Source organism: Haliotis rubra, unplaced genomic scaffold (assembly GCF_003918875.1).
Source record: "Haliotis rubra isolate DU_JTF1 unplaced genomic scaffold, ASM391887v1 Scf691, whole genome shotgun sequence".
In the NCBI taxonomy this organism is placed as follows: domain Eukaryota; kingdom Metazoa; phylum Mollusca; class Gastropoda; order Lepetellida; family Haliotidae; genus Haliotis; species Haliotis rubra.
In genome coordinates this window covers 23,095-167,273 of record NW_025767403.1, presented here as the reverse complement: position 1 = coordinate 167,273, position 144,179 = coordinate 23,095, and the positions used below count along the sequence as shown (strand labels likewise).

Genomic DNA, 144,179 nt, shown 5'->3' with positions numbered 1-144,179 from the left:
CTTTCGGTTCGGGTTCGAATCCCAACAAGGATACAAAGTGTGGGGACCATTTCTAGTATCTCTCTCCATAATGTTGCTACAAGGGGTAACATTCTATTCGCCCATTCACGATTTGCTTGCTCTAAGAGCCACTGCATGGACACCGCACCCGTTGTTTAACACCACAGTTTGACTCTGAACTGCTCTATTATCACAAAACACGAATAGGTGGACATTATGATGCACATAACACGAATAGGTGGACAAGTATGATGCACAAAACACGAATAGGTGGACAAGTATGATGCACAAAACACGAATAGGTGGACACATCTGATGTCACAAAACACGAAAAGGTGGACAAGTATGATGCACAAAACACGAATAGGTGGACACATCTGATGTCACAAAACACGAAAAGGTGGACAAGTATGATGCACAAAACACGAATAGGTGGACACAACTGATGTCACAAAACACGAATAGGCGGACACATCTGATGTCACAAAACACAAATAGGTTGACAAGTATGATGCACAAAACACGAATAGGTGGACACATCTGATGTCACAAAACACAAATAGGTGGACACATCTGATGTCACAAAACACAAATAGGTGGACAAGTATGATGCTCAAAACACGAATAGATGGACACATCTGGTCACAAAACACGAATAGGCAGACACATCTGATGTCAGAAAACACGAAGAGGTGGACACATCTGATGTCACAAAAGACAAATAGGTGGACAAGTATGATGCACAAAACACGAATAGGTGGACACATCTGATGTCACAGAACACGAATAGGTGGACACCTCTGATGTCACAAAACACAAATAGGTTGACAAGTATGATGCACAAAACACGGATAGGTGGACACATGTCATGTCACAAAACACGAATAGTTGGACACATCTGATGTCACAAAACACAAATAGGTGGACAAGTATGTTGCACAAAACACGAATAGGTGGACACATCTGGTCACAAAACACGAATAGGTGGACACATCTGATGTCACAAAACACGAATAGGTGGACACATCTGGTGTCACAAAACACGAATAGCTGTACACCACGCGCGCACACCCCAGTTAAAAACGAAAAATCAAAAGTAAAATATAATAACAGGAAACAGCAAAAACCCTTTAGACAATGTTTCAGTTCTTGAAAAGCGTTTAGAAGTTGGACGAACATGAATACAAGACACGTTTTTATGGATAACAACTTCTTTTTTTCCCCTAATAGGAAGATAGTTCTTGCTCCTTCCTCAGGAGCTTTATCCATAAAAATGTGTCATGTATACATTTTTCAGGTATCAAGGGCCGGGGGGTGGTGTCTAATATGGGTTCTGACACCAATTTGTCAAGATCATGTCCATCTCTGATCCCGTATGTGTCGCATCCCCAATGTGGACCCAGTTTAACAAAGTCCTTGATCCACCAGTGTAGACCTCGACCTGACGTCCATGGTCCCCACTTAAATCCTCCTGTTGTCTCGTCATGAACTCAAATCAAACACTGAGATCACATTAGCATTGAAATGGCCGTCTTATTCAACTAAAATATACATTAAACACAGCTTTTTGTCAACAGACCATGAATGGAGCGATTGGGGCACAAACACACTGTACAATTACTCCCGTAACATTACAGTTCAAATCTGGTCGTCCTCCTCTTTTTACAGAAATAAATTAAGGTTAATCTGGCAAAATCTGCCATTATAGATCGCTCGTAAAACTGCAATCAGTCACAAAGCCAGTTACGCTGTTCTGTCTCCAGACGTTTCTCTTTGTAATAGCCTGCCCCAAGCCTGTAACTTCTGCTCGTTTCTGTTGAACTTCACCAACAGGTAATTGAGACACTGTCGTCTGCTTATCTCGGGGGTCGTCTCAAATCCCTCCGTACATCACAAAATTTGAAAATCCTTATGTTTACCACGATGTTTGATAGGATATCGCCTTTACTCTTATCCCCCAAAATGTTAAACAGTTGATGGTAGAAGTTAAATCTCTCTCTCTCGACTGATCGTACCAAACGTCCACGGCCTGATGGCAAAATGTAATAATGTCAAATTGATGAAGCAAATGTCTCACAGTCCCTGTACCGCATTATTTTCCCTTTCCTCCAGCCATTTCTGCAATGAAAAAGCTCTAAATGAATGATTTCCTCAGGTTCTGAATATCTAATCTCAATCGGGATCCCTTTCAATTTGAAGCGAATTATTTGTTTCTATCAAAATTATATATATTCAGAGATATAAGGGTTAGTCTATAAACGCCGAAATGGAGTCGATTTGAGCATGGAAACAAAAAACGAAAAAGGGAAAAAAGAAATCTGACGATGTGTAGGATCGATCCATGATTAGCTTCAAGATTATGCAAAATGATGAACAGACGACTTCTTCAAAGAGATTCCTTACAATAAAAACATTTTAATATCATGATATGTCCCCTCCTCTACTTTTATCTATTGGGCAATCGGTGTTCAAATCAGCTCCAAGCTCATCGTCAGCTCTTATCTACACCCAGTTGTGCTATACTTTTGTGTCCGTCAGCAGATACTGCTCATCAAAGTCCGAGTGTTTACTCGATGGCGAATTAACGAGGATATATTGGGGAATAATGGTGCAAGGCGAGGTTTTGACACGGTCGTTAGCAAGACCTGGCACCTTTGGCAATCCCCAGACCCCTATACAACACTCCTGTGATCAGCTGGCACCCCCGGGGGTGAGGGGAGGGGTGGTGCTGGTGGACGGTGGTGGTTGTTAGAGTAGACGGATGGGTGATAGGGAGGAGCGAACGTTGACTGTCGTAATTGTGGATTCTCGTAAACTTTCGGGCTATGTCGTACGTAATCACGTCTGTCTGGTGGGTGTGCACCTGTGGGTGTTGGCGATGGGGCTTAGTAGGGGCCTGGAGGTTCATTTTGGGGAAATAGGAATAAAGGTATAAGTTTGGGATTTTAAATTAGCTTTGGAGGATCGAGGTGTGAGCGTGCGCGTGTATGTGTGTGTGTGCGTGCGTGCGTGTGTGTGTGTGCGTGCGCACAGGGGCAGTTACGCTAAAAACTGCCATCAAGTTATATTCTGTCACCGAGGGGGTCTTAGTACTAATCTATTTTAAGACCCCCACAGTGATAGTGCAATAGTGCATCTGAAGCCTTACTTGTTGTGAGGTATAATCCCCATCAAGTTACCTCCACACGTAAATGTACATAATAACTATGAATACATGACAACAGTTAAATCTTCTCCAATCTCAGACTCCACCTTAAGAATTAGCTGCCGGATTGGGAATATTGAATATTTCCTCTTACCCTTAGCTGTTTGGTAAAGCAGGTCATAGATTTTCGCACACTACAAAAGCAAAACAAAAAAATATTTATTTAAAACCCCATAGATTGTCACACACTACAAAATGTATAAAAAAGATAAAATGATAAAAACAGCAACTAAAAACAGGGCACACAATATAGGTTTGCAATTGAAACCTTTTTCCACAGAACTAAAATTGTTACCTCATGACTTTCAAAACAATAGCTGCAACGACATGAACGTCCATGACCACACCACACACCTGCATGTCAACACTCATTCTGTGATGGACACAGCTGAAGTGAAGTCAACAAGCTTTACATTGCGCCGAAATTAATAAACACCTTCTATGTCTGCGTAACTCTCCAACACATTACATGCTTGCTAAAACATGCGAGGTGGCACTCCTTGTTTGACATTTTTCACGCATGTCATATTTTCTCAAGAGAATAACTCTCTCAAATAACTCATTTAACACCCTATGATTGTAGTTAGGTTGTTTCTGGATGAAACACAAGTGATCTATGTATATTTTGAAAATGAACATTCCTGTGTAGAGATTCGTGAAGATCTGGGGTAGAATAGGTCTTCAGCAACCAATGCTTGCCACAAAAGGCGACTATGCTTGTCGTAAGAGGCGGTCGGGTGGTCAGGCTCGCTGGTTGACACATGTCATCGATTCTCAATTGCGCAGATCGATGGTCATGCTGTTGTTCACTGGATTGTCTGGTCCAGACTCGATTATTTACAGACCGCCGCCATATAGCTGGAATATTGCTGAGTGCTGCGTAAAACTCAACTCACTCACTCACTTCTGTGTGGAATAATTGTGTGGTGAAATGGGGTTTAACGTCGTACTTAAGAATGTTTCGCTCATGTGACGGCGTGCACACCGAGACCCCATTAATCCGGAGACTTGTAATTCGGACACCCCTTCTCCTGGACAGTTACGCTTATATAGCGAAGGGAACACTACCAATGGTGGTTAACCGGGATAATTTCCATGTTAGCTAAGGGAGATCACTTTAGTTTTATTGTATTTGAGGGACAAGGCATATAACAGGCTCAGCAGCCTTGGAATGAGTGAGTAAGTGAGTGAGGTTTTACGCCGCTTGTAGCAATATTCCAGCAATATCACGATGGGGGACACAAGAGATAGGCTTCACACATTGTACCCATGTGGGGAATCGAACCCGGGTCTTCGGCGTGACGAGCGAAAGCTTTAACCACTAGGCTACCCCGCCGTCCCATCTTGCAATGAAATTACGTCTGCCCAACGTCTACAAAACGTCTGACTGCTATCTGAAACGTTTTCCACACAAACACAAAATATGAATTGTATAAGTAACACAAATATTAACATTAAGTGTTAAACAACAAATGAACGTCATCCAAAGCACAAACGTATTTATTCAATATGCTGAAATATGTGACGTCACCTTCTGGTCATCTCAGCAAATACCCCAAACCGCTGATGTCATCAGTTACAGTCAGACTTAAAGTCACATACAGTCACAATAAAGTCCCTGTCAACTCGTCAGTTACATAAACTGTTCTAGTAAATCACTAGAAAAACTGAATAACCTGATGATATATCACACTCTTACATTCTCGATAAGGGTGTAAGTCAACACTCACTCAGCCCCAAACAGGCATACTACACACCGCAACACAAACATCTACCAATGAAGTATAACATTCCGAAAAGGGCTGCACATAAAGAAAGTCCAGCCCTGAACAGTGATTATTATCGGGGTAACCACATCAGTGCCAACTGAGGCGCTTGAAGAAGGCTTTGTTGCTCCCTGAACATCCTCGTCTTTTATCATGTCAACGTAATTAGTTTTTGACGTTGCCTCAGTGTCAAGGTCACAGCAGGGGTTACGTGCAGGCGTCCTCGGGGAGGGACCTCAAGCAGGATATGATTAAAGAGTTAAATCATTGATAATTAAAAGTTGGATAATGTTTCTAGATCAAAGGACGTTGTTTAATCTATTAAACGTATGCCACTGCGGGCTTGGTGAGTTTGTCTTATTAAACTGATACTACCGAGTTTCCTTTCTTTTGAGCTTGAGTATATTAAAAACTGTGACAGCTTAAAACAGCGGATATAAATCAGTGAAAGCAGGGGCTCAACTAACATTAAAACAAAATCCGTTTAATTCATGCTAGAACGGTGTGGTAGCCTATTGTCAAAGCGTCCGCTCGTCACGCTGAATACTCGGGTTTGATTCCCGACAAGGGGACAATATGTGACGTTTCTGGTGTGATTTTGCTGGGATATTGCTAAAAGCGTCGTAAAGCCATACTCATTCACTCACTCCAATCATGCAACCCCGATTTAGTAATTTCATGAGCATGCAACAAAGTAATCTGACATGTAGAGAATGAGGTAACTTCTAGCGTCTGTGTTGTGCTGAACACAGGATGCGACCACTGTAACCATTGTATCACATTTGGGAACAGCCTCCTAATTAAGAAAGTCTCCTGGCTCCCTTATTATATTTTATTTATTCTTTTTGATCTAATTTATTAAGTTAATTCAAGAACTGTTTTCCCGTAAAATGTGTTCATTTCAGAGACTAGACATTAGTTTTCTTGACTCTGTCAGATCTTCGAAAGGATGCATAGCGATTTTAGAAACGGTTGTTTAAAGTTTGACAATACACAGATGGACGTTCCCAACAAGAACACATTGTTCTTGAGTTAAGGACCTCACATCCCATTTGAAGTTGACAGGAAGAGGGAAATATCATCAACGACAAGAGCGAATGAGTTCAGTTTTACGCCGCTTTTGATAATATTCCAGCAATATTACCTGCGGGGGACACCAGGAAAATGGGCTTGACATATTGTATTCATGTGGGGAATCAACCCTGGTATTCGGTGTGACGAGCCAACGTTGTAACTACAACTCCACCGCCCCTATACCAAAAGAATGAGTGAGTGAGTATTGTTTTACACCGCTTTTAGCAATATTCCAGCAATATAATGACGGGAAACACCCGAAATAGGCTTCACACATTGTACCCATGTGGGGATTCGAGCCCGGGTCTTCGGTGTGACGAGGAAACGTTTTAACCACAACGTTACCCAACCGCTCCTTAAGCAAAAGAAAAAGTCACAGTGTGTGACCAGTTAATGAATTTTTGTTTTTTCTGTCCTTCGTTTGAAAAAGGAAAGACACTACTGATTCATAAATATTTCTCTATTGAACTTTAATATATTGAAATAAATTTGCTGTTTAATCAAGATTAGGTGTTGTGATTAATTATGTTGTGTAAATTAATCATCTGGATGGGTGACTGTGTGTGACAGCTTGACTCCTGAGAGTTTCTAGGACTTGAGTCCTGCCCCACAACGAAGCACATGTGACACATGTGGTCTCACCTTAGGCAAAATTGTCTCTGTTCACCCAGCAGGAAAATGGGTACCCGGTGGAAATTAGTCATATGACTATAACCTTCTAGCGCCTAACAGGCAGCTTGGGTTATCCGGGGTAATAATGGCCTTGCGCATACCTAATGTGGAGTTTTGCGCTATATAAATGGACACATTATTATTAATCAGGATCAAACAAAGATAAATCAGGAAAGAATATTAGAGGAACGAGTGTATAAGTCTGGAACTTGAGGGGCTAAGCACACACTAGCAGGGTGGACGCCAAGTGCACGTACCGCACGTGCAGGCTATCGCTGAACTTGAGTTAAACTATACTATTCACACTTTGCTAAGGATCAAACCATTGATTCAACAGAAAACTATGATGTGGGGTCTAAGCTTATTGTAAGCATGGATCCTAGGTTTCAGTATGTCACTGCATCTTGTGGATCCCATACCTGCTATTCACAGGTGTTGTGTACTTGTCAATGACTCGTTCCATGATTTGCAAAATGGTTGATTGGTGCCATAAAAAACATTTTTATGGCTACTCATGTATCAAGAGCACAGGTTAGATTAAAGTGGCTGTATGCCTAAAGAAGGGTTACCATATCATTATCTATCTAGTTTTAAATGGATACAATTTCAAATCATAAATCTATGTATAAGTAAAGTTGGAAATGTTTGTGATCCTTAGCAAAGTGTGAGTAGTATATCACATTAATACCTAAGTGAGTGCATAACTGAGTGTAGATCTCCGTTACGTTCACTTAAGTCAATCGTAATCGTGCTTTTCCATCAACTTACGATCACAAGGGTGATCTTTGTATAATGAGCCATGTAATAAACTTGAACTTGAACAAATCGATCTTAGCGCCAATACTAAACTTTAAAATCGGCTTACAAAATAAATGTAACATTCGCTTCTAAGAATGGACCCTAGTGGATTGCATAGAATAACCTCCAAGTTCTCCAATTACAAAATAGCTACGAAAATCCAAATGGATTCCCCAATTTCACTTAAGCAATCTAGACCTTAAAAATGATGCTATATTTGACCTGGATTCGTTTTTCAATTCATGGTCTTCTTTGGTTTTAATGTGAATCCTGCTTTCTAATTGTTGTAAAACATTATTCCTATCTTTAACTTAAACACAACAAAAGATCTATACTGCACAACCGCAGAATACAAGAGGAGTTAAAAATCCTGAGTATTGTATTTCTTAATGATTATTCTGTATAAAGCAATGTTAATGAGTTAAAGATGAGCGATGCACACCCTAAAGAGGATGACCATCAACTTCGCTTCATTACCGATGTTTGCTTCCGCTAGTCAAACACAGGAACGCATTAAGCTCGTTGTTTAAAAAAGGCGAAAAAATATTGCATAAGCCTGACTCATATAAAGGAACGTGTAACAAACTTTGCTACGGCCGAGTCGAAGCTCAGAGCGCGTGTCAGAGAATCTTTCACAAGGTTCAATGTGGATTTCACGCCTAGATGAGAAGGCGTCGCTATCTTTTAAATTTCGTTAACGACGAATTGAGTCGTATCTCCCCCGACAATGGAGTCACTGATGCAGCTGTAACCGTTTTGAAGTCGCCAACACCCGATTAAAATCTTTTTAACGATTTGGTGATGTACTATGCGGCAGATGGTAGGGCGGTTACGTTACCCATAATTCTTAGCGGATGTTACACTGAGGCCGCTTCTGTCGCCCCTCAATGGCGGTAGTGTACAGATTTCTCGATGTGACGTAATCTTACTGGTAGGGTGTATCTGAAGTCGGGATTGTAGACAGTGCAGGGACAGAGGGAGCGAAATGGTATCATCATTGTTCCTTATCTGATCCTGTGGCTGATCGAGCACGAAGGCTGATGAGATTCATCGCGGTGGTTAACGAGCAATTAAAGGAGAGTTATCCTTGTATTACACCTTTATTATGGCCTCCTTTGTTGTCCACGCGCTTCTAACTCTGGACGCGTAAAAGACTCGCGTGTAACGGGGACAGGAGTTGCAGGGGACAGATTGTAAGAGACATCGTTGGAGGATGGTTGTGTGAAGTTGGACAGGGATGATGGGTATTTAACGCCCAGTTAGCAATATTCCAGGTGTCTTTAAACACCTGAGTCTGGACCAGACAATCCAGTGACTGACATCATGGACATCGATCCACATAATCAGGATCAAACGATGATACGAAATCATCATCACTGCCCGGACCGCCATGTAACTACTGGAGAAATATGTGATTAGATCTTAAACACAAGCCTATAGTGTTCATGACCCATGAGAGGCGGTGGGGTAGCCTAGTGGTTAAAGCGTTTGCTCGTCATGCCGAAGACCTGGGTTCGATTCCCCACATGGGCACAATGTGTTAAGCCCATTTCTGGTGTCCCCCGCCGTGATATTGCTGGAATATTGCTAAAAGCGGCGTAAAACTAAACTCAGTCAGTCGTTTAGGTCTAAATACTGGTACGTTATGGATTGTATACCGCCGTTTTCCTGGCTATATTCGATAATTCTGTTGAATATTTCTACCATATCCAGAAAATAGAATAAGAAAACATGACATCATGAATTGTGTCCAGATTGTGTTTAGGGATTCTTCAACATTGTGTACAGAATGGCAAACTTGATAATCGAGGTTGTTCGTGGCGGGAGTCGCGACCACAACGAGCACGTTACATCGGATAATCTTTATTCAGTTAACTTTTAATACTAACTTTACTTGATCTGAACAATGTTGTCAGAGAAATCCAGTCAGTTTTAGGAACAGAACAGGGTATTCGACTACTAGTATTCTCTTGTTCACTTTCATTAATCACTGTTTTTTAAAAACAAAATACACTTCATTAAACAAATCAGCTCCCAATATGAGTGTTACCTGGCCGTGTTTAAGCGTAATAGATTGAATCTCAGGGATTCCCCATTCGTAAGAACGAGCGAGCGATCCTTTCCCCCCTTCATTTAAGCCGAAGAGTACATTCTAAATTATATGAAAACCAAATTAAATTATTTACAAAAGGATTTCAGCGGCAAGGTACAAGTAGGAAAGTTACTGAAGTGACTATTTTTTTAAAGAAAGTACTGATTGCAGCTGCAGGTTCCATGAACGTATGTTTTTGCCTACTATATACACCTTCTTCAGCAAGAGGGGCGGTGGGGTAGCCTAGTGGCTCGTTGGCTCGTCACGCCGAAGACCCGGGTTCGAATCCCCACATGGGTACAACGTGTGAAGCCCATTTCTGGTGTCCCCCGCCGTGATGTTGCTGGAATATTGCTAAAAGCGGCGTAAAGCCAAACTCAGACAGTCAGTCAAAGTCTGAAGAACGGGATCCACTTCATGAAATATAACGGGTTGTTCCTGTTAACTCTTCAAAAGGACACCGGGGCGGTGGGGTAGCCTAAAGGTTAAAGCGTTGGCTGGTCACGCCGAAGACCCGGGTTCGAATCCCCACATGGGTACAATGTGTGAAGCCCATTTCTGGTGTCCCCCGCCGTGATGTTGCTGGAATATTGCTAAAAGCGGCGTAAACCAAACTCAGTCAGTCAGGCATAAGGACACCAACGCAATGACACCAAGTCATTTGTTTATGATGGTTCCACGGGTGGGGCAGGATACGCTCACCTTTCCGCGTACCCCTGTCTGACATGGACCCGTGGAGATGCGAATTAGAATTAATCTTCAGTAACCCATGCTTGTCGTAAGAGGCGACTTACGGGGTCGGGTGGTCAGGTTCGCTGACTTGGTTGACAGTGAGTATGTTGTCGTAAGTACGTTGAGTACGTAAGTACGTTGACAAGCACATTTGGTGCGGTATGTGGTGTAGGGTGTGTATGTGTGTGTGTGTGTGGAGAGAGCTTTCTGAATGTGTGCAATATATATACACAAAGAACTTAGTTAAGCACACCCTGACATATCTCCTGATCAAATGAGCCCCGATCCTAACCCTTGGAGCATATCTGGGACAGACAAAAAATATTCTTCCATTGTGGTCACCACGAGAAATTTTATGAACGTGTTGAAAACCTTGAAAAAATACAGGGGGCGCTTAAATAGGGTCTTTGTGTAAAAGCCTTGGGGACTGAAAACCGAGCAGGGTTGAGTTGAGGTGCAGTGAGGATGGGGTGAATGGACGAAAGTGAGGATTGAAAAGGGGGGATAGAAAAGGGGGGATTATTTCACAGGGTTACTGGAACCGAGATGTGAAGATGACATAATTCATGAAGATCACGATTAATGTGGCGCTGAATACACGTTCATTTAGCAATTCGGTATTTGTGGTTTCACATGTGGAGTGTAAAGCCATGGATCACAGAAGTTTTTCCCAAAGTAGCACCTTTACGCTTCACTGTGGCAACTTCTAAACTTCGGATTAAGAATAACGACGTACATGCTCATTGGCTCGAGACAGCTTTTAATCTTTGGCACTGGTGCCGGGTTTAAAGTTCAAACCCTTTGAGATACCCAAGTCACCTACCCACAGTTTAACCTAAGACATAGTGAGACACAGTGAGATATATTATACTGTCTCCGAGGTGATCAGGCCCTGTTTTATCCCCTTAAACACATAGCGTCCAGCAGATACAAAGTGGATATACCGAACCACCGATCTTCAGCTCTTACGCTTTATCTACTGCACTACGGTCAAAGAATTATGAAAATATAATCTCAGATGGTAATATGGAACAAAGCGAGCACGTTTTTATTTCCATCTCCTGCGGGAATTCAAAGAGGTGTAAAATGAAGTCGAGTTAGCGTCACCCCCACACAGACAAACATCTACCCCCACTGCTCAAATCCGATACCCCAGCCTCATTCCACAGCCTAACCCAATAGATCAAACTCATGCAATACCGTAACCCTCTACACCGCGTTTGTCGCATCCATTCCATCACATCTACCCATCCCTATCCTCCTGTATTTACCCACCCCATCTCCCGGCCTCTACCCACCCGATATCACTTCCCCACCCAGTCTCCTTACCCCTACTCTAACAATGACCTGTTTACATGCATAATATCACAACCTTGTGACATCTGCGCCATACGACTGGGCTCCTGTCTATAGATCGGATCTTGTTCCAGCATTACTACCAGTTAATTGATACCACTACAAAGGGTCTGTTGTTCACCAACACCTATTAGCAAACCATTCATTCGCTTGTTAATCTGATATGCATTGTTGACTCCTATTCGCGCTCATATGTAACTATATCTCTCCTTTGAAAAGACCCAGTCTTGAATCTAGTATCAATGATTCTAAAGTTACTTCCGGGTTTTGTTTAACCAACTCCATTCGACTTGCTATTCATTGGCGTATTGTCACGTGACTGGAGTCATCTTGATATTGAATTTCAGTGAAGAGCTCTTTAATGCCACTCCAACATAATTGATATTTATTGGCGCATATTATTTTCATTGACCACAGGCATTTTATTTAACTGTATATTTACAGCATATATGATATGGTGTCGTAATGCCCCTTTAAGTATTCCTGGTCAGTTATTGAAGTTTTGAATTTTTTTTAATGAATAGTGACACTGAAAATTATTTTTTTAACTTTGGAAATGTTAAGACACTATATGTGATCAGATGTGACTTTTTGATGTGTTTGTTTTTAAACATTTGTGCGCGCTTTGAGAGTGGCCCTTTGTGGTATGAAGTATTGCGCAATATAAGTACCCTTATTATTATTATTATTATCAATAAATTTGGTCATGTAATTAACCAGGTCACAGCAAGCCTGACAATTAGTTAAATCAATAGCATCTTACAACCAGTCCAAGTTGCTGATTTTTATTATGCTTGAAATTTGTTGACAGTTCGAAAAAAAGAGAATGTTGTTAAAATTGATGTTTTAATGTTTACGACAGGTAATAACAACAGAAATATATGGCGTCACACGTATGTGGACAAAATTATGTAAAGATATTTTCAAAAGCTCTAAATTGAGGAGCAGTTAAAAAGCTATCAGAAACCGTCAACTTGTGAAGAAACGTAATGTTACGAGGTACACCAAGTGTACACCCAAATATATATTTCAGACGACAAATCTTTATGACAAATGTAAACTTAGACGTGCTCCTGATTGTTATGGTTTCGAACCCAGAAGATGACTGGAACCTCTCACGATTGTTAATGACTCAATTAAATAATTTCGTTCAGATCGGAAACCATAATAATCTTAAAACGAACCCAGAAGATGACTGGAACCTCTCTGACGATTGTATACGACTCAAACTAACTAATTTCGTTCAGATCGGAAACCATAATAATCTTAAAACGAACCCAGAAGATGACTGGAACCTCTCTGACGATTGTATACGACTCAAACTAACTAATTTCGTTCAGATCAGAAACCAGAATGATCTTAAAACGAACCCAGAAGATGACTGGAACCTCTCTGACGATTGTATATGACTCGAACTGACTAATTTCGTCCAGATCGGAAACCATAATAATCTTAAAACGAACCCAGAAGATGACTGGAACCTCTCTGACGATTGTATATGACTCGAACTGACTAATTTCGTCCAGATCGGAAACCATAATAATCTTAAAACGAACCCAGAAGATGACTGGAACCTCTCTTACGATTGTTTATGACTCAAACTAACTAATTTCGTTCAGATCGGAAACCATAATAAACAGTCACAATCATCTCAAAACATGGAATACGGACACTTGTATGCGAAGTGACATCGGACAGAATTGAATTCACACAACAAAAAAGTTTAATTTCAAATGTCACAGACTGTCAGAGGTATTACACGTAGCCACACACGAAACATACCGGTGGTCTGAGACGACACAATGTTTTCAAGACAGAGGCACAATTCAATCTGTCTGGGGTGCAATTTATTAGCCCCTGTCCCTCCCAAAAGCCACACTCGACCTATTTGCCGCAACCCTCGGAGTAAAAGAGCCAATTTTCAAAGCAGCATCCTCCCTCCTTGACACGTCATTGTATAAAGGCTCAAATCAAGTGGAAACCATTACAATGACGTATGGTCTCGTGCGCCGCACGCGTTACGCTAGAAACTCCCGCGTTATTTTACGTGATCATATATTACTCAAGACGGGCGCAGCCGACTAAGAGCTCTTTCAGCCAATCAGAGAAGGCGTTGCATTGTCCCTGTACGTCGTATACTCAAGGGCGAGCCTCCTTTTGACGACTTATCTGTCAAAATGGCGGGAGGTAAATGGAACGCTCGTGTTAGGTCTCGTCGACAGATGGCGCTTTGAAAACTTGCTGTCTCAGTGTTAACCGCACGCCCTCTAGCGTTATGCAAGAACAAAACAACAAGGTCCATCCCACCTTGATTTCTGACCTTTATCAGTGAATCAGATAACTCGCGCTTCATTAAAGCGACCAGCGAACTTGAGAGATGGTGTTCACTCTGTCTCCAAGACGCGTCGCCATAGAGGTATTACTATGGGCTTGCCCTTTGCACTGAAAGAATCACGGTATATGTGGAGCACAGTGGTGTAGTGGTTAGCATGCTGGTCTCTCACGCCAAAGGCCCGGGTTCGAATCCCGACGGAGACACAAAAATGTGTGACCTCGGTCTCATACTGTGTTGTGTCCCTGGGCAAGGCACTTCGTTCATTGCACTCAGTCCACCGAGCTGTTTAAAATGGGAACCTGAAAAGCGGATGTACGGACCTATACGGTCGCGCTTAGCGCTTAGTAGCAGCTTTGAAAGTACAATTCCGTCAGGGTAATAATGTAACGCCAGAGAACAGCATCGCGTTGGATTCTAGGCGCAAAAAATAGCATTATTATTATTATTATTATTATTATATTCCTGATAGTTCCTGAAATCCCCTAAACTGCTTCCGAACCAACCATATTTTAACCTGTGTGTATTGTTTTCTGTTTCGTTTGAAGTTTACCGCCGCACTTCAGCAATACTCCAGCTCTATGACGACAGTCTGGACCAGACAATCCAGTGATCAACAGTATGAGCATTGATCTACGCAATGGGGATACGATGACATGTGTCAACCAAGTGAGGTAGCCTGATCCTGTTAGTCATGGGTTCCTGAAAACCAATTCTAACCCGTATCCCAGCCGCTGATGTTCATATGACGCGACAGTGGATCGACCTACCATCCACTCCACCGCTGTGGAGGAGGTCTTTTGTTTCTTAAACAGCTGGGAAGGGTATGGTTCCAGCATTATTATTATCAGATTGAAAACACCCATCTTATTGTGTCACGTATCTGCATTGCAAATCTTTGTGCTATAACATGACAACACGATCGAATTTTCCATCCTTTCGAGGATTTTACGCCGCTTTTAGCAACTTTTCAGCATTATATACCAGAAATCATCCTCGATATCTCCTGGGTATACGTTACGATCACTCTGCACTATACCCTGGATGCATCAACGCCTTAGCCCGATAATTATATTACCTCCCTTTCCTGGCTCCTCATTCTCACAGTAGCCAATCAGCTAAGCCGCCGTTACATCCGAGCTTGCCAGTGTCAACAGCTTGACAGCGGTCGCAGTCGCAGTCGCGAAGGTTTGTTCGCAGTACCACTCAGATTTGAGAAATAATACAAACAAATTGACAGATCTGAAACTTTAAAAAACATGTAAAAGAACTCATTCCACATCTTCAGAGTACCCTCTGCATCTATTGTGTTGCCAAGTTTATACGGTTAGATAATTTAAGAAGTGAAAGTGAGTTGTGACTGGTTCGCTCAACTTCCCAGCGTAGACACCTGATTGGATAAAAAGCCAGCCAAGGGAGGTAATAAAATCAACATAAAAAGCCGTGGATGCATCCAGGGGATAGTGCAGAGTGATCGTAACGTATACCCTGGAGATATCGAGGATGACCAGAAATAGGCTCGGTTTTTCAGTATAACAAACGAACGCTCTAACTATTAGGCTATCTCACCCCCTAAACGATCGAATAAGGCTGAGTCAGCCTCCCAGACCAAACTATAAATCAAGATCACATCCAACTTATGACCAGAACGATTTGACAAGTGCAGACTGATTCAACTCTAGTAGTTTAGGATTGTTCTTAGCTTCCCATGGATTTTACTATTTTGCAGATATACGTTTTAGATATTTTTTTCTGGGAATATATGAAAGCTTTGAAATGTAACCGTGACGAGTCTGTAACAACATGGCTTATCACTGAACAGTATTCCAGCTATATGACGGCTGTCTGTAGTCGATTTTGGTCCCGACAATCCAGTGATTGAAATCATGCACATCGATCTACGCAATTGGGATACATTTACATGCATTAGCCAAGTCAGCGAGCCTGGCCACAAGACCACTTAAGTCGCATCTTACGACAAATATGGGTTGCTGAAGACCAATTCTAACCCGGATGTTCACGGGTTACTTACTGCAAGGATTACCAAGGGCATATGATGGATTTGCCCCGAACCTTGCATGTGACATGACCCGATCCCACTGGGTGGACAAAATGTATAACCTCGGTCCTGTTTCACAAAGCGGTCGTAACACTACGACTGTCCCAACGTTTAATACACCTACGACAGTCGCAGCGCTAGAATCGCTTTGTGAGACTGGGCCCTGGCTAATTCTGTTCTATGGTATCCCGACGGCTTGGCTCGTGGCTCATGTCACCTCAGTGGGATTGCCTGTACCAGATTCGACTGTCAGGAGTTATTATTGGCTAATAAATGACTGACTGACTGACTGAATTTAGTTTTACGCCGCTTTTAGCAATATTCCAGCAACATCACGGCAGGGGACACCAGCAATAGGCTTCACAAATTGTACCCATGTGCGGATTCGAACCGGGGTCTTCGGCGTGACGAGCCAACGCTTTAACCACTAGGCTACCCCACCGCCCCAATAAATGAATGGATGAATGAATGAACGAACGAACGAACGAACGAACGAACGAACGAACGAACGAACGAACGAACGAACGAATGAATGAATAATCCACAACTTGGTATCCGACAGCTACAGCAAACATATTTTGCCACGAAAAGAATAGTTTCTTTTCAAACACGCGAAATTAAACCATAAGAAATTGTTTAGGGACATTATTTTGAGATTCAAATTACAACGATCTATGAAGCCAAATTGCATTACCCGGAAGTTGCGTATAATCACTTACTCGTCCCGCCACTTATTCACTGTTTCAATTGCTAAGCGTCACCTCGTAGGTTTCTCATGTAGACGTCTGACACCTGCATTACTCCGGGTTTCCCTCCCACGCCGTGATGACTAAAACAGTGGTCAAAGTGGCGTCAACCCAAGTTCACTCACTAACTCACTCTGTCATATCTCAACCACCTTCGATGGTTATCACTTCTTCACGACATTTTCACAGCTCAGTGTGATTACCCAAAAATACCCAAACACTCTCGAATATGTGTAGTTTACGCTGACGACGTTGATGACGCTGATGACGCTGACGACAGTCAATTTCATTTAAAGATCCATCCGTTCCAATGGTTTCTTTATACCTGCAGTCAGCAGTCCAGCGTGTTATATCGGATCAGTGAGTGAGTGAGTGAGTATGGTTTAACGCCGTCTTTAACAATATTACAGCAATATTACGGCGGGGGACACCAGAAATGGGCTTCACACATTGTACCCATGTGGGGTATTCGAACCCGGGTCTTCGGTGTGACGAGCGAACGCTTTAACCACTAGGCTACCCCACCGCCCATCGTATCAGACAGTCGGATCTAAATAAAAAACTCGCACTGATAATTTTAAGACGAGAAGTTATCACGCTTGCCATCAGTTTGATAACTGGCCCCTTCACCCCCGAGCTATAACGTAACAGCAACACAGTCACGGTTGTGACGCAGTCATAAAATTGTCACCAGCACGTTTACGGCTGCTTTAAACAGTATCATGTCTTGAGGGGAGATGTATCCATATATGTATGTTGCTTATAGTGGACAAGTTGGTGATTTATTGAGTTTACGGCCGCTTTAAACAACATCATGTCTTGAGGGGAGATGTATCCATATCTGTATGGTGTTTATAGCACAGGCCATCGTGTCTTTGCGAGGATTAAAGATTTAATTTCCTTTTGAGAAGATCTCCGACTCGAAATGCTTTACAGCACAATACATTATGACGAGGCCGGACACTTCGGTATACTCTTGCGGGGGACCCACCCGCCTTCTTTGCCGATCGCTACGCTACCATCGCATGCAATCGATTAAAACTTAATGTGGACATAATCATGGATGATTGGCCTATCGAGCACCAATCATGAAACCTACAAATTCTTTATTGTTATTTCTGCAAGTCGATTGAAACCCGATTTTGACTCTCAACTAAACGATCTTGACACAAATGGATGACGATGTGTCCGCACAAAACAGGGGTGTGCTCAAAGCAAGCCCTATGTTTTATTTTTTAACATCTTTGATCCTCGCAAAGACATGAGGGCCTGTGGTTTATAATGGACAAGTTGGTGATTTATTGAGTTTACGGCCGCTTTAAACAGTATTCTTATCATGTCTTGAGGGGAGATGTATCCATATGTGTATGTTGTTTATAGTGGACAAGTTTGAGATTTATTGAGTTTACGGCCGCTTTAAACAATATTCTTATCGTGTCTTGAGGGGAGGTGTATCCATATGTGTATGTTGTTTATAGTGGACAAGTTGGTGATTTATTGAGTTTACGGTCGCTTTGAACAGTGTTCTTATCATGTCTTGAGGGGAGATGTATCCATATGTGTGTGTTGTTTATAGTGGACAAGTTGGTGATTTATTGAGTTTACGGTCGCTTTAAACAGTGTTCGTATCATGTCTTGAGGGGAGATGTATCCATATGTGTGTGTTGTTTATAGTGGACAAGTTGGTGATTTATTGAGTTTACGGTCGCTTTAAACAGTGTTCTTATCATGTCTTGAGGGGAGGTGTATCCATATGTGTATGTTGTTTATAGTGGACAAGTTGGCGGCTTATTGAGTTTACGGCCGCTTTAAACAGTGTTCTTATCATGTCTTGAGGGGAGATGTATCCATATGTGTGTGTTGTTTATAGTGGACAAGTTGGTGATTTATTGAGTTTACGGTCGCTTTAAACAGTGTTCTTATCATGTCTTGAGGGGAGGTGTATCCATATGTGTATGTTGTTTATAGTGGACAAGTTGGTGATTTATTGAGTTTACGGTCGCTTTAAACAGTGTTCTTATCATGTCTTGAGGGGAGATGTATCCATATGTGTGTGTTGTTTATAGTGGACAAGTTGGTGATTTATTGAGTTTACGGTCGCTTTAAACAGTGTTCTTATCATGTCTTGAGGGGAGGTGTATCCATATGTGTATGTTGTTTATAGTGGACAAGTTTGATATTTATTGAGTTTACGGCCGCTTTAAACAATATTCTTATCATGTCTTGAGGGGAGATGTATCCATATGTGTATGTTGTTTATAGTGGACAAGTTTGATATTTATTGAGTTTACGGCCGCTTTAAACAATATTCTTATCATGTCTTGAGGGGAGGTGTATCCATATGTGTATGTTGTTTATAGTGGACAAGTTTGATATTTATTGAGTTTACGGCCACTTTATAAAGTATTCTTACCATGTCATGAATACACAATGCCATTTAGAAATTGGTCAAATGTAACATATGTTATATTTGGGATTTCACTTTCTTAGCAAAGTACAGATTCTAATACTTTTGTTGGGCTAAGTCCCATCCGGGATTCAAACCCACACCCTCAGAGTTAGGCACCTAATCGCCAGCACACAAAGTCAGCCGTCTAACCCGGTCAGCCATCGCGGCTTCCACAAAATGGAAGTCGGACAACTGGTACTCCAGCACCTACCCAACAAAAGTTCTAGCAGTGGGGTAGTCTAGTGGTTAAAACGTCCGCTCAAAGACCTAGGTTCTAATTCTCACATAGGCACAACGTGTAAAGACCATTTGGGAATATTGTAACCTTGATGAAACAACCTTCGAACAAGGGTCGTATGGCGCTCTTTGAAATAGTGGTTAAAAGTCATACTCGATTGTACCTCAAAGGTTGTGTAAAGTTGATATCAAGGATGAACCTGCTGGGTTTTTGCTTAACATAAAGGAAAACGTTGACTATTGGAACTATTGTCACTAGTGGGAAGATGTCTGTTTCTTTAACGACGCACCACAACATTATTCCACTTACACGAAGGAGACGAGTTGTGATTTCAGTGAATCTCCACCAACTTCAACTGAACAGCCCCTTTAATGCTGACATGGTCCACCTCCGCTCCACCTCGTCTCTCGGGAAAGTTGAAGATGGTGATGTTAGTCACAACGAACTGGTCAAGGCAGGTGACGATATAAGTTAACATATAAAAAACTTGTTAAAATATAGTACTAGTTCAAGGTATCTTTGTATTTGAAATAAAATCTTCCAACATACACTTTCATGTATAGTACCATAACTGCAAAAGCTGCGCACTTTGGGTTTAAGGCCAGTTATATGGCGGCGGTATGTAAATAATCTGGACCAGACAATGCAGTGATCAACAGCATGAGCATCGATCTACACAACTGGGATATGATGCGTCAACCAAGTCAGCGAGCTTGACCACCTGATCCAGTTACTCGCCTCTTTCGACAAGCATGGGTTACTGAAGACCAATTCTAACCCGAATCTTCACGGGTAGTGAGAACGAGGAAACTAATGTTGTGGAGCAAAGTTTATTTGTACAAACGGTGCTTACATAGCGATGGTTACATGTTGAAGGTAAGATGCCAAAACTACAATCATGCAACATGATGCGAAACACAACATTTGAGTGCTGACTTTAGTTAAGTCCAAAGGTAAACATGCCTATACCATAAACAACAAATAGGACAACCTTAAAATACATGCACGGTTTACTTCTAAGCCACATCTCACTACATTAAGCCCACAGCACACTTCCCATTGTGCCACAAAAAGTTATTTGTTTGATGTCCATAAAATTTTAAACACTCTGTAATTGCTCCACTATGTACTGATTTACACACAACGCTGTTTGTTCCTGACACGTAACATAAATGTGTTTACAAATGCCCACAGACAATATTTTACAAACAAGTACTTTTCTCAATCGGTGAATTTGTAAACTGAATGGAGACATGGAGACAGGGAGTTTCGAATCACCGAATAAAGGTAAGAGGACCTTTGGGACTCTTAACAAGAGCTGGTTATGGAATGGAAGTGTTCTGGCTGGGATGAAACGCTTACGCAAGATTGTGTTGATATTTGCTTTCAGGGTAGAGGAGCCAATACGAGATGCAATAGGAGGCCAATATAGGGATTTGAAAATAGGAGTTGTGTGATCTGCCTCAGATTTTAATGAAACAATGCGAGCAGCTCTATTCCCGACTTTTTGCAGTTTGTAAAGCTGTGCCGTGTTGAGGCCTGGAAGCAGCGCAGAACAGTAATCTAATCGTGACGAGACAAGACACCTGACAATGATCTGATCACATTTTGTAGTGATGTATTTTCGGATGATTCCAATCATCGTGAGTGAGTGAATATGGTTTTACGCCACCTTTAGCAATATTCCAGCAATATCACGGCATGGGACCCAGGAAATGGACTTCACACATTGTACTCATGTGGGGAATTGAACCCGGACCGACGAGCGAACACTTTAACCACTAGGCTAGCGCACACGCGCGCACACACACACACACACACACCACACCACACACACACACACACACACACACACACACACACACACACACACACACACACACACACACACACACACACACACACACACACACACACACACACACACACACACACACACACACACACCACACACCCACACAACACACACAGTCTGTCTCCTTAAGCTTCCATGGGCAGATCTGAAGCAATCCAGACACATAACTTAAGAAGAGCCAATATCGGCCTTTCTGTCTACCATCCCTTTGACGTATTGATGTATCCCTACAGTATATGACTTCAGTTTTGTTATCATTCAGTTTCAAGTTGGGTTTTTAAATTTCACCAACTAGAGACTAGTTTAAATTCATCGTTGAAAAACTTACATTCGTTAGTTTAGCTTCCCCAAACATCATTTCGTGACAACATACATACGATTATCAAAACTATGTAAATGGATCGCATGATCTAGTTTGGATAAGTTTGACAGGTTGTCGTCATGGCTGGAATATTGCTGAATGCTAAATTGTTTAACAATATTCTCCAACTCATGTGTGAACCAAAAGAAAATTCTTTGCATTATAGGGCCACGGTACCCTCTTTATTAACTCAAATTGAAGGTTATAGACAAGGAAGGGCTTTGAATGCAGGACAATAGTGTCTTTTGCGTCTGATAATGGATAACATGGTATTTCTCGTAATATATTCAGGCGAGTAGAAGTCTTACTTTTGAAGTATTGATAAAATATCCGTTCCCCTTTGTGATAAGGCTTACATACACTAATCCACCCACGGTCAGGTAGTATTGATATAACTGACCCTTTCAAATTGACAAATGACATGAAAACTGATTTTAGCGGGTGAATCAAACATCCTACGTCATCTGGATTTCTGTAGCTGCATTCAAGAACAATATTTTCAAAAGGACAATAAACAAAGAAGGATTTTGTGTGAGTTGAAACAACCATGGTTGTTATAACATATTTCATCATTTTCATGGGTTTAGGAAGAGAACTTGGTTTCAAGTAGGTTACCTCACTGCAGCCATTGATGTAAAAGGTGACAAAGATAAAAATATAACTGTCTGAGTCTAGTGATAGGAACTTTATGTAAGTGCTGGGTGGAGTTTGATACAATACTACAATCTGATCTGAGTGAAGACAGTACTTGATTATCCTGGAATATGAACCAATGTAGAACAATTGGCATTTATTGCCATTAACACAAAATGCTTCAGCTGTTTTCTCATTTGTCTTCACTTGTGCTTGGCGACTGAATAGTTTACCCCGATCAAAACTGTAGATAGATATGTATTGATGTGCAAAGTCTATTCCCCAGGAGGAATGAGGATTATAGTTCTTGTAACATCGACATTCTGACGATACCTTTCTAAAGTGATACATAGACGATTGAGCCTTGTTACGGTTATAGTTGACCTTACCTACATGCGGATCGGTTTGTGCGAAGTTCAGAATATCCATAAGTTTCTTCATATGTATACGATAGGCTCTTTTTCCATATTGAGGACGACGGCATTTCTTTGCATTATTCTTGACGTGTGTAGTTTTCAACGTCTGGTGGTATTCTTTTCTCGTTGTCAAGATGCCATCTTCATGTGTTTCGGGTTTCTTGACATTCTGGGCATTGTGTAACACACTCGTTGAACTAGTTTCTGTGTTGTCAATGCTGTGGGGATAGCCGGTTGTAGTAGTTTCAATGACATTTGTTGACAGATTCTTCTCCCATAACTTCTCCACCCGATTATTGTAATCTTTGGTTGACATCGGAATGTTATTGAGAGCAAGTTTGTCCGTTTGTTGAGAATCGCTATTCCATGATGTTGATTCGTTTCGAATCAACCTGCTCACTATGAAAGAGCCATCGTTTTGTTCAACAACCAACATATAGGATGTATGACTCGAACGAGAAAATGTAGCCTCACGTTGAAACAAAACGGAACACTCATACTTGTTGTCGGTGATTTTCATCTTCAACAGTCCACGTCCATTCTGTAGAAGTGGTCCATTTGCAAAACATTTCAAGACACTTGAATCTCTTTTGATTTGCATGAAATGGCATTTCACTTCCGACTGCCAAAGGCTGTGAATGAAGATGAGCAGCAGGATCATAGCTGGAGAGAACCTCAATCTTCTGCGGTCGACAGACACAGGATGGCGCGAGATCACTTGCCGGGACAATAAGCTTGGAATATTTTTTAGGATGGCCTCTTTGCGAACACAGATCGTATCTCCCTTTAGCTGATGCTATTTTTGTGTGTTTTAATGCGAAAGAAAAATAGATACATTAACTGATTAGTATCACCACGATAAGCACTATAAGCATAAACTATGGGGGTTGTATTGTCAGGCTTGCAAACCAATCAATATACCTTTCAAGCATAAATCTGATGCGCAGATTGTGATTGGGCGATTTCAATGTCAAATTTCACCACATAACATGCAGTCCTTCTCGTGCTTGTAAGTTATTGGGTCAAGTCGTTGCACCTACCATTGATTGCAATAGATATACATGTATATCCCCGAGCGCGTCATACCAAAAGACGTTAAAATATGGTACTTGTTCGTCCCTGCCTGGCGCTCGGCATTAATGGTTACAACAAGGACTGGTCGGCTCGGAGTCAGTATAATGTGTCTGAGTGGGGTATTCATGCTTCACTGCGGCATGGTATCTCAGTGGGCTAGCACTATAAAACCAGCTACAGTCTGGGCTAGTACAAGCAGCCGCACATACACATACACACGCATGCACGTCGTCATATGAGCGAAATATTCTCAAGCACGACGTTAATCCCAATTTCACCTCACCTCACCCCAATAGATATATTTGTTGTTTACCTGCATATTGATTATGTTATAAAGGAAGAGTGGTGAAAAGAGGACAGAAGCAACTAAACCCTTTCCACATCCATGAGAAATCTCTGCTAAAAGCAGAGGACTTTGTACAATTGTGACTATATCATGAGCATATGTTTGTTTCAGCAGCATTACAGCTGTATGATGTTGTTTGTAAACAAATCGAGCCTGGGACCAGGCACTCCAGTCGCTGCCACCATGCGATACGATGACAGAGCATGTGTTTATGAATCACTATGAAAAGGTGAGCGTATCCTGTCCCACTGGTGGCACCCGTCATAAACATCGCTAATTCTAGTCAGTTGTTCATCATGAATGTATGTTTGTTTCAGCAGCATGTCAGCTGTATGATGTTTGTAAACAGACAATCCAGTCACTGCCACCATTAGTGGTGTTCCGATGATCGAAAAAAATCGAAAAATCGACCGAAAGAAGGATTAAACATGATTATCGATAGTAAAAATAATATTTTTGATTAATCGGAATTTTGTTTTTTGTATAACACCCTTGAATTAAGTATACTAACCATTTAATTTGATGAATATTCACGAGCAAACATGCCCTCAACAGCGTAAAGCTATGCGCATTGTAAAATTTTAACCACTTTTATTGTTTAATTACAATTCCAGTGTCTTTCTTACATGTGTGCATTTCATTGCATGACAGTATTAGTTATAAAAAAAACATTTATTAGGATAAACCTGGGGAAAAACCTGAAAATTGGTGATTACATTAAAAAAGTATGTATTTCGATTATAATCGACAATCGTTCAAAACAAGTGTTCCGATAATCGATAGCTGATTCCGATTCCCAGCACTAGCCACCATGCTATACGATGACAGAGCATGTGTTTATGAAACACTGTGAAATAGTGACAATAGCAGGTGTCCGCGTAAAGGTGAGCGTATCCTGCCCCACCGGTGGCACCCGTCATAAGCATATGCTAAGTCTAGTAAACTGTTCACCTGTAATACCCGACGACTGTAATCCAAACCATTTGATGCCAGCCAATATTTACAGGCCTCAATGGACGACAGTTGATCATTTATTAAAATATAAATGTGTGCAAACAAGCGGAACACTTTAAGGCTTTTAACGTATAAATATTGAAATACACCGAGAAAAAACCCTAAATATCTTCAGCTATCAGAAATAGCTTTCTGAGTATTCACTGGAACTACCTCGCAATGATAAGATCGTGGGAACATCACCTGTGTTTGCTAGCACCAAGAATTTCATGGTTTTGTGAGATAGACCGAATTTTGAAAAAGTTCAGTTGAAGTTTATGTTTTGAAAGCATCATATATTTTATTTGGACAGATCATACTGCAGTTATGGTCAAGGATAAGGACAAAACTAAGTCTGATACTCCACTTGACACTCAGATATGTGTTGCAGATTTACGCTCTTTCTTTCTAGTCACCGTTTTGTCTTTAGTTTTAGTTTTCCTTTAGTCTGATTCTCTTTAGAATTAAGGACCGCCTCCGTGGTGTAGTTGTTAGAGCGTCCGCCCGGAGAGCGGAAGGTCGCGGGTTCGATCCCCGACCTCGTCATACCAATAGACGTTAAAATATGGTACTTGTTGGTCCCTCCCTGGCGCTCGGCATTAATGGGTACAACAAGGACTGGTCGGCTCGGAGTCAGTATAATGTGTCTGAGTGGGGTATTCATGATTCACAGCGGCGTGGTATCTCAGTGGGCTAGCACTATAAAACCAGCTTCAGTTTGGGCTAGTACAAACAGCTGCACATACACATACACACGCATGCACGTCGTCATATGAGCGAAATATTCTCAAGCACGACGTAAAACCCAATTTCACCTCACCTTACCTGTTGATCACTGCATTGTCTGGTCCAGATTATTTACATACCGCCGCCATATAGCTGGCCTTAATCCCAAAGTGCGCTTCTTCTGCAGTTATAGTACTATACATGAAAGTGTATGTTGGAAGGTTTTATTTCAAATACAAAGATACCTTGAACTAGTACTATATTTTAACAAGTTTTTTTATATGTTACTGACGTTAAAACCCAATTTCACTTCACCTCACCTTTAGAATTAAGCCTACTGATAAAGATGGGACAGATTGATATTTACAAGCAGATTAGACTTGTTCTGACCTTCTATGTCCATTAATAACCATGACGTTTGCCTCAGTACCGCCAACTGCTGAGCGAATAAACTTTTAACTGCTGGCGAGGCTCACAAAACAACTGTGGAGATTCCAAAGTAGAACTGACTCCCAGTAGTCAATGGTTGGTGTAAAAGTGGCCTAAATTAAATGAGTTGCACAGGCTCTGGAGCTTTGTTGATGGACCGATGATGCTTTGAGTAACTGGTTTGTCTGGCTCAAACCTGACTTGTTCCACCCTTCTATGTTTATTAATAACCATGACGTTTGCCTCAGTGCCATCGGTTAAATGTATAGTATGACCAGAATTTATTAAGAATTTTAGGAATATGTTTAATTTGGATTTCTAGTATAAACAACCTTGACCAGCTACCAAGTGCTTGGTTTCGTTCAAGAGAGACAACTCCTGTAATCCATTTTCATTAGTTTGTGAAGAGTTATCCCCCTTTGTTTACTTGCTAGCAGACGACATTTTCAGTGATCCTCAGTATGGATGATTTAGAGAAGAGGAAGTTGATTTTAGAGTATTATAACAAGGATATCAGATCAGCTAAAGTGATTTCAAGTACAACAGGCATGCCTTTGTCCACTGTTTATCGTGTTTTGAAAAATATTACAGATGGATATGGCATTAAGCACCAGGGAGACGCAGGTAGGCCCAGAAAATTGACCGTCGGTGACAGGAGGCGGCTTGGTATTCTTGTTTCTAAAAACAAACGAAGGAGTTTAGAAAACTTAAGGCTGGATATGATTGATAGAGGAACTGTGGGTGTCTGTAAGGAGGCAATTAGAACTGAGCTGCATGCAATGGGTTGGCAGAAAAGTCGAGGAATTCCATCACCAATCATGAAACCTGAACAAAAGGAGCGAAGGTTGAACGACCCAAAACATCGTTCAAGCATTCACAGGCCTGGTTTCGGACCCAAAATATGACATTATTAGATTGGCCAAGCTATCGCCCTGACCTAAATCCAATAGAAAATGTTTGGGGACTTATGAAGGAAAGTGTCAATAAGAAAAATCTGACAAATATTGCTGAAATGAAAGAAGAGGTGGTCCGATATTGGGACAGCATGGACCACGACTTTCTAACTTCTTTGATCAGTAGTATGCCCCGCCGCATTGAAGCCTGCATTGCTGCCCATGGTGACTTGACAAAATACTAACTGTTCACCTCTCTTTGAATCTGGAGTAATGTTCTGCTAATATTCACATTTAATACGTGAGTAATGAGTGAAAAAATATAGAATTACAATCTTTAAATTCTCAATAATTTCTGGTTGTGTATAAACTGCTGTGCTGCTGTAGTAAGTGAGTTAAAACTTTACGTCACATCGGCAATATTGCAGCAATATCGTGACGAGAACAGTTTATATCAATAGTCAATCAGTAAATGTATAACGGAAAAACTTGTCATCGAAGGACAGTAAAACTACTAGAATATCAAAGCTCTTAATTTAAAGGGGCGGCGGGGTAGCCTAATGGTTAAAGCGTTGGCTCGTCACGCCGAAGACCCGGGTTCGAATCCCCAAATGGGCACAATGTGTGAAGCCCATTTCTGGTGTCCCCCGCCGTGATGTTGCTGGAATATTGTTAAAAGCGGCGTAAAACCACACTCAGTCAGTCTTAATTTAAAACTAGTACGCTATCATAAAAAAATATATCACGAGAAACAACAGTTCAATATAACAACGGGCTATAGATCACCAGCAACTGAAGGTTGATCACCATGCTAAGGACCATGGGGACTTACAGGACATTTGCTACCTACATGGACCCTAGTTGGATTTACATCATCCCTTCAGCAGCCGGCAACCTCAAATTTAGCTATAATTAAAATCACAAACATTCTACGCTTAAAATCCTGGCAAGTGTGAAATTAACTTTGAATGTTTTGGGGCTTACGTACCTTCTCCGGAGGACAATCATTTTACAGTACTTTAACCCCCCCTTGAGGTTACAGCCACTAACAATCTAATTTATTAATTTAAACTTCCAATCATAAAATATTTGTCTATTTACAAATCTGTTAATAAATCTAATTGTTTTAAAAATGCAATAATTAAAAGAGAACTTACATTAGTAAAAAGATCCTTCATGGTTCGTGCTTTGAACTAGTTATCCCTTGTGATTGAATATTCAACACAGTCAAACAGAACATGCTTGACCGTGATTCTTTCATCACAAGGGATACAAAACGGAGGATCCTCACCTTTCAATAGGTACTCATGCGTATATCTTGTGTGGCCAATACGACATCGTCGTAGGATGACTTCTTCAAATCTGGACTGACAACCCAAGTAGGTGTAACCGATAGTTGGTTTTATTGCATGTAATTTATTGATACCTACTTGGGTGTCCCACTTCTTTTGCATCAGATCACGGATGTAGGTTCTAATGCTAGCTTTGTATACAGAGTATGGAATAAGAAGTGGTGTCACAGATTTGTTGAGTGCTGCCTTGACAGCAAGATCGGCCATTGTATTCCCAGAAATGCCAATATAGCTGGGTAACCAACAGAGGATGATGTCGTATTGGCCAGTAGTAAGATCATTATACAATTCAATAATTTCGATTAAAAGTGGATGTTTGCAAGAAAGCTTTTTGATAGCCTGAAGGCACGAAAGAGAGTCTGAAAAGATTATATATTGTTTGTATTTGGGGTGTTTTTGAATATATTTTAAGGGTGTTAGTATGGCGTTTGCTTCTGCGGTAAAAATAGATCAATATTTGGTATTCGAGTTTTACTGCTGTAAAGCCCCAAAAACCACTGTGAGGGATTCCAAAGTAAAACAATACTCGCTGATCTATTAATAATTCAATACATGATGAGTTATGACACTGACACCTTCATTGGCTTAGAGACATAGTCGTATCAGGGTCCATTTATCATAGTTTCACTGAAAGAGGTAAAAGTGTGCAACAGTATATAAACATGATTTAAAATATGATGTCTGACAGACTGGCTGACCGTCAACTCGTGCAAATCAGGTGAAGCTAGCATGAGAAAACATATGCTAGGTAAAATATATTTGCTACAGGACATGTACAAATGATGTTTACATAGCGAGGGTAAGAAGATAAAGGACAAACCATGCATAAGAACAGCTCTACGATTCATGGGTCAAAACTAGTTAAATCTATGGTTACCTTCTTCTGCACGAGGAACACACATTGTTTATCTCCAGTCTATCAACGATGGTAGAATTTAAACGAAGTCATATGAACCTATTGAACGACATAGCAGTGGTATTAGCTTTTTAAAAGAATTGAAAGGTGTAATTACTAATTAAAAATTCTATACTATCAGTAACCTTACTTACATATGGCAGACTACCTAAAACGACACTTTGCTATACTGAGGCAACACATCTCATTTTGTCACACAATATGTAACGTCAAAGCTTGTTATAGAAACACATCAGAGGTTGTTGCAAGTCCTCTGTTGTCAACTATGACTCTTAACTCAATCACTAATAGAATTTCTGCACCACAATATACTGACTGTAATAAAACTACATTATACCTAACGGATTTAAGCTATTTAAAAATGTATTTAGGAATGACAGAACTTCTTTTATTTATTTGAAGTCTCTGGTGTACCAACTACAAACTATCGAAAGTCATTGTTGAATGATCTTCAGCTTTATCAAACACCACTCAACGACAACATCTACAGCTCTCTGAAGGTACACAGGTCAAACGTGATGTAATGGATTCAGTAAAAACTCTCAGTCACACAGAATTTGACAGACTGTCGTGATAATTGGAAAATAGGCGACTCCATTAGCCAAAATCTCATGTGTAAACCAAACGAAAATTGCGTGATTCCCTAGGCAGGTAAACCCTCTTTTGAAATTGAAACTTATGATTAAAGACTAAAAAAGGATATCTATGCAAAACGAAACCAACCCGTGTTTCTGATAATGAATAACATGGCTTTCGTTTAAATATCCTCAGACGAGTGGACATTTCAGCTTTGAAGCTTTGATAAATTATCCCTTTTGTTGTTTTATATGGCTCACATACACAAATCCATCCTCCGTTAGGTTGTATTGATATGAGTGACCCTTTCATATTGAAAAGAGTCTTGAATCTTGACAGAAGTCCATGGTTCAAACATCCAACATTGTCTGGATATTTTTAGCTGCATTCTACAACAATATTCTCAACAGGACAATATATATAGAAGGATTTTGTTCTAGTTGAAACAACCATGGTTGTTATAACATATCTCATCTTTTTCATGGGTTTAGGACGAGCAGTCGGTTTCAAGTAGGTTACCTCACTGCAACACGAGCTTTCAGAGCCATTTATATGAAAGGTTGCAAAGAATATAGATTATCCTCGTCCCTGTCTGAGTCTATCGACAGAAACTTTATGGAAGTGTTGGGTGGGGTGTTGTAAACTGCTATGGCATGATCTGAGTGGAAACAGTACTTGATTATCCTGGAATATGAACCAATGTAGTACAATGTAGTACAATTAGCATTTTTTGTCATTAACACAAAATGCTTCAGCCGTTTTTTCATTTGTCTTCACATTAGCTTGGAAATAGAATCGATCCACCTGATCAAAACTGTAGACAGATATGAACTGATGTGCAATGTCTAATCCCCAGATGGAATGAGGAGGATATGTCTTTTTACACTGACACATTGGCATGACACCAGCAATAGATCCTAACACACTGAATTCTAAAGGATTATAATCGAACTTACTTACATGCTTATGTTTTTTGCAAAGTCTAGAATATCCAACGGTCTCTTTTTATATGCATTTGGGGTCCCATGGTCATATTGAAGACATTCCATTTTGACTCTGTTCTGGGTTGGGATATATTTTCTCCTTGGGTGGTATTGTGCATATTTGCCAAGATGCAGTCTTGATGTGGTCTTTCTTTCTTGAACTTGAAATTCTGCACTTTCTGTAATTCATTCTTTGAACCTTTTACACTTCCCATCTCTCCTGATGAGTAGATATTTCCGCCTTCAGTGGCAGTCTTCATATTCCTCAAGATGCCCACTTCATGTGCTTTTGGCTTCATGTTCTTGATGTTCTTGGTATCTGTAAGAGACCAGTTGAACTTGTTTCTGTGATGTCAAATCCCTCGGGATACTTTGTTGCAATTGTGCGAGAAGCATTTGTTGACACTTACATTTTCTTTACCTTCTCCACACCACGATCGTTGTTTTGTGGAGTGCTTGTCATGTTATTAAGTACATGTTTTTCTATTGTTGCTAAATGGTCATTCGTTGATGTTGGTTTGTTTGTAGTCAATCTGCTTACAACGAAAGTTGACTCTCTTGGTTCAACTTCCAAAACATAGTATCTATGAAGCAAAGGAGAAGAGGAAACCTCATCTTGTGCTTTGGTCGTGCACTCATAGTTCTTGTGAGTGAATTTAATTCGCAGCTGTCCACGTCCATTTTGTAGAACTGGTCCATTTGCAAAACATTTCAAGACACTTGAATCTCATTTGAGGTGCTTTGAATAGCATGTCACCTCTGACTGCAAGATGATGTAGGTAAGGAAGAATAGAATCACCATGGCTGTGCAGAGGTTCATTCTACTGTGGACGACACACATGGGGCGATCCGTCCGCCAAACTTCTTAAGAAGTTAAGAAGGAAACGTATTTTATAGCATCCTCTCTCAGCTAAACCTATTCCACCGTTTATTTTAAATCGTTTCAAGATTGTATCTCTGTTATGCTTTCTTGACCACAGATGGAAGCGTACATTAACTGATTATTATCACGAAAAGAAAGCATTATGCGCTATTTCATGAAATCTCCCATTTGACGAAAATATTAGAAGGAACTATAATAATGACTTATAAAAGATGTATTTAGGGTGAGAGAAATACCATCAGGTACACTTAATTAACATACAGGTGTTACGTTCCGGCGTTGACGGATTTGCATATTGTTTATAGGAGTTTAGTGATCAGGATTATTAGTTGTAATGGACGAGAACTGTGGTTTCATTCCCGACAGATGATTATAGTGAGTGTGAGTGAGATAAAATTTATTGTCACATCGGCAATATTTCAGCCATATCGTGACGAGAACAATTAATTTTATACAGAGTAATCAATGGTTAATTGTGAAAAGCTGTCAACGAAGGACAGTAAAATAACTAGATTATCACAGATTCGAATTTAAAACTAGCAATTTAATCTAAACAGTTTAACTATAGATGACAATACAAGGTAAAAACAGGCTATATATTGCCAACAACTGAAGGTAGATCACAATACAAGGCACCATGGGGACTTACAGTACATTTGCTTCCTGCATGGACCCCAGCTGGATTTACAGCATCCCTTCAGCTATTAGCAATATTAGATGATCTAGTCACAAATTACACGAACATATATTCTACGATTAAAAAGAAGGGAGAGTTTAAATTTACGTTGATTGTTTTGGGACTTATGTATCCTCTCCGGAGGACAAACATTTTACAGTACTTTAACCCCCCTTGAGGATACAGAAACTAACAATCTAAGTTATTAATTTAAACTTCCAATCATAAAATATTTATCTATTTACAAATGAGTTAAAACAATACTCACTCAATCACTTCAATAGTCAACTTTTTACTTTACGTCGAGCAGTAACCCAGCAGTTTCATCCTTGATGTCAACATCTCACAACTTTCAAGGTACAATCGAGTATGAAATTTATCCAATATTTCAAAGACCTCCATACGACCCTTAAATTTGTTTCAAGCCGTTGGGGTAGCTTAGTGGTTAAAGCGTTCGCTCGTCATGCCGAAGACCCGGGTATCTGGTATGGATACAATGTGTGAAGCCCAATTCAGGTGGTCATGTTGCTCGAATATTGCTAAAAATGGAGTAAATCCAAACATTCACGCACTCACTCACTCCTCAAAGGCCTAGGAAAGCTTTCAGAGGGATTGCAGAGGTCATTTCGTGAAATTCACGCATCAGTCACAATAATTCCCTATTTTGACAACTTTTGTGTGTGTTGGCTGAGTATGTGAGTATATGAGTGACTGAGTGAGTTTTTATTTTGTCGTCCCTTTTAGCAATATTCCAGCAATATCACGACGGGAGGACACCCGAAATAGGCTACACACAGTTTACCCATGTGTGGAATGAAATCCGCTGTAACCTCTGAGCCACCCCACCGCCCCTTGAACACTGGAAATCGCATGCATGTCAAAACATTGTTTTGAACTCCCTCAATTCCGATCTTGTCAAAGGAACCAAGTGTATATATCGACACAGTATCACCTAAAGGTATGCTTAAAGCGCTGCGTAAGGACATCGTTAACTCACAGATCGCCAACGTGTCCACAACATACACATATGGATACATATCCCCTCAAGACATGGTAAGAATACTGTTTAAAGCGGCCGTAAACTCAATAAATCACCAACTTGACCACTATTAACAACATACACATATGAATACATATCCCCTCAAGACATGGTAAGAATACTGTTTAAAGCGGCCGTAAACTCAATAAATCACCAACTTGACCACTATTAACAACATACACATATGAATACATCTCCCCTCAAGACATGGTAAGAATACTGTTTATAGTGGGCGTAAACCCATCAAATCACCAACTTGTCCACTATAAACAATATACACATATGAATTCGCCTCCTCTCAAGACATGGTAAGAATACTGTTTAAAGCGGCCGTAAACTCAATAAATCACCAACTTGTCCACTATAAACAACATACACATATGAATACATCTCCCCTCAAGACATGGTAAGAATACTGTTTAAAGCGGCCGTAAACTCAATAAATCACCAACTTGTCCACTATAAACAACATACACATATGGATACACCTCCCCTCAAGACATGATAAGAATATTGTTTAAAGCGGCCGTACACTCAAGGAATCACCAACTTGTCCACTATAAACAACATACACATATGGATACACCTCCCCTCATGACATGATAAGAATACTGTTTAAAGCGGCCGTACACTCAAGGAATCACCAACTTGTCCACTATAAACAACATACACATATGAATACATCTCCCCTCAAGACATGGTAAGAATATTGTTTAAAGTGGCCGTAAACTCAATAAATCACCAGCTTGTCCACTATAAACAACATACACATATGGATACCTCTCCCGTCAAGACATGGTGTGAATACTGTTTAAAGCGGCCGTAAACTCAATAAATCACCAGCTTGTCCACTATAAACAACATACACATATGGATAGACCTCCCCCTCAAGACATGGTAAGAATACTGTTTAAAGCGGCCGTAAACTCAATAAATCACCAGCTTGTCCACTATAAACAACATACACATATGGATACACCTCCCCCTCAAGACATGGTAAGAATACTGTTTAAAGCGGCCGTAAACTCAATAAATCACCAGCTTGTCCACTATAAACAACATACACATATGGATAGACCTCCCCCTCAAGACATGGTAAGAATACTGTTTAAAGCGGCCGTAAACTCAATAAATCACCAGCTTGTCCACTATAAACAACATACACATATGGATACACCTCCCCCTCAAGACATGGTAAGAATACTGTTTAAAGCGGCCGTACACTCAATAAATCACCAACTTGTCCACTATAAACAACATACACATATGGATACCTCTCCCGTCAAGACATGGTGTGAATACAGTTTAAAGCGGCCGTAAACTCAATAAATCACCAGCTTGTCCACTATAAACAACATACACATATGGATAGACCTCCCCCTCAAGACATGGTAAGAATACTGTTTAAAGCGGCCGTAAACTCAATAAATCACCAACTTGTCCACTATAAACAACATACACATATGGATAGACCTCCCCCTCAAGACATGGTAAGAATACTGTTTAAAGCGGCCGTAAACTCAATAAATCACCAGCTTGTCCACTATAAACAACATACACATATGGATAGACCTCCCCCTCAAGACATGGTAAGAATACTGTTTAAAGCGGCCGTAAACTCAATAAATCACCAACTTGTCCACTATAAACAACATACACATATGGATACATCTCCTCTCAAGACATGGTAAGAATACTGTTTAAAGCGGCCGTACACTCAATAAATCACCAGCTTGTCCACTATAAACAATATGCACATATGAATACATCTCCCCTCAAGACATGGTAAGAGTAATGTTTAAAGCGGCCGTAAACTCAATAAATCACCAGCTTGTCCACTATAAACAACATACACATATGGATACACCTCCCCCTCAAGACATGGTAAGAATACTGTTTAAAGCGGCCGTCAACTCAATAAATCACCAGCTTGTCCAGTATAAATAACATACACATATGGATAGACCTCCCCCTCAAGACACGGTAAGAATACTGTTTAAAGCGGCCGTAAACTCAATAAATCACCAGCTTGTCCACTATAAACAACATACACTTATGGATACATCTCCTCTCAAGACATGGTAAGAATACTGTTTAAAGCGGCCGTAAACTCAATAAATCACCAACTTGTCCACTATAAACAACATACACATATGGATAGACCTTCCCTCAAGACATGGTAAGAATACTTTTTAAAGCGGCCGTAAACTCAATAAATCACCAACTTGTCCACTATAAATAAGATAAACATATGGATAGACCTCCCCTCAAGACAAGGTAAGAATACTGTTTAAAGCGGCCGTAAACTCAATAAATCACCAGCTTGTCCACTGTAAACAACATACACATATGGATACATTTCCCTGAAGACATGGTAAGAATACTGTTTAAAGCGGCCGTAAACTCAATAAATCACCAGCTTGTCCACTTTTGTCCGCAAAACAAAGTCCACAAAAATCTAAGAACATCAATGAGACTTCCATGTAGGTCGTAAGAAGCACCGACTTAATCGACTGCTTGTCATCTTACTGTGCCAACGGTAATAGTTGATAAACCTGGAATTACTGATAATTGTGTCAATGAACTCACTTATGTCTGAACAAGTAAAATATTTGCATCTTCGGGGTGGGAAAGAGCCTTCTTAATTCAAAACATATGTTTATGACGATGAAAAAGATTTTTACATTGAATAATACAAAGTTTATTTAAGAAAGAACATTTACAACTGGTGCTTGCACAATAAAACAAATGTTTCAGAACAAGGATAACATTTAACAGATTTAAATGTAGATTATACATATTGTACACATCACTGCACGTAAAAGAACCACACTGATTTTCAAGCTCTTTGCTTGTTGTGAATAAAGGTGTAAACACCCCATAGTTTTTTCTTCTCCATAAGCTACTGATTTACAGACAACACATTTTGTACCTTACACTTGACATAAATATGTTTTACAAGTAGAAGTAATGTTCTTTGATCAATTATAATGGATATATAATGCGCATGTATCCACGCACTTGTGTATGCTCAAGTTGTTACAATAAACTCAGAGGATAATATACAAAATATACATGGTGGGTTCAGACGAATCAGTAATAAGTGCTTTTAAAAAGTTGAGCTTTTGACCTGAAAGTCGTCAGAAAATCAGAAAATTAAAGCATTTCAGAGACATGGAGCTGCAAGTTGCAGTCGTCGCTTATCAAAGCTATTTAAATGGACAGCATGATCTGGTTTGGAGGAGCTTGACAGGTTGTCGTTGTGGCTAAATTGTTTAACAATATTAACCAACTCATGTGTGAACCAACAGAAAATTCGTTGCACCATAGGGCCAGGGAACCATTTTTCTGAACTTAAATTGAAGGTCATAGACAAGGAGGGGATTCGAAAGCAGAACAACACTGTGTCTTGCCTCTGATAATGGATAACATGGTACATTTCGTAATGTATTCAGGCGAGTAGAAGTCTTACTTTTGAAGTATTGATAAAATATCCCATCCACTTTGAGATAAGGGCCACATGCACAAATCCACCCACGGTCAGGTAGTATTGATATGACTGACCCTTTCGAATGAACAAATGACCTGAAAACTGACTTTAGCGGGTGAATCAAACATCCTACGTCATCTGGATTTCTGTAACTGCATTCAAGAACAATATTTTCAACAGGACAATATACAAAGAAGGATTTTGTTTGAGTTGAAACAACCATGGTTGTTACAACACATTTCATCATTTTTATGTGTTTAGGACGAGAACTTGGTTTCAAGTAGGTTACCTCACTGCAGCCATTAAAGTAAAAGGTGACAAAGATAAAAATATAACTCTCTGAGTCTAGTGATAGGAACTTTATGTAAGTGCTGGGTGGAGTTTGATAAAATACTACAATCTGATCTGAGTGAAAACAGTACTTGATTATCCTGGAATATGAACCAATGTAGAACAATTGGCATTTATTGCCATTAACACAAAATGCTTCAGCTGTTTTCTCATTTGTCTTCACTTTAGCTTGTAAATAGAAACGATCCACTCGATCCCAACTGTACACATATATGAAGTGATGTGCGAAGTATGTTCCCCAGGAGGAATGAGGATAATAGTTCTTGTAACATCTACATGCTGATGATATCATGCTAAAATCATACATAGACGATTGAGCCTTGTTACGGTTATAGTAGACCTTACTTACATGCGGATTGGTTTGTGCGAAGTTCAGAATATCCATAAGTTTCTTCATATGTATACGATAGGCTCTTTTTCTATATTGTGGACGAAGGCATTTCTTTGCATTATTCTTGACGTTTGTAGTTTCCAACATCTGGTGGTATTCTTTTCTCGTTGTCAAGATGCCATCTTCATGTGTTTCGGGTTTCTTGATATTCTGGGCATTGTGTACCACACTAGTTTCTGTGTTATCAATGCTGTGGGGATAGCCGGTTGTAGTAGTTTCAATGACATTTGTAGACACATTCTTCTCCCGTCTCTTCTCCGCCCGATGATAAGGTTTGTTAGACTTTGGCATGTTATCCAGTGCATGTTTGTCCAATTGTTGGCTGTTCCTTGCTGTTGAATTGTTTCTCGTCAACCTGCTCACCATGAAAGAGCCATCGTTTTGTTCAACAACCAACATATAGGATGTATGACTCGAACGAGAAAAGGAAGCTTCACTTTGAACCTTAACGGAACATTCATACTTGTTGTCAGTGATTTTCATCTTCAACAGTCCACGTCCATTCTGTAGAAGTGGTCCATTTGCAAAACATTTCAAGACACTTGAATCTCTTTTGATTTGCATGAAATGGCATTTCACTTCCGACTGCCAAAGGCTGTGGAGAAAGATGAGCAGTATTATCATAGCTCAATCTACTGCCGTCGACAGACACAAAATGGCACGAGATCACTTGCCGAGACAATAGACTGGAAGATTTTTTTAAGGAGCCTCTTTCCGAACACAGATCGGATCCCCTCGTGCTGATGCTATTTTTTGTGTTTTGAAGCAAAACAAGAATAGATCTGTAGTCGTAAGTTAATGTTAATGAATGGCACTTACAACTATCTTAGCGCTAAGAGAGCTTCGAAAATCTAGGCCCTGGACTGCAAGTTTTTTAGTCAGGCTGTCGACCAAACAATATTTACAGGCCTCAATGGGTGGCAGTTGATCATTTCATGGAAATATAAATATGTTCATGTATCCGGAACACTTTACGGCTTTTAACGTATACATTTTGCAATACGCCGATTATGTGAAAAAACTCATATCTTCAGATATCAGAAATAGCTTTCTTGGTATTAACTGGAACTACCTCGCAATGAAAATATCGTGGGAACATGACCTGTCACCAAGAATCTTGTGGTTTTGAGAGACTGAATGTTGAAAAGTTGAGTTGAAGTTGGATTTATGTCTGCCACAACCAGTATGCCCGTCAACTCAGTGTGTCACCGTGCATGTCTTTGATATCGACAAGCTGGGTGTAGTTGTTACACAATGAGCTCATTCAATTTGGGATTCGAACCTACTTTCATTGGTTCTGTGCACGCCTAAACACGAGTGCCTTAGACGACCGTGCCACCATAGCTCTGTGGATTGAAAAAGTTAGTGAGTGAGTTGGGTATAACACTGAACTATAATGCAGGTGACGTTTACCACTCATGCATGGATATGGCACACACAAACCTAGATACAGAATCAGGGCGAAGAAAGACTTTAGTGCACGTTTACAGATACTGTATTGCCAAAATCACGCTCAGCAGAGCAATGTAGAACTTCAGTTGACTGGACAATATGGTCTGTATTACATAAGTAAGTAGAAGACTTATACGGGGCGGTGGGGTAGCCTAGTGGTTAAAGCATTGGCTCGTCACGCCGAAGACCCGGGTTCGAATCCCCACATGGGTACAATGTGTGAAGCCCATTTCATGTGTCCCCCGCCGTGATGTTGCTGAAATATTGCTAAAAGCGGCGTAAAACTAAACCCAGTCAGTCAGAAGACTTATACAACAAAATATGATACTATCTCTGGCTGTAGGTTGCTCAAGCAAAAGTCTTCCGTTACAAATGAAAATGTTTTTATGGATGTAAATTTTCATTGATGACGGCTGTAGCATTGCCTGATATATGACGTCATTGCTTTTATCTGGGCAGGCCACGTTGCGTGTATGGCTCAAGGATAAGGACAGAATCTTCTTGAGTTTCCTTTAGTCAGCCTACTGGTGAAGATGTGACAGTTTGATATTTACAAGCAGCTTAGACTTGTTCTGAACTTTCATGTCTATTGACAACAATGACGTTTGCCTCAGTACCACCAATTGCTGAACTGACTCCCAGTAGTCCATGGTTGGTGTAAAAGTGGCCTAAATTAGATGAGTTGCACAGGCTCTGGAGCTTTTTTGATTGACCGATGATGCTTTGAGTAACTGGTTTGTCTGGCTCAAACATGACTTGTTCCACCCTTCTATGTTTATCAATAACAACGACGTTTGCCTCAGTGCCATCGGTTAAATGTATAGTATGACCAGAATGTATTGAGAATTTTAGGAATATGTGTAATTGAATTTCTAGTATATACAACCTTGACCAGCTATCAAGTGCTTGGTTTCATTTAAGCTAAGCGAATAAACTTTTAACTGCTGGTAAGGCTCACAGAACAACTGTGGAGATTCCAAAGTAGAACTGACTCCCAGTAGCCCATGGTTGGTGTAAAAGTGGCCTAAATTAGATGAGTTGCACAGGCTCTGGAGCTTTGTTGATGGACCGATGATGCTTTGAGTAACTGGTTTGTCTGGCTCAAACTTGTTCCACCCTTCTATGTTTATCAATAACCTTGAAGTTCGCCTCAGTGCCATCAGTTAAATGTATAAACTTTTTACTGCTGTAAGGCTCACAAAACCAGTGTGAGGAATTCCAAAGTAAAACTGACTCCCAGTAACCCATGCTTGCTATATGGACCAATTTAGATGATGTAGACACGTTCTGGAGCTGATTGTCGATTGCCTGATTATGCTTTCAGTAACTGGTTTGTCTGGTCCAAACTTGATTATTTATCAAACACTGTTATAGAATAAGAGTGCTGACGATTCCAGCGTTAACAGCACTCGCTGATGTCTTAATAAATTAATACAAAGGGTGTATAAATCATGATGTGTTTTGATACTGACACCTTCATTGGCTTAGAGCCATAGGCGTATCAGGGTCCATTGATCATAGTTTCATTGCAAGTGTTAAAGGTGTGCAAACTTCAAACGGGATATAACATAATTTAGTAATAGTGTCTGACAGACTGACTGACCATTAGCTTATGTCCAGAAAACATTTACTTAGGAACAAAGTTTACTTGCTGTAGGACATGTACAAATGATGCTAACATATTGAAGGTAAGACGATATTGGACAAACCATGCAAAGAGAAATTGCTGGTGATTAATGTGTTCAAATTAGTTACATCTACGGTTTCTTTTTTCTGCACGAGAACATACATCGCCTTTCTCCATTCTATAAACAATGTTAGAATCTGAACGAAGTGCTATGGGCCTTTTAAATGTCTTGACATAACATACATATTAGCCTTAAAGGGTTTTAAAGTTATAATAATTTATTACAAGCTCTATACCATCAGTGTACCTTACTGGCCCTTATCATAAGATTATTTTACAAGCACATCAGACATAATGCATTTCTCCCAATAATACTAACTATCAGTCATTAGAGAAAGCTACCATATAATTTATTCCAAACACAATTACGTAATTAAATCACAATATTAAATCCAAAAGTTCAAATGAATTAATGCAACGTTGGAATAAATTGCGACCTCTACCAGGCTGAACATTATGTTCGCTTCGAAGTTTCAATTATCGATTTCAGGCAAGTGGTAAGAGATGATGCGTCTTTTATTGACTCAATAGGAAGCTAAAGTGAGTGCATATGCCCCCAATATATAAAATATAGTTAAAAATATAGTCGAAAATGTGTGACGTTGTGCCTTTAAACGACACGTTACTATACTGAGGCCACACCTCTCATTCTACCACAAAATATGTCACGTCACAGTTGGCTATAGAACACACTGTTGAAAGTCATTGTTGCATGATGCATTCTCTAGTTCAGCTTCATCAAACATCCTTCCATGACAACATCTACAAGTCACTCAAGGTCCACATATCAAATGTGATTAAGTGGATTGAATGAAAAGTCTCAGCCCAACAAACTCATGTGTGAACCAAACGTGAATTGTGTGCTTCCTTAGGCCAGGGAACCCTCTTTCGAAGGGGAAGCTCGCTGTTTAAGACTAAAAAAGGATTTTTATGCAAAACAAAACCGTTCCTGGTTTCTGATAATGGATAACATAACTTTCGATGTAATATCTTCAGTTGTGTAGACATTTCAGCTTTTAAGCTTTGATAAATTAGTAGTTTCTTTTGTTTATATGGCCCACATACACAAATCCATCCGCGGTTAGGTAGTATTGATATGAGTGACCCCTTCATATTTAAAAGAGTCTTATATCTTGACAGAAGTCCATGGTTCAAACATCCAACATTGTCTGCATATTTTTAGCTGCATTCGACAACAATATTCTCAACAGGACAATATATATAGAAGGATTTTGTTCTAGTTGAAACAACCATGGTTGTTATAACATATCTCATCTTTTTCATGGGTTTAGGACGAGCAGTCGGTTTCAAGTAGGTTACCTCACTGCAGAAGGAGCTTTCAGAGCCATGAATAGAAAATGTGACAAAGATAAAGATATCCCTTTTCCTGTCTGAGTCTATCGACAGAAATCGTATGTAAGTGTTGGGTGGGGTGTTGTAAACTGCGATGGCATGATCTGAGTCGAAACAGTACTTGATTATCCTGGAATATGAACCAATGTAGAATAATTGGCATGTTTTGCCATTAACACAAAATGCTTCAGCTGTTTTCTAATTTGTCTTCACTTTAGCTTGGAGATTGAATTGATTATCCCGATCAAAACTGTATATAGATATGTCTTGATATGAAAAGTCTATTCCAAAGGTGGAATCAGGATAACAGTACTTGTTACATCGACATACTAATGATGCCTTGGAAAAATCATGTAATGGCGATTGAGCCTTGTTACAGTTGTAGTATATATACTCAAAAAAGAAACTTCACAAAATGTAATTTGAAAAATAATGAACAATTTTTCTCTGATGATACATCTATGTATCCGAAATGGGATCCCTATCTTTTGACTCTAGAAAAACGTTAGCAAAACCCACTCAAACCCATCCATTCATCGTGCAAATGACGTTAGTGCCAAATCAGGTTTTGCACGTGCAGTCGTGATCTTCGCATCGAAGTTTTCTTCACATGCATGTGTTTGCAGTGGCCTCAAGAATTGAGAAAACACTTTTAAACCACAGTTCTAACGGTACTTGAAATGCCACGATTGTCAAATGTGCAACGTGAACGTGCCGTAGGCATGTTGCAAGCTGGAAGATCAGTTATTGACGTTGCAAGAGCAATGGGATGCAGCCATCGTACTGTGTATGACTTGCGAGGTCGTCTACAACAAACTGGCACCACTTCTGATCGCCCAAGGTCAGGTCGTCCACGTGTGACGTCACGAGCAGAAGACCGTCAAATCGTCCTACGTCGCCTACGTGACAGATTTCTGCCGGCTACAAGAACCAAGGCTGAGATGTTTAGAGGTCGACTGTCCTCACAGACCATTCGAAATCGGTTGCGGGCTGCCAATCTCTATTCTCGACGTCATTATCGTGGGCCAATATTGACGCCGTTTCATCAACGTCAACGTCTGCTGTGGGCCCAACGTCAGCTCCGATGGACCCAGAGAGACTGGGATCGAGTCGTCTTTAGCGATGAATCCAGGTTTACCCTCAGATTCGCGGACGGCAGGCATAGAGTCTGGAGAGGACGTCGTGAACGGTATGCCCAATGTTGTGTACAGGAAGTCGACAGATTCGGGGGCGGAAGTTGCATGGTGTGGGGTGCTTTCTGTGGGAACAACTGTTCCCGACTTCTGGTCATCCGTGGAAACCTCACAGCTGCTGCTTACCGCGACCAGGTGCTCACCCCTGAACTCGTTCCTTTCATGGCAGCTCATGGCCCAGGTCTACAGTTCCAGCATGATAATGCTCGGCTGCATATCGCGATGTTGACACGAAATTTCCTTCAAAACGCTGGAATTAACGTCATGGACTGGCCATCGAGGTCCCCTGACCTTAATCAAAAAGAGCACGTTTGGGATGCACTTGGGAGAAGGCTTTGTGGTCTTTGGAACCAACCTCAGAATTTGCAGGAACTTGGCGCTGCCTTGCAAGAGCAATGGCGCAGAATCCCCAACCACGTGTTCACAAGCATCAGGCAGTCGATGAGGAGACGGCGTTTGGCAGTGGTGAATGCGCGGGGCGGCCATACACGATATTGAACTGAGAAATTTCGCATTTTTATTCTTGTGACTTGACATTCTGTATACCCATGTTTTGGAACGGCGGTGTAGCCTAATGGAACTGATTATGGCACTGTCAGTGTATCGAGTACATCACACAGATCTCAGCAATGACATAATAACAATTTAACCATCTTACAATCTCTTGTTCTTTTATAGTGCCCTGAAGAAAGAATGTGAAGTTTCTTTTTTGACTCAGTATATTACTTACATGCTGGTAGGTTTGTGCAAAGTTCAGGGTATACATCATATTCCTATTATGGGCTCTGTTGTCATATTGAGGACGAAGGCATTTCACATTTCCCTTAATTCTTTGAGTGTTCATTCTAAATTGAGGGGGAAGCTTCTGGTCACTTAAAACGATTTTCTCTTGTGGATGCCTTTGTTGTTTGATCTTGAAATTTGTCACTTTCTGTGACTCTTCTGTGAATTTGTCATACTTTGCTTCATTCTTGACGTGTGTAGTTGGTGGGTATTTTGCCCTCTTTGTCAAGATGCCATCTTCATGTGGTTTCTTGACATTCTGGGCATTGTATAACTGACTCGTTGAACTAGTTTCTGTGGTGTCAATGTTGTGGGGATAGCCGGTTGTAGTAGTTTCAATGACATTTGTTGACACATTCTTTTTTCTTATCTTCTCCACCTGATGATTATAATGTTTAGTAGGCATCGGAATGTTATTGATTACACGCTTGTTTGTTTGTAGAGAATGGCTATTGCTTGATGTTGATTTGTATCTCATCAACCTGCTCACTATGAAAGAGCCATCGTTTTGTTCAACAACCAAAACATAGCATGCATGACTCGCACGAGATAAGGAAGCCTCATTTTTTACATTAACGGAGCACTCATTGTTGTTGTCAGTCATTTTCATCTGCAACAGTCCACGTCCATTCTGTAGAAGTGGTCCATTTGCAAAACATTTCAAGACACTTGCATCTCTCTTGAGTTGCATGAAATGGCATTTCACTTCCAACTGCCAAAGGCTGTGGATAAAGACGAGCAGTAGGATGATAACTGTAGAGGACTTCATTCTACTATGGTCGACAGACAGTGAATGGCACGAGCTTTGTTGCCGAGACAGTAAACTTGAAGATGGGCTGTATTTTAGGATGTTCGCTTTGTGAACACAGATCGTATCTCTGTTCTTTCTTGTTTGTTTTGAAACAAGACAAGAAAAGATACATCATATGATCCGTATCACCACGATGAGCATAATGTTCTGAGACATAAAATAGTCTATTTGAACGAAACTTTAGAATTGACAGTATCTTACTTTTTGGCAGGGTGTATAACGCTTACATTGGTACACTGTTGGTACTTTTCGGTATTCTCAGTTACTGTTATAACTGTTGATTGTTGGCATCACCGAAGCTGTAAAGTAAACACGCTCCGTCAACTATAACAGTTTTAATATCGGGCGTTACACAACTATGGGGGTATTATTGTCCAGATTGCAAACCAATCACTGTTCCAGCATAAATTGAAGCTCAGTTACCAAAGAGTCCTAACATGCTCTCCTTCTCGTGCTTGTATTATTATTATTAAGGCATGTCGTTTTACCCACTAGCAATTGCTTGTCTACGTATTGACTGTATTATGAATGATTTAGCTTATGTAGGAAAGAGGCATTGTTGTGAAGTATACACAAGTTGAAGCATCATAAAAACATGGGTTTAAGAATGAGGAAGAGTACATCATGGGTTTCATCTTTGAAACCCATTTTTCCATATGGCAGTTTTTGTTCCCATCCTACTGATCTGTGCACACACATATGTATATTTCCTGATACATTCACAACTTCAACAAGGTCAATGATGCCCGTGCTTTCAAAGATTGTTTGATAATTTAGATCGTTACAGGACTGACTCATAAGTTGTTTGATAAAGGTTCCAAACCGTTTTACAGGTTGACATATGGAGACGACTTCTTAATGTGATGCATCAGTGACGAAACTGGTGTCCTCTGTCAAAACATCCCTTTCACAGGTTCCTGGATTAGCTTAATATTTGGCTTGCCTATCCATGTGTGCCACTGGTGGAGCAAACCATGCTAACCATTTCGAGACCACATGGTTTTATCACTATTTGATCTTGATGTATGGATGCATGATCATGAAAGTCAGAATGGCACACTGGACTCTGCTTCTAGTACATATGTCTTATGAATATGGAAAATCAGTTTCTCGCATGTATTAAGAGGTGGGGCGTACAAGGGTTTAAGGAAAAGGAATAGTTATATACTGGTTAGATAGTCAGTAAAGTGGTTACTTTAGGCATAGGTACCATGTACATTAGAGAATACCACACTCTGGCTCATTACATACGAATTATACGAACGAGTGTCCTTCATATGTTATCTGACCGTGCGAAAGAGTGTGGTGTTTCATTTACAACCCACGTCTTTTTTTGTTATTGTGCTTTGAAACCAAAAAAGTAAAAGTAAAAGTAATTGAGAGGTCACCGGTTATCCAATCAAATCGTTAGAATCTCTGGTCAAGTCGTTACGGCACAGGTCAACGGGATACTACACTCGTGTGACGTACGAGATTAGATAACCCATACGTTGACCACATGGGTAATAAATGCTCCATAATTCATTTGGTCAGTTAAATATGGATATAGAGATAAGGCTGAGGTCTGCACAGGGATAATAATTAGGGTTAAATTTAGAAGATGTTCCGTGAGTGGGTGAATCCGGTTCTTGGGTTTGCTAAAATATCATGAAGGCTCAAACCAGTAATAGGTTTCATTTGTAGGATCGATGATAAAAATAGCATACTGTATTTTACCTTAAAACACAAAGCTGACTATTTGAATTCAACGCCATTTCCCCCTCCACACTGTCTCATGGACTGCTCTCCGCCACTCGCAACTATGCAGAAATCTAAATATGAAACGCACGCAGCAGTCTCCCATAATCAAGTTCAGATGCGTCAATCTTAGGATTTAATTGGCTGATTGATTGTTATTGAAAGACTAAAGATCATAGATAAAGCCTGAAGTTTATCACCTGATGCCAAAACCCTTCTCCAAACCACCGTGTTTTGATTTTGCCAATCGGAGCAAAGACTCCTGACTTATGAAAACTCTACTGTAGATACTTTAGGCAGGAATCAGGGTTGGCGTTGTGGGATACCCATTTCTTGGTGAATGTGTAAAAGTATCATCCACATTTTCACAATCAGGATACACCAGTTTCAGGGATGTTGTGGGCAGGCAGGTTGAAAGGCTAAGATTGTGTCCCACACGTCACCAGCTTTTTTAGTCAGGCTATCGACCAAACCATGTTTACAGGCCTCAATGGTCGCCATATATGCAAATATGAATACGTACCCACATCCAGAACACTTTGGGGCTATTAAGCCATAAATAATAAAACACAACGAAACTGAGCAAAAATTAGAAGTAGCTCTCTGGGCATTCACTGGAACTACCGTGGGAACATGACCCGAATATAGTGGGTTTGAGAGGGAGACTGAAAGATATAAAAGTTGAGTTGAAGTTGGATTTGTGTATTCCAGAGAAGAGAGAGGGGGGGCAGATAGAGATCATTACCTGTATCAGTGGCCTTATTTTTGTAATAATCTCTCTTCTGTGTCATTTATCAAATTTCCTTTATTTCTTCAGTTAAAATTCATTGATGCCCACTTGCTAATCCAAGTGTATTAACATGTAATTTCTGTCAAATACTCTTGTATCGAATCGAGACATATATCCTTAAATATTTCAGTGTGAAACCAACAAACAGCTAAGCAATTATAATCCAATACTGATCAATATCTACAATTTCTACTGCAAAATAGTTACAACGTCAGTATGCAACAAAGTGACAATAGCTTTAGTTTTACGCAGCACTCAGCAATATTCCAGATATACGGCGGTGGTCTGTAAATAAGCGAGTGTGGACCAGACAATCCTGTGATCAGCAGCATGAGCATCAATCTGTGCAAATGGGATACGATGATATGAGTGAACCAAGTCAGCGAGCCTGACTACCCGATCCGGTTAGTCGCCTCTTACGACAACATGGGTTACTGAAAATAATTCTAACCCATATCTTGATGGGTCAAAATAAATAAGTAGATGAGTTGTGCAACTAAGTTTGGTACTATCTCTATCCGAACAGCTTGTATTACAAATGAAATTGTTTTTCTGGATGTAAATGTTCATTGGTGACGAGTGTAACGTTGCCTGATATTGGGCGCCATTGCTTTTATCTGGACAGGTCATGCTGCACTATGGCTCAAGGATAAGGACAAGGTCTTCTTTATTCTCCTTTAGTCTGAATCTCTCTCTACATATTGAGATATGTGTGGCAGTCACCAACGATCGTACGGCTTTTCGTTCCACACAAGGGACCCGTGAAGATCCGGGGTAGAATAGGTCTTCAGCAACCCATGTGCTTGCCATAAAAATCGACTATCTTGTCGTAAGAGGCGACTAACGGGATCGGGTGGTCAGTTTCGCTGACTTGGTTGACACATGTCATCGGTTCCCAATTGCGCAGATCGATGCTCATGCTGTTGACCACTGGATTGTCTGGTCCAGACTCGATTACTTACAGACCGCCGCCATATAGCTGGAATATTGCTGAGTGCGGCGTAAAACTAAACTCACTCACTCACTCCAGACAAGGTTTTCTCTAAATGATTGCTTTTGTAAGCAGGTACTGGAGTTCAGGTAAAACCTGGACACGATTCCATTTTGTTCTATGATGAGTTTGTAAGTTTTATGATGAGTTTGTAAGTTCTATGATGAGTTTGTAAGCTTGTATTATCAGTGAGCCATGTCGTTTTATCAACCATTAATTGTTTGTCTGCGTATTGACTGTATCATAAGCATCATAAAAACATTCCATTTTGTTCTATAATGAGTTTGTAAATCATGCTTGAAAACGGTATAAGTATCTATACCGAAACGTCACTATTGTACAATTTAGACACCCATAAAGACTTGTCATTCCTGTCTGACAGTCTGGCTGACCGATAGCTGCTGTAAGACAGATGAGGGAACAAACGCTCAGTGACAAAGTTTATTTGCTATAGGATATGCACAAATGATGCAGTAGAAGAGCTGGAGGATTTATGGGTCAAAATTGGTTAAATGTGCGGTTAACGCACCTTGTCTATCTGCAGTCTATTAACAATGTTAGAATGTGAGTGTTGTGGGCCTTTTAAATATCTCGTCATAACACTGGTATTAATTTTTAAAAGGAATTTAGTGGTATAGTTATTCATTTAAAATACAACTCAACATTTCGTACCTTAAATTTAACGTACTAAAGTTATTCATAAATGTATTTACGAATGGAAGAAGCACTATTTGAAGTCTCTGGTTAACCAACCACAAACTATCGAAAGTCATTGTCGAAAGACAGTTTCTTCAGTTTGGCTTCATCAAACATTCAATGACAACATCTACAAACCTCTCAGGGGACACAGGTCAAAAGTGATTAAATGGATCCAATAGAAAGTCCCAAATCACATTTGACAGACTGTGGTGATAACTGAAATATAGCTGACTTCATCAGCACAAATATTAAGTGTATATCAAACGAAACTTGCGTGCATCCCTAGGCTGGTAAACCCTCTTTTGAAATTGAAACTTATGGTTAAAGACAATGAAAGGATATTTATGCAGAACAAAACCATTTCTGGTTTCTGATAATGGATAACATGGCGTTCGTTTTAATATCTTCAGGCGAGTGGACATTTCAGCTTTGAACCTTTGAATAGTTATCCCTTGTTTTTGGTGATATGGCCCACATACACAAATGCATCCGCGGTTAGGTAGTATTGATATGAGTGACCCTTTCATATTGGAAAGAGTCTTGAATCTTGACAGAAGTCCATGGTTCAAACATCCAACATTGTCTGGAGTTTTGTAGCTGCATTCGACAACAATATTCTCAACAGGACAATATATAAAGAAGGATTTTGTTCTAGTTGAAACAACCATGGTTGTTATAACAGATCTCATCTTTTTCATCGGCTTAGGACGAGCAGTCAGTTTCAAGTAGGTTACCTCACTGCAGAAGGAGCCATTAAGATGAAATGTGACAAATATAAAGATATCCCCGCCCATGTCTGAAGCCATCGACAGAAATCGTATGTAAGTGTTGGGTGGGGTGTTATAAACTGCAATGGCATGATCTGAATGGAAACAGTACCTGATTATCCTGGAATAAGAACCAATGTAGAATAACTGACATTTTTTGCCATTAACACAAAATGATTCAGCTGTTTTCTCATTTGTTTTCACCCCAGTTTGTAAAGAGAATTGCCCACCCTGATCGAAACTGTACACAGATATGTACTGATTTTCAAAGTTTATTCCCCAGATGGAATGAGGAGGATATGTCTTTTTACATTTACACATTGTCATGACACCAGCAATAAATCCTAACACGCTGAATTCTAAAGGGTTATAATCGAACTTACTTACATGCCTATGTTTTTTTGCAAAGTCTAGAATATCCAACAGTCTCCTTTTATCTATATTAGGGACTCCATGGCCACATTGAAGGCATTCCATGTTTGACTCTGTTCTTGGTTGGGACATATTTTCTCCTGGGGTGGTATTCTGCATATTTGTCAAGATGCAGTCTGGATGTGATCGTTCTTTCTGTATTTCCTTTTTTGAACTTTTTACACTTCCCATCTCTCCTGATGAATAGATATTTCCGCCTTCAGTGGCAGTCTTCATATTCCTCAAGATGCCCACTGCATGTGTTTTTGGCTTCTTGGTCTTGATGTTCTTGGTATTCTGTGAGAGACCAGTTGAACTTGTTTCTGTGATGTCAAATCCCTCGGGATACTTTGTTGCAATTGTGTCAGAAGCATTTGTTGACACTTTCATTTGCTTTACCTTCTCCACACCACGATCGTTGTTTTGTGAAGTGCTTGTCATGTTATTTAGTACATGTTTTTCTATTGTTGCTGAATGGTCATTCGTTGATGGTGTGTTTTTTCTAGCCAATCTGCTTACAACGAAAGCTGACTCTCTTGGCTCAACATCCAAAACATAGTATCTGTGAAGGAATAAAGAAGAGGAAACCTCATCTTGTGCTTTGGTCGTGCACTCATAGTTGTTGTTAGTTAATTTAATTCGCAGCAGTCCACGTCCATTCTGTAGAACTGGTCCATTTGCAAAACATTTCAAGACACTTGAATCTCTTTTGAGGTGCTTTGAATAGCATGTCACCTCTGACTGCAAGATGATGTAGGTAAGGATGAGAAGAGTCAACATGGCTGTACAGAGGTTCATTCTACTGTGGTCGACACACATGGGGCGATCCGTCCGCCAAACTTCTTAAGAAGTTAAGAGGGAAACGTATTTTATAGCATCCTCTCTCAGCTAAACCTATTCCACCGTTTATTTTAAATCGTTTCAAGATGGTATCTCTGTTATGCTTTCTTGACCATAGATGGACACATACATTAACTGATTATTATCTCCACGAGAAGAAAGCATTATGTCCTGTTTCAGGAAATCTTCCATTTGATGGAGATATTAGAATAAACTATAATAACGATTTATACAAGGGCGGGAAAAATATCATCCGGTACACTTAATTAACATATAAGTGTTGCATATGGGTTAGGGATAAACATTATTAGGTACAAGGGTAAAGGACTAGAACTAGAACTGTGGTTCCATACACACAAGGTTCCATTACACACACAAGGTTGACAACAAGAGTTCTACAATACAAATCTGTGCCATCTATCGACTTTAGTCTTCTTCCATAGTTTACCACAGTAAATGTATTTAACTATTGTCAGGTGATACAAAAGTAACTATCTCTTTGATTTTTTCATTATTTTGTTATTAAGGAAAACTGATTTGTATGGATAGTCAACTTCTTTATTGCAATGAGTGCGACGTTTCGGTGTAGGTACTAACACCGTTATCAAGCAAGTGATACAACAACTGAAGCAAGGAGAATATATACATAGCTGTATGGTGAGTATATACAATTAGCAAGGTTGATGTACATTGGATATTTGATAAGTGATTACAGCAGAGGAGGTTGATGTACAGAGTGATTGATTGTGATTAGAGTTGAGTTTATACAATTGATGAGTTGACGTACAATAGTTGTGATTGCAAGCACAAAGGAGGGAACATGGAAGCCAGATGGACAACGGAGGTAGGGAAGGATTACTGGTGGTGTATATATATTCTCCTTGCTTCAGTTGTTGTATCACTTGCTTGATAACGGTGTTAGTACCTACACCGAAACGTCGCACTCATTGCAATAAAGAAGTTGACTATCCATACAAATCAGTTTTCCTTCATCTTCACAACTTCTAAAATGCCTCTCAAAGAAATTATCTTGTTATTGCTTCACTGAGTTATCTTAATGCTTCGTGCTCTGTGTTTTCCTAAAATATGTCTAGTTTGGGTTTGGGTTACTACTTTGAGACACAGGTACCCGAGACCATGAGGACTCGAATACATAACATACAAACTTGTGTCTCTTCTACTCCGGGGATACCAAGAATGTTTCCATGCGATTGTTCAGAACTCCTACAGAACCCTCTCCTTTATTCACTGGGCTGTGGGTGTCAAAGGTGTTAATGGTTGTGAATTGGTGGCTGAGTTGTTGAACGGTATTTCCTGCAGTATTGTGTGGCAAACGTTTGTTGTGATGAATCCAGGATTAAACCAGAATATCATATATGCTAAGGAGACATTCAAAAGCTTTCTCCTGTTGGTCATGAGGTTGAAGTAGTCTTGTTGTTCAGTCGTCAAGCCAGAGTTCTGGATTCATGGGCATGAGTGAAGAACATTTAGACCATGATTACACAATGCCATTTAGAAAGTGGTCAAATGTAACACATGTTATATTTGGGATTACACTTTCTTAGTAAAGTACAAATTCTAGTACTTTTTGAGTTGAGCCCCATCCGGGATTCGAACTCACACCCTCAGAGTCAGGCGCCTAATCGCCAGCACACAAAGTCAGCCGCCTAACCCGCTCAGCTACCGCGACTTCCACAAAAATGGAAGTCGGACAACTGGTAGTCTAGACCCCAGACTTTGTGTACCCCTCTGATAAGTGTTAATAGGCACGGCTCCCACGGCCGAAAGCTATGATTACACAATGCCATTTAGAAAGTGGTCAAATGTAACACATGTTATATTTGGGATTACACTTTCTTAGTAAAGTACAAATTCTAGTACTTTTTGAGTTGAGTCCCATCCGGGATTCGAACTCACCCTCAGAGTCAGGCACCTAATCGCCAGCACACAAAGTCAGCCGCCAAACCCGCTCAGCTACCGCGATTTCCACAAAAATGGAAGTCGGACAACGGAAGTCCCAGTCACCCCAAAATACTACATCTTGTAGGGGGATTAATCAAGGGGATTAATCAAGGTCCGGTCTGGTCGCACTCAATACTTGGTGTCTGTTTAAGGAATCCAGGTGAAGCTGCAGCACAATATATCTGAGGGCTCTCACATTGGGCTGGATTTGTACAAGCACACTCAAGTACCAGTTTGAAATCTCTCTCCACCAAATGTGTATGTGCATCCAACCTTTTACTAAATCCAATATACATAGAAGCAGTTTAGATGCTTTTGGTGATTAGTTTTACGAAGCCATTTAGATAAGAAAAGACTTGACAGACATTGGCCATTAAGAGAACTTTCTGCCATCGTCTACCAACAGAAGCAGGGCGGTGGGGTAGCCTAGTTGTTAAAGCGTTGGCTCGTCACGCCGAAGGCCCGGGTTCGATTCCTACATGGGCACAATGTGTTAAGCCCATTTCTGGTGTCCCCCGCCGTGATATTGCTGGAATATTGCTAAAAGCGGCGTAAAACTAAACTCAGTCAGTCAGTCAGTCAGTACCAACAGAAGCAGGTAGGTGGCACAAAATTACACTTGAAAAACAATGTGTCACCTTTGCGACACAGAAATTGTTATGATATACGCTATGTCATGCAAAATCCTATTGGCTATCTGATAAAATACATATTTTACTACCAGTAGAAAAGTAGTTTTGATTTTAGTAACTCGGTGAAAACAAACCTAAATACCATTTATCCTCAGACTGGCGGATGTTCCCGACAGGGTCGCCGCCATTTTAAAAAATAAAAAATCTCTTAGAATTAATGAGATTATAGTTTGTTTTCATCAAGTTAGAAAATCAAGACTACTTTCTACTCGTTGTCAAATATGTATTGGAATCATAACCAAACGGATTTTGCATGACACAACTTATAACATAACGATTTCTTCCACGGAAGCGAGGTGGGGTCGAAGTCACAATACTGCGCGATAAATTTCTTGCTACATTCCCATGGTTAATGTCCACTCACCAGTATGTAGATACTAGTCAATGTGCGTCTTTATATTTGGTCTTATAATCCTAATTAGTTTATTATCACACTTGTATGCATTTGGAAACTAAATAAAAAGCAGACGATCTGCTGATACTTATAGTGAATTTATAACAGAACTGTAATATCTAGACATTTTATAGTTTGCCAACGTGAATCATAATTCGCACACACACCCCTAGTGCATGTTGTCTGTCTCATTACACTTCACGGCGAAAACAATGATTCTGTTGAATGCTACGACAAATGAATAAAAACAAAATGCAAATATTAAAATTAAAACAGATTAAAGTTATAGGAACAATATCAGGCCATTACCTTGTTCGAGGAATGTATCCATCAATATCCACAAAACTGTTCCAAATGATGTGTCTTTTAACAGTTTAATATACGAAAAAGTGATAAATCTTTTCGGGTATTGGTGTATAGTCTCATTGGTCACCCAAGATAGCACACCTGGCAACTAATTGCATAATGTCCGCCTTTCTTTAAAAACAGTAATTTAGTTAGCCAATAATGGGCAATCAATCAATGTATTGCCGGTTAATCCTTTGAAAGAAGGACGTTGTTTTTACGCAGACACCGACACGACAGAGTGTACTCAGTATAGATTAGTAAATCTACATACATAAACACTACCTTTTGACAATTCCGCTGTGTAAGATAAAAGTAATTAATCAATCAGCGTGTTATCGGTTAATCCTTTGATCGATGTTTATAATGTTGAATATTTACTCCAGACACAAGAAATGCCAAATGGGAACCTTTGTCGGGTAATCTAAATGTGTTACCACTAATTATACCTGTTATAAATTCATTAACTGACCATCAAGTGAATGATGACAAATAACATGTGTAGGTTTATACCACCTAACACGGGTTACAACGAGGGAGTATTAATTGCTGTATTGCATGTGAAAACTTATGGGCCGACACTGTTTTGAGAATACAAACAGATTTTACATGACATGATTAAATATCGAGGTAAAACAACACAGAAATGGGATCAATTTGGATCAGTCATTATACAAATAGGGCCTAACGACACCAATCGATTTTGACAGAATCGTCTATGAAAACAAGTTGTAACTCGGAAACTAGGCAAAGCAGGAGACAAAATTAAATGACAGTAGATTGTGAGAACATATAGCTTTCATTTTCCACAACAATTGTCACGATTTCAGGTTTATACAAGCCAGTAAACACGATAATTTACCCCTAAAATGTAGATGAATTCTGCATCGGCTCTCACAGCTATTCCTCATATGACGTCACAGAGGCGCGCCGCTCTGATTGGTTGAAATTTCGTTCGCGGGTGAGAATTGTGCACTGTTGTCAAAAGGTCGATTTAAGTCAATTAAAGGTCGAAATGAGTAGTTTTAATGACGGGGTTTCATTTATAACGATGCCAGACATTGGCCATTAAGAGAACTTTCTGCCATCGTCTACCAACAGAAGCAGGGCGGTGGGGTAGCCTAGTTGTTAAAGCGTTGGCTCGTCACGCCGAAGGCCCGGGTTCGATTCCTACATGGGCACAATGTGTTAAGCCCATTTCTGGTGTCCCCCGCCGTGATATTGCTGGAATATTGCTAAAAGCGGCGTAAAACTAAACTCAGTCAGTCAGTCAGTCAGTACCAACAGAAGCAGGTAGGTGGCACAAAATTACACTTGAAAAAACAATGTGTCACCTTTGCGACACACACACACACACACTCACGCACATACGCACGCATACACTTGCTTGTCGCAAGAGGCGACTAACGGGATCGGATGGTCAGGCTCGCTGACATGTCATCATATCCCAAATGCGTAGATGTATGCTCATGCTGTAGATCACTGGGTTGTCTGATTTAGACTCGATTATTTACAGATCGCCGAGATATTGATGTGCAACAAGAAAATATGCAACCAACCATGTGATCAGATCTTGAGAAGTATTCGCCAAGGATCCGTAAAAGGCCAACTCCAACACCGGGTGTTCCGTCCCGCTGGTCATGCACAATCATACTAATATAGAGAAGGAAGGGAAGAAGATGGGGGGAATTATTGTGGGCAAGAGTGACGGGGCTCCTGACAGGGTTGATATACCTTTTTGCTAAAGCCTGATCAACACTGATCTTTGGTGATCTAATCATTAGGGAGGCGGTGGGGTAGCCTAGTGGTTAAAGCGTTGGCTCGTCACGCCGAAGGCCCGGGTTCGATTCCCCACATGGGCACAATGTGTTAAGCCCATTTCTGGTGTCCCCCGCCGTGATATTGCTGGAAAATTGCTAAAAGCGGCGTATAACTAAAACTCAGTCAGTCAGTCATTAATCATTAGATTTTCACCGCCATTTGTCTTTCACGCTGGTCATCGGAACTGATTATTCTTTGGGTTTCGGTGGGTTTCAGTGTTTGTTTGGGTGGCAAGAAGTGGATAAAATATTATTGTAAAATAAAAAGGTTTTTGGGTGGCAATTACTTTCCAACACTGAAGAACGTCAACTGGGTTTTAGGTGGCAAGAAGTTCCCAAAACTAATGATCGTAAACAGGTTTCAGCATGGACTGGATATAATCCGTCCTCTCAAAACGCAACAGAAAAAAAACTACAAAAAGTCCCGAAGATATATAACGAAAACAAAACAAGTTGAGCTTAATTATTAATTATGACACTTTAATATTCTCTAGATTCATATTGATATGCCAGTCTCTTCAGTCACTGTAACAATCAGGCTATGGACTTATCGTGGGAAATATCAAGATAAGTAAATAAGTATTATCACTGATGTCTTCACAACGGACAATGGCTCCTGGGGTTATATATTGACCGCTATAAGTTATGGATCATATACAAATGGTGTGAGTATGTGAGTGAGTTTAGTATTTAAGCAATATTCCAGCAATATCACGGCTGGAAATGGGCTTCAAACATGGGAATCGAACTCGGGTACTCGGCGTGACGAGCGAACGCTATAACCACTGGGCTACCCCATCGCCCCAAATATACAAATGTAGCTTGATGACGTAGACTGTTGTTTTCAAATATAATGTTTCGTGGGAGAAAATACATTTAGATCGAGGGATTCTGGAACAGTCTGCTTGGGCGCATCATCAGCTGAATTACATAACCCCTCTACAGGCAGCCCAAACAGTAAATAGGACCCAGTAAGCGGACCCTAATAGAACCTACTGGGGTCCTTTGAATGTGAGTGTGGAGACTCCTCCACAATACTGTAACCTTCTGAAGTACCCAGAGTGTCAGTAGACCCGGATATTCTCCCAATGTCTGTCAAGAGATCGGGAGGTACCACATCAATCCACCATGAACAATGTCGAGTCAGACAACTAGGGTGCAATCGTGACAGTTCAATAATTCATTCAATGTGTCAAAAAGGAGAAGGCCAGGTTTGTTGGTTTGGATGTGTCTGTAGGGGGACGAATTCCATAACTATGAGTGAGTGAGTGGATAATCGAGTCTGGACCAGACAGCCCAGTGATCAACATCATGAGCATCGACCTACCCAAGTGGGATACAGTGACTTGTGTCAACCAAGTCAGCGAGCGTGACCCCGTGAGTCCCCTCTACGGACAAGCATGGCCATGGGTTGCCGGAGACCAATTCTAAATCTTCCCGAGTTTGTGTGAGTTCTGTGGGTGGACAGATAAGTATCTTTGTGATGGATGAGGTTAACTAATCCACAAAATGGACAGTCTAGTGGTTTGATCATAACACTGACGTCCAGGGGTTGATTCCACAATGGATACAATTTGTGAAACGCAAACGAGGTGATGCTGTTGGAATATATATTGCTGAAGGTGGCGTAAAAGTCAACTCACTGACTCACTTGCATATATAATGTATCTGGTCAGGTGTGTGTTTAGTGCGTCATAGCATAACTCGCATATTGTTCAAACGAAGGTTAAACCCAACTCACTCACTCACTCACTCACGACTACACACTACTTTGGGTTTATCGAATAAATCATGCCTACTCGACTAAGTTCTTTCTTGTCTAAATAGCCTCATAAAACTAATCACCAAAATCATCTAAACTGCTTCTTTGTATATTGGATTCAGTAAAAGGTTGGATGCATAAAAACATTTGGAGGAGATAGATTTCAAAATGGTGGACAAAGGCCCTCAAAGTAAATTAATTATAGAAATAGAAGCTTGGTTCGTTTTGTCAGACGCATTGGAAACACGTGTCCGCAGGGGAATGTTTCTCAACAAATCATTTACAAATCAGTGTTCATAGGCCCTAATGCCATATTCATATTGAGTGAAAAGTGTCACCAAAATATGCTTATTGCTTTAAAACCAGGAACGGACAAAGGGACGCACAAAGTGATTTAACAAAGGTCATTCATTACAATTAAGAAAGAACACAAGCAACAAAAACCCTTTCATAATGATACCTTAAACCAAAGTGAGTGAGTAAGTGAGTATGGTTTTACCTTAAACCAAAGTGAGTGAGTAAGTGAGTATGGTTTTACGCACAGCTTTCTGAAATAAGCAATGTACACAGACCAGGCTGATAAGGTACTGGACCTTCACATGGACACCAATCTACACAGACCAGCCTAAAATGAGAGCCCTCTGAAATAAGGTACCCTGGATGAAATAAGGTACTGGACCTTCACATGGACACCCTACACAGACCAGGCTGATGTGAGAGCCCTCTGAAATAAGGTACTGGACCTTCACATGGACACCCTACACAGACCAGGCTGATGTGAGAGCCCTCTGAAATAAGGTACTGGACCATCACATGGACACCCTACACAGACCAGGCTAATGTGAGAGCCCTCTGAAATAAGGAACTGGACCTTCACATGGACACCCTTACACAGACCAGGCTGATGTGAGAGCCCTCTGAAATAAGGTACTGGACCTTCACATGGACACCCTACACAGACCAGGCTGATGTGAGAGCCCTCTGAAATAAGGTACTGGACCATCACATGGACACCCTACACAGACCAGGTTGAGGTGAGAGCCCTCTGAAATAAGGTACTGGACCATCACATGGACACCCTACACAGACCAGGCTGATGTGAGAGCCCTCTGAAATAAGGTACTGGACCTTCACATGGACACCCTACACAGACCAGGCTAATGTGAGAGCCCTCTGAAATAAGGAACTGGACCATCACATGGACACCCTACACAGACCAGGCTGATGTGAGAGCCCTCTGAAATAAGGTACTGGACCATCACATGGACACCCTACACAGACCAGGTTGAGGTGAGAGCCCTCTGAAATAAGGTACTGGACCATCACATGGACACCCTACACAGACCAGGCTGATGTGAGAGCCCTCTGAAATAAGGTACTGGACCATCACATGGACACCCTACACAGACCAGGCTGAGGTGAGAGCCCTCTGAAATAAGGTACTGGACCATCACATGGACACCCTACACAGACCAGGCTGATGTGAGAGCCCTCTGAAATAAGGTACTGGACCTTCACATGGACACCCTACACAGACCAGGCTGATGTGAGAGCCCTCTGAAATAAGGTACTGGACCTTCACATGGACACCCTACACAGACCAGGCTGATGTGAAATAGGTACTGGACCTTCACAGCCCTCTGAAATAAGGTACTGGACCTTCACATGGACACCCTACACAGACCAGGCTGATGTGAGAGCCCTCTGAAATAAGGTACTGGACCATCACATGGACACCCTACACAGACCAGGTTGAGGTGAGAGCCCTCTGAAATAAGGCACTGGACCTTCACATGGACACCCTACACAGACACCATGTAATGAGTGCCAGGAGACAGGCTTTGTTTAATCCCCTTAATGACGAGCACCAGGCAAGGTTACCAGATATAGTCTTTTGGTGTGACTCGGACGGGGTTCGAACCTCCGACCTAGCGCTCTCCGACACTCTTTCCTTAGACGGCAGTTCTTTTAAAGCAAGGCAGCTTGAACAAATATATTTCTATTCCTTTCTATTATTCCGTAAATCAAAAACGGTGCAACATAGCTAAAATGTATGCTGAGTCTCTGCCTTTTAAACTTCCTACATATTTCATTTCTAATTAAGAACCTTTGTATTCTTATTGCAAATCATAAAAATGTATAACCTGTTCCTAATCCCCATCATTGACAATCTTTAAAAGCTGCATAAAGACTCATCTTTTCCAAAAATTTCTATAAAGATTGATATACCAGTGAAAATATAGCACCTCTACTGCAGTGTTTTTTAATTTTGTGTAGCGCCATGAGCAGACACCAAGTGCCTGGAGTTTTGGCGCATAACAAATCTACTGTATTATTATTATTATTATAATCCTTAAACCGCTGACGGCCTAATTCTTAGTCATCTTATGCATAATCCTTTTGTATACAAGCATTTAGTAGAAATGATTCTCTTCCTCACCTGAAAACATATGAACCAATTTTAGGACAGGCAATTATGTATCAAATCTTTTTGTTGTCTTATCTTTTAAAATGTTGAAAAGTCTTAATGACGGTAACACAAATTATAAGTGCGCATGTTTTTTATTAAATGTTAACTGGGATGCAACGTTTAATAGCAAACAGTAAATAAACTTTGCAAAAATATAATACAGACCAGTTGATATATCAAAAGTGTAATTATTTCCTTTTGTATATGACCAATTTAAAGACAATCTTATTTCTTAAACCTTAAACATACATAAATCTACTCCCATTGAGTTTAACAGTGAGAACTGTTTCTGTTTTATTACCTGAAAACATGCTAGTATTTTACAGAACCTTTTTAGGGTAGGCAATTATCTTGTTTGTGTCCAAAGTAGGTTTATGAATTAGTACATTGATGTTTCAGTTCTTTTTGTTCTCTTATCTTTCAAAATGGAGATAAAGCTTAATGACAGCAATTACAATTAACATGTCCTGGTGGTTTTTAATACTTGTTAAATGTGCTGAGAAGATAGAAAACAGTCAATATATCAACGGTGGAAATATAACCACTCTTCAAGTTTACCATCTTGGCATACGGATCGTTTCGTGTCAACCACAGAACAATGAACCTCTGCACAGCCATGGTGCTTCTACTCAGCATTACCTACATCATCTTGCAGCCAGGAGTGAAATGTGATTCGATGCACCTCAAAAGAGATTCAAGTGTCTTGAAATGTTTTTCAAATGGACCAGTTCTACAGAAAGGACGTGGACTGCTTCGGGTGAAAATGGCTGATAACAAATATGAATGCTCGACCAAAGCACAAAGTGAAGCTTCTTTTCCTCACTCATCATCATATGTCTTGGTTGCTGAAGCAAGAGGTTCAACGTTTGTTGCAAGCAGGTTGACCAGAAACAAACCAGCATCCTTGAATGGCCATTCTCAAACAATTGAAGACGTTGAACTTAATAACACGCGTCAAACACCCACAAGTGACCAGCATTTGATGAAGACATCAACATCTTTCCAGCACAGTAACACAACAGAAACTAGTTCAAGGAGTGTGGTTCAGAAGAACCACCAAAGAGGACCAAAAGGACAATGGGACATCTTGACATGGAAAGGGAAGAGAGACCCCTCAGGACAAAATAACACATCAAGAACGAAGGAAAACATCGAATGTCTTCTTCGTCAATATGGCTCGAGAACAGAAACAATCAAAATGTTATCTTTTCTATTCGCAAAAAGCAAAGTGCATTTCAGCATGTTGGTTTCCTTCGTTAACAAAGAAAACTCACCGGGATCATTTAATCGGGATCTTACTGAATCAATTTCATCCTGCTATTGTTACGAGAAATACTATCGTCATTCAACATGGGGAATAAATTTGAATCATCGGTACGTGACAATCTACAATTTTGATGAATTTGGAACAGGTAAATTCCATCGCGTGGCTTTTCTGAGAACAAATGAGAAACCAGTTGAATATTTCTCAGTTAACCCTGAAAACTGTATCTTATTCTTTGTTGGTTCATATTCCAGGATAATCAAGTCCTGTTTACACTTCCATAACATTATTGTTCTTTATCAAACGCCACCCCAGACATATATAAGATTTCTATCGGTTGACTCAGACAGGGATATGTTTATCTTTATCACCTTTTACACCGATGGCACTAACCGGTCGTTCTGCAGTGAGGTAACCTACTTTTCAAAGGATCCTAGTCCTAAAACCATGATGAAAATGAACTATGTTATAACGGTCATGGCTGTTGTAACAGAAAGACAAACATTTTATATATGTAGTTCTTCTGCATACGTTGTCATGGAATGTAACTACAGAAATCCAGAAGAAGTGAAATGTTTGAGACATAAGCTTGTTCCTGCTTTCAAGCCACATTTCAAAGAAAGTAGGTCGATGATATCAATTCTACCACACCGTGGACGGATAGTTGCATGTTCGAGAAGGGGTAGGACCGGGACAGTTTATCAAGATTTCAGAAAAGCACATTTTTCTCGGCTGAAGACGTTAAGAACCATGCCATGTTATCCTTTTTCTGAAACATTTACAGGCCTTACTACTATTCTGTGTCAAAATCCTTTGCTTGTCTTCAACAAGCAATTTAAACTTATAAAGCGTGTTGCCTGGCCAGAGAATGCAAATGATTTACTTTTGGTTCAGACATAGGAGTTCATTGACCCACTCAGCACTACTTCCGGTTTGATCAACTGAAACCGTAAAATGTCAACTGCTGGCCCGTTGGTTTTGATACGATGACAAGCAGTCGATTAAGTCGTTATGTTGATTCTTACGATAGGACTGCAGGTAGTTACAACATACGAAAGTCACAGAGATGTTGTCCGATTTTGTTTGACGTTGTTTTTGTTTTATTTACGTGTCAACATTGCATTTCTCACATACTCTCAATGACTCGCAGTTAATTTGAAAATATCAGAAATCGTTGAATGAATCCAGGGCTTAGATACCGAAATGCCAGCTTTGAAGAGACGTTGCCATTCATTCGCTTAGCTTCACTAAGCAATTGAAGGAGGTTTGTGGAATGTTGTTCCATGTCTGAACCAACGCTTGTCTCAATTCAGCTAACGTAAATGGCTGATTCTGGGCTTGACGTAATCGTTGCTCCATTTCATCAGAAGCGTGCTCGATAGGGGACAGGTCCGGAGAAAGAGCTGGCCACGGAGAACCGTCAGCTAGTTCACAAAGTTAGATAACTAAGCAGTTTCTGTAATTATTGAAAGCTTACTACCTGACATCATTTACGTTGCTCATGCGTTTTTAATTTTTGCTTTTAGCTGTCTGATTTGTTATACATTATATAATAATGTTTATCATTTTGGCATCCCAATATCATGGAATATAATGTAAACTTTATAACTTTATCAAACTACCGAAACGTATTATCTGTATGCTTTACTGTTATTGGGTGAAACTGTTAAATGCACCTCCGTACAAAATTTCCAGAAAAAAATAGAAACTGAAAATTGCTAAATAAATGGAAAACTAAACTGGAAAAAGATTGCAAACAGTTATTATTTATATACCTGTTTTAAATTATCAGTGTGCAGATCATGTCACAAACATAAAAACTGAAGGATGGGTGTGGAAAGAGTGGGGGAAAACACGTGGAAAGTCTCTGAGTCAACTGAGATTATCCTTCAAAAACATCATATGTACATTTAACAATCACTTATCATTATCATTAAGTGCAACTTCAAGAGCCTTTCTTCAAGCAGTGACTTAAAGCCATACATAGCTAGACTTGCTTAGATTATAGACTTCATATAAGGCATCATAGATATTTCACAAACATGGTACAGGACCCTTAGCCTCATTAGCGTATTGCCTCACCACTTGCGAATTAAGCGTTGGCAGATGTAAAAGTTACTGAAGATGTTGGTCCCTGCCAGCCATGGGTGTTTGGTATGTTTACTCTGTAACCCGAACCCTGCAGTGAGTTTTCCTGCAGATTTAACAAACGCTGAACCTGGGAATATCTAGATATGCTTCATTTAGGGCGTAAGCATTACAGTAAGGGCTGGGCGGAAGGGGAAATAATATCGTTCTGTGACTATGATACAGCAGAGGCCATATACTAGTAATAGACTATTATATGGGCCCTGGATACAGATTGGGACAAGCTATGGAAAACAAAATGTTTTGACAACAGACCATTGTTTGGGTCTTTTAATTGTAAATATGATTCAAATAACTTAACCTAGAGTTCCTTCAAATGTACATTTGGTTGAAACTGGAAAGTATGCATTTATAAGAACGAATGTTTACTTATAATTCAAAAGTATAATAGCACGAGTATCCATTTTGTCTTTTGTCTTCTACCCGTCCCTACATACGCTCAATCACATGTGCCTCCAGGTCACGGAGCATCAGTGGTTTAGGGGCCCGTATTGCAATTCTCGCGCGTTTGCATGTGTTGTTGAGGCGGCATGTACGCCTTGTAACATCACTATTTCATTATGATTCACAAACACATGCTTATGATATGGTTGGAATCGTGCCATGGATTAGCAGATATTTATCATGAAGGGTTTTTTATGTAGGTGGCTTGAAACTCGTTTTTACAAAGGCCTATAGGTTCGATCACATTAATATTCGTTTTACAGCTTCTTTTCTCTTAACATGCTCACGTCAAAACTGATTTAAATTCTGATCGCAGATAAAAGAATAAGACAATAAATGGTATGCCAAATTATCGTTACCATGACAACCCTGTGATATTTCACCTTATGTAAGAGAGTAATAAATACAATGCTAGGTATGGCAGTACGACTGGAGCTGATAGTGTATGTCGCAAATTTCATTAAGTTGCTGCAGTGCTATCCCTAATCACTGGGTATCTATACAATTATATGTGTGATGGAGGAGAACATGCGTCGCTACTTTTCTCAATAATCAGAAAGCATGTATGTAGCGTGAAACCGGCGGATACCTATAGAAGAAAGTGTTTGCGCTATCTGTAACAAAGATGTCCCGTGTCTATAAAAGGGATATAATGTGGGGATGAATGACATGTACTTTTATCTGGGCCCGTTTATGATGATACATATTGCGATCTTTCACAATAATCTCACTGGCTTTCAGATTGAGGGTACTTTTCAAACATAACCGGTATTTCTATTATTGTATTTATACAGCAACATTCTTCGAACTTTCTCCATATACGTCCGCCAGATAAATCGCACACTACCCCTTTCTCTCTTGATCTTCCCAAACGACTGTTGCAAGTTTGAAGAATCCTGGTCAAAGTAGAAAAGTCTTAAGACTATCCCCTACAAATCTGTAACATACTAATTGTACCCTAAATGGGTAGAGCTTCCGTTCGGGGGGAATATCGGAAGGACAGCGATACCATTATCTCCAATGTTGTAGAAAGCAAGCAGCCGCACATACACATACACACGCATGCACGTCGTCATATGAGCGAAATATTCTCAAGCACGACGTTAAACCCAATTCCACCACCACCACCACCACCACCACCACAGGCAAATAAACAGTTTTTTAAGAAAACTCTGTCTTCTGAATATTTGTCTTGGACAATAGGAAGCCTGAACCTGTGACATACACCTTATCAACTTTTAACTTTAATTTTGTGCTTACATTTAACTTCATTGGGGATACTTTAACCCAGATACATTGAATTCTATTTTACAAATCACGATGCCAAAGGTACACCTACAGGGTGACAGACAAATTTAATGACAACCAACAGGGTGGTTTGATGACTTGGTTGAAACATGTCATCGTATCCCAATTGTGTAGAATCATGCTGTATATCACTGGTTTGCCTGGTCCTGATTTGAAAAGCTACTGCCCGCCATCATATAGCTGGAAAATTCCTGAGTGTGGCGCAGCACAAAAAACAAATGAACAAAGGGATCAGGGATAATCTATTCAGGACACAGTGAACCCTTCTTTGGGTTCATCATTTAATGAACTAGGTAACAGTCAGGGCCTAAATTTTCGAAGCTCTCTTAGCGCTAAGATAGTCGTAAGTGCCATACATTAACATTAACTTACGACTATCTTAGCGCTCAGAGAGCTTCGAAAATTTAGGCCCAGGTTGCTATAAACTGTAAGGGTTATGAGAAGTACCTCCAGGGTTGGGGTTTGGGGAGGATACCCTCTGTCTATTTCATCTCCTGGGGAACCGCCTCCGTGGTGTAGTGGTTAGAGCGCCCGCCCGGAGAACGGAAGGTTGCGGGTTCGATCCCTGACCGTGTCATACCAAAAGACGTTAAAATATGGTACTTGTTGGTCCCTGCCTGGCGCTCGGCATTAATGGGTACAACAAGGACTGGTCGGCTCGGAGTCAGTATAATGTGTCTGGGTGGGGTATTCATGCTTCACTGCGGCATGGTATCTCAGTGGGGTAGCACTATAAAACCAGCTTCAGTCTGGGGTAGTACAAGCAGCCGCACATACACATACACACGCATGCACGTCGTCATATGAGCGAAATATTCTCAAGCACGACGTTAAACCCAATTTCACCTCACCTCACCTAACTCCTGGGGATTTGAATGTTGTGTTGCCACACATGGCAATATTTCAGCAAACGGATGGTTGTCTGTCAATAACTGATGCAGGACAAGACAACACAGTGGTCAATATTAACATCAATGATTTGAGCGATCGGTTTACAATTTTAGATATATTATCAATGTCTAGTCAAGCAGTCTGTATTTATTACAGTCATAGTCATACAAAAGAAAATTCATGTGAAGTTTGAAGTTCATGTTTAATTGAAAATTTCAACTATTATTTTGGTGCAGCAAATGATAATTAAATGTCATAAAGATAAAAGTCAGATGCTTTCTTGTTACCAGTACTAAATAGAATATTCCTGACATAATGGTTTTCAAATGTTGTGAATTTACAAGACATTAATTATTTGTGAAGAGAGATATTTCTGTGGATGGACGACACATGATCCCTTCAACCCTGTCTCGGAGGTACATGAAATAAATCATGCTTCTTGTATAAAACCATGCACGAGATCATATGATCTTGGCGACAGTGAGCCTTCCCCATTCCAATCTGCACGGCCTCTGCCAGAGAAATAGGAATCCCCAGATCCTGTCTCTCAGGAAATCAAGTCATTTCCCATCTTCACTCCTGTCCCACACATGCTACACAGTGAGCCTTCCCCATTCCAATCTGTACGGCCTCTGCCAGAGAAATAGGAATCCCCAGATCCTGTCTCTCAGGAAATCAAGTCATTTCCCATCTTCAATCCTGTCCCACACATGCTACACAGTGAGCCTTCCCCATTCCAATCTGCACAGCCTCTGCCAGAGAAATAGGAATCCCCAGATCCTGTCTCTCAGGAAATCAAGCCATCTCCCATCATATCCAAAACCTATCCACACAGTTTGAGTTCCCTTTGCCAACCTGAACAACCACCTCTCCATGAGGTTTCATAACAGGGCTCCAGATAAGGGCCGTATCGGCGTATGTACGGATACAAAATATGCACGATACGGTAGCAAATAATTTAGAAAACGTAGCAGGTACGCACCACACCAATGGTGTACGGTCTTAAAATCATTTACAGACGTATTTATCTGAAACAAATATTGGTTTATTGTTTATTGACCTGTTTACACAAGACTATCAATGTTGTGGTGCATATATGAAACCAAACACAAGATTACTGATACGCCATTAAATTCCACTCAGTACTCTAAATGTACTCTTAAGGTTTTCCAGTACTCCTGCAGTAAAAAAATATGGAGTACGTACTCCTGAGGTTGAAAACTTATCTGGAGCCCTGTTATATGATGTCTAAAAGTAACTTCTTTGGAAAAACATAGATCACAGATCCAACAGGTTTTTCATCTCTGCCATATGAACCACTTGGTGTCTCTCAGTGTTCTTCTTTCTTAAGGTTGTATCACCACACATGGATGCCATTTTACTCGGTTCTCAATGTCCACAGGAATGGTGGGCCACTGGTTCTGATGGTTGGCATCACTGTGTTTACAGAAAATCTGTTTGTTGTAAGTGCATCCTTGGGACATGGTTGTTGGCATGCCGTTGTGAGAGTTTTGGGTATTCATTTGTTTGTTTGGTAACCATGACAACAATGTCTTTTCTGATGCATCTTGAGAACAACTTCCATGGCAAACATCTTCCCACAAGCCCCACATTTATATCCCTTCTGGGAATGAGACTGGATATGACATTCAAATCTTCTTCTGTCTTGGAATATCCGGCCACATTTGTAACACCTGAAGCAGCAGCTGAGCCTGTGAGAATCTGTATGAAGCCTATAAAGTCCAATGAAGGAAAATCCTTTGTTACATACATCACAAGAATATGTTCGTATACGTGACTTTCCACACAAAGAACCTTCATGGATGTGCCTTGATCTGCCATCATCAATAACTGTATTCTCTGGATGACCCTGGACTTGACAGTGTGTCTTGAGGTGGTTGGTGAGTGTGGCTGCCGTCCCAAACTGAGCCCCACACAGGCTACACTGATACAGTAGATCTGCCTGGTGGACCTTCTCATGCAGTCTGGCTTCTCTTCGAGACACCAGCACCTTCTTACACAAGTAACACTGGAACATGGAGGTACTTCCACTCATTGTCCAAGTTGCTTTTGGTTTTGTAACCTTTGCTGCTTCATGACATGACCTAGTACTTTGAGTGTCATTTGCTTCTTGTACAGACATGGTTCCAGTTTCCACAGCAGTTGGGCGTTGGGGTTCATTAACGATGTCAAATGTGTAAAGGGACTCAGTGTTTGCATTTCCCATAACCTCATTTTCCACACCGCTAGACTGTGTTCTTTCACTACTTTTAGCAAAAGCTCTTTGCAGAGGCTGGACAGTGGACTCCAGCACTACAGCTTCCAGCTTGACCTCCATCTCTGGAAGGGTTGACTGCACCACAGCATCACTGACTTCAACCTCTGTTACATCAATGTCTGCATCTACAACATCCTCACCTGTATCTACAGCAGCAAAAGATGCCTCTTCTGTCACATCTGCTACACCTTGGTCTGTGTCCACAACAACTTCGCGGATGTCTATAGCAGCAAAGGATTCCTCTTCTCTTCCCTCTGTTACATCTAAGTCTGTGTCTACAACAACTTGGGTGATGTCAACAACAGCGACAGATACCTCTTCTCTCCCCTCTGCTACACCTATGTCTGTGTGTACAACAATTTCACCAATGTCGACAGCAGCAACAGTTGCCCCTTCACTCACCTCTGTTCCAGTTATTTCTGTGCCTACAACAACTTCATCGATGTCTACAGAAGCAATAGATACATCTTCTCTCCCCTCTGCTACACCAATGTCTGTGTCCACAACAACTTCACCGATGTCTACAGCAGCAACAGATGCCTCTTCATCTCTCATCTCTACTTTCGGACTTGATAAATCTGCTTCTATCACCGACTCACTAATCTCAACGATCTCGATATTATCTCCAGTCAAACCGTCACTGTTGTCGTCAACACAAGGAAGAGAATGAAACTTAAACTGCTGGGCTGCTTGGGGAAGAGATGGGTGAGAAAGCTCTGTGTCCTGACCTTCTAATTCATTGTCTTTCTTAACTTTCACAGATTCAAACTGAAAAAGGAAGTCTTCTTCCTGTAACATCTGACCTGTATGATTAGATCCAGTATCCTCTTTCTCACCATAGGACGACATGCTTGCTTTAGAGTAGACTGTTCTCAAGACACTTTGAAGAATTGATGGCTGTAGGCTAGGTAAGGGTTTTTTGGGCACCTTACATACACCTTCATGGACACAATAATTTTCTTTGGAAACAAACAGCTTATCACATTTGTTACATGCAAATATCTCAGCATTTTCTTTTCGAACATGTATGTTTTTCATGTGTGACAGAAGACCTTTCCTGTCATAGAAATGTTTAAAGCATTTATCACACATTTCTTCCTTCTTCTGATCATGGACTCTTCTCCTATGAGACTTTAACTGTGATGAGTTGACAAAGCTGGCCGGACACTGCTCGCACCTATGAGGTCGCTCACCTGTGTGTGAACGTCGGTGAATCAACCAATTCCCATGCTGAATGAACTTCTTCCCACAAAAATCACACTGGTAGTTCTTCTGTCCTGTATGGATCTGCATATGTTTTCGCATCACATACTTAGCAAAGAACTTTTTCCCACAGAGTTCACACTCATAGTTTCTTTGACCTTTATGGACGTTGAGGTGATTTATGTAATTGGTCCTGCTTGTATACTCCTTACCACATTGTTCACATTTGAAACGCTTCTTGTTACAGTGAACATTCCCATGTTCGCGAAGCAAGGCACGTGTCCTGAAAAACTTATGGCAGATAAGACAGCCATGAGGTTTTTCCCCTGTGTGGATAAGCTGGTGATTCTGAAGGTTGGTAAGAGACACAAAGTATTTTCCACATACTTCACAACAAAAGGGTTTCAAGCCACTGTGTGTCTTGACATGTGCGACATGACATGGTTTGGTCTTACTCTCCTTGCCACAAGCGTCACACTTGAACCTTGTCTCACCATGGATAAGTTTGTGGTTCTTAAGCAGAGACATTTTTTGGAAGTCCTTCCCACAGATGTCACAGACATGACCAAAGATGTGATCATGTTGAACATGACCGTTGTTCCTGTGGCTGTTTCTGTGAGAGTAATACATACAAGCTGATTTCAGGGGTACTCCACATGCAGAACATGTTAGACTTATTACAGCGGTATGTTGGTTGAATATATTCTGTGTTGCAAATGACCTCCGACAATTAGGACATTTGATATTGCTTAAAATCTGAAGTCCATGTTTCTTCATATGTTTTGACAGATCTTGAAAGTGCATGCCACTGCGATGGCAGAATTCACAGCTATAGAATGGGTACTGAGAATGGAGCACCTGATGAGACTCCCTCTCATCTTCTGAGGCAAAGAACTTTTTACACACTCCACAAGAAAACGGCTTCTTGTCATGAAGCCGGACATGAGCATGGTAGGCATCTTGGTGGACAAAGTCCTTTCCACATGACAAACATTCAAATTTCCTTAGTCCTGAATGCATTAATGAATGCTTTTTCAGTGCCTGTTTTCGACGAAATGTCCTGTGGCAATCTTTGCAAACATAGGGCTTCTCCCCTTTGTGGTACAACAAGTGAGCCTGGTAATTAGTTTTACTAGAGAAGGTTTTGTCACAGTCACTGACTTCACACTTGATGCTTTTCACAACTTGGTGAGTCTTGCTATGTTCCTTGTAGTAGGACCTGGTCTTGAAGCACTTGCCACAGACCTCACACATGAAAGGCCGATCCTCTGAGTGAAGTTGTTCATGTTGATGCATGTTGGACTTGAGGGCGAAACTTTGTCCACAGATAGAACATGCATATGGCCTTTCACCAGAGTGACAGCGTTCATGAGTGACAAGAAGACTCTGGTTGATGAACCCCTTGCCACAAAATGAACAGAAGCATTTTTTCCTTTCTGACCTATTCATCCGGAACTTCCGTGTTCTCTTTCTTATTGGAGAAGAATCATCCTGCTCACTCTCATCTGATGATGATCTTAGAGGTGTTTTTATGGCATGTTCTGGGTGAGATGGGACTTTGGGCACTTGACTTTCATTGAGGGACACCAGACTGTCAGTCAAATATTCACCAATGTTCTCATGACTTCTATCAGATTTCTTATTTTGAAGTACACAATTTGTTCTTAGACTGGATTTTTTATAACCAGGGGGCACCATATTGGGTGAGTCTGAACCATCAGAATGTTTATCCAGGTATTTCTTACCCACCTGTTCTCCAGAACCTGCAGCCACATCACAATGTTCTGTAACACTTGCAGCCACATCCTGCTGTTCTGTAACACCTGGAACCACATCCTGCTGTTCTCTAACACCTGGAACCACATCCTGCTGTTCTGTAACACCTGGAACCACATCCTGCTGTTCTGCAACATCTGGAACCACATCCTGCTGTTCTCTAACACCTGGAACCACATCCTGCTGTTCTCTAGCACCTGGAACCACATCCTGCTGTTCTCTAGCACCTGGAACCACATCCTGCTGTTCTCTAACACCTGGAACCACATCCTGCTGTTCTCTAGCACCTGGAATCACATCCTGCTGTTCTCTAACACCTGGAATCACATCCTGCTGTTCTCTAACACTTGCAGTCACATGCTTCAGTCTTCTTGGACCTGTAGCCACATCCTGTTGATGAGACCCAAGTTGATCCCCCTTCTCTGCTGGTGATGCTGTATTGACCGTACCAACTTTGGATGACTCTGGACAACACAGAACTTTGTTACTCTCTTCCTGCTGCATCTGTCCAGATACACACCTGGACATCTTTGTACTACTCTTGTGCACTTCATCACCAGTTGAGGTCCTTGTGCTTCTTCTGTCAGGGGATACTGGAGTCCTGTCCTTCTTCTTTGAAGGCAAACAAACCTTGTCGTACTCAAACATGCTACACACATTTTTCTTCCTCTCTCGTGAACTCCTCCTCAGTGGTGCTGATGCCATCCTGACAACACAGCTCTCGGCCATTTCTTTCCCCCTCACAGAATCTGGATCCACCCTAAAGCTGATGGCTCGCCAGTGACAGCTGTAGCACCATGACTCCTGAAACATGGACAAATACTCTATCGAACTATAATGACAGAGTACCATGGGGACAGAAGCTGACTTCTATTATAAGTTGTTCACTGGTCCCGAGGGGGGCATGGGTTGATGTACCCTCGATGTTTGTTTATGTTCCCTGAGCCCGAAGAAGCTTGTTGGAGAAGGCGTCCAGTGACAGTGATGATGCTAGGGAAACAAGGGGAGACAACCAGGACAATCGGACTGCTTACAGGGACCTCGGTTACACAGACATGGATGCCGTTGACTAAGCGATCATCCAGTTATTTATAACATCATGAATCTTCCATCGTGGATAATTGCAATATTTATTCAGATCAATTGTCATGTGTCTTTAAGTTGAGTTTCATTTGCTGCATGGGGATGAGTGAATGAGTGAGAAATATTTTCCGCGAAGGGCTCAAGGAACATAAACAAACATCAAGGGTACATCAACCCATTGGCTCCGAGGGACCAGTGAACAACGTATTTATCTTACCGAACACCTTAATGTTAATTTTGAATTGTTTGAAGCACGGGTACAAATCTTTTTGTAGCCATCGCTAGATTTTGCTGACAAGAAAAATAGATTTAGAATTATCTCCCTTCCATCATTCGCAAAACATCGGTAATTTTCGCACGTCATACGTGATTCAATATTATTCGAGATAAAGAATTACTACCACGAAGTACCAAATGAGTTGCCATTGACAGCGGGGTACACTGAAATGTTACTCGCTTGTAAGCGGGGTACATTGAAAATAATAGAAGAGAGCTCAGCCAGTCAGAAAGCAACATTTATGTGTGAGGTAAGATAATAAATCATGTAACATTTAAGTGTCGTAAGATGTGACTAACAGGATTGGGTGGTCAGGCTTGCTGATTTGGTTGCTTATGCTGTTGATCACAGGATTGTCTGGTACAAACTTGATTCTTCATAGACTGCCACCTTACAGCTGATAATTGCTGAGTGTGGCATTAAACAGTTAAGAAACAAACCAAACATTTCCATTCAACATAGAAATTTGAACTGCATTACAATGGCTGGCCAAATCATACCCAGAGACATTGGACAGGCCTGCTAAGTACCTTGATATGTCCCCTGACATCATGCATCTGGGTGATGTTCTCACGAAGAGAGATGTATTCCAGTGACCCAACACCGACATGGTGGCGGGCAATACCAAGTAGGGCTGTGCAATATAACCGATTTACCGGTATATACCGGTTTAGGCATGAGAACGATACGTATTGCGATACGCTGATAAAAAAACGGTATTTTGACATGCATCCGGAAAACTTAATAACACTCGGAAATCTTCGGATATTTCCGTTTTGTTAATTTGTTCCTTTCCTTGTTTCATTTATTCCAAACATTATTTGCATTTTTATTTTGTCATGATTTAAAGTTTTTATTAAAGCCTAATAAAGCATAGTGATTTTGTTGTGTTTTTGCTTTGTAAATCAAGCATTAACTCGATTATAAGTAGTTTTTTTTAAAAAGAATTCTTGCAATATATTGCAATACATATCGCAATATATGCTTTCACATCGCAATATATCGCAATATGAAAATTTCGGCAATTTACCCACCCCTAATACCCAACCCTAATACCAAGGGCAACCATACACAAGTTAAACAACAGTGTGACAATTGAAAGTTAGATTTATGGATGTCAGCTTCGTTATTGTGAATAACATGACATTTCAGAGTGTACGCACAGAGCATATTCATCAGGAGCAAGCATACACTCTGAAACGTCGTGTTATTCACAATAAGGAAGTTGACAGCCATAAATCTTGCTCTACTTATGCATTCCACTTCTTGATGCCCTTTAAAGATTTGAACAGTATGCCTTGTCAGGTGCTGTCGGAGTATTGCCAACATGGTGGCCAAACAAGAACAACAGTATGCCTTGATTATACAATGCCATTTAGAAAGTGGTCAAATGAAACATATGTTATATTTGGGATTACACTTTCTTAGAAAAGTACAGATTCTAGTACTTTTGTTTGGTTGAGTTCCATCCGGGATTCGAACCCACACCCTCAGATTCAAGCACCTAATTGCCAGCACACAAAGTCAGCCGCCGTGACTTCCACAACAAATGGATGTCAGACAACTGCATGGTAGTCTAGACTGAGCACTTTGTGTATCGCTCCGATAAGTGATAAATTGGCTCCCACGGCTGTAAGCTATAATTACACAATACCATTTAGAAAGTGCTCAAATGTAAGATATGTTATGTTTAGGATTACACTTTCTTAGTAAAATATGCCTTCATTACATTTCTGTTCTGAAGTACTGATAAAAACACCCATGAATATCCAGGCTAGCATCGATCTTCAGTAACCCATGCTTGTCATAAGAGGCGACTAGTCATGTCATCGTATCCCAAATGCGTAGAACGATGCTTATAATGTTGATCACTGGATTGTCTGGTCCAGATTTGATTATTTACAGACAGCCGCCCTATAGTTAGAGTTCATATTGCTGAGTGCATCATTAAACAACAAACAATATACACGACAATCTAAGTATACCCTACTAATAATATATCATTTCTTTAATTCATCAACAAAAAGTAAATTTATAACTCATAATGTTCCTGTAATGCCAGTCTTTTGTATTAATTCAATTTGTTAGTTTGGGGGGAGATGCTTAACTCAACCAAAGTTGATGGATATCCTAAATCATCTGTGGTGTTAATGTTAATTGTGCCTATTGAAGTCCAGTTGTCAAGTGCCAGTAGGGTTTACTGCATATAATATGCATTTTTTGCAAAGATTTCCGCCCGGAATCCCGTATTTTTTTATTTTATCATTCGATGCCCTTCATAAAAAGCCTAACCCTTCCCCTAAACCCTCACAATAATGCTAATAAATAGAAATATCTGTTTACACATTTTGGTATAAGACTAGAGAGTGCAGAGCTGGTCAAGTTGACTGTAAACAAGGTCACGTGTATTCCCGGTATACTTACAGTTACGTGTCAAGTTGAGCATGTTGCGTGTAAGGCGCGACTGGCTCGTTATGCCATGGACTCACGCCAGTTTAGACATTATAACTGAGTAACTGTATGGCATTGTGTTTTTGTGATTCTATGTCAAAACATCATATCTTGCGGGTCAACATTCACCCAAGTCGTGATTTCTAGGGGAGGTAATTCGAGCCTGTTAAAATCCGGACAGTACAAAAGTTGCTTTTGTATGGAATACCAACAATGGAAAAATCTCCTTTCTTCGATTTATCTGGGAAAGGAAAATATGAGTAATTACTTTCTCACAACTCGAGAGTATAATGTCTGCAAGTATCGGAAAATACAAAATGCAAAATGAATTCACTTGGACATAGAATCAGTAGAACTTATTCCCCAAATAATTGCATCTATTAAGAAATATATAATATTACACAGAAGTCCGAAAGAAAATTCCCCAATAAGGAGCTTTTTGTCTATTTGTTTCATGAGGCATCAAATAAAATTACATCGTGTAGAACTGGTACCCAACCCTAACCTATGTACCCTACCCTATCACTATATAGACCATGGTGCCGTTGTACAAAGCGATCTTAGCGCTAAGGTGACCGTAACTCCCACACCTTAACATAGACCTAAGGTAGTCTTAGCGCTAATTAAGATCGCTTTGTACAACGGCACCCATGTCTACAGACGTCCCTATAGATGGAACACCGTACCCTTCTCTCTCCTGGCAGATCTAGACGCTCTATAACCACTATAGATCATGTCTACAGACGTCCCTATAGATGGAACACCACCCTTCTCTCTCCTGGCAGATCTAGACGCTCTAACCACTATAGACCATGTCTACAGACGTCCCTATAGATGGAACACCACCCTTCTCTCTCCTGGCAGATCTAGACGTTCTAACCACTATAGACCATGTCTGCAGTTGTTCCTAAACATGGAACACTTAGCTTCTCTCTCCTGACTACCTTAAGACGCTCTATGTTAAGGTATCTATAGATGGAATTACGATCTAGACCTTAGCACTAAGATCGCTTTGTACAACGGCACCCATGTCTACAGACGTCCCTATAGATGGAACACTGTATCCTTCTCTCTCCTGGCAGATCTAGACGCTCTTAACACTATAGACCATGTCTACAGACGTCCCTATAGATGGAATACCACCCTTCTCTCTCCTGGCAGATCTAGACGCTCTAAACACTATAGACCATGTCTACAGACGTCCCTATAGATGGAACACCGTACCCTTCTCTCTCCTGGCAGATCTAGACGCTCTTAACACTATAGACCATGTAGACGTCCCTAGACTGAACACTACCCTCGATCCGCTATCTCGGCACATGTAGCCGCTCTATAACCACCATATATAGTAGGCCGTGTAGACGTCCCTAGACTTAACACCGCCCTCCGCTCTCCCGGATCTAGACGCTCTATAACCACCATAGACTAAGTAGACGTCCCTAGGCCAGACACCACCCTCCGTTCACCTGGCCGGCACTAGACGCTGTATAACCACAATAGACCATGTAGACGTCCCTAGACTGAATACCACCCTGCGCTCTTCCGGATCTAGACGCTCTATAACCACCATAGACTAAATAGACGTCCCTAGACTAAACACCATCCTCCGCCCTCCCGGGTCTAGACGTTCTAAACACCATATAGTAGACCATGTAGACGTCCCTAGACTGAACACTACCCTCCGTTCACCTGGCCGGTACTAGACGCTCTATAACCACCATAGACTAAGTAGACGTCCCTAGACTGAGTACCACCCTCCGTTCACCTGGCCGGTACTAGACGCTGTATAACCACAATAGGCCGTGTAGACGTCCCTAGACTGAGTACCACCCTGCGCTCTTCCGGATCTAGACGCTGTATAACCACTAAAGACCGTGTAGACGTCCCTAGACTGAACACCACCCTCCGCTCTCCCGGGTCTAGACGCTGTATAACCACTAAAGACCGTGTAGACGTCCCTAGACTGAGCACCACCCTCCGCTCTCCCGGATCTAGACGCTGTATAACCACTAAAGACCGTGTAGACGTCCCTAGACTGAGCACCACCCTCCGCTCTCCCGGATCTAGACGCTGTATAACCACTAAAGACCGTGTAGACGTCCCTAGACTGAGCACCACCCTCCGCTCTCCCGGATCTAGACGCTGTATAACCACTAAAGACCGTGTAGACGTCCCTAGACTGAGCACCACCCTCCGCTCTCCCGGATCTAGACGCTGTATAACCACTAAAGACCGTGTACCAGACTGAACACCAGACCGGATCTAGTGTATAACCACTAAAGACGTCCCTAGACTGAACACCACCCTCCGCTCTCCCGGGATCTAGACGCTGTATAACCACTAAAGACCGTGTAGACGTCCCTAGACTGAGCACCACCATCCGCTCTCCCGGATCTAGACGCTGTATAACCACTATAGACCGTGTAGACGTCCCTAGACTGAGCACCACCCTCCGCTCTCCCGGATCTAGACGCTGTATAACCACTAAAGACCGTGTAGACGTCCCTAGACTGAGCACCACCCTCCGCTCTCCCGGGTCTAGACGCTGTATAACCACTAAAAGACCGTGTAGACGTCCCTAGACTGAACACCACCTCCGCTCTCCCGGATCTAGACGCTGTATAACCACTAAAGACCGTGTAGACGTCCCTAGACTGAACACCACCCTCCGCTCTCCCGGATCTAGACGCTGTATAACCACTAAAGACCGTGTAGACGTCCCTAGACTGAACACCACCCTCCGCTCTCCCGGATCTAGACGCTGTATAACCACTAAAGACCGTGTAGACGTCCCTAGACTGAGCACCACCCTCCGCTCTCCCGGATCTAGACGCTGTATAACCACTAAAGACCGTGTAGGCGTCCCTAGACTGAGCACCACCCTCCGCTCTCCCGGATCTAGACGCTGTATAACCACTAAAGACCGTGTAGACGTCCCTAGACTGAGCACCACCCTCCGCTCTCCCGGATCTAGACGCTGTATAACCACTAAAGACCGTGTAGACGTCCCTAGACTGAGCACCACCCTCCGCTCTCCCGGGTCTAGACGTTCTAACCACCATATAGTAGACCATGACCATGTAGACGTCCCTAGACTGAGCACCACCCTCCGCTCTCCCGGATCTAGACGCTGTATAACCACTAAAGACCGTGTAGACGTCCCTAGACTGAGCACCACCCTCCGCTCTCCCGGATCTAGACGCTGTATAACCACTAAAGACCGTGTAGACGTCCCTAGACTGAGCACCACCCTCCGCTCTCCCGGATCTAGACGCTGTATAACCACTAAAGACCGTGTAGACGTCCCTAGACTGAGCACCACCCTCCGCTCTCCCGGATCTAGACGTTCTAACCACCATATAGTAGACCATGACCATGTAGACGTCCCTAGACACTACCCTCGATCCGCTCTCTCGGCAGATGTAGCCGCTCTATAACCACCATAGACTAAGTAGACGTCCCTAGACTAAACACCGACCTCAGTTCACCTGGCCGGTACTAGACGACGTACCACCATAGACCATATGTAGACGTCCCTAGACTGAGCACCACCCTCCGCTCTCCCGGGTCTAGACGTTCTAACCACTATAGACCATGTAGACGTTCCTAGACTAAATAACACCCTCCGTTCGTCACGCTGAAAACCCGGGTTCGATTCCCCACATCGGCACATTGTGTTAAGCCCATGTCTGGTGTCCCCGGCCGTGATACTGCTGTGTACTGCTTACAGGGGCGTATATATACGTAGCTGCCATTATGAAAAAAACCCCGGGCTTACACATGATGTTTGCTATGAAAGTTGGGCAAGCCCTCAATACTATCTATATAAGGGACCGTTCATAATTTATGGCTGGGTGGGTGGGTGGTGATGATGATTTTAAGGGGGGGTCACCCATTTTGTTCTGGGGAGATGGGGGTCATCAATTTTGTACACGTTTCTTGGGGGGTCAGCAATTTCGTACATAAAAATATTTTAACTTATGCTTTAACACAAATTCCTGAAAAGGCATTAAAGTATTATTCTATTCTATTCTAAAAATATGGAAAGGGGAGGGGAATTGACTTTGTACTTGACATGCGCGCGGGTGGGGGTGGGGGTGGGTGGGGTGTAATTTACCTGGTACATAAATTTTAGGGGGGTGGTGGGGTGGGTTAATTCACATTGTACGTGCTTTTCCATAAAATCATCATCACCCCACCTAGCCATAAATTATGAACGGTCCCTAAATACAAAGCTTTGTCACCTATCGGGCTTTTAAAAACGAAAAAAGGGCTTTCTTTAGAGCACTGCGCGCGCACCTGGTTAAGTCACACTCACTCACTGAGCGGTTTAATTGACTCACTGTCTCAGATTCGGTCATATACTTGGCTGGGGATTGCACGCATGAGGTTGAACCAGACGCCTTGACAAAATCCGATCACTCACTCTCGGAATATATGCATGGCCTAGTCTCATCCAGAGACCATATACCGACTGGTCTCATCACACAAATCGCGCATATCGTTTATCACACCTATTGAACCAAGCCACTGAACCATGTATACTTTCTTGCACAGACACCAATTCGTACGTAGAAACCATAAATCTCCACATATGATAAATATTTCTGTGAAATATCTCTAACTAGCTGTTGTTGAGGGAAACATTTATGTGGATTACGCTTGATCCAGTTTCCGCAATAAAGGCACAGAGAAGTTTCCGTACAAATTATGTAGGGATCAATCATTGTGAAAAAATATTTATTTTGGGTTAATGCCCATAGCAAAAGGTAAAGTTCCAAGCAGTGATAATTATTCAAAGTGTTCTATTTAAATATACATTTCTGTTCTATTTCTTGCATGTATTTGTTTCAAATGCAATTATGAAATTAGGGGAGAAAAATATGTACACAGGATATATAACTTGTCCCCTATGACAGTTTCAGACTCGCAGACGATATTGCGTTGAACGGTTATGTTTGATACATGTCATGAATGAATTCAGCTGAATCTGTCACAATATATACTGTTCTTTATTTTTTGTATCTTTAAATACTATGGAGCTTCCAATCGAAGGGAATGAGTTAGATGAGGAGACGAATAAGCGAGGAGCCGCAGGTAATCATTGCTTTGATTCTGAACGGATCAGATTTCCGTCAGGGTCTCGACGTGAACGCACCACTGGAAGTTAACTACAATGAATCCACTTTGATGTATGCGTGCATTTGTTCCATTCGAATGCGTTTTAGGCGCATATTTCTTCGTTGCTTGTAATTTATTTAGGAGGAACATGTATTATCAGTTTTTTTACGGTAAGCGCTTGTCAATATGGCAGCCCCTCAATCAATGTGATCAGCTGATCGTGTTGATTTAGCCTATATGTGCCGCTTTCTTTCAGGCTCATCAGGTGTGGTTCGAATATTTCAGGAATTACCATTGCCCGAATATTTCTCATCACTGTGTTTAGTAGCAATCAGATAAAAATAATAATTTGTTTATATTAAAATTATTCAACCAGTGTGAAATTGAGGTAAATAAATACCATATCTTGCAATTTTAACTTTATATAATTCCCTTGGTGCTCAGAAAAAATGGGGTTCCCACCCAGTGTTTATATTTTCTGGTATGTGTCAGATATTGAATATTGTAAATCTGAAGGTGGAGGTTCCCAATGTTCTGCAATTTCCACTTGAGTCACTGTTAACAGAGGCCCAGATAAGCTGTGTATCTGTGTAAAATACGCATAGAAAATTTCCAATTACGCATTGAAAAATAATTGTTGCGTACAAATTACGCATTTAAAATGTTAGATAGGCAAAAGGTTTAAAACAAATGCGACAGAATATATTTATAAAAATCGCTTGCTTAATGAAAAAGAGATCGATTGCTATCAAGTTGTACTGTTAGTATAGGAGAAGTGTTGTACTGTCAGTATAGGATGAGTGATTTTTTATGAAATCATTTCCATTATATTTCAGTTGGTTTTGATTAGGTATGACATAAGGCAGAACATACCTGCTTAGTAAACTAACTCCATGACATAATACTTAGGTGAATAAAATGACTGAAATACTCACATATTTGAAAGCAGTGGGTAACGGAAAATGAAATACCCACTCAACATTCATAATACCCACTCCAAACAAATACAGTGGGTACAGTACAGCTCTGTGTTAATATTATATCCCTCTGTTTCAAAAGCTTTCGTGTCAAATTTCTGAACTTCAATGAAAATCCTGCTTCTTAAATAGTGAACAAGTTCAGCCAAACATAAAATGCATGATAGCCACCTTCCAATAGCCCCACATGGAAGTAGACATCATAATTTTCAGGCAAGTGACTCCAAACCTAATACCCTTTCTGTTGCTTGTCAGCTCTTGAGTAGTCACACTTAGGGACCAAGTTGATGGGTGTCAAAGTACACATGGCACGGATGGTTGATCATACCATCAATCACTGGCTTACAAAGCATGTTTACAATGCATTGTGTATTCCATCACTGGTTCTTCTGGTCAAACCAGTCATTTACAGACCATTGCTTTGTAGATTTCTAGCTAAAATATTGCTGGATGTGCTAGTATAGACAAACAAAGCACATATACATTCTCTGAAGATCATAGTTGGAAAGATTAATACTAATGATGTCCGTCACTGGGTAATCTAGCCCTGATTCTCAAAAGAATGTAGCCAAATAATTCTTGAACAACAAGGAGAGTTCTATGGATATACAACTTCTTTAATATAATATGAGCGACGTTTCGGTGTAGCTACTAACACCGTTATCAAGCAAATCATCATTATTTTAGTTTTAGCACATGAGAAGAATGCTCTTGTTGTAACTAATCAGTATTCATAATCATGAGTTTGGTACAAAACTCAAATGTTACCAGCTTCACCATAGTGTAGAAACTGATTGTGTAATTGAAATTTCAGACATGTTATGAATAGATATGTTCACAGACTGGCAGCCTGTAACATCAGTTGACAATGACATGGACACAGGTATTTCCGCACCTGTGCCTGATGATGCGTATTTGTCACACTCACAGTCGCACCTGATCCATGGCTTGTACTCGGTAATTGGTTTTCATGTGTGTTGCTGGGATTTGTCTACGATTCTACTGTAAGTGACCATGATAGGTCAATTTGCAAAAGAAATGCTGTTTCTCTTTAATTTCCTTAAGTTCCAATTTTCTTGTTTCAGAGGCATGTTAATGTTAAAATAGATTACTCCGGAGAAGAGAGTCAGAACACTCCTCAACTTGTAAGATCACATTGTCATAACGAACAAATAACTGGTGACTCTTGAGAAACACTAAGAATTCACTGATGAACAATCAATACCGTTTTTTCCAATGCTTTAACAGTAAGGGAAATCCTGATAGTCTTTTAATCTCAGTCCCCTAAATTGTAATTTGATTTTTTTAGGGTAATGACCAGGATCCCCAGCTTGTAACATTATGCATCTCAATCACTGCTATTTATAAGGCACTACATGTTTCAAAGTAGATACACTTTGTCTATGTACATCAGTGTTGTAGCTCAGAAATCAGCAGTGTCAGCATAATAAGATTGGTTGGTTACCTAGCCACCTGTCTCATATAGCTGTAGTGTAAATGAAATTTACTGACTCATCAGTTTCTCAGCAATATGGGTCAGTTATATGATGACCGACTCATCCATTCCCAGGTAGCGGGTCTCTTGACCCAGAAGTATTGTAATCCATATAATGCTCTGCACTTAAATGCCCTTGATAATATTTGTTCACTATAGCTCTGTACTAAACCAAATTATGTGAAATCCCTTACCTTTCTTTCTTCGTATGAAGTTCAATCTGAATTTAGTTTGAGAAACACATTCTTTGAGATGATGTATACCTTTGTCTAACTACATACCCATGGAAATATGTAGATAAGGAAGTTTTTTTTCTATTATTACAAGAATCTGTATAATATGTAAATATATATTAACTCACAAACTCAAACTAAAATAATACTTAAATGTCTTTTTCAAAAATAAGAAAAATGTAGTTATCCAGTGAACTATTTTTCTTTTTTGAGTAAATTTCCAAAAGGGAACTAACAATTTCTCAGTTCAACTTTAACTGTTCAACTATTTCAACTATTACTAACATAATGGTTTAGTCAAGGTGACTTATATTTCACTGACAAAAAATAAAGTGTAGGAGAATAGACCTTTATGTGCTATTACATTTTTAAATGAGTGGACTAGTAGTCCTGTAATGATACTTTGACAGTTAGGCAGTTTGGTATTGAATAAAGGACTAAAGTACTGTCGGAAATAGAAAAAAACTGTTTTTTAGGCTGTTACTCTGTATCCCTAAAATTGCCACAATTGCAAATAGCATATGTCGAAATAACCCACTTTGGCCTAACTGGGCGTTCTGTGGGATGCGTAATACATTATCCAGAAAAGCAAGTTTACTCGTTAAATCGGGCAAAACTTAGAAAAAATATGAATAGCTGCTGAAAACAATAGATTAGACCATAGATGGCAATTAGGTCGCTCAGCCAGGTATGACGATGGACCGTCGACTCACCTGGCATGGAATGCACGTGCTGCCTACAGGCACAAGGGGTCATCTCAAAGATGTTTTGTGCTTTTTCATGTGTGTTGACTATGTCTCATCTACTGATTAACATCTTACGTGTCTTTCTTTCATAAAGTTTATGTTGAGATATGTAAGAGAGTATGATACCGAAAACCATAGAAGCGCATCGTAGTATATAGGTGGCATGACCACCCGAAGATCGACAGGACTGGATATTATTTGTAAATTGTTATGACGTGCCGTGTACCTCCCCAGTATAATTGCCCTAAAGGATTATCTTATCTTAGTTGATATCTCTATCCCTAAGCCCGACCCCAGGTTTTGCTTTTGAGGCGACCCCTCTTATCTGTTTCTTTTTATAGTGACAGTGAGACTGCATGGTAGCTACATCCTTAATAGTTTCAGCATAAAAGTTATTATTTTTGACGTCAGCTATCGTTTATAATGAATCGTCTAATTTCAAATTGGGCATTTAAAAAGTGTCCTTTGTAATACAATATCGTCGCACACTAATTTGCATAAAGCCATGGTCTGTTCCAAATAAGTCTTTTTGGACTTAGAAAAAAACCGTATTGCTCATTTCTGCACTAATTTCCCTTCAGTAAAGTCCTTTTTGTCCATTTCCTATCTCTCTACCACTGAGACTGTAGTTAGGCCGAACTTAGTTTAACAGATATTTCACACTTTCACATATCAACTACATAAATTGTAGAGATAAATGAGAAAATACAGTTTTTTTCTATTTCCGACAGTACTATAGGACCAGTTTCTATGATTGCCATGTTAAAATAGATAGTTGGAATGCCCCTGAAATGAAAAAAAATAATTACATCTTTATTCTTTACATGGAGATCTTAATGTTGATTAAGTAAGCCTACCAGACCGAAAGATATCTTTCGAGAGCCACAAAGCTGGGGAGGAGGTGGGTGGGAGGGTATTTCAGGTAAGAATATAAGTCCCCAGCTACTTTTACTTGCAAGATTCACATTAATAGTTTATAACCTCCTGTTTGATTCCAGTCACATAGATTTAAGCTCACGATTGTCTGATCAATTACATGTTTAATTTTGTTACACTGCCTGTCTGGCATTGTACTGCACTCTCATCAGTTGATACATTCAAGCAGGTCTGCCAAAGGACCACGTTTATTCTGCAAATGGAATATAACAACAGTTAATTTCCAAGTATAACATTCAGTTCTTAAATAATTCATTCACAGAAATTATTTTATTATTTAGGTCTTCTGATGCATGTGTACTTAGATCTACATTCAAGTGACTGTGAGATCATCATTATGTTATATTTGCTACTAGTATGTAATTTGTTCATCATCACCCATACCTGTACAACACTTTTTTCAAGAACGCAGGGTTGGGACTTTCGACCCATATGACAGTGACATATGGTGGAATCACTGGACTAACATATCATCACCCAACTGGAATATTGCTGAGTTTGGTCTTAAACTTGTTGGAGGGAAGTTGGATAAGTCATATCTTCAAAATCCCTTCTTTGCTGTGGTTTTTAGTTGTAAGATCAAAGACAATTTCAATATATTTTCCAGAGGTGATGTCGCCAATGTTTTCTCCCACAAGAATCAAGTTCCCCAAACACATTCACACTGATGTTGATGACAAACTACAGGCATTAGCGGATTCCATTTTGAACCGAAGTCAGATTGGTAATGAACAGGTCAGTCGCCAGGTGACTGCCCCATTTGAAGTGCCGGAATACCCGATTGAAGAGAAGGAGAACAGAAGCTACTTTGAGCGACAGTTCAGTCACAGGTCAGTTTTTTTTTCTGTTGAATTTTATCAAGCCCTCATGACTTTGTCACCAATAGTCACACGGTGATGTGATTTCTTTCTGTCTGATACCCGTGAAGAGCAGCGTCAGAATTGGTCTTCAGAAACCCCTGCTTGTCGTAAAAGGTGACTAACAGAATCGGGTGGTCAGGCTCGCTGACTTGGTTGACATGTCATCGTATCCCAACTGCGTAGATCGATACTGATGATGCTGATCACTTGATTGTCTAGTCCTGACTCGATTATTTACAGACTGCCACCGTAGAGCTAGAATATTGCTGAGTGCAGCGTTTAACAACAAACAAATCAACTGACCAATCTTCTACTGACCTACACACCTTCCAACCAAGATGTTTTTGAATACTGGCTAAAGTTACAGTCTAAAGTCTGGACTAGCACAAGCAGCTACACACATGCATACAGCACATTTGTTCCTGGGAGGGAACATGTCAGGTTACCCCCTGTTTGGGCTGGGACTGGTCCAAATTTTCTACCCAGGCAGGGATTGGGAAAGGCAGGGGCCATGGGCCATTTTGCACATTAGAATAAAAAATTGGCCATTAAAATTTTGAAGTTGACTACTGATACAAGGGCAGTGGCCCCTTCTAAATATAGAAAATGGCTAATAATCCTGAAAATGGCCCAAGTCAAAGTTCTCTATCCTAGTCCCTGCCGGGAACCCTACTCCCTATTACCCTACCCTACCAAGTTACCCGTCCCAGCCCTACCCCCTGTCCAGCACAGATACCTGTTCTTGATTCCTTTCCTTCGACTATCATCTTTGCTGTTGGTATGGCTTTGGTGATATGGGATTTTTTATTTGATGTGAGTCATAGGATTTTCTTGTCCAGGCTGCATTATTTACAAACTGCTGTCATATAGCTGGAATATTGCATCAGTGTTACCTGTCACATAGGCTGTATTAGCCATTTTGCAGCTGAAGTCAGCATATTTCCCTAAAAATAAATAAAGCATTTCTTTCAAAATACTAACCATCAGCCCTCGGGAAAGCTACCACATAATTTATTCCAAAAAAAGATTACGTTTTTAGATTACAATAATAAATAAAAAAGTTTGAATGAATTAATGCAACATTATTTCAAGCAAACCCTATAGAATTATGTTCGTTGGAGTGCTCTTTACAAATATCCTATGCACAACTTGTGATTGAAACCAGTTCGTCAAACACCAACAACACAGCGTTCGACAGTTTTCGAGGTACAGAGCAATTGTTTGCATTCCATATATGGCAAGTGTTCTCTGTTTGGAAACTGTTCGCCTCGAGGTTTCAATTATCAATTTCAGGCCAGTCGTAAGGGATAATAAGCCTATTGCATCAATGGGAAGCTAAAGTGAGTGCATATCCAGTGTTCACGAATGGTGTTTCAAAGTCACAGGACATTGGGTCTTGTAAGTTTCACATGTCTGTCTGACCCATTGAAAATGCACAGGACCCATGGAATAAAATTAAACACACATTTCAGATTTAATATTTCTTATAATTGACATTGAAATTATTAGCAAACATAAGATTTATAAACAGCAAACAAGTGTCACATGTCACATAAAACAACTTCAGTCAAGTCATTGTGATATATACAGTCAGACACTGGGGCCGGCGGGTTGTAGACTTCTGTCTGACCGTTGGCGAATCTGCCACATTTGTCAGAGGGTCAGACGCTATTCGTGAAAACTGCATATCCCTATTTTAGTAAATATATATAATGTAGTCCAAAATATTGTTGAAAGTGTGCGACATTGTGCCTTTAAGTTTCATGTGTGTTCTTAACATATATCTTTTAAGACAAATTTTGTAAAAATGTTATTTTCTGGTATTTAAAGCACACAAATAGCTAATTGTTATGTGTCTGTCAGTGTACCGTGCAAGTAAATTACTAAATGAAACGATGAAAAATACATAATTATGAGAATTGAGATTCACTTTGTGGGAGTTCACTGAAGAGTGAACAGGATGTACATATTGTATGGTATTATGAATGTCATTGCATTGTGAAAGTCAGTTAATTGATGTTTATCATATGTATTACCGTGTATAGACACGCTGGACTAGTATTGTCATGCTTGTTTCACAAGGAGAAACAAAGTGGTGAGTTTACATATCTTTCCATAACATGTACAGCTATCATTATGATCAGGTCCTGTCTGTAAGTATTATCATTTATATGTAATATTTACTCTGACAATACCATACCTTAAATTGTAGGTCTCACTGAAGTGTTGTTTTTTTTTATTTGTGTTTCTATCAGTTTTCCTTCTACCGTTAGATGGGATGCTATCAATGAAATACTGTTAGAAGATAAGTTTTGTCTGACCTCAGTCAGCTAGCTCCAACACAGCTCATCATTACTGGTACATTTTAGTTTTACTGTTCAAAGATGTGTTTTGTCTGACATCAGTCTGTGCCAAAACAGTTTTCATTTGGTTAGTCCCATCACTGCTCATCATTATTAGTAGATTTTAGCATCATCATATGGATTATCATCAGCTTACAAATCTGAACAGAAATTTGCTAGATTGGGCTTTGGACTAAAGTTTAATGGCTAAAGTTGCATTATGAGATCCTTTGATTAGGGGCTCCTTTAACAAAGCAATCTTTACTAAGGTTAACCTTAACTTCCATTCTTCAACATTGCACTAAGGTTACCATAGTGACTTATGATCACCTAAGTGCTTTGTGAAAGAAGACCCTGGACAGTTCTCAGTTTCCGTCTGTTTACAAGCTGTACACACACAGAGACTCCACCACTGCAACAATTCTCATATAACAAACACAAGCAGTGACCCTCACTTTATTGATTTCATTGAACCAGTTATGAAAGCATTGTTTATAAATATATCAGTGGTGAAACCGTGATAGGTCTTCAAGATGTAGTTTCGTCATGTGAAGAGGTAGTGAAGAGACCGAGGAGTTAATTTGAAATAACATTGCAATTGTCCTGTCCTCAAAGTGAAATGATCTATTTTCTTTGTGAAACAAATAAGGGAACACATGGAAGCGCATATTTCTCCATATTTTTCCTGCTTTGAATTGTACTGTGGGTGAGAAGGAACACTGTGTTAAGTGGTGTTCCCTTATTTCTTTTATTAAGTATAGATGCTAAACTCGGTTTATCAATGTAACACTATTAACAGTTTTATAATGTTACTTAACATTTTCTTCAGAGACCTTATCCTGTAGGGTCTGGTGCCCATTTCAAAACTCTGTCTAGATTAAGTATTTACTGACTTAAAATATGACTCTCTCAGTTTGCAGGTATTGCAGTACTGATACAAGATGTTCCTTTTTATATTCTGGGCCTCTCATATTGTGTTAAACTATGGTGTTCAGGAGTTAGTGGACCGCCTCCGTGGTGTAGTGGTTAGAGCGTCCGCCCGGAGAGCGGAATGTCGCGGGTTTGATCCCTGACCGCGTCATATCAAAAGACGTTAAAATATGGCACTTGTTGGTCCCTGCCTTGCGCTCGGCATTAGTGGGTACAACAAGGACTGGTCGGCTCGGAGTCAGTATACTGTGTCTGAGTGGGGTATTTATGCTTCACTGCGGTGTGGTATCTCAGTGGGCTAGCTCTATAAAACCAGCTACAGTCTGGGGTAGTACAAGCAGCTGCACATACACATACACACGCATGCACGTCGTCATAGCAAAATATTCTCAAGCACGACGATAAACCCAATTTCACCTCACCTCAGGATTTAGTGACTGGCATTGTGATATGACTGCATCAATGAGTTTCTTAGCCTACATGAGCAGGTTCTAGATCTTGTTCCATGTTTCTGCATTCTGTCTGAAGATAATCTCATTATGATGTGACATGATGAAAGGATGATTGATGCATATCCCATGCCTGTGTGATGAACCTGAGTGTTGCTTGTGTGATTGACTACTCCTGTTTGCTGTTTCAGGTTACCCGCTAATGTCCTCAATTTTAATATCACAGAGTGAGTTTGATCATGCATGGTCGTATTTTGTACATAGATGTAGACAGTATTTTATGTTCTATTTTGCATGATATCATCATTGTCACTGTTAGCGTAGTCCCTGTGGTGTACATGTGTAGGTGTAATTACATCACTGAATTTTGTTATGTTTCATGATTATTCAGTAGATAACCTGGACTCAGTCATTCCCTGTGATAATGTCCTTTACAATGCTGCTGTGTCACTTAATCGCAGGGAAATCAGTGGCACCCAAAATATTATTTATTTTCACCACAAACATCTTCCTTTTAGCTGAAATATTATGCTTTGTATTGCACTTTCTAGTAATAATATGTTTTCATTGTATATCTGGGTCCAAATCCACAAAGCATTCGTAGCGCTACGACATTCATAAGCCACATGATATAGTATTACGTTACGACAGGTCGTAACTTTATGAAGGCTTTGTGGATGGGGACCCTGTACTTCTATTTCAATTATGTAATGCAAATTTTCATTCAGTATTAAGAGGAATGAGTTTTATGGAATGACAACTTCGTATGGCAATAGTGTAGATACTGACACCATTATCGAGCAAGTGATGGTTGTTTGAAATCGCATCAAGTGCAATAAAGTTTGTCAATCCATAAAACTCTTTCATCTTCATCATTCCAACTTTTAAATGCCATTAAAGAAGTTCATTGAGTATTGCATTAATTTTGTCAAATCGTTCGTTAACATGCTTGCAGCAACCATGGTCAGATGACAGCTATTAACACTTGAAATTAATCTTAGTTGTCAGAGAATGGATTCATGTATCATTAATACCATACTTTCACTAAAAAGATGTGGTAACCCAGGGGTTCAAAAATCCCATCGCCCGACGCCCGGGACAAGTCAGTTTTCATTTCCACTTATGGTTTCAAACTGCAAATAAACTTGGATTTAATTTCATATCTACTCAAAATGTAGCTTTTAAATTTCACAATGATGATAAAGTAGACTTATCATTCTTTGCTATTTATCACTTTTCAATAAATAGTCCAGTAAACATTAACATCCAATACCATGTTGATTTATTCTTTCATAATTACATCATCATGATTGTGTCATAAAATCAGGGCAAGCGGAAAATTTGTCATGACAAGTTACTTTCTTAAAGTCACTTGCCCTGTGGCAAGTGGCTTTTTAAAATAATTTTGAACCCCTGGGTAACCTTTGTTTGATTACCTCATATTGTTTTTGCAAATGAAATTGCAAGACCTCAGGAGGACATGAAAGTCACTTGTCAAACTGTTCCATATGTAAAAGATGTCAGGCAGTGTAAAATAGTAGCATTCAAAACTATTCTTCCAATCATTGCATCAAAATTTGTAAAAGTTCTATTTTTGGGTGAGGGACAGTTGTTTTTGCCATAGTGGATGAATTGTGGTCAGCAGGAACTGTACTAGTTGTGATATCAAACGAAATCACTAAATCAGAATCTAATATTTGTTTTAATTTACCTTTTATTACCTTTACAATATCTTACATTCCTAACTTTCTATTACACTAAACCTCTGTCAAACAGAGGTCAAACACCCAAATGGTTACCACTAACTAACTATCTCAAGGTGTGCGGCCTTATCAACGTATCGAAATGAACTAACTACAATTTCACTTCGAACCCCACACGTGGTGAAAACGCATGCTTTTTGTATGCTCGAGCTTTCCGCGAAGGAAGTTGTTGTCAGGTGTGTTTACGCGAACTGTTCGTATGTACACAAACTGAAACCTAATAACCTGTCTGGTTAACAGTAGTTAATAAATCAGTACAATGAACGAACCATACAATTGTGTGGACAATCCTTTTGTCCAAATTGTATTTAAACAATGACGGCCTGAAGAGATCCATATAATAACTTAAAAGAATAGATTGTCATGGACTCTGCTTCTTCAGTTTTCAATGACCTGTGCAGATCCAAGTTAGATTTGGTCTTCAGCAACCCATGCTTATTGTATGAGACGACTGATGGGACCAGATGGTCAGGTTCACTGACTAGGTTGCCACATGTCATTATATCCCAGTTATATAGATCGATGCTCATTCTGTTGATCACCGGATTGGTTGGTCCAGACTTGATTTATTTACAGACTGCCGCCATATTGCTGGAATATTGCTGAGTGCGGCGTTATAAACAAACAAACACAGGGCTCGATTTTGGAGATGTTAACCTACTTGCACCAGGTGCAACGTGAGATAAAAACCTAGTAGCACCAGCCAAATTCCAGCTGCACTTCTCTTATTGCAATATGTAATGAAAGAAATATACTCAGGGATTGGGATAGAGAACTTTGACAATGGGCCATTTTCAGGATTATTAGCCATTTTCTGAATTTAGAATGGGCCACTGCCCTTCTATCAATAGTAAACTTCCAAATTTTAATGGGCCTTTTATATTCTAATGTGCAAAATGGCCCATGGCCCCTGCCTTTTCCCAATCCCTGTATGCTATTGAATTATTCAAAGATTAGAAGAAAAATGAGCTGACATAATAATGCTTATAGTGTTAGATTTATTGTTGATATATTTCTAAAAAAATTGACTTGCACCTGCAAGTAACAAAGCGCTAAATCGAGACCTGAAACAAATAAACAGTTTTCAGTGTTACATTCCTTATCATACCCAAATGAACAGTGCATGTTTTCATTTAGGAAATTGCTTCTTATTTGTATACTAGGGGTATGTAAGCATGTATGACTAACAATACATGCCATTGATACACAAACATGATCTCAGTGTTTACAGTGACACTCTTTGATAGTTGGAATGCTGAGAATGCATTGTGCAAGTGGACCCACATCTGCATGATACTGGCGTATGCATTGATTGCTGTTTTAGTTACTACTATGGGTCTATCATTATAATATTTTGGGGAATGAAAGTGTGTTTATATTCTGGCTCCTTCCTTTGATGGAAGGAATTGTTAGAATTGTGAGGAGGTCTTGGCATCTTTGTGTTGCTCGTGATAGCTTTATTGACCTTCTTACTCATGTGAATTTCTTACATAGGACCCTTTGACTTTCATTGTTACTTTCTAAAATGATGAGGGGTACAAGACAAGTTTGAATGTTACTCTTGTATTTTCAAGGATTGTCCTTCATTTCATTTGTTTTAACTAGTTAGCAATAATCATATGCTAATGAATATGCCATTTTCTTATGGCGAAGTAGAACGTTTCTGTGAGAAAATGTCACTTGTCTTTTATTCATGAGACAAGCATATTATTCATTTTGAACACTGTCTCTATGTAAATTAATGAATCTGTTAACTCACACTTCAGTTTTCTACATTAAGCATAAAGTCAAAGGGGCCTTGTAATGAAATCCTTTTGCTGCAAACCTCATGGATACAGGGGCACCCTTTATTTCTGAGAACCCTGTGGGTATTCTGTGTAGAATTACAACCCAGAAACCTATGCTTCTTGTAAGAGGTTGCTTTTTGGATTTGGTGGTCAGTGACTTTATTTCCAGTCATCATGAATCACCCCTTTACAGGCTGTGAGATCAAGAGTGACATGGTTAAATAGTTTGAATCATCTGAGTTGGCAAAAAGTTATCACATGTTTCATTAAATGAATTATGGTGAGTATTATTTGTATAACTTTAGGCTTGCTGCCAGCACTCTGCAACAATATTTCATCTGTGTGAATTCAATATTTATCATGCCATGGCAAACATTGTGTTTATGGAATGTATCAAGCCCTCACTTGTACGTCACATTCCAACCATACCGCTCCAACAGTATTGCATGAGAGCACATAGCATGTCACCCCTGAATTTGGCAGCCTGTTTGAGACGTGGTAACGTGGTCATGAAGACAGAGATGGGATCCTCCAGTGGAAATACTGTAGACCAAATTCTAAAGCATCCTGTAATTTATACCATTCACTGTGCTATGTTACCATTGATTAGGGGATCCTACTCTAATGTTAAAAATAAAAAACCAAGTGGTTTCCTAGGTTAAAATACAATGGAGAAACTCACCAAGACTTTCTCAATGTCAAATACTGGCACTATTCTACTACCACGATCTCTTGTCTACCAATAGAATTATCTTGTGACATTAATATGACCATAATTACTTGGTTTTGTGTCAGTTTTGGAAATAAATCCTGACTGCTGGGTAAAGAGAGGTAACTGGAACATCCCAGGTGCAGATCCTAGTTACACAAGGTCCAGCAATCTGTGATGGTAAGAGGTGATCAGATCGACCAGATGGCCAGGTTAAGTTACTATGATTATTGATTGTTTGTCTTAAGACTGGATTGTGTGGGTGGTTGTTAAAAAAATCAATCACTGGATTGTCAGGTCCAGTCTGGTTCTTTTCAGGCTAACATCATATACCTGGAATACGTCTGAATGCAGCTGTTAACATTTTGATCTCAGATAAGGGTACAAGTACTACTGATTTGCCATAATTATTCATGTAATATGTTCATTGCTGTTGGTTTTTATCTTTCATATCAAGTATTTAAATTGCATGGCAGTATATCACAAGAGATACTTATGAGATAGCATGTTTTATACAACTGTTGCATAGCTGCCTGAGCACTGTTTCTTCTCAAGTTTGAAACCACAAACCACAAGCCAGTGGCTGCTCATTTGCTTTTCAAAGAATTCTGTTTTGCATCTGAATATATCCTAACACTTTTAGTTATGCAAAGAAAATTATCAAAACTAGCATTAACTTTTTAAATTATCTTGAATTTAGCTGAATCAGTCCAGTAATTGAGCTTGGAATAGGCTTTTCTTCAAGTAACTTACTGAAATCTCTGATTGTTTTGTTGACTGGTTTGAGTAATTATATGTCCTATACCTGAAATGTATTTTTTTTAAAAACATGCGAATGGTAAATTGTGAATTATATCATGAACATATTTTATAGAAACAAAGTAACATTGGTATAACAAAATGCAGGAAATAAATTAATTGGTTGTACATAATCACTTATTCTGTCAAGCTATCATATGTATTTACCTTTGCTGATATAATTAAACATCGGGTACACCTTATTGAGCTGATGACTGACAAGACTGGTCTTTAGAGGTCTAAATGTTGAATTTTATATTAGGCCTTGCAGATCTTGTTTGAACAAGTCATTCTTGTCATTCATTCTCATTACCCTAATTTAGATGTAAATTGATGTTGCCTGGTTGTGTAATGTCACTGATACTATATTGTATCCTTATAAGATGCTGACAATACAACATTGACCCTCCAACACTTGCACAGTTTTAACGTATTATAAACACGGAGACAGAGGCCCAGATAAGCTGCGTATCCGGGTAAAATACGCATAGAAAATTTCCAATTATGCATTGAAAAATAATTGTGGCGTACCAATATTACGCATTTAAAATGTTAGATACGCAAAAAGTTTAAAACAAATGCGTACGGAATATATTTATAAAAATCGCTTGCTTAATGAAAAAGAGATCGATTGCTATCAAGTTGTACTGTTAGTATAGGACTAGTGTTGTACTGTCAGTACAGGATGAGTGATTTTTTATGAAATCATTTCCATTATATTTCAGTTGGTTTTGATTAGGTATGATATAAGGCAGAACATACCTGCTTAGTAAACTTACTCAATGACATAATATTTAGGTGAGTAAAATGATTGAAATACCCACATATTTGAAAGCAGTGGGTAACGGAAAATGAAATAACCCACTCAACATTCATAATACTCACTCCAAAAAAATACAGTGGGTACAGTACCCACATGAGCTAAATCTTATCTGGAGCTCTGCGGAGAGACCTCTGAGTCCAAATTTCAAAAAGTATGCTATATTCGGATCACGCCATTGTGATGCAAACTCCATCTTGGTTGTAGCGATTTGAACTCTCACATTCTTGATAGGCATTTAGCTGAAAAACCCTCCTGTCCTTGTGGCTATTCCACAGAGGATGCATTACATTATTTCTGTTTGTGTTCTTGTGTTAATCATTTAAGACAAAACAAATATTTCTACAGCAAAGGATTTGATATCAAAACTATTTTGTTCAGTGATAACAGACTGAATGATACTGAAACTAATAACATAGCAGCATCAGTCCACAATTACAAGAAACTTCACTTGGTACCCATCACAAACAATGTGGATGTGTCTTTTGTTTTCCTCTAATTTGTGTGTGACATCTGTGTATGTATGTTTTGTATTATGTGGGAAGAGGCATTAATATGGGCATTTTTGCCTGTTTGCCAACCCCTAAAAACCTGTTTATTTGTAAATGTATATATGTTACAGGGAATGTGTGAAACCAGGGATTTCACGTAATCCCCAAAAGAGTCAGTGATTTCATGAAATCCCTGTGACCCCCAGGGATTTCATGTATTCCCTAAAATTTCAAGGGATTTAATGAAATTACTGATTTTCATGGTGTTCAATTACACACATTCCCTGTTAGGATATCAGTGAATGTGTGAAATTAATGTTTGTAGCTTAAAACTTTACTGTTGAGTCTCATTTCATCCCTTAGTTCTTAGGAGTTGAAAACTTTGACAATTTACCGAGGACACTTTTGGCTAATTACTACCATGAGTCGGGGTACCAAGTTAATTTTCTCACGGCTTTACTGTTTAGTCTCATTTCATCCCTTTCATCAATGTGTGAAGCCCATTTCTGTTGCCACCCGCTGTGATATTGCTGGAATATTGCTTAAAGCGGCGTAAAACCTAACTCACTCACTCACTGGACTTGTACCACCTTGTGAAGTTATTTCCCCTCCCAGTTCATGGACCCGTGAAGATCCGGGTTAGAATTGATTTTCAGAGACGACTAATGGGATCGGGTAAAGTAAGGCCAGAAATGCTTGGAAAAAGCTTTTTGGTAATTATTTGATAACGGTTGATATTTCAGATTCAAAACTCATATATAATCATTCATACCACCTCGACCTAATATGGCATATGAGTAATCATGATGTACCATTCCCTAATCATAATGATTACTCGTAAAATATCAAAAAAACTTAGAAAAAATTCCATAGTAGAAACACGTCTAAGAAAGAAACTATACGGTACTATGACCCACCTGGCAGGCAGACTGGGTGACGCATGGGCAGTACATGTCAGGGACTGTCTCAAAATATCAAGTGTCAGTATCACTGCTGGTGGAGGACACTAGCGGAATTACAACAGGACATTTATTGTATCTTTGATCTCATCTTGTATTTTAGCACACGTCAGTGGGATTTTGGGTTCATACAGTTTATAAACTGCACGGTGTATAACACCCTTATCAAAGGTATCCAGTTTGTGTTTCCTACCTGGTTTTGATTTTGACACAACCCCTGAGGTAACTGATTTGCTTACAACTTTGTAAACTGACTATATGTCAAATTAAGGGCTTTACAAATTCTATAGTAAACCCGGTCATAGCTGACAAGGGGTTTCCCCCGTTTGTTTCTCCAGTATGAAATACTGGAATAAATTTGATATTAATTGTTCTGCAAAGATATCAAGTCGCATGTTGCCAGTTCAATGCTCATAAACGAAGTGAAACTTCTATGGGTGAACAAGATTATCTATGCGATTTGAATTAAGACTTTTATACGTAAATTATCTTGAATATAGCTACTACAAGAGTTCCATCTTTTTATCCCCCGCAACGCGTTTTGCGGGGGGTATTAAAATGGACTCCGTCGATCGTGCGTGCGTGCGTGCGTGCGTCCGTGCACATTTGTCTTTTCCGGAGCTGAACTCTAAAACCGTTAACTATTTCTTCACCAAACTTGGTACATAGATTGGTCTGGTGGTGTACTGGTGCCTTTTGGTAGTTTTTGAATTCTGAATAAAATATTTTGGGCATTTCCATGGCAACAAGTTCGACTTAGACTGAAATTAGTGGTAGTGCTCTTTTCCGGAGCAGAACTCTAAAACCGTTCACTATTTCTTCACCAAACTTGGCACATAGATAGATCTGGTGGTGTACTGGTGCCTTTTGGTAGTTTTGGAATTCTGAATAAAATATTTTGGGCATTTCCATGGCAACAAGTTTGACTTAGCCTGAAATTGGTGGTTGTGGTCTTTTCCGGAGCTGAACTCTAAAACCGTTCGCTATTTCTTCACCAAACTTGGTACATAGATTGGTCTGGTGGTGTACTGGGGCCATTTGGTAGTTTTGGAATTCTGAATAAAATATTTTTGGCGTTTCCATGGCAACAAGTTTGACTTAGCCTGAAATTAGTGGTAGTGCTCTTTTCCGGAGCAGAACTCTAAAACCGTTCACTATTTCTTCACCAAACGTGGCCCATACATAGATCTGGTGGTGTACTGGTGCCTTTTGGTAGTTTTGGATTTCTTAATGAAATATTTTTGGCATTTCCATGGCAACGAGTTTGACATAGACTGAAATTGGTGATAGTGCTCCTTTCTGGAGCAGAACTTTAAAAACCTTTCAATACTCTCCTTCCACTTTTCTATATGCACACCTAAATATTTGACATAATCATAACTCGTAGACATAATCATGAAGAGTATTTTGCCATTGCGGGGGATATTGATGACTTTGTCTTCTTGTTCACATGTAGATGTTAAACCCCCCCCCAACTTTTTCCAATCATTAATGTAATTTATTTAGTTGAGGCTATATGAATAATTATAGTCTGTATTTCGTCAAAATTTCCTCTTGTGAAGTCACCCCTAAACTGCATTTTTTCATCTGAGCTTTAATATCCAACTAGGTAGAGTCGTACATGTATCATATATGTGCTTTTGTCTTGTGTCAAATTCATCATATTGATCTTGAAGCCAAAAAGCATTTTCCAAGCATTTCTGGCCTTACTTTAGTCAGGCTCGCTGACTTGGTTGACACATGTCATTGTATCCCAATTACGCAGATCAATGCTCATGCTGTTGCTCTTGTACCGATTCTAATTGGGTTAAACATGTATGGGTTTTTTTAAAATGTTGATTTTGACTTGTCCTGTTAAATTTCAACTTACATTCAGTTTTTAGAATTGTAAATTACATCTGAGGTAACAGGGAATTTGACACATTCATTGAGACATTTGTGGGTTAAAATAGTGATAAATGTGACAAGAGTTTGCCTGCGCCACAGTATGACACAGTTGAGAGTTTTGACACATCCATGTGGTAGCACTACAATAGAGCCTTGAAATTCAACACACTAGTTCAGCAAGGATGAAAACTGGACTTTAACAGAAAATATTCATTACTCTGTATGCAGTCAAATGCATCTGACAACAATATGATAATTCCAATGAACGGCAAAATGAGGAATGGTCTCATTCTAGGGTATGTTTCTGTTTTCTGAATTTGGCTTGGTTACGTTTCTGTATGGCGTACCTTAAATGTACGTGGGGTACATATCTGTACCCGTGCCAAAAACGACCCCGTCAGCTGCTCTTACAATGCTAACCTATCATATGCTGTCTATATTGTGGTCTGATGTTTTAGTCTTCCAGCCCTGACAAGGCTGGATCACTATTTTCGGTCAATTTCAAGGTTAAATTTTATCTACTGTTACAAGCGTGCTTGATAGAACAATCAGAACTTTACTAATCCAGGACTTTGGATCATTGCATTCAGTTTGTTAAACTTGATTTAAAGAAAATATTGGAAATACCACACCTGTCTTTTTCCAGCTGTTGTTAATTTGTGATGATAACATCCATTCTTGGTTAGCCGATGACATCCCATGTTGTAATTACCACTATAAGAGGCTTTAAAAAAATTACGCTTGTCCTTCAAGCTCGAAGGTGGATTAAGTTCACTGAAAGGAATTCTCATTGAATTATCTTGGTTCAATAATTCGTGCAGCTACAATCACATCTGAAAGCTTTCATCTGGCTATAAGCTAAATTAGTTCATATTGATCATTTCATCCAGTCTCACATACATATGTCACAGTGATTAGCTGTTTCTCAGAGAATCATTTTAGTAGCTATAGTGTGTTCTGAAGTTTCTTACTAAAACAGCAGGGAAGCCAGTGTCTGCCTTTTCTGCACTCACAAACGTGATACATCCCAGGGTTCTCAGTATACAGTGTTCACGAATAGCATCTGACCCTCTGACAATTCCGGTAGATTTGCCAACGGTCCAATAGAAGTCTACAACCCACCGGCCCCAGTGTCTGACTGTATATTTCACAATGACTTTGACTGAAGTTGTTATATGTGACATGTGACAGTTGTTTGCTGTTCATTGCTGTTTATAAATCTTATGTTTGTTAATAATTTCAATGCCAATTATAAGAAATGTTAAATCTGAAATGTGAGTTTAATTTTATTCTATGGGTCCTGTGAATTTTCAATGGGTCAGACAGACATGTGAAACTTACAAGACCCAATGTCCTGTTACTTTGAAACACCATTCGTGAACACTGAGTATATGCTCTTTGGATTATATATTACACCAGCGTTTCCTGTTTGAAATTAATCATAAAAGTCAAATGGACCTTTTCATATCCCTAATGTTCAAGACTCAGGGGCTCCTTAAATTCAAATGGTAGAAGACTCTCTAAATTTTAAACCCAGAATGCCAGTTATGGTCCTTGGTTTTTAAGTTAAGCCACTGCTTGAGCTTTTTACAACAGTGGTTAATGTCTTGACTTGTATCACTATGGGATTTCCTTACGCATTCACCTGACAGAGTGTGATAGTATTCACAGAATGAATCAGTGTTAAGCAGGAGCATTATTCCAAAGCTCTCAGCAAAGTCACAAAAACATGTGCATCTACTTAGAAGCCCAAATCCCTTTTCCCCTCATTTACAGAATATGTTAGGGTTTATAAAAGAAAACACTTTTGATCTGCAAACCGTAACTTCTGTAGCGTTATTTTCAGTCATAGTATATCAGTGTGCGAAATTTATGCTGGTCCTGTGGTCTCTGGCTAGTAAAACTTCATCATCCCTTGTGACAGCAGGGGACACCCGAAATGGGCTTCACACACTGTACCCATATGGGGAATCAAACCCGGGTGTTCGGCATGACAAGTGAACACTTTAACCGCTAGGATACCCCACCGACCCACATCACATGGACGATTCACAATGTTGACTATAACAGCAGAAGACCTGGCCTATCATATGATTAAAAACATATTAAGATTCCTTCCTGAGAGTAACAAAAAGACAGATCACCACAGTAAAGATGCTTGTTTCTGCTGTGTTTAGCTCTTACATTAATAGAGGCATACAGATTGGCGAGTTGACATAGTAGTAATTAGGTTTTTATGTGAAGCGCAAATATGCATCCAGTACGCAGAAATGTTGAGAATGGATGCAGAAAAACATTTTCACAATATTATTCGTTGTACCCACATCTTTGACTTTGCTAAATGTTTAGCTGTTTCTCTCAGAGCAGTTACATGCACCATTTCATCCCTCAGTCCACATGATCAATCATTCATTCCAGGCTCTAAAGAAATTCTCAAAACGTACAGTTATCTTCACTGTTACTTCACAGGATGCTCATATTGCTTGCAAGGACCCATAAAATTGATAATTAGGGGTCTCCAGTTTCCCCATGTTTGTGAGTCGAGGTAAAATCCTAAGTAATAGTGCACATTGGAGAAAACCTGAAACACTCAATAGACAAGGATGAATACAAGGCTTTGATAGATCCTAGTGACACTTTTGCCTCAGGAAGATGGACATGGACCAGTATTAGCTGAAGCCTCTTAGAGCAAAGCAAAATATACTGGACTCCGGCTACTGACTAGTGGCTTAAGTCATAGATTGGTATAAGCTTGGGACCTCTCTGACTGATTTTGATTTAATCAAATATCCAATAATTAATATACTGAAGCTGTCAATTGATTTACAGCATCCTATTCCTGTGTTTTTATTTGAGTCATCCTGTTGCTTCTTTTCCGAATGAAGTATGGCATATTTCCCTGAACAAATCAAGTTCATTGTGTAAAGAATGAGGGAGTTGTTTTAATAAGACAACTCCTCGATGGCCAAAGACCTAGTAAGAAAAGACTATACACTCAGAGACACAGTTGCTGATTGGCTGGGAAAGACAGGTCAATATAATGTGTATTGTTGCGGGCAAAGAAGTGAATCTCAATCATTGGTTATGTCATTAGGCTTACCATGATGTGATTAGCCTCGTGATAGCTGTATGTACTGGCTCTGGGTACCTCCAACATTGATACATTCACATGCCTTTGTGAAGCAGGTGCTTGTTATTCATTAAGATGTTGCTATTCAGGTAAGAGGAAGAAGATGAATAGTATAAATATAATTTTCCGGAATTGTCAGTGATTATTCTGTGAGTCTGACTGAATAAGTTCCTGATAGTACGCCCTGAGTTGTTTGACAATTTGGTTTAATTTAAAGTCTTAATTTTTCGTGATAATTCTCTTTGTGCCAAAATAGTTTCAGTCCATTCGCTCAGAATTGGTTTTTGATTTTAAACATTTGACTGTTTACTTTTGTTAACCCATCTTACAAGGTGAAATGATGTGGCTTGAGATGGGCTTTGGACTAGTAGCTAAAGTCACAGAGGTCTGGGTTCCTCATTAAAGATGTTTGTGTTAGTAACATTTCCTTACATTTATTTGTTCTCTGTTGTGCCTCTTTTACATCTGTTTGTCTCTGAAGTAATTTGAGAGAACACTGGGATCAATGTCTCTGTTGTGTGTGTCATAGGTACTGATTTAAATACTTCTTTGTGAAATTAAAAGAATAAGTTATAACAATATGGTATTTGAAATGTTTGCTCTTCAAGCATTCTGTTTTTGTGTTACATCCAATATATCTCACTTGTACTTGCAACATGGATTTACAAGTCAGTGTAGTTTACTGTGGTATTTAATGTGTGGTGTAGCGTTTGCGTGTTTAACGTTTGCAAAGGAGGGTTCAAATGGGTTATGGAACCTTGGAAAAATGATGGAATTTTAATTTGAATTTCCCTTACATGGAATAGTTTGGAGGAATAGAAGATTGCTATTGATTTCAACTCATGGATAGGTCATACTAAGAACAGTGCTCGATTTCAGATAAGTTAACCTACTTGCACCAGGTGCAACCTACGATAAAGACCTAGTTGCACCAGCCAAATTCCAGTTGCAACATAGTGTGTTTAAAACGTCAGAAGTTTCGGGTGCACATAAAAATATTTCCGTGATGTAGTACCCATGAAACCATAGCAACACAGAGACACAGCTGATATCTGTTTTCAAGAGCTGTCATAGCCGAGACGTGTCTATGATAGCAATGTTTCAGTGCCATAGCTGTTCAAAGTTTAGAAGAAAAATGAACTGACATATTTATGCTTATAATGTTAGATTCATCATTGATTTATTTCTCAAAAACTGACTTGCACCTTGTGCAAGTTAGACTCATAACTAGGTTGCACTTTGTAATACTGGGTTGCACCAGTGCAAGTAACAAAGCACTAAATCGAGCCCTGAAGAAGGTAAAAAGTTTTTTGACAATCCTCTTTTTTCATGAGAGGCAAGTATAGCCTATGAAGTAAACTATAGATTACTCATGTTACGTTTTGTGATTGTGTTGTGATTTAAATGACATTTGCCTTCCACAGAATCACTGAGATGTTAAATGTTTGTGGATGTGAAAATACAGTGTATTTCTCTTTTTCCAGCACTTCTTCACAGACACTGACATCACCGGTGGAGCGTAGTCGACCATCCCTTCTTGATGAAGATGTTACGCCCCAGGAGGTGAAGGCGGAGCTAGACGAGGAGATTGACTTGGTCCCATCATTCCAGAAGATCAGCATAAGTGGGGAGGATTTCAGTGGGGTGAGTACACTGGTTGATTAATGGTGTGTCACTGTGACCTGACAGCGTGGATAGTTGTTCATAATATCTATGGATAACTATGGAGGCTGATGTCCTTAGTTAAACTAGACTGCTGGTTCCTAATTCTGAGAATCAGATCAGTAACTGCCAATGGACTATACATATGATTACGTAATTTCTAATACATCTTAGAAACAACTTACATCTTCTGCATGGAACTGTTGAAGACATTTGCAGTAAACAAGGAATACATATTGGGAAATACCATACTTACCAGCGTTCTATTAGGAATTGGAGAATATCCCAAAACAGCAAATTACTATGATATGGGATTTGTCAGTGGTTTCATTGGTGCTTGTGCATGTTCGAACCCATGGCCAAAGCAACACTCATCTCATCTCACTCGGAAGACTGTATTCCTCATGCCCCAGGCTACAGCCTCAAGGGTGTCAGAGCTACATGCACTGGATGTGAGGGTCCATTACAATCATGATGTTATAGTGAGTGAGTGAGTTTAGTTTTACGCGGCACTCAGCAATATTCCAGCTGTATGGCGGCGGTCATGATGTACTATGCATCCAAAGTGACATCATCAGTGATGTCATCAAAGTAACCTGATTAAGGAGCAAGCATACACTCAGAAATGTCGTGTTATTCACAATAAAGAAGTTGACATCAATAAATCTTGCTTTTCTTATGTATTCCACTTCTAAATGCCCTTCAAAGATTTAAGTTCCCCGTTAGCAGAAGTGACATACTGAATTTCAACCTGTAGATCAGAAACAAGTGTCAGGAAAAAGGCAATCAAGTGTTCGAGGTAGTATTTTAAGAATTATTGTCATTGTTGATCATCCTTCATATTTGTGTGTGTACCGTAATTCTTTAAACAAAGTTGCTTTCACTTGGCAAGTGCCAATATTTGAGTTCCACAATCTTACAGAATCATGTAGTGAGTCACTGTACGGAAAGGTAGACGACCCCATTGCTGTTTTACAGGTACCCCTGAAAGATCTGGAACTGGCCTCAAAGAGTCTTGTGAAGGCTCTAATGATCCGAGAGAAATACATGGCCCTGTCACATCAACACTTTCCTCGTGTTACTGCCCGATTTCTCAAGAGCTTGGCGGATCGTGAGGAATTTAGCAAAGTCAAGAACTCTTATTCCGTTGGTGACAAGAAAAGCATTGAAGGTAACTATGTTGAAGATTTTTTTGTGTCACTCTTTATTCTTGATGTTCTTTTACTTGTTTTAGTCTGAAGAATTTCACTGTTATTGTTATATTTTGTTTTTCAACCTACTTACGCAGCCGAGCCTTTCATCAATGTTTCACAGGATTACGTGATGTTAAACTGTCATGGCGTTAATTTGGAATGTATTCACATAAATATTAAATACATTCTGTAGTTGCACAGCAGTTCTATATATGCAATAATAGGCCAGTAGTTTGACATTATTAAACACTGATTGCATGACAATGTTGATCAATCACTGATTGTTTATGTTGTAAACAATAATAATCTGCTGCAATGCCAGGCTTTGTACTTGTCACTGCTGTTTGATGATTAGTATGCATGGCAACAGTACATGTTACCAAACAAGAAAATGCAGTTTGTTTTTAAAATCCAATCATGAACATGCTTTGATTTATGTCCCAATAATAATCATAATGACCATCAATTTTATGCAAAACATGTACATTCCATTTCTTTGAAGATCAGTTAAATCTTTCATCATTTTATTATATATAACTTTGATATAACGGAGTAAAATTTGATATTGATATTATGTACAAATAAGAACTTATTATGCACTGTTATTTTTGAGGATTAATCATGAAATTCCTACAGTGTTAATAAGGAGATAGGTGTTGGAACTAAGTGAGTACTATATTCAGTGTATGAAAGGCCGGGTGGTCTGCATCTGTTGCAAAGGACCTCCATCAGCATCAAGTCATTTGTTTTAAGCATGCTCACACCAAAGACTAGCAAACAGACATTTTCAAAATTATTACTGCTGCTTTTAGCAAACTTTCTTTTTGTCCATGCCATAACGTACGTATTGTTATATATATATGAAGAAAACTTCACGAAAAATAGCTAATGGTTTTCTTTAAGAATCATTTTGGTGAAACAATTTTCTCAGTGATTGTCCCTTACTGAATTGAAATACTAGATGAAGGTTACATATTCGGATAATTTTCTGAAACACAAACGATTTGTGAGGCTGAAATGAACTAGTGTTAAACAAACAAATGGCTACCTTGTTGATGTAGAGTCCTTAACGTGTAAGCTGCTAATTTCCTCTTTTGTTTCCTCAGTTGACGAAGACATGTCTGGCATTATGTATTATGAAACGCAAGGTATACACGGTCACGTGTGTGTGCTGAGTTTGTTTGCTATTTCGTTTACTTCCTTTTTGAATTTTCTTTCCCATTTTGTCAATCCTGACCATGTGACTTGCACATGTGCTCGAGACTTGGTTGATCTGGTGCTATCGGTGCCGTGGATACTCTCATTAACAACTTTTACTTTTAATGAGTTAATACACAATTTCAAGCACTGTAATTGTTTACTTATGATGAAAAAGTATTTTAAAATCTGAAGGCTCATTGGTAGTATTGGTAGTATTGGGTAAATTGTGTTTATGAAAGATAACATGCTCACATTCTCCACATTTTATTTTACGATCTTTAGAATTCAAATGTTCGTAAAAGACTTTCTTTGTCTAGATGTTTTGATTATTTTGTGAGCAAGAGAATGTTTTAAGGTGTTTTTTTTTTCAAGTACATGTGAACGTATATTATGTTGTATTTATCAATAAATTATATTGAAAGATGAATTATTAAACGTTATGGAAGACGTATATGTATGTTTATATATCCTTAATTCAAGCAAGGTCTGTACTGAGAATACAGGTTCAAGTTATCTCACGGAAAACTAAACCTCTATTGCACTACACCATTAGAAATATTTCTGCAGTACAAGATGGTGTGCAGCCAAAGTGTGTTGTAATGCATGGATTTTTCCCCAGGGTATATCTGATTAAAGTATCCTTCATGTATTCCCTGGTGTTAACTTCCTGGTGTGTCAAGGCAATGTGTATCTACATCCTCAGCATGGTGTAGGTTGGCTGGTAGTGTTGTCACCTGGCACGCACAAACCTAGGTTGGACCCAAAGCCTTGTAATCTATCATGATTACAGCCCATGTATTATAAACTAATTGCATACAAATTATTACAAAAGCACAAATTGCAGGATATGCTGCTATTCTATAATGAACTTAATCTGAAGCCAATGAGTTTATCCTTGGAAGGTTTATGATAGTAGGGGTCAAGTTACTGACATGGACATACAAACAATAATAGATTGAAAAAGATAAAGAATAATAATAGACTTAAGAGAAGAAATCTTGGTGTTGGAACTAAGATAGAAATATGATAGTCCAAACTTGAACAAGGTCTGAGGTTAAATTGTCTTCCCTGGTACAATGTGCAAATCCCTTATTCAAGATTTAGCCACATGGTCGTTGGCCAAAGCCTCACCGATTCTGATTAATTAAACACTGAATTACATAGAGACTGTAATAAGACATGATCCAAATTTTTGGTCATCGTTTTGCAGAAAAACCAGCTGTGTCCGACTCAATAATATTTGTTCACTGAAGACCCCGAATACTGATTCCCCAACAAGTGTTGCTCTGCTGATAAGACTGAGTTCATCTTTCCCTTGAAAGGCAGATCAGCATTATTTCCCCAATGCCCCATATTCCCCCGTTTCGCTGTTGATCTAAGTGGTGGATTTATTGATATCTGTGGAGTTGTACACCTGATGATGTACCAAGGATATATAGGATTTCTAGATAGGTAGAGTAGGTCTTAATGATGCTCTGAGGAAGAAGCACATCAATGCCAAGATTGTTATGGCTGTCCAGGCCATTGATTCCACAAAGCATAATGGCTGCTTGCTGCTCATTACTGACGAACAGATTGCTCACTAAAAGGATTCACTTCGAATCAGTGGACAAAGCCAATATGGTATTGAATGTATGGATAAGGCTCTCTCTGTAGTTGTTGTGGGTTGTGCTGTAAGTAATTAGTGCACTTTCATCTACATCCACATAAATAATTGTGTCCCAAATTAACTGCCGTAAGTTACGTTTGCACCAAATGGCTAAATTGAATTTAATTTAAGAATGTCTGGGTTTGAATAATGTCAGTCATTCTTTTCATTCCATGGTTAATATAATGGTAGGCCACCATGGGCACTTTATTGATCCACACTATCCAGGTACACTCGTACCATGGTGCCCCCCCCCATATCAGTCAGTGACTTTAGCCTTCAGTTGGAAGCTCGAGATTAATGAAACAAATTTTGATTGAGTTTATTCAGCTGAAACTAAGCAATAAACCAGCTTTTATGACAGAACTAAAGATAATGCCAGGGGTACAAGTTCAGGCTAGTAGACTAAATGATCACAGAAATGTACCTTGTGTTTATCAAGAGGTATATCTGATCCAATACACAAGAATCACAGTATGATCGATATGACAGTACTCAATGGTGATATATTGGCAAATTCTGTACACTACACTTTAACCTACTCATCAGTCTATACCAAAAAACATCTTACACCCAAAACCTGTATTTTGTCTATATATGGTCAGTAGATTTTAGTCCCAGCATATGGACAAGCATAAGATGATGTTACTTGACCAGAAAGAAGTCACTAGCCCCGGGCCTTGGTTCGGTGGCTGAAGTCTCAGACTGGTTCACACACAAGGTGGTGGCTGATAGTGCATTCAGTGCATGTTCTGTGAAATGACAGCACCAATGAGGTTCTAAGGGTCTTTTAGCCTTATTTTGCATATTTTTGGACTCACAGTTTCATTGGTTTTTGCACAAACTGTAAAATAGCCAAAATACATTCAGCGATATCTTTCTGAAACCCTGGGTATCCTCATGGACCTGTATTGTTGAAAACTACAGTTTTCGAATAGAATTTAGAATTGATACATATAAAGGGAGAGATTTATGGGTGTCAGTTTTTCTGTAGCATGATGAACACACTGTTTCAGAGTATGTTCTTACTCCTTCAGGTGAACTATAGTGAACAAGGGCATTTGTACATGCATATGTCTGGTGTTAAAATACACAAGTTGCATCCCAAGAATTCCATATTGCAAGAGCTACAGTGTTTTGCTTAGGAGGGCTCACTACAGCAAGTACATTTAGTTGATTCACCTGGTACATGTGATTCCCCTGTTACACAGAAGTCACCTGGTATGTGTGGATCAATTGGTACATGTGATTCAACTGGTATATGTTTATCAATTGGTACATGTGATTCACCTGATACATGTAATTCACCTGGTATATATGGATTAATTGGTACATGTGATTCACCTGATACATGTAATTCACCTGGTATATGTGGATTAATTGGTACATGTGATTCACCTGGTACATGTAATTAACCTGATCCGTGTGGTCTCCTGGTGTACATGTGATTCACCTAGTATGTGTGGACCAATTGGTACATGTGATTCACCTAGTATGTGTGGACCAATTGATACATCATGACATCTGGTTCACCTGGTCCATGTGGATCACCTGGTGCATGTGGTTCACCTGGTGCATGTGGTTCACCTGGTGCATGTGGATCACCTGGTACATATGGTTCACCTGGTCCATGTGGATCACCAGGTTCATGTGGTTCACCTGGTACATGTGGTTCACCTGGTCCATGTGGATCACCTGGTCCATGTGGATCACCTGGTACATATGGTTCACCTGGTCCATGTGGATCACCAGGTCCATGTGGTTCACCTGGTACATATGGTTCACCTGGTCCATGTGGATCACCTGGTCCATGTGGATCACCTGGTACATATGGTTCACCTGGTGCATGTGGATCACCTGGTCCATGTGGATCACCATGGTCCACCTGGTGTGGATCACCTGGTACATATGGTTCACCTGGTCCATGTGGATCACCAGGTTCATGTGGTTCACCTGGTACATATGGTTCACCTGGTCCATGTGGATCACCTGGTCCATGTGGATCACCTGGTACATATGGTTCACCTGGTGCATATGGTTCACCTGGTCCATGTGGATCACCTGGTCCATGTGGATCACCTGGTACATATGGTTCACCTGGTCCATGTGGATCACCTGGTCCATGTGGATCACCTGGTACATATGGTTCACCTGGTCCATGTGGATCACCAGGTTCATGTGGTTCACCTGGTACATATGGTTCACCTGGTGCATGTGGTTCACCTGGTGCATGTGGATCACCTGGTACATGTGGTTCACCTGGTCCATGTGGATCACCTGGTCCATGTGGATCACCTGGTACATATGGTTCACCTGGTGCATGTGGTTCACCTGGTCCATGTGGATCACCTGGTCCATGTGGATCACCTGGTACATATGGTTCACCTGGTCCATGTGGATCACCAGGTTCATGTGGATCACCTGGTCCATGTGGATCACCTGGTACATATGGTTCACCTGGTGCATGTGGTTCACCTGGTCCATGTGGATCACCTGGTCCATGTGGATCACCTGGTGCATGTGGTTCACCTGGTCCATGTAATTCACCTGATCCATGTGGATCATCTGGTAAATGTGGATCACCTGGTGCATGTGGATCACCTGGTGCATGTGGATCACCTGGTCCATGTGGATCACCTGGTCCATGTGGATCACCTGGCCCATGTGGTTCACCAGGTCCAAGTGGTTCACCTGGTCCATGTGGATCACCTGGTACATGTGATTCATTTCGCACATGTGATTGTAAATTTCTATTCTCATGTAATCAAAAACTTGAGCAGCAGTCAACAGGCAACAATCTAAAGATTTATGACACTGATTTATGGCCTTCAAATACTGCTCTCCTCATGTCAGATTTATACATGTGTAGTAGTAAAAACTGCTTGGTTATTAGATCCACAGCAGGATATAAACTTGATACAGTTGAAGACTGGTGTATATGTTTCTAAGATTCAACCCATAATTAATACTGAATAAGGCCATCTGCTTATGTCTGTTGTACACACCAGTTTTACAGGTCACCATGATATAGTTATGCTATCGATTTTGATTCAGGAAAGAAAAATGAGGAAATTTGTACATTATGTGGGAAGTAAAAGGTTTGGTTACACATGAATAGTAAGCATAGAAACTGTCACGGGTGGAGTAGTTCTACAATCAGATTATCTGATAGACAGTACGAAAAGCATAAAAGTAGTACAAATTGAAAGGTGTATGCTGACATCAAATCAAATAACTTAAATACAGGTTTCATCAACGAAACTCATCAACCGTAATTGAGATGAGGACCCTGCGTGTGTTGACGGGTTTAATGTAGAGTGTTTAGCTACATGCTGTACTTGTGTGTAGTGGAGCTGGAATGTTTCATGTAGTAGTAACCATATGCTTTGTTTGCCTTCAGAGTTTGGCCCAGTTTCTATCAAAGGTAAAGCAGCCTCCAATCCAGGCATGCAAATGACCTCTGAACGGCAGTTTGACAGGCTGTAAGGTCACATGATTGTGTAACATATATTTCGGTAGATATAGCGCTAGCTTGCTAAGGCTGCTTGCTGCAGGAATGTCAGTTTGGGGCACTTTTTAAAAAAAACATATTTTCGTGATTCAAATATATGACAATATTGTGTCCAAGTCAATATTTGTTTAACTTTCCTGGCATGATTTTCTGTTTTCATTTGTCAAATGAGATGCATGCAAGTTCTTAAGACTGTATTTTTAACTTGCTGTTATGTATGATATTGAGTTTGACAGTTGTTCCATGCCAGCAGTACCTCTTCACATATCTGTTAAATCCAAGGTAAGTTTGTGAGAGGAACCTTAAAACGCTCTTTTTATTCAAATACCAAATTCCCAACTTATTAATGAGAAACAACAAGAATTTAGAATGAGAGGTGTGTCCCAAATGAGATATTTTGAACAAACTCAAAGGCACTTTGGTACAGATTGAAAAATAAGATCAAACTGTGTGTGAATTTATTAATGAACAAGTTTGCAAGAGAATTACTTAATTAATATAACAAGGGGAAGATAATCTGTCATTACCCAACACGAGCTGATTATTGTCTAAATATTCTCCTTCATTATAAATAATTGTTTTCTTTGTTGAATCAAACTTTCAGCTTTTTAAAAAAAAAAATTCCCCCTGTTTTTCAACAAATATACTAAAATCAACTGAAGATAGTGTATCATACATGTGCATTTTGTTAGATCAAGCTTATGACCATAACAGGGTTATTCTATAGCTAGGTATTAACCAGGTTATTCTATGGCTAGGTATTTGTAATATTCTATAAAGGTGTTCTTATTCTCAGTGACTATGGTAAGAGGATGTAATGCACAGATACTGTGCGAACTTCATCTTACAATAACAATGTCAGGAGAATACTTACAATGAGAGTATTTACATGCCAAAGTAAGTCAGGGTATATCAGATTTCTTCAAACAGGTGAAATGTAGGTGACCTCAATCTTGTTCTGACAGTACCAGGGATATAAGTATTTAAGTCAACACCAGGTTCAAGAGCACTCCGGGCAGTCCCAGAGCACCCATTGTAAATCTGATCAATGTAACATATATGTGAGCTTGGTACAGAATTTTCTACAGATATGTGTTGTTTCTTTTCGCAGTGATAAGATTGTGCTTAATATAACTGTTACTGAGCACAAGGATGCTCAAAAGTTGTGAGCAAAACATTTCAAGTAAATTAAGACTAATTTGGAAGAAGTTGTAAATACTAATGCAGTAATGCTATTACACACTCTTGTGGACTTGAGAAGATCAGGGTGAACATGCCTCAAGCAACCATAGCTTGACTAAGAGGCAACTAAAGCGTTGAGTTGTCAGGCTTGGCTGATGCATGTCATCATACTCCAATGGAATAAATCAATGTTCATGAAGTCAATCACTTGATATTGTGGTCCAGATTTGATTTGTTGCCATCATATACCTTGAATATTGTTGAATGCTGCATTAAATAAGAAACACATATGAAAACTACTTCAGTCAGGTTAGATATTGTTTTCAGCGATAGTAGATATGTGTTTGTAGGTGTGCAATTAATGAAATTGGCTATGTATACCATATCACAGAGTGAAGGTATGGATAACTTGAATCTACTTCATGAACCTACTCCCCATAGCAATTCAGGGTAATAACGGGGACCTGGGGCGGTATTCATAAAGCTTCTAAGAATTTTCTTAGTTTTTTACTTAAGTTTCCTTAAGAATTCTTAAGTTTAAGAAAACTTCTTAGTTTCTTTCTTAACCCAAACTAAGAAAAAATCTTAGCTAAAAATGTTCTTACAACTTAGAATTTTCTGAGAAGAAATCATAAAGCCTGTAGCCAAAAACCTCAATGTTACAAGCACTTTGTATAGGGCTGGTAAGGACCGGTTTCTAAAGGTAAGTGCATCGATTTCATCCGATATCAAGCCTGTCACAAACTCTATCCCTCCTCTGTCAAGACGATAACGTCGTAATAACTCTCTGTCGGTGTACATATCAAAAACATTCTTCCTAGTGTGAAAGTTTGCGTTTCCGTGAGCCGCCATATTGGATAACTAAGAATTTTCTTAACTAGTTAGGTGTCCTCATGAGGTTTCTTAAAGTTAAGAACAAAACTAAGAACAAAATTACTTGTCTAAGTTTTTTCTTACAAGTTAAGAACGTTGTTATGGAAACTAAGAAATCTTAGTGGATTTAAGAATTCTTAACTCTTAAGAAAATTCTTAGAAGCTTTATGAATACCGCCCCTGTGTCTCAAAGTGATCATCTAAGCTCTAAGGTGATGACCCGTGAAGACCTGGGTTAGAATAGATCTTCAGTAACCCCTGCTTGTCATAAGAGGCGACTAACGGGATCGGGTGGTCAGGCTCGCTGACTTGGTTGACACGTCATCGTATCCCAGACTTGATTATTTACAGATCTCCACCATATAGTTGGAATATTGCTGAGTACCGCGTAAAATTAACTCAATCAAATCAATCAATCTCTAAGATGATCACAGCTCCTGCCCTTCAACAGTCGTAGCACTACAACCACTTTGTGGGACGGGTCCCAGGTCCTGCCAACCTGTGACAGTTGCAAGGGTAGATCATAGTAGTTGTAAGTGGGAATCAGGTAATATCAGTAGTTAAATATTGTTGACTTGGTAGATAAAAAGTCATTGTACCCAGATGACATTCATTGTTGTTTATGGTATGAATCACTGGATTGTCCAGTCTATTCGATTCCTTACAGAACATCATCATTTAAGTGGAATGTGCAGAATTAAACAACTGCCAAACAAACAAATCATGTGTCATGATTTTTAAAAAATAATGTACATCTTTGGCTAGCATTTTATGCATGTCAAAATTTCATCATTTGCAACTAACAGAAAAATCTTGTGTTTTCCCATAAGAGCATGCATGTTGGAATTTAAAAATTATTAGATGCCCCTCGACATCCTGCGGCCTCAGCTTCCTCCTGCTGGTACACAGTACAAGTGACCAATAACATCGTCTGTAACACACAAACTCTCTCATGGCTGTCAACTAAGAAATATTACCTCTGCAAGATAACTAACATACAGGTTTTCTTAAATGTAATCAGGTCAGTGTCTTATCTCCAGACAAAGGCTTTGAGCAAACATTGTCTAAAACTTTGAATGTTTGCGTCGTTTCTTCTTTTGGAATAAATCAGGAGAGATGATATTTTGTTTTGTTTATCAATACAAATGGATTTACATAATCTGACTTATAGGTGTATGTATTGAGTCACAGAATTAACTGTATCCAATAGTTGTAAAGAACTTTGATGTGTAGAAAGTTTTAACTGTGTACAGCCAAAGAAGAATGCTTGTAATCCATAAAATTATCAGTTCAGTAGTAAGTTAATATGGCAAACACTATGCTCTTCTATCACGATTTAATAGACTGGATGTCAAGTATTATGCTGCATAGTTAGTAATTGGCATCACACATGATCCTGAAGTGACATCACTGAGCAGTTTGAGTTTTACAGAGGATGATCAACAGCCTAGAACAATAAGGTCTGCTATCAGGTTTGATTTGTGTCCTTAACATGTGTGCCGAAACCCACTAATACGTTTTCTTACTTCTTAGAAGTGTTTGATCTAAACTGTTTGAATTAATTAATTAACATATCACATTTTTTGCACACTAGTTAATATGCCTAAAGGGAGTAATCTATTCAGCTATATGCTGTATATTTGCGAGCTGTTAAAGACATTGTGTTACTTGAGTTATTTAACATATAGGTTGTCATCATCTCCATAGGATGTTCAATTCTAGCAGCATTCCTATTTCCTGTAACAAATGCCAGGGATGGGGATAGTGAACTTTGACAATGGGCCATTTTCTGAATTTAGAATGGGCCACTGCCCTTGTATCAATAGTAAACTTTTTAATCAATAGCAAAATTTTAATGGGCCTTTTTTTATTCTAATGTGCAAAATGGCCCATGGCCCCTGCTTTTCCCAATCCCTGAAATGCACATATACATCAGGAGTAAGTGTTCGCTCAAATGTCTCTATTTTCATGATTGCTAAAAGGCTTGAATTCTTGGCATTATTTGACTTCGTTTAGCTTGTATAGTTAGTCATGAAGATTCCATCATTGGTATTATTCAGGAAATACTGTCTTATTTATGTGCTTAATATCTGTACATGCTTGTCTTAGAAGTGTAAGTATTCCATTGTTGAATCTCTGTCCGCAGTGCTTTAGCTGCTAGTTCAGCTGACAAACAACAGTTTAGTAATCTCCCCTGAATAATCAATCTCCTGGCTGTATCAGTTCTTTTTGGACAGATGTTGAGCATGTATACTGGTTGACTGGCCTACTACAGGCCACGGTGACCTATGGCTTGTACTGTTCCCCACTACAGCCCACAGTGACATACAGATTGTATTGTTCCCACTACAACCCACAGTGACATATAGATTGTGTTGTTCCCACTACAGCCCACAGTGACATACAGATTGTATTGTTCACACTACAGCCCACAGTGGCATACAGATTGTATTGTTCCCACAACAGCCCACAGTGACATACAGATTGTATTGTTCCCACTACAGCCCACAGTGACATACAGATTGTATTGTTCCCACTACAGCCCACAGTGGCATATACTGGTACATTGTACTTTTCCCCACTACCACCACTGACATACAGAGTTTACTGTCCCCTACTACAGCCCACAGTGACATACAGATTGTATTGTTCACACTACAGCCCACAGTGGCATATACTGGTACATTGTACTTTTCCCCACTACCACCACTGACATACAGAGTTTACTGTCCCCTACTACAGGTCACTGTGACATACAGATTGTATTGTTCCCCGCTATAAGTCACCGTGACATACAGATTGTATTGTTCTCCACTATAGGTCACTGTGACATACAGATTGTACTGTTCCCTACAGGCCACTGTGACATACAGATTGTATTGTTCTCCACTATAGGTCACTGTGACATACAGATTGTACTGTTCCCTACAGGCCACTGTGACATACAGATTGTATTGTTCTCCACTATAGGTCACTGTGACATACAGATTGTACTGTTCCCTACAGGCCACTGTGACATACAGATTGTATTGTTCCCCACTACAGGCCATTGTGACATACAGATTGTACTGTCGCCACTACAGGCTTCAGTGACATACAGATTGTACTGTTCCCCATTATAGACCATTGTGACGTACAGATTGTATTGTTCCCACTACAGCCCACAGTGACATACAAATTGTATTATTCCCACTACAGCCCACAGTGACATACAGATTGTATTGTTCCCACTACAGCCCAGTGACATACAGATTGTATTATTCCCACTACAGCCCACAGTGACATACATGATTGTATTGTTCCCACTACAGCCCAGTGACATACAGATTGTATTGTTCCCACAACAGCCCACAGTGACATACAGATTGTATTGTTCCCACTACAGCCCACAGTGACATACAGATTGTATTGTTCACACTACAGCCCACAGTGGCATATACTGGTACATTGTACTTTTCCCCACTACCACCACTGACATACAGAGTTTACTGTCCCCTACTACAGGTCACTGTGACATACAGATTGTTTGTTCCCCGCTATAAGTCACTGTGACATACAGATTGTATTGTTCTCCACTATAGGTCACTGTGACATACAGATTGTACTGTTCCCTACAGGCCACTGTGACATACAGATTGTATTGTTCTCCACTATAGGTCACTGTGACATACAGATTGTACTGTTCCCTACAGGCCACTGTGACATACAGATTGTATTGTTCTCCACTATAGGTCACTGTGACATACAGATTGTACTGTTCCCTACAGGCCACTGTGACATACAGATTGTATTGTTCCCCACTACAGGCCATTGTGACATACAGATTGTACTGTCGCCACTACAGGCTTCAGTGACATACAGATTGTACTGTTCCCCATTATAGACCATTGTGACGTACAGATTGTATTATTCCCACTACAGCCCACAGTGACATACAGATTGTATTGTTCCCACTACAGCCCAGTGACATACAGATTGTATTATTCCCACTACAGCCCACAGTGACATACACGATTGTATTGTTCCCACTACAGCCCAGTGACATACAGATTGTATTGTTCCCACTATAGCCCACAGTGACATACAGATTGTATTGTTCCCACTACAGCCCACAGTGACATACAGATTGTATTGTTCCCACTACAGCCCACAGTGACATACAGATTGTATTGTTCCCACTACAGCCCAGTGACATACAGATTGTATTGTTCCCACTACAGCCCACAGTGACATACAGATTGTATTGTTCCCACTACAGCCCACAGTGACATACAGATTGTATTGTTCCCACAACAGCCCACAGTGACATACAGATTGTATTGTTCCCCACTACAGCCCAGTGACATACAGATTGTATTGTTCCCACTACAGCCCAGTGACATACAGATTGTATTGTTCCTACTACAGCTCACAGTGACATACAGATTGTATTGTTCCCACTACAGCCCACAGTGACATACAGATTGTATTATTCCCACTACAGCCCACAGTGACATACAGATTGTATTGTTCCCACTACAGCCCACAGTGACATACAGATTGTATTATTCCCACTACAGCCCATAGTGACATACAGATTGTATTGTTCCCACTTCAGCCTACAGTGACATACAGATTGTATTGTTCCCACTACAGCCCACAGTGACATACAGATTGTATTGTTCCCACTACAGCCCACAGTTACATACACTACAGCCCACTGTTCCCACTACAGCCCACAGTGACATACAGATTGTACTGTGACATACAGATTTTACATCTCCACTACTGGCCACTGTGACATACAGATTTATTGTTCCCCACTATAGGTCACTGTGACATACAGGTTGTATTGTTCCCCACTATAGGTCACTGTGACATACAGATTGTATTGTTCTCCACTATAGGTCACTGTGACATACAGATTGTATTGTTCTCCACTATAGGTCACTGTGACATACAGATTGTATTGTTCCCCACTAAAAGTCACTGTGACATACAGATTGTATTGTTCTCCACTATAAGTCACTGTGATGTACAAATTGTATTGTTCCCCACTATAAGTCACTGTGACATACAGATTGTATTGTTCTCCACTATAAGTCACTGTGATGTACAGATTGTATTGTTCCCCAATATCAGTCACTGTGATGTACAGATTGTATTGTTCTCCACTATAGGTCACTGTGACATACAGATTGTATTGTTCCCCACTATTAGTCACCGTGACATACAGATTGTATTGTTCTCCACTATAGGTCACTGACATACAGATTGTATTCTTCCCCACTACAGGCCACAGTGACATACAGATTGTACTGTTCCCTACAGGACACTGTGACATACAGATTGTACTGTTCGCCACTACAGGCCACAGTGACATACAGATTGTACTGTTCCCCACTACAGGCCACAATCATATACAGATTGTACATCTCCACTACAGGCCACTGTGACATACAGATAGTGCTGTTACCCAACTATAGGGCACTGTGATATGCAGATTGTACCTTTCCCCACTACAGGCCATAGCGATATACAGCTTTTAATCTTCCAAACTGGTGGGACATAATGATAAATAGCTTGTAGTACTACAGGGTGCTGTCTTATGGCTTGTATTATTTATGGCTGCCCCCAGTAAGTCTCTACTTGTTCAAACACCGGTGATCAAGCTTGGAGGGATGAAGGTTGGTGGTTTGAACCCGTCAAGTCATACCAGGGGACATTAAAAGACATTCAGGACTCTACTTCAGAAATAAATATGAATTTCTATCTGTCCCAATCTTATCGATGCCAGTATTTCAGCGCCGTTGGGAATCAGTTTTAACTGTTGCTAGACAACCTATTGTGGTTTAAGAGGCAACTTAGCGGACTGCCTGGTCAGAATCTGTCACTTGGTTGATGTCATGTCATCGTAACCGCAGACATGGGTTGATGCTCACAATCTTGGTCACTGGATTGTATTTTCCAGTCTCATGTTACCAATGTTGACAATGTCTGTCTTTGGACACTTTCTCCATATGTACCTGTGTTAGCAGGGTATGAAACTCCCAAAAATGTCAGCCAGACCACAGGGCTGGTTAGATGTAGAACTTACCAAAACTTACCTGCCCGCAAATAATTTAGGTTTGACATCTAATTTAGCTTATCATCCCATTGAAATTCATCATTTACTTTTATGAGTGAATTAATAATGATTTATGATCCTGAAATATGATGAATATCTTTATAAATATACATGTCTAAATTTTAACCTGACAGTCGGGCAGGTGAATTTGAGAATCTGGCAGTCTGTGTTGAAAATAACCTGTCCTGAGCGGTCGGGCAGGGAGGTATTTCTAATGCTGGTGTTAGTAGGTTTCCCAAAGTGGTTGACATGCATCAATTTAGGCTTTCCACCCATAAGAAGCTGGCAATGTTCAAAGCAGAGTTAAGAATCACTCACTCAATCAGTCTTAGAAGAGCAGGGTTCCATGCTTACCGTGTTGCCTTGTTACTCATGTTTTTCATCATTAAAAAGTTAAAAAGACTTGTCTTCTTCCTGGCTTTGTTGAACACATTTATCTAATGCATGTGGCATTTCAGATAAACCTGTATGTACCGTAAGGCCACATATATCATAATTCATGTATTTGTCATTGTGCAGATATTGACAATAATATTGATCGCAGTGTACCACCATAATGTGCATGAGTATTTCTACTTCTGATACCATGTGTAAATAGTTGACATTAATTCTCACTGTCACAGATCATCCAATTCACCCGCCACTTAAACATGGCGATCCATTCAGCATTGAGATGGACGAGTCCGTGGGATGTTCCTTCAAGTTTGTCAACGGTGTTGTGCAGGTGTTTCAAAATGAGGAGGCCTTGGAAAAGAATGAGCCCATTGAGTGGCCGTACCCTGACCTGGACACCTACCTTGATGACCAGAATCTCATGTATGCCTTCATCAGTGACGGCCCTCTGTAAGTACTGATGCTGTTTCACAGCAACCCTGTAAAGGGTCATCTGGGTTAGGTGACCTCGCTGGTATTTAAGGCATCTGATTGGATCCGGTTGTCACTCTCAGTGACTTTGCTCATGGCTTGTCATCATAACCGACAAAATACAATTATTGAAGCCGAGGTGAATATCACATGACCAAGGTCGATAAATCATTGGATCAACCGAACTGAAGTCAATAATTGTTTTGTTATATGACAAAAGTACTGAATACCTGTTCTTCTGTCACATAGCATACCACCGATGGCGTTGCACATGACCCAGAGGTGCAGCCATGTTGATACAGATGGGACATAACTCTAAACCAACACAGTCACAGGGACGAAGCGATGCCTATCGCTTCCTTATCTAGCGTGACACATGCAGTGAGGAGTTCACAGCTGGAATATCCCAAATCTATTTTTAGCCACGGGAGGTTCTTGGATTGTTATAACAACCTCTTACGACGTGGCGAGGTTGACATTGCTTAGTATCAAAGCTGTCATGTGACCAAGTCGGCCAATCAGCAGGGCGGAAATCTACCCGTCATATAATAACATGAATAGTTGATCATAATATCAGTCACAGGATTGTGTGGTCCAGATTTTGAATGTTTACACCATCTTATCGCAGGAATATTACTGATTGCAGCTTAAACAACACACATAGACACACATTTTTTGCAAAAAGTTCAGATCCAGGAATACTCAAAATGATATCATATATATTTAAATCTGAACTGTAACTGAAAAATAATATTTCTTCCATAGATTACGTAACAGATGTTTGCAACTTTTAAAGGAGTCTTAAACGAAATTGTCGCACCTGGGAAAAAAACACTGCAAAGAAAAGCCTGATTCTAATGCTACTGTAAAACATCCTGGGACCCTATGTGCAAGGTGTTTGTAGCATTACTCCATTTGTAAGCCCATGATAAAATGTAGCTTTAGATAGGTCGTAGCGCTACGAACACTTTGTGGATGGCTGGACCCTGGTTTACAAAGAGGTAGCACGAGTACAGTTGTAGAGGGATATTACTCTACGTCTTCGTGTTGATTTGTTCCTTGCTGAAACTGAGACATTGTCTCTCAGTAACCTTGACTGGTTGGAATGACTGGTTTACAAAGAGGTAGCACGAGTACAGTTGTAGAGGGATATTACTCTACGTCTTCGTGTTGATTTGTTCCCTGTCTGAAACTGAGACATTGTCTCTCTGTAATCTCAGTAACCTTGACTGGTTGGAATGACTGGTTTACAAAGAGGTAGCAGGAGTACAGTTGTAGAGGGATATTACTCTACGTCTGCGTGTTGATTTGTTCCTTGTCTGAAACTGAGACATTGTCTCTCTGTAATCTCAGTAACCTTGACTGGTTGGAATGACTGGTTTACAAAGAGGTAGCAGGAGTACAGTTGTAGAGGGATATTACTCTACGTCTGCGTGTTGATTTGTTCCTTGTCTGAAACTGAGACATTGTCTCTCTGTAATCTCAGTAACCTTGACTGGTTAGAATGATAAATATCCTAAAATTTGAATTTGCAAACAGAAAAGGTAGTGTTGTATTACTTGTAACTAATTTGCTGGGAATGCCATTCTCTTGAGCCAAGTCACCCTTTAACTTGAGTTTGTGCATGTTGTGTTCCAGGAAGTCCTTCTGTTACCGACGTCTCTCGTTCCTGTCATACAAGTTCCAGCTGCATGGGCTGCTAAATGAAATGAAGGAGTCCGCTTCACAGAAGGAGGTTCCCCACAGAGACTTCTACAATATCAGAAAGGTCAGATCACACTCTGATTTATCTGGAATGGCTCAGAGACTCATTTAGGCCTAAATCTGCTGACAATGGCCAAAGAGATTCATAAACTTTATAAGGCCCGGGTTCGATTCCCCACATGGGTACAATGTGTGAAGCCCATTTCTGGTGTCCCCCGCCGTGATGTTGCTGGAATATTGCTAAAAGCGGCGTAAAACCAAACTCAGTCAGTCAGTCATAAACTTTATTCATAGAGTTTATCCTAGTTCATGCTATTCTGCCAATGACTTATTTAATAAATTTATGGAGGAACATCATATTTCAATGATTTGGCTTTATATTTTATTGTCAGATTTAGAAAAAAATGCTGAAGTTACAAAATAGAAAATAAAGTTGCCCATCTTAATTTTTGCTGCAAATATATGGAAAATCCAAAAGTGACAAATTATTACACAAGAATAGAAGTTTATTAGTAAATTAACAGATTTATTTCATATTTTCTCATATTCTGATACTGTTGACAAGATGTGTGTAAAGAGAAGTAAGATTTATAGTCCGAAGTTGGCATCCATATGTGTTCTATTTCACTGAAAGACTGAACTGTATCAAACTTTACCCTGTAAATTCAGGCACTAATGTAGTACACCTCTGGGACAAAGGAAATCACCTTCATTTTGAACAATGCAAGGTGTTGACTAACATCTAGTCTACGAAAGGAACATATTTTACAGAAGAAAAACATCTTAATTTTTTCTTATCCTGACTCATGTAAAAATACACTCACCCATGAGTTACCTCCCTTTTCACGCTTAAACAGTCATGTGACCAGCCTTACTTGTCACTCTCTCCCTTTTCGCCCAACCATCCACTTGGGCGAGCACTAGAGTCCCGTATTCGGCATTATATCCTTTTATCCCCCCGGCATGTAATGCGGGGGGATATAGTCGTCACCTCGTCCGTCTGTCCGTAATCATTTTGTTTCCGGAGCATAACTCAAAGCTCGTTCGATATTTTTCAACAAAAATTGGTAGATATGTCAAACATAACCTAAGGTGGTGCCTTTTGCTATTTACAGATTATTGTCATTTTTATTTTTCTCGGTTTCCATGGAAACGTTTTGGACTTAGTCTTAAAGAGGGTGGGCTTCGTTTCCGGAGCATAACTCAAGAACCGTTCAATATTTTTCAACAAGACTTGGTAGATATATCAAACAGAACCTAGGTGGTGCCTTTTGCTATTTGCAGATTTTTGGCATTTTTATTTTTCCCGTTTTCCATGGAATCGATTCGGACTTAGTCCCAAAAGGAGGGGTGGGTTTTGTTTCCGGAGCTCAACTCGAAAACTTCTTAATATTTTTCAGCAAAACTTGGCAGATATGTGAGGCAGATCCCAAAGTGGTGCCTTTTGCTATTTGCAGATTTTTGTCATTTATTTTGTTCATGATTTCCATCGAACGATTTGCACTTAGTCTAAAATCAAGCTGGACTTTAAGTAACTGTCAGATGATTTGTTCTTTCAAAGATGTGGGGGCCGGGGGATATGTCATCTTCTGATGACTCTTGTTATTTATGTACTATTCTTCAAAATTACGCTGTGTATGGATTTGGCTATAACTACATTGTATTATATGTAAAAATGTTATAAAAATGATTTGAATTTGTGTTATTATTTCATCGTGATGTAACTTGTTTACATTTCATGAAATATTGCAGTGTGTGCAGGCACAGGTTATCCGTGGCTGATCCTACCCCCAATACCCTTCGTACATCAAACCATGTTCTTCCAGCTTGCGCTGTACTTATTGTGTTGCTTTATCTAATCTTCTATTTAATCAATATTTGTCTTATATCTATAGACGTGCCATGGATCGGGTTAGGAAGTCATCTCAAGTCAAGGCTGATAAAACAGGAGATCAGCCTGCAAACCGTATGTTGCTTGCTACTGCTGAAATTCATAATACTGGTGTTATGTTGAGTAAGTTGCAATCTGGGGGAGTCTGCTGGTACGGGGGCAAAGAAGAGATCGGCTACAACGCAGTTGACTCCGACTCAAGCTAAGAAAAAGACGTTGTCTTCTTCTATGTCGCAGAAGAAAGCATCTGTTACCAGATCGGAGGGTAAATCTACGTGACCTAGTAAGTCAACGCATCAGAAATCCTTCAAAGAAGGAGACATATCACGGGAAGGACTAAACGCTTATGCGTTTCCACCACTGATATTACTACCGAAAGTACTGTTGAAGATCAAACAGACAAAGGCGCTTCAACTGACCTTGGTCGCGCCATACTGGCCAGCGAAAGTATGGTTCCTAGACCTAATAGAAGATCTCGGAAGTCCAACAATCAAGTTGCCAGATTGTCCGAACCTACTCATACATCCGCACACCAAGCAAGTCCACGGGAACCGAACACTGTTCCAGCTACACATGTGGACTGTATCAAAACATGTTTGAAGAAAAGAGGATACTCCACCAGGGCAGCCAAGGCAGTAACGCAGCTTTATGCAGATCTACTCGTAACATGTATGATGACAAGTGGCTGAAGTTTTAGACTTATGCAAGGCGGAAAGGCTTCATTGCAATGAAAGCTACTCATCCCCAAGTGGCGGAATACCTGTGTCATCTGAGACAGGCTAGACATCTGAAAGGTTCGACATTATCTACATACCTCGCTGCCATCAGTACAGTAATTACCATGAAAACAGGCATCAAGTTGACGAAAGTAGCAGAATTACTTGCTCTGCTGAGATCTTTTAAACTGGAGGACTAACAAAAGAAGTTCAGAGCTCCGGCCTGGGATCTGAATGTAAGTCTATGTCATCTTACGAGTGATGCCTACGAACCTCTAGATCAGACTACCTTCGAGTTGCTGACACAGAAGACTCTGTTCCTGCTTGCGCTAGCCACGGCAGCTCGAATATCAGAGATACATGCGCTGGACTTTGGTCGAACCAGATTCGACATGGGGCAACATGCTGCAGTCCATCTAGGACTTAGATGGGACTTCATTGCCAAGAACCAACTACCTGGTCAGCCAGATAGACAGTTCCACCTACCAGCTCTATCTACAATCCTCGGCCCAGAGGATATAGAAGACCTATCCTTGTGTCCGGTCAGAGCCCTGAAGATATATCTTCAAAGACTGAGACAAGGAGACGCCTGTTCATCCCATTATCAACAGAGACATCAGCAGAAGTCTCAAGAACGATGATATCGTTCTGGATGAGAGCCGTCATATTGAGAGCCTATAAAGCAGCAGGACTAGAACCTCCTAGAGCTTCCAACCCACACGAAGTCAGAGCACTGGGGTCAACACTGGCACTACAAGGAAATTGCTCTATACCAGCAATTATGGAGGGCTGCTTTTCGATGTCGGACACGATGTTTGCCAACCACCACCTCCGAGGCAGAGCCACTGAAGACGTCTCAGGCATTCACCAATTTGGGCCTCTCGTTGTAGCACAGCAACTAACGGTTCCTCAAAGGCGCTGAGTTGGAAAATCTCACCCTTTATCACGTTGACTTGTTGATAACTTTTACTTAGGAAAAGTATTAGTTTGAAAGTCCATGCACACAGTCTAGGACTGGCTAGCATGAGTGATTAAAGATCCTGTACGGGTAAAGATCTTACCTGTACGTGAAGAAGTCGCAACTCATTTATGATAAAGATCTTATCATAATCTGTGGGTTGTTATAAGATATCTAGTAATAAGAAGATACTAGTTTATCTGAAGCCACATGAATCAACATGATTCAACTTGTCTGAGACTGAAGTAAGGCAAGAGAGTGGTCCCCCCGAGTTATAACGGAAGTTGGAAGAATAGAATCAAGGAAATGCCGTTTTGCAGTTCCCGTGGGGGTGGGGGAAATACAGGTATCTAAGGACTGCTGATGAATCCACAAAAGTGGCCTGACCCACCACCAATCTGACGGATTCTATAATAGGCTATAGATCATGAGTCAGGATAAGTAAAAATATGTAATTTTTCATGTAAAATTGATATTTTTATACTTATCCTGACTCATGAGGTCAAGCCCTCCCAACCGCCCCACTGGAAACACTTAGGATTTCACAGCAGACCCAAGTGCATGGGCAGAAAAACAGGAGAGAGTGACAAGTAAGGCTGGTCACATGACTGTTTGCGCGGGGAAAGGGCAAAAGGGAGGTAACTTGTGGGTGAGTGTATTTTTACATCCGCTTCAGAAACTTCAAAGGATTCAAGTGTTCCACTACCATTCGAAAGGGAAAGGGAGATAAGCAAAAGATCATGAGTCAGGATAAGTATAAATATATCAAATTTTTCCTTATCCTGACTCATGCTCTTTTGCATGAGTCAGGATAAGTATAAAATATCAATTTTATTCTAAAAATTACATATTTTTCCTTATCCTGACTCATGCTCTTAGGCCTTACTACGTGCTTTCCGATTTGAGGACCAAAAGCGGAAGTTCCACGCCCCAGCTTGGGATCTGAATATAGTGTTACAACACCTCACAAGTGAGGCTTATGAACCCTTGGAATTGACAAACTTTGAATTTCTCTCACAGAAAACACTAGGCTTGTCTTCTTCTTCTTGCGAACTTAGTGGAAACACTTGTATCTCCCTAATTGAAGTTCTCTTCAATGTAAAATCACTAATTAGTACTCACCACGAGTTACCCCCTTTCCACAAGCTCGGGAAACGAGGGCGCCACCTTCACCCATGTGCCTCACTCTCTCCTCATATACTGAGCCCAACATTTGAATTTACAGGGAAATCCAAAGTGTTATGTGGGGAGGATGGGAGGGCTGACCTCATGAGTCAGGATAAGTATAAAATATCAATTTTACTCTAAAAATTACATATTTTTCCTTATCCTGACTCATGCTCTTTTGCTTGTAGAATCCTACGGAACGGAGGTGGGAGTAATAGAATACTTTGGATTTTAATAATTAGTGATTTGATCTGTGATGATTGTAATAACCCTATGGGAACTTCATAAAGGCACTGAACTGATGAATTCCTGCTGCTAACTTATCAGCTGCCATATAAAGGTTATTACAATGTCCTTATTATGATAAAGTATATATAACATTAATACAATGCTTAAGACTGATAGACTTGAATTTGTTAATATGCTAGTATAAACTCCTTAGAGTTTGTTAGCTAAAATACTTTAAGATATAAACATAGTACTAAGCTTAAGATATGATTAAACTTAAGCTAATTATATAATAGCAAAACTCTGTAGAGTTTGTTAGTTAAATACTTATATGATATAGATATAATGCTGAGCTTAAGATATGAATAAGCTTTGGCTACATATATAATAGCAGAACTCTGTAGAGTTTGTTAGCTAATATATTTTTATAATATGAGTATAATACTGTGCTAAAGATATAATTAACTTAAGCTACATATATAATAGCAAAACTCTGTAGAGTTTGTTAGCTAATATATTTTTACAATATGAGTATAGTACTGTACTTAAGATATAATTAACTTAAGCTACATATATAATAGCAAAACTCTGTAGAGTTTGTTAGCTAATATATTTTTACAATATGAGTATAGTACTATGCTTAAGATATAAATAACTTAAGCTACGTATATAATAGCCAAAAACTCTGTAGAGTTTGTTAGCTAATGCAAAAGAGCATGAGTCAGGATAAGTATAAAATATCAATTTTACTCAAAAAATTACATTTTTAATTGAAAAATTACATTGTTGTATATGGACACTAGGACTATGCAGAAATGCCTCATATGGCAGTGTTTCTCATACCAAGGCCTACCGACTCACAAGCTCATGTGTGTTTCAGGTGGACACTCACGTACATGCCTCCTCCTGCATGAACCAGAAACATCTGTTGAGGTTCATCAAGAAGAAGATGAAGACTAGCGAGGATGAGGTTGTGTGTAAAGACAGGAATGGCAAAACATTGACCTTGGCAGAGGTGAGACAACGAGCTAGGAGACATCTGTATGTTTGATAAAGCGGCCATGTGGATTCTGGGTTATGCTGTTGCCCATAATACTGGTTGTAAGAGATAGCAGGGATGGCAATTTCCCGCTGATCCGTGGATTTCTGCTGATTTTATTTCAAATTGTTCAATTGTGAATCGTGTAAAACCATTGAGAAACCCTCAACTCAATGACACAGTATTAAGTTTTCTGCTGAAAATAAATTTTCCTGTTGCCATCCCTGAGATAGGTTCGTCAGGATTCCTGACTGCATGTCATACCCTGAAGGGAAGGGTTGGACATTCCCTGTAATATGAATTAGAAAATTGATTGGTCCAGACCTGAACATTGAATATTAACAGATTGCCGGCATTTTTAATCTAAGACATTTAGCGGCAAACTCATCCCAGCAGTATGAAGGTTGTTGCCATTTACACTTGCCATCCTGCCAAATTTTCGAAATGTCATATCATCAAAAACCTAGACAATATTAATAGTGTAAATGTGGAATGCTTGTTCCATCCAAATATCACTACCCTATTTGTTTGGGACTTTAATATTTAACATTTGGACTTCGTCTTAACTAGCTTGTAAATTACTTTGTGAACTACTGCCAGTGGAAAAACCGAGCTGTTGTTTTGAGATGTCATGATTTGAGTTCAATTAACTCTTGTGTTGTAGGTGTTCAAAAGTCTCAATCTGACAACATATGATCTGAATGTGGACATGCTGGATGTACATGCTGTAAGTATATACTCCAGGAGCTCTTGGACCTAATTAGCAGGATGATAATTTTCCATGGATCAGCATGGGCACAATGTGCGAAGCCCTTTTCTGGTGTGCCCCGCCATGATATTGCTGGAATATTGCTAAAGCGGCGTAAAGCTAAACTCAGTCAGTCAGTCAGTCAGTCCATGGATCAGAGGAATTGTAAAGATTTCATTAGATTTCAGGTCACTTAAATTATTCATACCATTACAGTATACTCTAATGAACCTCATGTTATCACCTGGACCAAGGGTAAACTTTCAGTGTAACTTTTTAGACAAACTTAACTGTAAAGTGTTTTGTGTGATATTTTGTATGAATGATAAATGTAACAAAATGTTACGGTCATCTCAATGCAACAAGTGCCCCTTGTCTATGTTAGAGATCATACTACGCACCCTGTGCTGGTTTGCAAAGGCGACCCAGTGGATCTGGTGATCGAGAACAAGCACTTGTTTGATTGCGTTTCCTCTGCCCCAAGAGTTAGGATGCTTGCTGACAATGATTATAACTCAATAGTAAGATCTGGACTATCATTTACAGACTTTTGTAAGGTACCTCTAACGCTATTGAGTGCGGTATTAAACAACAGACATACACTAACTCATGTTTACCGTTTCTATATTTCAGGACAGAAACACATTTCACAGATTTGACAAGTTCAATGCCAAGTACAATCCTATTGGAGAAAGTCGGTTGAGGGAGATTTTTATCAAGACTGATAACTATATCAATGGGAAATACTTTGGCCATGTGATAAAGGTAGATATCGTGTTGTTGGTTCCTTGACTGAATCATTCAGAACTATTTTTTGAACTTTTTCTTGTTTTCACAGCTGAAATTTCCATGCCTGCTACATTATTTATCTCGAGACGACCCTGGTCATACTTTACAAATACGGAGTTGTCTCCCTTGAATAAACGTCCACCTTAAGCCTCTAATATGGTATATATGTATTGATAGCTTAACTTTTCCATAATTTATGGTCAAACCGTAAATATAGGAACTATGAGAATAACATTGATTTCTTTGATCCACTCTGATACACAGGAAGTCATGAGTGACTTGGAGGAGAGCAAATATCAAAATGCGGAATACCGTCTGTCTATCTATGGCCGGAGTCGAGATGAGTGGGACAAGTTAGCAAAGTGGGCAGTGGAGCATCGTGTTCACTCGGAGAATGTCCGATGGCTTGTACAGATTCCCAGACTCTAGTATGTCAAACTTAAATCCTCTTTCTTAATTTAAATATTCAAAGTGAAACATGTCTCTGATATTGTTGTCTTTTAATAATTCCCTGACTATTGGATTATGACTGTGATGGTATTTGAGAAGGTGTTGTATGTATAAACTGTATGTATTCATTGTAGACTTGAGCCTGTCTCCTGCACACTTTGGTGTAAGGAGCTGGTATGTGCCATTGTTGTTTTCTTGTCACACAAAAACACTCGAATGTACCCTGGATGCATCTACAGGTTGGCACAATATTTTTATTACCTCCCTTTGCTGGCTTTTTATCCAATCAGGGGTCTACGCTGGGAAGTTGATCATACCAATTACAAGGCTTCTATCACTTTCAGTTCTTTTATCTAACCGATTAAACGTGGCAACACAGTTGTTGCAGAGGTACTCTGAAAGAGGTAGAATGAATTCTCGCATATATTTTTTAAAGGTTTCAGACCTGTCAATTTGTATGTATGAGTTTTTCCCTAAATCTGAGTGATCAAACCTTGGCTGCTTCATCCGCCATCTTTGTTGACATTGGCAAGCTCGGTTGTAACGGATTATCTGATTTTGCTACTGTGAAGAGGAAGAGCCAGCAAAGGGAGGTAATACAATTTATGGGCCAAGCCGTAGATACATCCAGGGTACTAGTGGAGATTTATCGGAACGTATACCCTGGAGATTATCGAGGATGGTCAGAACTGAGACAGTGTGTCTCTGTTGTTTCTTGTCATACAACAACACATGTGTTTCTGTTTGTTTTCTCAAATGTGTTATTGCAATGTCTCGTTTCTAGTAACACAGTGACACATTTGTTATTGTTTCAGTGATGTGTATCACAGCAACAAGCTTGTGAAGAACTTTCAGGAGATCTTGGAAAATGTGTTCCTGCCTCTCTTTGAAGCAACCAACAACCCAAAGAGTCACCCAGAACTACATGCCTTCCTGCAATATGTAAGTTAAGGAATGCCCTCTTCATGACGGCCCCTGTTGGGATTCCCAGTCAGAATACATCCCCAGCAGCCAGTACTTGTCTTAAAAGGCAGCCACATGGAAGGGATAGACAGGCTGGGTGATTATTGATTGCATACACCAATAACATGGATCGTTGCTTACAATGTCGATACCTGGATTGTCTGATTGAGTCTTGATTACTTACAGGCTGTTGTCACATAGCTGGAATCATGCTGTATTCTCCTGTAAACAACAATCTAAACATCTTGTGTGGAACCTTCAGTGATTTCACAGCTTAATTGATCCCAGTCTGATGCATACTGCAATAGCCATGACTGACTGAGTTTGTTTTTTTACGCTGCTTTTAGCAATATTCCAGCAACATCACGGTGGGGGACACCAGAAATGGGCTTCACACATTGTACCCATGTGGGGATTCGAACCCGGGTCTTCGGCGTGACGAGCCAACGCTTTAACCACTAGGCTACCCCGACGCCCCCAATAGCCATGATATCGTGTTCATCTTGTTTATCCAGTGGCTTGTTATGTCTCCATACTATTAATGTACCTGGACCAATACCCTGCTCATTGTTGTTGAAGTGTCAACCATGCTGCTTACTTAGCTCACACGTTTCAGTGATAAAAATTGGCACTAGTCCTGTGACCCAGCTGTGTTGTACCCAGTTGAGGTACGCAATGACACCAGTTCAGTTTTTCTAAAAACCATTATGGTATGATTGGATTTGATGGCTGTGTTGGCTTTGTGTCATAAGAACTGGAATGGAATTTTGTTGAAAATGAGTCTCTTTATGACATTGGAATTGTAATTAATCCACTGGATTTAAATGAAGGATGGGTTACAGTGTGTGATCTGGCTGAAGGACTGTCTTCCTACAGGATCCTGTTACAATTGTTTATCAACCAGTGTTTTGTCCGGGGGCGGTGGGGTAGCCTAGTGGTTAAAGCATTGGCTCATCACGCCGAAGACCCGGGTTCGAATCCCCACATGGGTAAAATGTGTGAAGCCCATTTCTGGTGTCCCCCGCCGTGATGTTACTTGAATATTGTTAAAATTGGCGTAAAACCAAACTCAGTCAGTCAGTCAGTGTTTTGTCCTGACATCCAGTCCTAACTATTTGCAGGTCATGTATATATAGTATATAAACTGCAGTGTAAAATAACACATATCTCATCAGTCATCAGGATAAGATATATTTTCTATCTACAAATGCTTTGAGGCTTGAATTTTTCTCCTTTAGGTGACAGGCTTCGATTCTGTTGATGATGAATCCAAATCTGAGCACATTGTGTTTGACAAGGACACACCCCTTCCACAGGACTGGAAGACTGAAGAGAACCCTCCCTACAGCTTCTACCTGTTCTATATGTATGCCAATATCACCGTGCTCAACATGTTCAGGAGGTGAGCCACACCCCATCAGATAACAGCCCCTTGCTTTTACAAGCACTTTGTCTCTGATACTCTACCTGTACATCAGAAGTCCTCAGCCATACACTTCTACAAGCACTTCATTTTTGATACTTTACCTGTGCTTCAGATCAACTCAGCATCATAATTTAGCAAGCACTTTGTCTCCGATACTCTACATTAAATTTGAACAAATCAGTTGAGTAAGATTTTGGTCATAGGCAATGTAAGAGCAGATCTACTGATTAGTCAACATGGTGAGGTGAGGTGAAATTGGGTTTTACGTCGTGCTTGAGAATATTTCGCTCATATGACAAAGTGCATGCGTGTGTGTATGTGTATGTGCGACTGCTTGTACTAGCCCAGACTGAAGCTGGTTTTATAGAGCTAGCCCACTGAGATACCATGTCGCAGTGAATCATGAATACCCCACTCAGACACATTATACTAACTCCGAGCCGACCAGTCCTTGTTGTACCCATTAATGCCGAACGCCAGGCAGGCACCAACAAGTACCATATTGTAACGTCTTTTGGTATGACGCGGTCGGGGGATCGAACCCGCGACCTTCCGCTCTCTGGGCGGACGCTGTAACCACTACACCACGGAGGCGGTCAGTCAATATGGTAATAACAAGACTTACCCAAGTTCTGCCTGAATTTTACCAGACTAAGAGGGTATGTTACTTTTAAATTGTGAGGCATCAAACAAACCTCAGCGGAAATGGTTTTCAACAACTATTCCTGCTTGCCTTCTGAACTAGCATTGTGAGTGAAGGCAGATATTGACCAAACTTGGACCGTCTTTAAGTCAAATTTCTAGGTTAGAACCCTCCCTACAGCTACTACCTGCTCCATACGTACGCCAATATCACCATTCTCAACGTGCTCAGAAGGTGAGCCACACCCCATCAGATAGGAAGCATGATATACATGGTAATCTACCTGTACATCAGATAACAACAAGACCACACTTTTACAAGTAATCTGCCTCAGGCTTTGGGATGAACATTTTAAAAAGAATATGAAACTATTAAATTAAAATTGAACATTCGAGCAAACAATTTTGCGTTATGTCAGTTATCAAGTTTTAGATTTCCTTCAGCCAGAAAGGGTCCCAATAATTGCTTGCAAACATTGAGTTTGAGTCAGTATTTCATGAAAAATAACAATTCCAACTGTTGATAGCAGAGGCAACTACTTTAATTAATTCAACCATTAAATGTTTTAATTCCACTATGGTTTTACAGTTATGATCACATGTTATTTCCATCTATAGCGGGCGAGGATTCAGCACCTTCAAGTTTCGCCCCCACTGTGGGGAGGCTGGCAATGTGACGCATCTTCTGGCTGGCTTCATGTTTGCTGAGAGCATCGCACATGGCCTGGTTCTCAGGAAGGTGGGTCATCAGGGATTTACCAGACACTTTATCCTGCGTCAAATAATGATGATGATGAATATGGAACAATAACGTGTTCATTCTCGTTATCCACCGAGACAGACTCCTTTAGCGAATTGAATATCGGTCCCCATCAGCCTATATGTTTTGCTAGAGGTGACTGAAGGGTTTGTGTGGTCAGGCTTGGTGACCTTGTTTATTGCATATAGTCAATCAAAACTCATGATGCCAGTGTCCTATTTTCAGACCACCATCATACAGCTGGAATATTGCCGAGTGCTGCATTAAAGGACACACTCTCTACCTCTTTTGTTGCAGGTGCCAGTGCTGCAGTACTTGTTCTACCTTTCTCAGATTGGCATCGCCATGTCCCCGCTCAGCAACAACTCTCTGTTCCTCAACTACCACCGCAACCCACTCCCAGAATACTTTGCTCGAGGCCTCAATATCTCCCTATCAACAGATGATCCTCTGCAGTTCCATTTCACTAAGGTCAGTCTCAAGTAGGATTCATTCTGTCATCATTGTTAGGCTCTGGCACAAAGTGTAACACTTCTGCCAGAGGTAAATGTAACTGCTACATAGGCCTGTAGCTAGCAGAAATAGCAGACGGAGGGCAAATATCAAGCCCATGTTAATACACACTGACAGGGTTATGTTGCATTCGTAACTACTCGTGTCATTCCGGCAAGCCGGATGGCTTCTTGTACCCCTTTCGTGGCCATGTTTATGACTAGGCCCTGTCTGAGCACAAATGGGCATGGAGATGAAAATAGTCTAGTACTAGTACCAAGGAAAGATAGCTCTGAATTTCCAAACATTGCTACTCCAAGAATATCCTATAGCTATATCCCGTGGACAAAACAACTATACAGTCATTCCTTTTTCTAAGTATGTTTCAGTATTGAAAGTTGCTGATCCTTTAGCTCAAAGTTTATGTTTATTTAAATTGAGCTTTGCATAGTTAGCGAAGATTCAAAGTGCAATGGTGCCGCCATTTTCATGCTTCAAAATGAGTTTTACTACGCAAGATTTGATTAGTTTGCCACGATTCTTGGCAATAGTGGCGTACGATAGGGGTACGAGTCTTCTTTTAGGTCACGGAAAGAGGCGAGTAGCTACGTTGGAGTCATTATTACGGTTATGTTGGAGTCATATTTGACATTTAGCAGCCCTGTATTGTATTAGAAGTTTTCATGTTGAGAATGAATCATTATCCTGTTTCCTTTAAGTAGTCTCTCAAGAGGCTAATTGTGTGTTGTATGAGGAACCTCTCAGGCTGCAAGTGTGCCCCTCTTTCTGTAGTTATATGTTGTATGGGGTAACCCCTAAGGTTGCAGGTGTGCCCCTCTTTCTGTAGTTATATGTTGAATGGAGTAACCCCTAAGGTTGCAAGTGTGCCCCTCTTTCTGTAGTTATATGTTGAATGGAGTAACCCCTAAGGTTGCAGGTGTGCCCCTCTTTCTGTAGTTATATGTTGAATGGAGTAACCCCTAAAGTTGCAGGTGTGCCCCTCTTTCTGTAGTTATATGTTGAATGGAGTAACCTCTAAGGTTGCAAGTGTGCCCCTCTTTCTGTAGTTATATGTTGAATGGAGTAACCCCTAAGGTTGCAGGTGTGCCCCTCTTTCAGTAGTTATATGTTGAATGGAGTAACCTCTAAGGTTGCAAGTGTGCCCCTCTTTCTGTAGTTATATGTTGAATGGAGTAACCTCTAAGGTTGCAAGTGTGCCCCTCTTTCTGTAGTTATATGTTGAATGGAGTAACCCCTAAGGTTGCAGGTGTGCCCCTCTTTCTGTAGTTATATGTTGAATGGAGTAACCCCTAAGGTTGCAGGTGTGCCCCTCTTTCAGTAGTTATATGTTGAATGGAGTAACCCCTAAGGCTGCAAGTGTGCCCCTCTTTCTGTAGTTATATGTTAGAATGGAGTAACCCCTAAGGTTGCAGGTGTGCCCTTCTTTCTGTAGTTATATGTTGAATGGAGTAACCCCTAAAGTTGCAGGTGTGCCCCTCTTTCTGTAGTTATATGTTGAATGGAGTAACCTCTAAGGTTGCAAGTGTGCCCCTCTTTCTGTAGTTATATTTTGAATGGAGTAACCCCTAAGAATGCAAGTGTACCCCTCCTGTAGTTATATGTTGAATGGAGTAACCCCTAAGGCTGCGTGTGTGCCCCTCTTTCTGTAGTTATATGTTGAATGGAGTAACCCCTAAGGTTGCAGGTGTGCCCCTCTTTCACTTGTTGTGTTTGGTATGCAGGAACCGTTGATGGAGGAGTACAGTATTGCAGCCCAAGTGTGGAAGCTGAGTACATGCGACATGTGTGAAATCTCTCGCAACAGTGTTCTTCAGAGTGGATTCCCTCATCTGGTAAGATCAAGTTTCAGAATGTTTCATTGACGTTTGTTCATGCTATCAATCGGGGCGGTGGGGTAGCCTAATGGTTAAAGCGTTGGCTCGTCACGCCGAAGACCCGGGTTCGAATCCCCACATGGGCACAATGTGTGAAGCCCATTTCTGGAGTCCCCCGCCATGATGTTGCTGGAATATTGCTAAAAGCAGCGTAAAACCAAACTCAGTCAGTCAGTCAGTCATGCTATCAATCACTGTTTTTTCTGTTGGGAACACAAGTATAGTCAGTGCACCAATAAGGTTGTCCTGTTACAGTTACATTCCTCTTACATTCATTTTGTATAAAAATGCTCAAATTTTATATTTCAACTTCAGGTATGAAACAGCACTGGCTGGTGTCCTAACTACACCCGTAGAAGGTGTGTCTGGAACATAGAATGGAACGTGAAATGGATTGCAATTAGACGTTCCAAAAACACCAGGATTTGACATTTAACTTATTGAATGAGATACCTTTGTCCAGATGGTAAAACAGAATAACATGACATCCGAGTCTGTATTTGCAACATTCATTTTGTGGCCTACCGCTACAGCTATGACACACTGGTTGAGGAGCTGAGATCAATCTGTAGGGGGGCTCTATCCTTTGATCAGTCTTCCCTGCCAAGCAAGAAGAACTCTGTCAGCAGCTAAACACAACTCAAAATGATCAAGACAAATGTCTGCTTAAAGATAAGAGGGTTGTGATAGGGTTAATTTATCATCCCAAACTGGTTTCCACAGGAGATCATACAATGTGTCCGAGGAGTTGCAATGGAAATGTGTCAAACTGCTTTGTAGACCATTGTGACATCATAATCAAATGACATCACCGCCACTCAGGCTGGTTTCTTGTACTTTTTACACTCAAGACACTGAAAGAATGTTGAAGAATCTATTTGTGTGATCAATAGAATCTTATCTAATGAGACACGAGGTTAGAGTGTCTGGTGTGATCAGGGTTAACATGTTTGAGTAGACATTGCACAGATAACCCTGTGAGAGTGGATGGATATAAATCGTCATATGGCTTGAGGTGAGAGAAGAAGGTAATGCTAGTGTTGTGAAAAGATCAGTGTGTGTATGTACAATTTATATGAAGAGCACTTGTGAACATCTCATAGGTCTTCTTTGATGGGCAGTTGAGAAGTTGAGTTGATGTAGAATGATGATAATTTTATGGATATACAGCTTCTTTATTCTGTGAAAGGCGAAGTTTCAACATAGATTCTAATGTCGTTGTCATCACTTGCCTGACAAAATTTGAATCTATGTCGAAATGTCGCCTTTCACAGAATATAAAGTTGTATATCCATAAAATTACCAACATTCTTCATCACCTCAACTTCTAATGTTGTTGTGATCACTTGCTTGACAACGACATTAGAATATATATCGAAATGTTGCCTTTCACAAAATAACAGAACTTGTATATAATTATCATTCTTCATCTCCTAGGTCAACATGTTTTTAATTGTTTCAATATCGAGAGTGTGTCAATCTCAGTAAAATCTTATGTTAATTCTTGCTACCACTAAACACGTACATATTTGACCAAACGCTTTGAAAATATGGATTAAAAATTTGACTTCTGAACAAACAAATCTTCTAATGTCTAAATGCATTTGACATTGCAGAATAGATGGGTCAGTATTTTTTTATGTGTTTAATTTACATTAAAAAAATCCGGTCGATGGATGATGATTTTGAATGAATGCAGCCATTCCTCAGAATCCACAGAGTTAACAATTTTAATGATGCATGGATAGAAAACACATTCTGACAATTTTAGATCTGGATGCCAACACTGCAATCACCTCCTCGTGGGATGCACTTTTTTATTGAGTGGTGGTGAGAACAATTATCTGATTTGAATGAGATTGGATTCATATACTTACCAATCTTGGGACATGACATGATATATACTTGCAGTCATACATACAACTGTATACAAAAACCAACTGGGGACACATATTCAGAAATACACACCGTAATACTCTGTAGCATAGTATGCAAAAAAATGAAACATGCAGGGTCCCAATGCACATAAAGTTCGTAGCGCTACGACATTCTCAAGCCTATGATAAACTATAGATTTATGACAGGTTGTAACGCTACGAACGCTTTGTAGATCGGGACCCAGGAGAACTTTGGCAAAATATCTTGAGTCATCAATGAGTTTATATAATACAACATTTTCATTTACTAATGAAAATATGTTTTTCCTTTGGAGTCATTGAAAACTTCAGATTGTGAATGAAATAGGCTTTCATACAATGTGCCTCATCAGTATTGGATGTGTACACAGGAAAGCAATGAATAATTGTCCATTAAGTCAAGCGAAAGTAGACATCAGCTGTGGTTGGTTATTTCTTCTGGATTCCTACACACTGAATAATCTTGGCTGCAAGTACATTCATATTGAATAAATACATTTACATGAGAGGTCATCCACTACACTCATGCACATGTTAATGTTCGCGCACATGCAGAAGTGTGAATGTTGTTGCCTTAATGTACTTGTTGATTGCTCAACATGGGTATAAAGCTTAACCTTGGACTTTAAACATGAGCTCAATTTAACCACTGATGCCAATGATTTCAAATTTACTCGAATCTGTATGAAATTATTAATGCATCATAGCTTTTACAGATTCTCTTTCAGGCATATATCAATTTAAAAGTGAGTCATCTTTTAAATAATATGTTTCTATTCATAGATAACTATTATCATCACTGGTTGCAAAGTTAACTGTATATCCTGGATTGATGAACACAGTCATGTAGTACCCCAGATCCCCAGCCATCTGTATATCCTGAATGGATGTGTAGTCATATAGTTTTGCCTGAACCCCAGCTGTCTGTATATCCTGGATTAATGTACACAGTCATATATTTAGCCAGACCCCCAGCTATCTGTATATTCTGAATTGATGAACACAGTCATATAGTCCCCCAGATCCCCAGCTATCTGTATATCCTGGATTGATGTACACAGTCATATATTTAGCCAGACCCCCAGCTATCTGTATATTCTGAATTGATGAACACAGTAAGATAGTACAGCAGATCCCCAGCTATCTGTATATCCTGGATTGATGAATACAGTCATATAGTACCCAGACCCCCAGCTGTCTGTATATCCTGAATTGATGTACAGTGATTTAGTCCCCTGACCTAGCTATCAGTATATCCTGGATTGATGAGCCCAGTCATATAGTATCCCAGATCCCTAGCTGTCTGTATATCCTGGATTGATGAATACAGTCATATAGTACCCAGACCCCCAGCTCTCTGTATATCCTGAATTGATGTACAGTGATTTAGTCCCCTGACCTAGCTATCAGTATATCCTGGATTGATGAACACAGTCATATAGTACCCAGACCCCCAGCTGTCTGTATATCCTGAATTGATGTACAGTCATTTAGTCCCCTGACCTAGCTATCAGTATATCCTGGATTGATGTACAGTCATATAGTTTGCCTGACCCCAGTTAACTCAACAACCTGGATGTATTGTTGGCAAATCTGACATGAAGAAAGGCAGTTAGCATTTGTATCTCTTTTGAGAAAGGACCTACCTCAGCCATGTGCAGTAACTGAATCTAAGATAATGATTGGCCTTTTGAGAAAGAAGACAATCTGCCTGTACAACAGTAGGAAGATATGTTCTGCTTCAACAGAATGTGATAGTTGATATTCTGTAAAGATATGTTTTTGTGGTTAGAGAGTAGCATGGTTTCAGATCAGTATGTGTCTGGAAATGGATGACTAATTGTTATCTTGAAGAATTGTTGAGGTGAAGAATGCCCTGTCAACATTAATAAGTCATGAAAATGGTCAGAAATTACATTCATGTTTTAGCTCCGTGTTTCTTCACATTATTGAATTTTATAACACACATACAATTTGCAGGAAACTTTCTTTTTTAAGTGACATTTAGAGCTGTATATTCTGCATAATATAAGAACATGTATCTGTACTTAAGAATATGCCTTATTGACCTATGTTGGTCAGTAGAAATGTCAACAAATGTGCACAGGTGATATTCCTGTGATTCTATCAAAAGTGTTTAGTTTCATCCCCCTTTGAGCAGTCTGTTCATTGCATTGGTCTTTATTGACAAGAAATGGAACACAGAAAGAGAGATGTTACCTGACGAAACAAATATTATTATTCAAAGATAGTGTGGTGTGTTTATCTGTTAGAGGATATATATTTACTACATAGATAACTTGCACAAGTAGTATCATGCTATATCTTGTTGATGCATAGCACCACATGTTGGTGGTTGTTGAATACATGTGATTCTATCTTCCATGTTTGTGATACCGTGATACTGTTACTTGTTCAGATATTGTTAAAGTTAATATTTCAACATACGAGTGAAAGATGTTTATCTTGATGGCATTAATGACAGTTTTCACCATTAACAGTGTAGATATTGTACATTCTGATCACTTCATCCATGCCTCATGCTGTGAAAGAGATGCAGTGTCCCGGGACGTCCCAGACATCGAGTAATGGGGCAACTAACATTTAACAACAGAATCGTAGCGTCAGTATTAGGTCCCCCTACATGTACAGACCAGAATCGGCATTAACTGAGATCATCAAATAGAACAATAATAGTTCACGCCTCCCTTGAAATAATTAAGAACTCCCTTTGGTAAATGTGCAGTGATTCATTCATTATTTGAATTAAACCTTTAGTTCTTTGGATTAATTTCTGCATAAGGTGCTGTAAGGAGGTTGGGTGATTTCAACTGAGGAACTATTGAACTAACATTTTGTATTTTAATGCAGGATAGAAGAATGAACAGTAATATCCAAAATTATCCTGTTATTTTCAAACATATGGAGGTTATGATCAAAACAAACTAGTTAAATTTTCTTGAGTTTACCTGATCACAGTGGAATGCGTTTCATATTAGGAACCTGCATAAATCTTTAAATTTGTGCTAACTGATTGCAATAATTGTATCTCTGATGTCTCATATTTTAACTGAGCATAAATTTGTATATTTTTATCAGCAAATATTAGCGCAATTGCTAATTAAGAAGCAATGACATAATATGTAATTGGTCTGCAGAACTTCTCCACGTTGGTTGCTGTTTGCTCCAACATCCATGCAGCTTAACTCGGCCATATATTCTTACAGCACATGCATTTTGTGCAATTTGATCTTTGTACCTTGTACATTTATTATTCATGAGATTTAAATTTTCATATCATTAAACTGTCATATCATTTCAAAGAATCTACTGTTAGAAACCACAGAATGACAGCGGACCTGTATTTTAAGGTGAATTTACATAAAACTAGCTAAGCCATACTGTGTCATACATTTGGTCTATCTCCTTTCAAATTAAGGCGGCAAATGTTTTGAGGCCAGTGATATAAAGTACATTTGTGAAGATTCCATGAATTTATCCACTTCCAATGAAACATTGACATTGTTAAAACAATGTGTTGGGCAGAAGCAAACTTTACAATGGACTGCTTCTTGTTCTGAATTAAATTCACTTGTGGGAATGAGCAAATCTTGAATGCATGGTGGGCTGTTTTTTAAGTATGGAAACACTATACTGTCATTACTATCTTGTTTGTTGTTTACAGGAACTTCTGTTGTACCAGTTTTGTCTAGTCTTTCTTCCAGTCCTTAGGCTTAAAAATTCCATTGTTAACTGGTTATTGGTGTAAGGATACATACACATGTATCTCAGTATTTTTGCATTAAGTATTTGCAACGAGAAAATACATTTTTCATGGTTTCATGTTCATTCCAGATAGTCTTGATGGAATTTTTACTGTTTCACAAACTGCGACATCACAAGCATGTGACACTAATCAAGCCACTGAAGCTGGTTAATTATGCCTTTCATGCCATGGAAAACGGGGTAAGAATGATTATGGATGATAAATATAATCTAACCCAAGGGTCTTTTGGTATGAAACATATCAACAACTCAGCCTGCTAGAGTGGTTTGGACTCAACTGGTTTTGATATTGTTTATATCCTCAGGCACCCTTGTGAGGTTTGGCATACGCCACGCAGAAAAGCTGAATTGGCTCTGTTATGAGTGTATTTTCTTTGTCCCCATGTAAAGAATATGTCTGTATGTTGTGTTCTGATAGGGAATTCTTTACACACATGTACACTGGGTCGGAGGCCTTGAATCTTCAATCTTCAATATGTCTTCTGAAAGATTGTATTGTGCCCAAACTCTCCTGTGATAATGTTTATTGTATCCAAATTTATTTATGCAGTAACAACTGGGGACTGTTGAAAACTGAACAGTCTCTTGAATACTTTTGTTATGCAAGGGATGGTGTAGTTGTTGCACTAACATATGAATTTTATTTCAATTGTTCAGCTTCACGGACAACAATTCAAAGTCAGTATGTTCTCATAGGCACACATGATGAAAGCTGTGCTTCTGTATAGTTGTGCCAATGATTCATTACCATAATATTTATTTCCAGGGTGAAATACGACCCTATTTATCCGTGGTTGCAACATGGAAACATGTGGATTATGTTATGTGTGTCCTGGTCTGTTGAATGTAATCTTACCAGAATGCTACAGATTGTTACTCCATTGAGACAATATTCACTCCTGCTTAAACCACCTTTGTAATTATCACGCTCAAGCGTTTAGGTAAAGTGATCCACTCAAAGGTTAAAAGGGTGCAACAGTTGTAGTCTTCATATGTTAGAACTTCTAAACTGTCACAGTATCCTTAATTTTTGAACTGAGTGATGACGGATAACCTTGGTCACACTTGTCTTCATCTGTCTTCATCATGTCATGAGGAGCATAATGATATTTAAATTTGGTTTTACCCAGTTCAGTTAAGTCAAGTTTGATGAATCTATCCATATATTAGCATTGTTCAGATTGTTACAGTTTGGATTGTGTTTTATGTATATTTTATAGATGTGTGCAGTGCTTCCAAACTTTCGTTTTGTTTTATTTTCTTGTATTGTGCATTTCATGTTTGTGTTTAAGTGCAGTTTTAATTACCTGTCAACTTGCTGTTATATCAGCTGTCATTTTATGTCAAATGTAAGCCATATCACTTGTGAAAATAAAAAGTTATTTGAGACATCAGTCCCTTTTTGTTTTTATGATGTTCATTTCCAAATTACTGCCATTTTGGAGTGTATAGAATCCAAAGTACTCTGAAGTTAATCATCTTCATCTGGGTGTTTAATTGTTTGTCATGAATAGCATTATGGCGTTTGCATACATTTTTACCCAGTTCAACTGAGGCAAATTTGATGGATCTGTCAACATCCATCAATACGAAAGCCCAGTATTGATTTATCAGAGAAATGATGAAAGAAATCAATTATAGCGTAAACATTCCCTCTGGATTATGGTGGCCTTAATTCTGTGGTTTCCACAGACACATACAGAAAATGAAATGGAAATTTTAACCCTAAGTCATAGCTATCCCTAGTTGTATGCCTCCCTCCTAACTGATACAATTTTTCTGTATGGTCAATACACAAGATTGAAGTGAAAATTTCTTCTATCAACAGTCTAAAACACTGATCCATCTCTTGTCAGTTAGTGGTGTCGACATTTCATCCTTGTGACAATCATATTTGCTGCAAATTATTGTCTATTTTGTAAACATTTTCCCGCCATTTTCCCCTCAGTTCTT

The 144,179-nt window shown here is 39.9% G+C and overlaps 2 protein-coding genes across 4 annotated transcripts; one reads left to right on the top strand and one right to left on the bottom strand.

Annotated features, from left to right (window-relative positions):
• Nucleotides 1-68,156: 68,156 nt before the first annotated feature.
• On the bottom strand, nucleotides 68,157-76,119 carry LOC124258410. The gene is made up of 2 exons (XM_046692506.1): nucleotides 75,958-76,119; nucleotides 68,157-72,977 (listed from the first exon to the last, which is right to left on the bottom strand). The coding sequence occupies exon 2, from the start codon at nucleotides 72,900-72,902 to the stop codon at nucleotides 68,436-68,438; it is 4,467 nt and encodes a 1,488-aa protein (XP_046548462.1). The 5' UTR covers nucleotides 72,903-72,977; nucleotides 75,958-76,119; the 3' UTR covers nucleotides 68,157-68,435.
• A 4,779-nt stretch (nucleotides 76,120-80,898) lies between these two features.
• LOC124258398 (AMP deaminase 2-like) lies at nucleotides 80,899-136,912 on the top strand. 3 transcript variants are annotated; one of them, XM_046692495.1, is made up of 18 exons: nucleotides 80,899-81,081; nucleotides 86,100-86,322; nucleotides 90,265-90,300; nucleotides 103,902-104,061; nucleotides 105,058-105,250; nucleotides 111,521-111,544; nucleotides 120,416-120,635; nucleotides 122,295-122,424; nucleotides 128,201-128,335; nucleotides 129,024-129,086; nucleotides 129,741-129,872; nucleotides 130,161-130,324; nucleotides 131,162-131,288; nucleotides 132,548-132,711; nucleotides 133,996-134,116; nucleotides 134,435-134,608; nucleotides 136,372-136,483; nucleotides 136,843-136,912. In XM_046692495.1, exons 1-18 carry the CDS (start codon nucleotides 81,021-81,023, stop codon nucleotides 136,866-136,868), a joined length of 2,265 nt encoding a protein of 754 aa, XP_046548451.1. In that variant the 5' UTR covers nucleotides 80,899-81,020; the 3' UTR covers nucleotides 136,869-136,912. The 3 variants fall into 3 exon arrangements, with proteins under 3 accessions (XP_046548451.1, XP_046548453.1, XP_046548452.1); XM_046692497.1 differs by lacking the exon at nucleotides 90,265-90,300; XM_046692496.1 differs by lacking the exon at nucleotides 111,521-111,544.
• Nucleotides 136,913-144,179: the final 7,267 nt, after the last annotated feature.

Bases quoted from the DNA above. Each gene is read 5' to 3' on its own strand.
- LOC124258410 (XM_046692506.1), bottom strand. From the start codon at position 72,902: ATGGCCGAGAGCTGTGTTGTCAGGATGGCATCAGCACCACTGAGGAGG.
- LOC124258398 (XM_046692495.1), top strand. From the start codon at position 81,021: ATGGAGCTTCCAATCGAAGGGAATGAGTTAGATGAGGAGACGAATAAG. The intron at 122,425-128,200 runs GTCAGATCACAC...TGTGTGTTTCAG, and splicing joins ACTTCTACAATATCAGAAAG to GTGGACACTCACGTACATGC. The intron at 128,336-129,023 runs GTGAGACAACGA...CTTGTGTTGTAG, and splicing joins AAACATTGACCTTGGCAGAG to GTGTTCAAAAGTCTCAATCT.